Source organism: Bufo bufo, chromosome 3, assembly GCF_905171765.1.
Source record: "Bufo bufo chromosome 3, aBufBuf1.1, whole genome shotgun sequence".
In the NCBI taxonomy this organism is placed as follows: Eukaryota; Metazoa; Chordata; class Amphibia; order Anura; family Bufonidae; genus Bufo; species Bufo bufo.
The window spans coordinates 385,498,611-385,616,772 of NC_053391.1; the positions used below are offsets into that span (position 1 = coordinate 385,498,611).

The 118,162-nt window shown below is 46.1% G+C and overlaps 3 protein-coding genes across 6 annotated transcripts; 1 reads left to right on the forward strand and 2 right to left on the reverse strand.

Annotated features, from left to right (window-relative positions):
* Positions 1 to 2,706: 2,706 nt before the first annotated feature.
* Positions 2,707 to 15,920, reverse strand: SMG8 (SMG8 nonsense mediated mRNA decay factor). Its single transcript, XM_040424751.1, has 4 exons — positions 14,367 to 15,920; positions 12,283 to 12,428; positions 9,046 to 9,939; positions 2,707 to 5,235 (listed from the first exon to the last, which is right to left on the reverse strand). Exons 1-4 carry the CDS (start codon positions 15,895 to 15,897, stop codon positions 5,038 to 5,040), a joined length of 2,769 nt encoding a protein of 922 aa, XP_040280685.1. The 5' UTR covers positions 15,898 to 15,920; the 3' UTR covers positions 2,707 to 5,037.
* A 9,440-nt stretch (positions 15,921 to 25,360) lies between these two features.
* PRR11 (proline rich 11) lies at positions 25,361 to 37,965 on the reverse strand. 3 transcript variants are annotated; one of them, XM_040424752.1, is made up of 10 exons: positions 37,070 to 37,965; positions 33,554 to 33,656; positions 33,324 to 33,474; positions 30,182 to 30,304; positions 29,806 to 30,048; positions 28,992 to 29,090; positions 28,409 to 28,521; positions 28,267 to 28,326; positions 27,794 to 27,875; positions 25,361 to 26,157 (listed from the first exon to the last, which is right to left on the reverse strand). In XM_040424752.1, the coding sequence occupies exons 1-10, from the start codon at positions 37,245 to 37,247 to the stop codon at positions 26,095 to 26,097; spliced, it is 1,215 nt and encodes a 404-aa protein (XP_040280686.1). In that variant the 5' UTR covers positions 37,248 to 37,965; the 3' UTR covers positions 25,361 to 26,094. The 3 variants fall into 3 exon arrangements, with proteins under 3 accessions (XP_040280686.1, XP_040280688.1, XP_040280687.1); XM_040424754.1 differs by lacking the exon at positions 37,070 to 37,965 and adding an exon at positions 36,603 to 36,719; XM_040424753.1 differs by lacking the exon at positions 37,070 to 37,965 and adding an exon at positions 36,374 to 36,489 and having other exon boundaries at positions 33,554 to 33,670.
* Positions 36,867 to 50,798, forward strand: SKA2 (spindle and kinetochore associated complex subunit 2). 2 transcript variants are annotated; one of them, XR_005777604.1, is made up of 6 exons: positions 36,867 to 37,002; positions 41,580 to 41,666; positions 44,386 to 44,562; positions 48,270 to 48,354; positions 49,720 to 49,781; positions 50,551 to 50,798. XR_005777604.1 is itself a non-coding variant. In XM_040424756.1 (5 exons), the coding sequence occupies exons 1-4, from the start codon at positions 36,970 to 36,972 to the stop codon at positions 48,348 to 48,350; spliced, it is 378 nt and encodes a 125-aa protein (XP_040280690.1). In that variant the 5' UTR covers positions 36,867 to 36,969; the 3' UTR covers positions 48,351 to 48,354; positions 50,551 to 50,798. The 2 variants fall into 2 exon arrangements, 1 of the variants encoding a protein (XP_040280690.1); XM_040424756.1 differs by lacking the exon at positions 49,720 to 49,781.
* Positions 50,799 to 118,162: the final 67,364 nt, after the last annotated feature.

Genomic DNA, 118,162 nt, shown 5'->3' on the forward strand with positions numbered 1-118,162 from the left:
TCAGATCCTAGAGGTAATGCACGAGTTTTATTCTTCATTATATAAATCAAAGATAGATGTTGCAGATGCAGAGATTAAAGGGTTTATAGATAGATTGCAACTCCCTACACTAATCGAGGAGCAGAAAACTTTCTTAGACGCCCCTATGACTATAAAGGAAATGGAAGATGCCCTGGGGACTATGTCAAATAATAAGGCACCGGGGGAGTGATGGGTTGCCGGTTGAAATATATAGGACTTATGCTTCTACACTATTGCCTCAAATGTTAGAGGTTTATAAGGAAGCGCAAAGACAGGGTACACTCCCTGGGTCTATGAATGAAGCTATTATTGTGTTTATCCCCAAACCAGGGAAAGATAGTGTGGAGGCAGAATCATCCTTGCTACAGGTAGATGTTAAAGTTCTAGCTAAAATATTGGCAAATAGATTAAACTTAGTGATAACCTCACTTATACATACTGATCAGGCAGGATTCATGCCTAATATGTCAACAGCTGTGAATATGTTTCTATGTTATTTCTCAGTATCCAGGGGTGTCAGGTCCACGCCTTGAATGCGGCGGTCGCATCTCTTGATGCGGCCAAAGCATTTGACAGTGTGGAGTGGCAATATTTATTTCTAGTATTCCAGAGAATGGGTATAGGACCAGTATTCGTTCAATGGATACAGTTAATGTATAATTCCCCCACAGCAAGAATTCAAATAAACGGCAGACTTTCTAAACCCTTTAAATTATTTAGAGGAACCAGGCAGGGATGTCCTCTGTCTCCGTTGCTGTTTGCAATAGAGATAGAGCCCCTAGCACAAGCCTTAAGGGATGCGGTGACAGTGAAGGGACTTAGGTATGGATCATTAACGGAAAGGGTAGCGCTATATGCCGATGACCTTCTCCTATTTTTGGATGACTGGAGTTCTTCTCTTCTAGAAGCCATGAACATTATAAATGGTTTTGGGAAGTTATCCGGTTTGACCATAAACTGGACAAAATCGGTATTGATGCCACTATCTAACAACAATGGAGAAACCTCCTCAATGCATGCAGCAGATTTGCAAATAGTCTCCTCTTTTAAATACCTTGGCATCCAAATCTCGAACAATGTGCACGAATATGAGAAACTTAACCTGACACCGTTGATACATAGGTTTAGACAAAAAGTTCAGGCTTGGAATCGCTTGCCCCTTACTATGATTGGGCGAACAAATCTACTCAAAATGATTTTCATGCCCCAACTTCTATATATGTTACATAATGCCCCAATTTGGATTCCCCTCCGATTTTTCTATACGGTGAATGCTATATTCAGAGACCTAATTTGGAAAAAGGGGATACCGCGTATAAAACTGGCTACTTTGTGTAGACCTAAAACCCAAGGAGGTTTGAGTGTCCCAGACCCATGGATCTACTATTTGGTGGCTCGGCTGCAGCATATCAGGGGCTGGGGGGTGGATGATGGCCTTAACGCATCTGGCAGGATTGTAAAACACTGGGCCAATAATAAAAACCTTTTGTCAGTTCTGGAAATTGGGAAACATGTTGGCTTACTCAACAATATACACAGGGTGTGGTGGAAGGCCAAAACGGTAGTGGGGCTCATTGGATATACTCAATTCACTCCCATTTGGCCCAACCATACGTATAAAGAATTGAATAAAATAGAAAACGCTCAGGTGTGGGAAAAATTTGGACTTAACCGCATGCATCAACTCTTCGAGAATGGATCTCTTAAAGAGTTTGCGCAGTTACAAAAAGAATATTCTCTACCCAAAAGTCAGTTCTATCTTTATTTGCAGCTCCGACACGCGATACAGACACAAGAGCAACATGAAAAGATAGCACCAGCTAATAAGCATTCAATTCTGGATCTTACTAGTTCACAAGGGAGTTCCAGTGGGGTCATCTCTCTACATTACAAAGTTCTGCTAGAAGTGCAACTTAAAAAATATCCTTTAGCGTTATATGATAAATGGAAGGAGGATATTCTCGAACTAACTGTAGAACAATGGGAAGTGGTACTGGAGGAGTTTACAGCAGTGGCGGCGAGTGAGTCCCCTAAGAGTGTCCCAGCTGTTCCTATTACACAGGGTCTATAGAACTCCTGTTTTATTGAAAAAAAATGGGATATAGGGAAGACGATAATTGTCCAAGATGTGGAACACCAAATGCTAATCTAATCCACCTTATGTGGAACTGTCCCAGACTCAGACGCTACTGGAATGAGATTGTTGATTTATTACGGCAGGTATTTGATATGTAGATAGGTCAGTCAGCAATTCTCTGTGTATTAGGGCATGTTAAAACGCTGCAAGGGTCTTCTGAAATTAAATTGGCCTTAACACGCATATTATACAAAGCTAGGAAACTGATCGCATATCATTGCATTAATCATCATCCTCCGAAAGTTTCGGAACTGGTAGAAAAGGTCCATACCTTGATTCGTATGGAAAGTTATGTTTACCAGAAAAGAAACAGTCAAAAAAAATTTGAGAAGATATGGAGGCCATGGGTACAGCATTATAACATTGCTCTATAAGGGCCGGGATAGTTCCTAAAAGAAATAAGGAGTAATCTAGAGGTACTAGTTTTTTCATGCCTAATTTAATCTATTACACTATGTGTGTGGATGTATGGTTGAATGTGTTAAAAGTGTACTGGCTCTGAGAAGACAGAAGCTACGCATAATGAATAAATACGATGTGACCAAATATATCGCAGACTTTATTTCACTCTACAACATTAATCATTAATGGACGCTAAGACTCTTACGGTTCATGACCGTTGACATGGACTCTAGTTGTGCCGCAGATCTGGGAGGGAGGGGAATTGGTACTATTTGTATCTGTGTTTTTCTTTTTTATTTCTTTCTTTCTTTAAAAAGCTATTAAAAAATATCTGATTTAAAAAAAAAGAAAAGTACAATCAATAACATAATTACATCGGAAATTTCAGATAATAGAGAGCAAGTCATGATTTCGCTATTCATATACCTAAGTGCTGTGAAATAAAGCCCAGCATGATCAAGGACACTGTTACAGGCAGAAAAGACCACGTACATGCAATCATGCACAATTATGTATACGTTTATTACAGCTTTATGCATCATGATCTTGCTCACAATCTATCCCAGCACACTTTGATAAATAATCTTTGTAACAATAATGCAAATTAAAGAGAACATAATACCCTCAGCAAAACATATTACACTACCGTATCACTGGCAAGCACTTTTTTGTACTGTAATCTGAAAGGGTTTTGCCCCACACCAGTAAAAAAAAAAAAAAATAATAATCCTATACTCATCCGTTTCTCATGTGACATTCTAAGCACCACACCTCCGGCCCTCCTTCTGCTCTTTGTATACAAGACTGCTGGGGCCAGTGACAGGTTGCAGCAGTCATATGGCGTATACCTCGATATCGCCACTGCAGCCTTGTAAAGCAAGAATAGGTGAGGCATTGGAGGAGCAGTGCTTAGAACATCACATAAGTGTAGGATTATTTTTTATTTTATACAATTTACTGGGATGGGGTGTAGTGGTAAAAAGCTCAACAAATCTTTTGAAAGGGGATGTCCCATCTGAACATTTATGGCATATCCATAAATAGCGAGTCTCAGACATGGGTAGGATACCGATCTCAAGAACAGCGCCCCATCCCACAATGGGAATGGTTAGATGCCTACGCATGAGTAACTCTCTACATTTACTATGGGACTTGAGAAAATAGTACGCTTACTCTGCTATTTGCAGAGGTCCCATAGAAATAAATAGAGAGAGAGCAAGTGTGGCCAACTCTCCATTCCGGCAGTTCGAGATGGGTACAGGTCTGAGGGGTGGGTTCTGAACCTACCAGATAAGTATGTTATATCTTGTTGATATCCAGATGTGAATACCCCTTTAATGTTTGGGATAAAGTCTGTTGTAAATTCTGTAGCTATCCCCTTTATGGTCTCTTTATCATGCTTGGCCAGATGGTGGATAAAAATCGGTGTGCTCTGACAAATGACATACTGTATCTGAGTACCGTAAATTAGGTTTTTGGTTCTGCAGATGTATAACAAACATGAAAAATGTGATCCAGTTTTGGACAACCTTCTCAAAATCAATGTTAAAAGGTTATTCCCTACACTATGCTGCTGCAGTGATATGGAGCTACACAAACAGTGCAGTACAGCACTGCGAGTTATGCTGTTTGAACAACTCAAAATAGTGTGGCTTCCTTTTACTTCTATGGGAGTTATGGAAGCAGGGTAGCACAGTTTACTGTGTGCTTAGGAAGGATATTCCATTCTCAACTGTAAAAGCCGAGACAGAATAACCCTTTTAAAAGGTTATTCTGACTATGTAAAGTTCTGGGACCCCACCAATCAAGGGAATGGAGCATCAGATCGGGCATGTGCGTGGCACCTCCATTCATTTCTATGGGAGTTTAGGAGACTGTACAGTGCTTGGATCTCTCCAGAACTCCCACAGAAATGAATGGAGAGGCCATCTGCATGTCCGACTGGCCGCTGTTTATTTCAGGGGGCTCCATTGGGTATAGGGCCCCCATTCTCGGGACTGGTGGAGATCCCAGCGGTAGGAACCCCATTGATCTGACAGTTATGTGGATAGGGGATAATTTTACATAAGCAGAATACCCCTTTAAGGTCAGAGGAACCTCTATTATTTACCACTCAATGATTTATTTAAGGCAAGAGCCATGTCAGACGATCACAATTCAATTATTACACATATAGAACTCCCCACCCCTATTTTCTATATAGCTAGAGACAGTCATTTCTGTTTTAGTCCATTAAATTATGTAACTGTACATATAATACATATTCAATGGCAAAGTAAATGGCAAAGTCAAATATGCCTATACAACTCACAACAAAACAATAATGCAACACTTGTTCCTGCCATCTTGCCAGGATTTGGTAATAAGCCAACAGAATAACTGACATATGCAATTATAAAATGACCTCTTTCATTCAAGAGAAACATAATTCAACATAGGTAAGCTACAACATGTAACGCAGCTGCAGAGTGGCAGTACTATAGAGGGACCGCCTTTAATATCCCCCTCATAACTTTGTAGCTGATCAGTTGTTGATTTTCTTTTGGGGGGTAACACGGTCCTCGTTCCATCACATAAGAGTAAGGGAATCGTAAAACCCATAATCCATCAGCTGGCAGAATAATGTCCTGCTTTTCGGGATAAAAAATAGGACAAGGAGGTGGTCCTGGCTGCACCTAGGAAAAAGAGCAAACGAAAGTTACTTCCCATTTACAGCAAACCTTATATCTGTCTACTTGAGATGATTTATAAAAATAAAAAAAAATTAAGTTCTACAAAATGTGCAAATTTCCTTTGCAGAAGTCATACAATTTTTTTAGTTGGGGTTCCTGTTACCAAGATGTCCTTTTAGTGCAGTTGTACCAATAAATATAAAATTTAGTGTTAAGATGTTTTCTGGTTTTATATAACTAAGGCTACTTTCACACTTGCGGCAGAGTGATCCAGCAAGCAGTTCCATCGCCAGAACTGCCTGCCGGATCTAGCAAAATGTATGCCAACTGATGGCATTAGTAAGACTGATCAGGATCCTGATCAGGATCCTGATCAGTCTTAAAAATGCCTGATCAGTCAGAAAAATGCATTGAAATGCCGGATCCGTCTTTCCGGTGTCATCCGGCATTTATTTATTTCACCTTATTTTCGGACTGCGCATGCGCAGACCGGAATGATGGATCCGGCATTCCGGTATTTGGAATGCCAGATCCGGCACTAATACATTCCTATGGAAAAAAATGCCGGATCATTCAGGCAAGTGTTCAGTTTTTTTCGCCGGAGATAAAACCGTAGCATGCTGCTGTTTTAGGGCTCTTTCACACTTGCGTTCTTGTCTTCCGGCATAGAGTTCCGTCGTCGGGGCTCTATGCCGGAAGAATCCTGATCAGGATTATCCTAATGCATTCTGAATGGAGAGAAATCCGTTCAGGATGCATCAGGATGTCTTCAGTTCCGGAACGGAACGTTTTTTGGCCGGAGAAAATACCGCAGCATGCTGCGCTTTTTGCTCCGGCCAAAAATCCGGAACACTTGCCGCAAGGCCGGATCCGGAATTAATGCCCATTGAAAGGCATTGATCCGGATCCGGCCTTAAGCTAAACGTCGTTTCGGCGCATTGCCGGAGCCGACATTTAGCTTTTTCAGAGTGGTTACCATGGCTGCCGGGACGCTAAAGTCCTGGCAGCCATGGTAAAGTGTAGCGGGGAGCGGGGGAGCAGTGTACTTACCGTCCGTGCGGCTCCCCGGGCGCTCCAGAGTGACGTCAGGGCGCCCCAAGCTCATGGATCATGTGATCACATGGATCACGTCATCCATGCGCATGGGGCGCTCTGACGTCATTCTGGAGCGCCCCGGGAGCCGCACGGACTGTAAGTATACCGCTCCCCCGCTCCCCGCTCCTACTATGGCAACCAGGACTTTAATAGCGTCCTGGGTGCCATAGTAACACTGAACGCATTTGGAAGACGTCTTCAAATGCTTTCAGTACACTTGCGTTTTTCCGGATCCGGCGTGTAATTCCGGCAAGTGGAGTACACGCCGGATCCGGACAACGCAAGTGTGAAAGAGGCCTTATCTTTTGCCTGATCAGTCAAAATGACTGAATGGAAGACATCCTGATGCATCCTGAACGGATTACTCTCCTTTCAGAATGCATGGGGATATACCTGATCAGTTATTTTCCGGCATTGAGCCCTTTTGACGGAACTATGCCGGAAAAGAAAAACGCTACTGTGAAAGTACCCTAAGGCCCCCTGCACAAAATGCGGGCCGCAATGCACGAACACAGTCCGTGGGGCAGCGGATCGCGGACATGTTATATCTTTTTGCGGAACGGAAGTACGGGACAAAACCCCACGGAAGCACTCCTGTGTATTGCGGATCCGCAAATGCGGTCCGCAATACAGCAACGGGAAGCACACGTTCGTGTGCAGGGTGCCTAAAGCTCAGTCACTGTATAACACACTACCATACTTTTTGTTTTAGTTGCCCACTATTTCAAGATCTGTTCACGATGTGCAAATTGGAAGTTGCATCCCTAGTGACAACAGAGCCCCCTCCCACTTCCCCAGTAGTCACAGCAGTGCCATCCCCAACTTTCTCAGTCACAGCAAATAACCCTCCTGCCCCAGCTCCTAGTTACAGCAATAAGCCTTCCATATCCCATGTATTCAGCTCGCACATGCTCCTGTTATGAAACCTCAGCAAGCACTAAGCTACATACAAGTAGCCCATTATACACAACACAAATTTTTATTCTCCAACCTGCTAGAAAGGTACATGATGTAATCTGTAGTGAAGAACATTTTCTTACCAGTGACTATTTGCGAGTTATAACCTCAGTTCTGATCCTTTGCTGGGTCATGTGACCAGCACTCTAATCTTCAACTGACACAGGACAGGAAGTCAGTTACTTCTCTATTCATTCCTATGAGACCGACATTGAGGCTCCCACAGGAATACAGAGAGAAACTGACTTCCTGTCCACACATAAGATGCTGTGTTATTTGGAAAGTTTGATTGCTGGTCACATGACACAGCTGAGGATCAGAAGAGAAGGGATAACTCACAAATACAGACACTGGTAAGAAGATTACCTTCACTACAGTTTACATCATGTACCTTTCTAACAGTTTAGAGAATACAAATTTTTTTGGGGAGTGCTTCTTTAGTGCTTTTATTTTATTGTATTTAAAGTATATTATAATAGTAAGTCTTCAACCCACAGTAGGGCCTGAGAACCCCCACAGGTGCACAATGGCCTAACAATCTGCATATAAAATAAAACTAAATACAATGTGTTAAAACATTATGCAACCACACAAAGTAAAACACCACAGGTACCCATCAATGTAATAAGTAAAGGAATACAAAAATGTATCAAATAAGAAGTAAGAAACAATAAATGAGCAGCGGCTCATTTATTATTTCTAGCGCAGGTTTATACATTTTTTGCATTTATTTTCTTATTACATACGTGGGTACCTGTGTTTTTTTGTTGTGTATGGTGACTGCATATTTTTGTGGTCCCTACTATGGGCTGGGTAGTAGCACTTGATATAGGAATATAGTGTTGTACTATTTGACAATGTGTGTTTATCCCCTCACGTTAATAAAGATGGTGCAGTCATATATGCACGGATCTATTTGTCTTTGTTTCTTTACATGCAGACTCTCACTATTTATACTTGTGGTGCTCACTGATTACTCCCACAGGATACAAAATCTATAGAATTTTGCACCACAAAGTAAAAACACATTTATGTCAAACATGTAAATTTCATGTAACCATCCAGTAAAAAAGTGTATAAGGTTTAGTTTTCTATATTTTTTTTTTTTTTAAAAGGGTCCGTTGGTTGACTCTATAGTAAATACTTGTATCCTCATGAAAAAACTATTCTGAAGCACTTTTTCTCAGAATTGCATTCCAACTGTCAAAGAGGTGTCTCCCTAGATAGCCTGCCGCTGTCAGCAGTGTATGGATAGTAAGAGACAGGGTAGCCCCCCCCCCCCCCCCAAGCATTAACACCCAGGTGTCAATATACTCATGAATGATTAACAGATGAAGGGGAGATTTATCAAACTGGTGTAAAGTAGAACTGGCTTAGCTGCCCATAGCAACCAGTCAGATTCCACCTTTCATTATCAAGAGCTCCTTTGGAAAATGAAAGGTGGAATCTGATTAGTTGCTATGGACAACTAAGCCAGTTCTACTTTACACCAGTTTAATCAAATCTCCCCCAAAATCTCTACGACACTGCTGGAAATAGACAAGAGATAAGACTCCAGATCTGCAGATACTTAACCCTTCATCTTGGCACAACCCCTTGAAATAGGACCCGTCACCTCTCCTAACATATCTTAGTAACTACTTGCATTCCCCATTTAATAGGGATTCTAGAGCATCTGGTCTTATGACTCTATGGTCTGCCATTCCTCTATTATTCCTAATACAAGTTTATTTATAATAAGGGTGATTTTTAAAACCTTACCTGAGGGGTCAATATAATTTGTAAAGGGGCATCAGGAACCACAATGAACAGTCTCATGAGCTGAGCATAATGAGGTTTAAGCCCTCGCCCTTGAGATGGCGACAACATGTACAGAGGCATGTCAGTGTTCAGGGCTTTAACTGCTGATTCCTTAGGTCCATTGCCTAGAACTTTCATTATTTTATCTGGCCCTGAGCACATAAACCTCCGCCCTCGTGAATCCTCATACTCAAAACCAACAAATGCTCTTGCAATATCATCCCTTCTACGACCTCTTCCGGGTATCGCTCCACTCCTTTTCCCAGGTATAGACTTATTTGGAGCTGGCCAAGAATTGGTGTCAAGGTCCCCTTCATCTTCTGGTTTCATACGGATGACAATGTCCCAAGGCATCAGATAGTTGGTCCCTGGGATAAATCCAAGTTGATCTAACCCTGTGTGGAAGTTATAAGATTTAGCAGAGCCAAGTTTTACTAGTGACCAGCTTGAAAATTTAGGAAGAAGGTCCTTTGGACAGTTTGAATGCATCATACCAGGGAGGTATTCAACAGTGGATGCTTGTCGATCCACTAAACTGGGCTTTTTTTCACCTTTTTCCTCCGTACCGTGTCCTGGAGCTTCAACATTATCTCCTCCAGCTTGTGGGTCAGCCGGGTACGTTCCCAGGCTATCAGTGGACTGGCCCAGACTTAGTGCAAGGCTCAGACTTGTACTTTCACCCTGTGTTTGAGGTTCCTTATCTTTCAACTTCTCCCCTTCCCCTTCCCCTTCTACATCCCCTTCTTGATAAGTAGACGGTGCCTCGTTCTTTGCGGGAGCAGGATCTGGTGTACTTGGCTCAAATACTGGAAAATTAATGTGTTCCATCTTTCCACAGCATTTCTCTTCGAGCATCTGTGAAAAATTACACAGAGAGGAATACATCATGAGTAAAAAACTATGTAATTCAACTGAATACTGAGCAGGGGTGTGGAATTCCTATCGCCCGACGCCCGGGACATGCAGTTCCGGGCGCCGGGCAAGTAGTTTGAACAGTTGTTTAGCCCTGTGCGGGCAAGTAGCAGGGACATGTCGGTTGCAGGGACATGTCGGTTGGGCAGTAATAGGAGCGGTCATATGCTAGCCGCGAGCTGACTGCTCCTACATCTATGTCAGCCTGCCCCTGCATCGTGCATATGAGTACCGTACATATCACTTCCTGCAGGCGGCCCCCGCTCCTCCCGGCTCCTGTATCCTCCCGGAGCCTGTCCACATCGCAGCTCCCGGCCTGACCTGCAAGCGCTGACTGGGGTCACATAGCATTATACTGATTTATGATGCTATGTAACCCTTACAGTTCTGGAATGTGTTGGATAACACTGACAGCATTATGTCAGTGTTATCCAATACATTCCAGAACTGTAAGGGTTACATAGCATCATAAATCAGTATAATGCTATGTGACCCCAGTCAGCGCTTGCAGGTCAGGCCGGGAGCTGCGATGTGGACAGGCTCCGGGAGGAACGCTCATCTGCAGGGGTGTCAGAAATAAAGGTTGTGCTGTCTGTCTTCTGAGGCTCTGGCCCTGCCTGCAATCTGCACTGCACGTGGCACTTGATAAACTATAATGTCTCCCTGTTGCCCCCATACAGTATAACGTCTCCTTGTGGCCCCCATACAGTATAACGTCTCCTTCTTGCCCCCATACAGTATAACGTCTCCTTCTTGCCCCCATAGAGTATAACGTCACCTTGGGGCTGCCCTAGTGCCCCATACAGTATAACGTCACCAAGCGGCTGCCCCCGCACAGTATAACGTCACCCTGTGGCCCCTGCCCCCATACAGTATAACGTCACCCTGTGGCCCCCGCCCCCATACAGTATAACGTCACCCTGTGGCCCCCACCCCCATACAGTATAACGTCACCCTGTGGCCCCCGCCCCCATACAATATAACGTCTCCCTGTGGCCCCCACCCCCACACAGTATAACATCCACAGCATAACGTCTCCTTGTGGCCCCCGCCCCATACAGCATGACATCTCCTTGTGGCCCTGCCCCCATACAGCATAACGTCTCCTTGTGGCCCCCGCCCCCATACAGCATAACTTCTGCTTGTGGCCCCCGCCCTCATACAGCATAATGTCTCCTTGTGGCCCTGCCCCCATACAGCATAACGTCTCCTTGTGGCCCCCGCCCGATACAGCATAATGTCTCCTTGTGGCCCCCGCCCCATACAGCATAACGTCTCCTTGTGGCCCCCGCCCCATACAGCATAACATCTCCTTGTGGCCCCCGCCCCATACAGTATAACATCGCCTTGTGGCCCCCGCCCCCATACAGTATAACGTTAGTATAAGTTCAGGACAAGTAGATGGTCATGAGGGACAAGTAGATTGAGCCCCCACTTTAGTCCTTCGACAAGTATTTTTTTTTTTTAATTTCCACACCCCTGCTGAGGCTAATTTAGAAGATTACCTTTCCCTATGATCACCCTTTAACTGCTGTAAAAGATGTAGGTTTGTTACATGTAACAACTACTCCTTCCTCACATTCTATTCAGGATTCTCAGAGGATCTACAAATGACCCATAACATTTGTAAGGCCTCATGCACACGACCGTTGTTTTGGTCCGCATCCGAGCAGCAGTATTTGCGACTTGGATGGGGACCCATTCACTTCAATGGGGCCGCAAAAGATGCAGACAGTACTCCGTGTGCTTTCCGCATCCGTTGCTCCGTTCCGTGGTCCTCAAAAAAATATAACCTGTCCTGTTCTTGTCCGTTTTGCGAACAAGAATAGGCAGTTATATTAATGGCTGTCTGCTCCGTTCTGCAAACTGCAGAATACACACGGACGCCATCTGTGTTTTGCAGATCCGCAATTTTGTGCATGAGGCCTAAAACAGAGGTTTTCAAGTATCTCGTCTTTCTTAGATCAATATGTTAAAAATACTTTGGGTAGACATATCCTAAGTGCAATCATATCCCAAGTGCGAGTTTAAGTCTACTTGAGCATTTACTCCATATTAAATTATGCCTGATCTCAGTGGCCCAATCTCTATTGTATGTGGCCCGGAGAGAGGGCGGCGCAGCTAATATGTCAGGCCCACTAACAATATTACACAGTGCTAGGTATGTCCACTGAAAGTTGTTATTGTACAATATCGGAAGATGTTTGAAATTTTTTTGAGTATATGGAAATATAACTTAATTTTAAAAAAATCTGATAAAAAAAATATATATATATTACACAGTACCTGGTAGAAATCATAATTCGCACTCTTGATGTCAAATGGATCCTCACGAGGTGCCTGCTTTCTTCCACAGTTGCAGTTCCCAGTAGACCGTGCTCGGCTGTTATGGTACAGAATAGGTGGATTTCTTTCTGGCTCAATTTTTTCACCTGAAATCATGACATGAAATAAAAATAAAAAAATCATAATAATAAAAGGTATGTTTTTTGTTTTTTAGTTTTCTTAAAGCACTATGACGGCAAATAACTGTCCGATTACATTTTTGTAGTGTCAAAGGTCCAACCATCCTCCAAGCTTCCAATGACTGAAAAAGCTTGAAGGGGGTACATTTTATCATGTGCTGCACTCCAGAACTTGTTTCAAAAAGTCACACAATAGCGCTTTGGCAACTTTTTTGGCTTCCTTGTGCAAAAAATGTAGCAAATTTTACACCATTCCCTTGAGTTTTAAAAAGTGGGTGGGAAAGTGGTTGTGGCTCGCTGTTAATTATTTTTATTTCAGATTTGTCAAATGAGTTGCAAATTCACTCCAACAGTAGGGTGGGCATTAAGGAAAAAAAGATAAAAGTACAATGGAGTGACTTCACAGGTGGTGCAAAAGTCTGCCAGAAAATACACAACATAAAGACTTCCCCATGTTAGGGCACGTTGTGTATTTTCTAAACCAGGATGTCTCCATTCATTTCAATGGAGGGATATAATCTGCACAGAAATCCGCAACTTGTAAAAATCCGCACCTGCGTATTTTCTGGCTGACTTTTCTGCCACATCTAAAGGCGCCCTTAGGTTTAAAGATGCTTCAAATGTCTAAATGTGCGAAATTTGATTAATATGGGGCAAAGTACACCAGCACAGACTTAAGCAAAACTGACTTCAAATATTACTCTCATGAAAAATTCCCCCCCCAAGTGAAGTTTAAAAAATTAGAGCAAAAAAAATATACATAAAGAAGCAGCACTGATGTCTACAGAAGTCATACTTATAATAATGGTATAAGGGTGCTGCTCCACTACATTTTTTAGCAAATTTTTGGGCTGGTAAAAAAACCTCATAAAAGTCACGTGGTGGTGTTTCTTAGTCACACGGCTTTTCTGTGGCTTTTTTTTGTCAGACATATTAGAAGAGACTAATATTTAAAGGGGTTGTCCGGGTTCAGAGCTGAACCAAAACAAAACGCCTTCTTCACCCAGGCAGACCCTTTGAGTAGAGCATTGGAACATTTTGTGCTCCGATGCTCTCCCTTGCTCTGCGCTGAATTGCGCAGGACAAGGGCTTTTTCAGCAGATCTAGCGACGTACTGGGTTTCTGTATGGGAATGCTAGGCGGAGGCTTCCACTTAGCAGTTAGCCCAGTAATGTCACCGGCACCAGTGGGCGGGCTTTAGTATATTACTGCATATGTTGAGAGCCATCTTTAGTCTGTGTAGGGAGTCAGAACTTTGTTGACCCATGCAGTACTTCTCTCTTAAAGGGGTTGTCCAGGTTCAGAGCTGAACCCGGACATAACCCCTTCTTCCCCCACTCAGCCCCTCTGATATGAGCATTGGAGAATTTCATGCTCAGATACTCTTCCCTTGTCCTGCACTGCATCACTTAGGGCGAAGACGGTTTTCCTTTTCACACTGCTAGGCAGAGCCTTCCGCCTAGCAGTGATCCCGGTGACATCACGGGCACTAATGAGCGGGCTTTAGCACTGCCATAGGCTGTTTTACAACAGAGGGGCTGAATGGGGAAGAAGGGGTTATGTCCGGTGTCAGCTCTGAACGTAAACAACCCCTTTAAAGGATTGGTGCCAAGTTTTAAATGTGTCCTCTATCCACAAGATAGAACATGAGTGACTGATTGGTGGAGGTCTAACTGCTGGGAACCCCTCTGGTCACGAGTACAGAGCTCGGCTATTTCTGGCAGTCCCATAGAGATGAACAAAATGGCATTGAGCAAGTTCGACTGTGCTCCATTCATATCAGTGGGGCCCCAGTTTAAAACTTGACACAACCCCTTTAAATATAAAGGAGCCACATCATGGAGGCTAGTTCTGTAAACTTGTAGGACATATCAATTAGGCCATGTTTAAAGTAAAAGCATTTACCTGCTTTTGGAAGTAAGTGGAATTTGTGGACACAGTGCTGATCAGTCAGGCTCCTTTCCTCACAAAGCTGGTGCCCGCTGCTCCAGAATTTGTAACAATCTTCATTGAGATGGATGGCATATTTCTGGAATGCAGGCCCACGGGCATGCTGACTGTACACCCTAAGTGCTTGTGCCAGCTGGTTCTTATGGACTGTGGTGGTGTAGTTATGGGGCAGGTTGGACTGGTAGGCACTGTGTGCCATTGGGAGAGCTTTCTGACATCTGTTTTCTGAAAATTTTGTATCTGCATCCAAATAACCTTCCAGCACTTTCATGTTAGCCAGCAGCTTTGGGGGATAGCCCCCTGGGAAGGCTGGAGGGTCATCATCCTTATTCTCTATGATCACCTCATACAGCTTCAGGGCCACATTGGCCCATTTCTGATAGGTGGGTAGCTCAAAGTGGGACGGTTGTGGGTTCCTGCCCACACTGTCATCAAAACCCTTCTTAGTGAGCACCAGCTCCACATGCTGGAAGAGAAATTCACGCAGGGTGCAGTCCACCAGCTGGCCAGAAAGCCCAGAGCTGCTCTCTGCTGTGAAGGACAGCTGCTGTCGGCTGTGCCTCATCATGTGGTAGCGCCGAGGCCCAGAGATGCCCACAGTGCTGGGCTCTGTGTCCCTTACAGTACAGTTTTGTCGCAGGCCATCCAGTAGCATACCCACTGGGTCGTCGTCCTGCTCTGCCACAATGTACACAAAGGCCTGGTTGGCAGGCACGGTGAACAAGCAGTTGATGCTCTGGTTGGTAAGGACACGGCTCTTGCGGAAGATGCGGTAGATCTGGTCCTCCAGTGCGTGCTGCAGCCTTCTTTTGGGTGAATGCTTCTTGGGCTTCTCCGTGGCCGTCTGACCAGCACCCCGGCTGGGCTCCACTCCCCGTAGGGCTCCATTTAGCTGGAAGACGAACAGCAGCCGCGGTGGGCAAGGTCGGGCATTTAGCTTCCACTCCAGCCCAACAGGGCACTCTTTAAGTGCCGGCTTGAGCGAGGGCAGAAGCTTCTGACGCACACTGTCCAGTGCCCGGAAGAGCTTTTCGTAGGCAATGTCGAAGCAACAGGCAGGGTGCAGGAGCAGCAGCAGGTGGCACACAGAGAAGAGGTAGAGCATGTGCATGCAGTGCAGCTTCTCCTCATCCTTCCACCACTCATGTGCCTCTGCATGGGACACCCCGCGCCCCAGCTCCTCGCATGCCCTTGCCAGCTGCCCCGTGTCGCTGATGCCAGTCAGCATCACATAGAGCACCCGAGACTCCTGCTCGTAGTACGTCTGGAAGACACTCCGCTCCCGGGCCTGCTCTGGCAGCTGCTGGAAGAGGGGGAAGACATGCCGGTCACACAGGGAGTTTACCAGGCAGCCTTTGTCCCAGCCCCCTTGCAGCAGAGCCGTCTTCCCGAACACCCCCACCACGCACACCTCATCCTCCTTCCACGCCGGCTCTGAGCTCAGCAGCTCCCGAAGGAGCGAAGGTCCGCTCGTCACCATCTTCATGGTCCCCGCTATCGGTAGCGACGGCTGGGGGACACAAATGGAAGGTGCACAATCATGGTGTTACCAATGCTAACGTCCGGCTGGGAACAAGAGCTCAGCACTAGCTTTCCATTAAGCGTCATTGACTGATTTGTGCAGAGCGCCCTCTGCCGACCGCCATCGGTCCTCACATGCAGTACAGTGGGCACTAATTTCAGCCATACGTCTGGGGTCGTCAGCGTCAACACCGTGCCCACTATTATATCACCACTGGTGCCAATGCTGCTTGTAGGGGCTCTTAATAGTATAGAAAACAGTATAGAAGTGTAGTGGCATGCTAACCGTACCCCAAATGCCTGGAAGCCATTCCCACAGCTTCCAAGTCTGCATCAGAAAACCTGACCGTGGCCATATCTAAATGTAGCATTTTTCTTCTAAAACCACCATTTCCACATCATCCAACCCTACAAATACACAAGAAACAATTATCAAGGGGCCATAAAAGGATCAAAGCCATATTAGAGCACATTTGATAACCTTGCCGTACAGGGGCGTAGCTAAAGGCTCATGGGCCCTGGTGCAAGAGTTCAGCTTGGGCCCCCGTCCCTCAGTGTTTGATCGCAAGGGGCAGGGGAGCACATAGCCTTCATGCTGCCTGAGACAGACATTGAAAGGGCACCCCCTCATGCCAAATTCTTGACCTAACCTCTTCCCTCTAGCCAGAGGTGTAAATTGACCAGTATGCACTTTCTATAATGCCAGTGTCTTATGTGGCACAAGGGTCTTTGGGCCCCCTCAGGCTCCTGGGCCGGGTAGCAACTGCTACCTCTGCACCCCCTATAGCTACGTCCCTGTTGCCGTACCAAGACAGGTCATCAAAAGTGGGGTCATGCAGTTAGGAAAAAAGGTAGCTTAGGGGAGACCCCAATGGACATTAGAGAGATCACCGTACACATAGATGGGGATTCTTTACTGTAAGGCAATGAGACAGTAAAGGGTAGTAGGGTTGCTGCGTTAACATGTTGTTTTGCAACTTTTATAGTCAAAGCCTGTGTAAGGAGTGCAGTGGTGGGTAGCACAAAGTGGGGAGAAGTCCCCACAGCCTCCATACTAGAGGAGGTGGCAAGCTGCCATCACCCTTTCTCACCATTGAGGATGCATGGCATGTGCTACCAGGAGACCCAGCTAGGAGAAGAGTATGGTATGGTATAAAATATACCCGATTGGAAGTACAGTCATGTGAAAAAATTAGGACACCCTTTGAAAGCATGTGGTTTTTTGTAACATTTTTAATAAATGGTTATTTCATCTCCGTTTCAACAATACAGAGAGATTAAAGTAATCCGACTAAACAAAGAAAACTGAAGAAAAGTCTTTTCAAGATCTTCTGTAAATGTCATTCTACAAAAATGCCTATTCTAACTGAGGAAAAAGATAGGACACCCTCACATGTATTCCCTCTTAAATTGGCTCAGATCTCACACAGGTATATCACACCAGGTGCACATAATTAGTAGATCGTTACTCTGCATGTTGAATGGGGCTTGCCCTATTTAAACCTCAGACATTTAGTTTGGTGTGCTCCTGACTGTTGAAGTGAGAGTGAGCACCATGGTGAGAGCAAAAGAGCTGTCAGAGGACTTCAGAAAAAAGATTGTAGCAGCCTATGAGTCTGGGAAGGGATTTAAAAAGATCTCAAAAGATTTTGAAATCAGCCATTCCACTGTCCGGAAGATAGTCTACAAGTGGAGGGCTTTCAAAACAACTGCCAACATGCCCAGGACTGGTCGCCCCAGCAAGTTCACCCCAAGAGCAGACCGCAAGATGCTAAAAGAGGTATCCAAAAACCCTAAAGTGTCATCTCGAGAACTACAGCAGGCTCTGGCTACTGTTGATGTAGAAGTACATGCCTCTACAATCAGAAAGAGACTGTACAAGTTTAACTTGCATGGGAGGTGTGCAAGGAGGAAACCTTTGCTTTCCAAGAGAAACATCGAGGCCAGACTGACATTTGCCAGCGATAAAGTTGACAAAGACCAGGACTTCTGGAATAATGTTCTTTGGACAGATGAGTCCAAAATTGAATTATTTGGACACAACAGCAGAGGACATGTTTGGCGTAAACCAAACACAGCATTCCAAGAAAAGAACCTCATACCAACTGTGAAGCATGGAGGTGGAAGTGTCATGGTTTGGGGCTGCTTTGCTGCAGCAGGACCTGGTCAGCTCACCATCATAGAATCCACGATGAATTCTACTGTGTATCAGAAGGTGCTTGAAGAACATGTGAGACCATCAGTTAGAAAATTAAAGCTGAAGCGGAACTGGACCATGCAACATGACAATGACCCAAAACATACTAGTAAATCAACCAAAGATTGGCTGAAAAAGAAGAAATGGAGAGTCCTGGAATGGCCAAGTCAAAGTCCAGATTTGAATCCCATTGAGATGCTGTGGGGTGACTTGAAAAGGGCTGTACGTGCAAGAAACCCCTCAAACATCTCACAGCTGAAAAAGTTCTGCATTGAGGAGTGGGGTAAAATTTCCTCAGACCGATGTCGAAGACTGGTAGATGGCTACAAGAACCGTCTCACTGCAGTTATTTCAGCCAAAGGAGGTAACACTCGCTATTAGGGGCAAGGGTGTCCTATCTTTTTCCTCAGTTAGAATAGGCATTTTTGTAGAATGACATTTACAGAAGATCTTGAAAAGACTTTTCTTCAGTTTTCTTTGTTTAGTCGGATTACTTTAATCTCTCTGTATTGTTGAAACGGAGATGAAATAACCATTTATTAAAAATGTTACAAAAAACCACATGCTTTCAAAGGGTGTCCTAATTTTTTCACATGACTGTAGTTCTGAGAGAGCGGTGTATGCGATAAACGCCGACATTGTGAGCATGTGCAGCAGTGACACGACGCTGGTCAGGAGCTGGGCCTTGGGAAAAGAAGGCGGCACAGAGTAGATACCAGGGTACTGTACTGAGTGCAAGTTGTATTCAGATGCCACTACTACTCCATACCTTGCATAGGCTGCTCCACAAGTCCTGTGCCTCTCCTACAAAGAGTTTGCCTACCTACAAGTTGACTGGTTGACGTTGCCAAGCAAAGATTGTGAGTAACTTTAAAGGGGTTTTGCCATTTCAACAAATGGCATATATCATGTAGAGAAAGTTAATACAAGGCACTTACTAATGTATTGTTATTATCCATACTGCCTCCTTTGCTGGCTGGATTCATTTTTCCATCACATTATACACTGCTCGTTTCCATGGTTATGACCACCCTGCAATCCATCAGTGGTGGCCATGCTTGCACTCGCATTGGATAGTTTGAAATCCGCAATGAAAATCTACAGCATAATTTGACATGATGCAGATTTCAAATCTGCATCACAAGTCAATTTCCGCTGCAGATATTTTTTCAGTTTATGGATGAGAATTGGTAAAAACTTACTTTGCTGGTACTGTAAAATGCTAAAGATATGCTGGATTAATATACACTCACCTAAAGAATTATTAGGAACACCATACTATAACGGTGTTGGACCCCCTTTTGCCTTCAGAACTGCCTTAATTCTACGTGGCATTGATTCAACAAGGTGCTGATAGCATTCTTTAGAAATGTTGGCCCATATTGATAGGATAGCATCTTGCAGTTGATGGAGATTTGAGGGATGCACATCCAGGGCACGAAGCTCCCGTTCCACCACATCCCAAAGATGCTCTATTGGGTTGAGATCTGGTGACTGTGGGGGCCATTTTAGTACAGTGAACTCATTGTCATATTCAAGAAACCAATTTGAAATGATTCGAGCTTTGTGACATGGTGCATTATCCTGCTGGAAGTAGCCATCAGAGGATGGATACATGTTCTCATTCTGTTTACGCCAAATTCGGACTCTACCATTTGAATGTCTCAACAGAAATCGAGACTCATCAGACCAGGCAATATTTTTCCAGTCTTCAACAGTCCAATTTTGGTGAGCTCGTGCAAATTGTAGCCTCTTTTTCCTATTTGTAGCGGAGATGAGTGGTACCCGGTGGGGTCTTCTGCTGTTGTAGCCCATCCGCCTCAAGGTTGTGCGTGTTGTGGCTTCACAAATGCTTTGCTGCATACCTCAGTTGTAACGAGTGGTTATTTCAGTCAACGTTGCTCTTCTATCAGTTGGCCCATTCTCCTCTGACCTCTAGCATCCACAAGGCATTTTTGCCCACAGGACTGCCGCATACTGGATGTTTTTCCCTTTTCACACCATTCTTTGTAAACCCTAGAAATGGTTGTGCGTGAAAATCCCAGTAACTGAGCAGATTGTGAAATACTCAGAGCGGCCCGTCTGGCACCAACAACCATGCCCTGCTCAAAATTGCTTAAATCACCTTTCTTTCCCATTCTGACATTCAGTTTGGAGTTCAGGAGATTGTCTTGACCAGGACCACACCCCTAAATGCATTGAAGCAACTGCCATGTGATTGGTTGACTAGATAATTGCATTAATGAGAAATAGAACAGGTGTTCCTAATTCTTTAGGGGAGTGTATATGCAGGTGCATATCCGCAGCATTTCAGTCATGTCTGCCGTATGCTTACTGTTGTCCCGATTAGCCACTCCTGCCATTCAAAGAACTTGTAAAACAGGCCAACCCTCCTGCTACAAGACTATGGAGTGGTCTTCCACAAGATGATTCACTGAAATAAGTAATAAAGGACCTTTAAAGTAATAATATCAAGTAGGGATCGACCGATATAGATTTTTTTTTAGGGCCGATACCGATCATTTGTGAACTTTCAGGCCGATAGCCGATAATTTATACCAATATTCTGGGAATTTTCATTTTAGAAAAAAAAATAAAAAATCTGCTGAAAATTAATATGTTTATTGTTAAAGTGTATTTATTTTTGTAAATTTTTTTTCATTTATACTTAGTATAAAAAAAAAATAAAAAAAAACAAACAAAAAAAACCCACAAATATATTAACTTTTAGCCCCCTTAGGGACTAGAACCCTTGTCCTATTCACCCTGATAGATCTCTATCAAGGTGAATAGGATCTCACACTGTCCCTGCTGCTCTGTGCTTTGTGCACACAGCAGCATGGAGCTTACCATGGCAGCCAGGGCTTCAGTAGCGTCCTGGCTGCCATGGTAACCGATCGGAGCCCCAGGATTACACAGCTGGGGCTCCAATCGGAGGAGCAGGGGAGAGGGGATCCTGTGGCCACTGCCACCAACGTTTTTAATACTGGGATGGGGGTGGGGGGCGCACTGCGCCACCAATGATTAATACTGGGGGGCTTTGGGGGGGGCGCACTGTGCCACCAATGAAGAGAAATCTCTCATTAATTCATATACAGGAGGCGGGAGCTGGGTGCAGAATAACTTAGCCGGCTCCCGACCTCTATGAGCGGTAGCTGCGATCCGCGGCACCTAAGGGGTTAACTACCGCGGATCGCAGCTACCGCTCATAGAGGTCGGGAACCTGCTATGTAATTCTGCAGCCAGCTCCCGCCTCCTGTATATGAATTAATAAAAGACTTATCTTCATTGGTGGAGCGGTGGCCACAGCCCCTCCCCTTCTTTTGTCCTCTCTCCTCTAATTGGCGGCAGCAGCATCACAGGGGGAGGGAGACACTGCTTCCTTCTCCCCTGTGCTGCTGAGGGAACACGGAGAGCGCTGGGAGCAGCGCGTTCTGTGTTCCCAATACGTTATCGGTATATCGGCAAAATAGATGCCGATAACTGTCAAAATCCTGAATATCGGTCGATAATATCGGTAAAACCGATAATCGGTCGATCCTTAATATCAAGTTATAGGTACTACATCCTCCGTGTTGTTATCTTCTTGAATTTGATGATCACTTCTTGTGTGATAATTAAATGCCAGCTGATCTATATTTTCAAGCAGGAACAATTAACTTTCCAGTAAATTTGTCTTTGATGTTTTTAAGTGCATAATAAACCAATTATTTTTTACAGGTGATCTCTACTAAAGGGGTTCTGCAGTGGGTTAATATTGATGACCATCATCGATATCAGATCAGCAGAGGTCTGACTCCAGACAACCCTGTGGATCAGCTGTTTATAGAGGTAGCGGCACTCATGTATATCTGTGTCTCTGTGGTAACAGACTACAAACAAACCCTGTGTAGTCCGATCCCGATGTCATGCGTTACTCCTTTCCCTCGGCAAATGTTATTTTTGCAGTAACAGCCCAATAAATGTAGTGATTTTTCACTAAATAATTAAAGGGGTTGTGGGTTAATATTGATGACCTACGCTCAGAATAGGTCATCCATATCAGATCAGCGGGGATCCGACTCTTCCACCAATCAGCTGTATGAAGAGAAAGCAGTGCTCCTCTTCAATATTACTGCATGTCAGCTCCTTTGTAGAGATGGTTCAGTGCAATTACAACTCCGTCCCATTCATGTGAATGCATTGTAATTACACTGCGCCGCGTCTACAACGGAGATGACACGGGTAATTTTGAATAAGTAGTGCTCGCACGAGTGCTGCTAGATCTTCAAAACAGCTGATCGACAGGGGTGTCAGGAGTCGGACCCCTGCTGATCTGATCTTGATGACCTATCCTATGGATATGCCATCAATATTAACCCACAGCATAACTTCTTTAATTATTTGGTGAAAAATCACTACATTTTTGGGGTTATTACAGCAAAAATAACATTTGCCAGTACTTTTAGACTGTCTATTAGTGGCCGACATAATAGAGCGAGCAGTGGCACATAACATCAGGATCAGACTACACAGTGTTCGTTTGTAGTCTGTAACCATGGAAACACACACACACATGCATTGGGGCTGTAGATATACAAAAGAAGACTTTGTACCGCTAGAAGAGAAAAATAAAAATGCACAAAACATTTACATTTTTTAAAATGCTTTATTTAAATATATAAAATGCCATATTTTAAATTACATTTGAATATACAGTATCTGCAGTTATGAATATACACAGTATTTCTTTCTTTTAATAGTGCACTGAAAAGCATAAACAGCAAATAAGCTTTTAAAAAAGCAGTTGTGTCTGAGAGGCAGAAAAGTAATGCGACACTGTAGAGCTTAGTTCCAGAGTGCCTTGACAGTTCAGTGTCCCAAACCATTTCTAGATGCTGTCAGATTAGAACATAGGCGTATAGAAGGTTTTGAGCTTTTATGTATTACTTGTAGGACATAAAACCTTGAAAAATATTACAGCAACAGAAAGCAAAAGATTGATGCATGTACTCGGCTGGCTAACATAAGTACACAAATTTGTTAAATATTAAGGGTGCGGATTACGCCTAGTTTTTCTGTGCAGAGAAAAAAAGACCAAAGCGTATATGATTAGACAAATCTCATGTACATTTTGCAGAAATTGACCTGCTGTGCAGATTTTAAAACCCGCAGCATGTCAATTGTTGTTTCTTTTTTGTGTGTGCGGATTTCACCCTTTTCAATGGAAGGGCGAGATCTCTGGAAAGCCGCACAAAAAAAATGCACAAAAAATGCACACAAATCTGCACTGTATGCAGGCACCCTAAAAGGTCTTCTCCACTTCGGACAATCCATACTTAGAAAGGACTTCACAATAAACGAAAGTTTCTATATGCGGTCAGCCCAGGGATCAGCTGTAATCTGTGGGAAAACCAAGCAGCAAGTGTCCAATTTCCCTGTAGCACCAAAGTGAAGAATTACACAGTACCCATAGGATCAAAGGACTCTGAAATGCAGGGAGACCAGTCTGCTCTCTGCTCAAGAGTCAGGGATCCTGAAAAGGGGAACCCCTACTTCTATTAATTCAGACTTTCCTAATAGGATATATGTAAATTGGGTTTTCTAAACTAGACACCCCCATTGACGGTACATTTCAGTCATTCCTCACCTTAAAAAATAATCACTAGTAGATATGTTTTCGACTAATCTGTCAGGATGTTAATAAAGTCTGTTCAAATATCTTGCTATAACTGCTTCTGGGAAATCTGGGTGACAACCAATATGACCTCCAATGCAGCTCAATGGAGCACCCACCCAGCAGTCCAAGACTCCAGAAAATGTAAACTTACCTAGATATGTAGGATAGTGGGGATCACTGCATTACTAGGCATGTTTGCCATCAAAATCCTACATTAGAGTTTAAAATGGACCTTTCACGTGATTTGACTTTTCAAAATCAGTACCTGGCACTGTAGCTGATGTTTTCTACATGAGATAGGGCACATTTTTTTCAGATCCGTTACTCCGTTTTTCTGCTGTGCCCGGCGTTCTGTTTGAAGTCCCGTATGCTAATCAATAGCATCGGTACAGCAGCATTTCTCAGGGGGAGTCTCCTTCTCCATGGCTGTGGCGCACTCCAATCACAGTGGACCACGTCACAGCCATTGAGAAAAAACATCAACTGTGATTGGACAGCTCACAGCCAGGGAGAAGGAGACGCCCCCTGAGAAGCGTTGGCGTGTCCTCCTCCCTGTACCGATGCTATTGATTAGCATACGGGGTGCCAAACAGAACACCAGGCACAGCGGCGAAACGGAGCAGCCATATATCCTTTAGTAAACATCGGCTACAGTGCCAGGTACTGATTTTGAGAAGTCAAATCACATGAAAGGTCCTCTTTAAATGTAGAAAAAGCGGCACAATAGTAGCAGGGCAGAACAGCTGACAGGTAGCAGGCTGAAAAGCACAAGGCTCTGTTCACATATCGTTGTGTGAACAGATTTGTTATGTGCACCAAGAAAGCTCTCGCAGCATATGCTGAAAATAGCCATAGGTGCCCACTGACCCAAGGGAGGCCAAAGCAGTGGCCTCCGTTCGGATGGTATGCTGTACAGACAATTCGTTCCTATACAATGGGCCATGGCAAATTAAAAGAATACTTCAAGGTAAACATTTATTTTTTGTACCATTGTGCCCAATGGTTGAGGTATGCAATTGTATGGCTATACAATGACATATGAAGGAGGTATATGTTGGGAAACCCTCTCAATGTGTTCCCCAAACAGGAGGTAAAGAGTGCCTAAGTGTTGCTACTATTTCCACCCTCAAAAATTAAGGATTTAGGTACCAACAGTCCTTATTTTCACAGGACGAAGTAGTGGTTTTTAAAAAGGGTGTTGTCAAGTATTAGATTTAATATCCATATTGCACCATGATAGGGCAGCTAAACATAAAGTGCCCATTTCTAAAGGATGGCAGAAGAACACCATTGTGGTATTTTACATTCACACTGTCAAACAACAAAGAAATACGGCACAGATAAAATGAACATAAAAACACAGAAGCTTGTAGATTAAGAACAACGTCCCCACCAGTATTTGGCATCCGCTCATCACAGCAGGGTCTGAAACAATCTGTGCATTTATTTGTTAAAATAGAAACATAAATTTCATTGGATTACTTGTACCAAATTTAAATCCTTATCATTTGCTGTGTATCTTTTATAAAACTGACTGATGTATAACAGAAAAGTCATGTAATGGATGATGATAACAGTACGTAACGGAGAGCCAGCTCCATTATACAGTTACATGCAATACATCACCTAAATAACTTAGTCAATTTATAAAAAAACAAAAACACCAACCTGTTCATCTGCACAAGCAGAACAGAGTAAACGAAACATGGTGTCACATAAATCAGTGGTTTCTTCCAATCATATTTCCAGCTTAAAGTGGTTTTTATCATCTCATATCAATGGGATATGCCACCAATGTCAGATAGGAGAGAGAGTCGCACCCATCTCCAGAACGGGCTCCCGAAAATGAAGGAGAGCACAACGTTCATGCACTCCATTAATTTCTATGGGAGTTTCAAAAATAGCCGGCTATTTCGGAAATTCCATAGAAATGGATGGATAGTGCACTGCTCAAGCATAGCCACTGCTCCATTAACCACCTTGGAACTGCTGGAGACAGCAGAGCCAGCACGTGGCTATTTTCAGAACTCCAATGAAGGGTGGGTGGCCATGCGTGCCCGGCTGCCCTCTTTTCACTTCAGGGGTCCTGTTCTGGAAACAGGAGCGGGTCCCATAGGTGGGACACGCACCAAATGATATTGGTGGCATATTCTAGAGACATGCCACCAATGTCTGTGTTGAGACCACGTGTCATTCTAAAAAGTTGGGAAAACAATTATGCACTTTATTTTGACTTCATCATTTAGATGTATACACAGTGGCGTGGTATTACAGACTCCATTTACGACTGTGTACTACTAGCGTGCTTAATCAAGACCATGGGTTACTGGAGACCTCCTCAGCGGTGATGGACTTTTTGGGTGAGCGAGCTGCAAGTCAAATAATAGAAGAATGAAGTAAACCAAAGGTAAACTAATGCGTCTCAATATCAACCATTTCAGGCTTGGGAAAAGATGACTTTTCTAGAATGGCCTACTGACCAGAACATTTGAGAAGTTTCCGACCCCATTGGGTGGTCCCAGAAGTATAGCTAAAGTAGCATATTTAGTGTTACCATTTTATTTTGGGCTTTCTTGAAGGTCAGATACTCATACAGTTTATTATCTGAACAGTCCCATCATCCAGACTACCTGATAATCCGGTATCTATCAGGACCTTTTGATGCTGTTCAAAAGAAAACCCATCATGTTGAAAATGTAGTCCAATTTGTGAGCAGCACGAGATGAGCAGATTGATATACCGTAGTCTTACAGGAAATGATTCAGTAGAACTAGAAATGTATTTATTCAAACCTCTGCTTATTTCAGGATAAGAAGTCCAGTGGGTGGTCCTGTCAGTGATTGACAGCTATCTTTGTATGTACAATCATATAGGGAACTTTCTCGATCACCAATAGAACCGCCCACTGGACTCCTAAGCCTAGAATGAGCAGAGGTTTGAATGAATACATTTCTAGTTCTACTGAAACTTTTACCACTAAACTATATGTCAATCTGCTCAGTTCCTCCTCCTCTATAGCTAACTGTGTACAAACTGGATTTCAATTTCAAGGTGGCGGTTTTATTTAAAAGGAATTTTTTTTGTATAGGTAATAATTGCAAACAAAATAAAATATGAGTAATGATGTATTCCAATCTGAAGATAAAGCAAATGCCATCACTGCCTGCTCATGGAAGTCTGACTTCATAGTTCTCAAAATAAATCTTCCTCTATTGCGCTGCAGCTACTTCACAATTCTTCACTGCACACTGGCATCTTGTCAACCCCCATTCAATTCAGGAACTGTTGTAGTGCTGTGCAGAGAAAATGCTTATTCTAGCGACATGACATAACATTTTATTAGGGTGTACCACTATAAGGGTTGCCGAAACTGCCTGCCGGATCCGGAAAGCCGTATGCAAAACAGATATAATTTGTTTCCAGATCCGGATCCGTCTGACAAATGCATTGCAATACCGGATCAGTCTCTCCAGTGTCATCTGGAAAAACAGATCCGATATTTCTCACAGATTTAAAGGTCTGCGCATGCGCAGACCGGGAAACCAGATCCGTTTTTCCGGAACACTTGGTACCGGATCCGTCATTAATACATTTAAATGGCAAGTATTCCGGAATTTTGGCCAGAGAAAATACTGCAGCATGCTGCGTTTTTTTCTCCGGCCAAATACCGTAAGGGACGGAACGGAAGATATCCTGATGCATACTGAACGGATTGCTTACCATTCAGAATGCACTGGGACAAAACTGAAGCGTTTTTTTCCAGTATTGAGCCCCTATGACGGAACTCAATACCGGAAAACTTTAACGCTAGTGTGAAAGTAGCCTAATTTGCCAGAAAATATTTTGTGAATTACCAGCTTCTAAAACAGCAAATTAAGAATTTTTGTGAAAACTAACATATTTATACAGTCACGGCAGAGAAAAGTGTAGGGATCAAAACACTGTCATTGGTAATGAAATACAAGTTCATGTCTACTACATCTGTTACTTCAACTACAAACTTACCTGGAATTTCCGCCTTAAAATCTTTACTCCAATTCCATTCTCTTTGTTTTCTCTGTCGTATAGCGGGGTTCCTCCTGGACTCCTGAATAAAAATATGAAGTTGTGACAATCAAAAGTAGAGACAAGAGAGGGCATTTCAAGATTAAATTAAATCAAGTATCCCCCCAAGCATCACGTCACTGGGTCATCTGCCACTTGGGGGACACCTCACCACTGCAGCCAGTCACTGGTTGCAGAAGCACACGAGACACCCGTCCATGCCAGAAGTTTACAAGCATGGACTGGACGGCAGTGGATGCAGTGTGGACTGAAGAAGCTGGAACAGAGCTTTAGGGAGCAGGTAGATGTCCTTCCCTCCACAGGGCCAGTAGATGTACAAAAAAGCTGGCCACCCCTTTAGCACGGCTTTAAGAATGTTTTTTTTTTAAATAATCTGCATTAGTTACCCCCTGTCAGTAAAAACAAAGGCTTACCTTTCCATGTGGACCTTTCTAAGACGTTGCCTGACATCCTGTGGGCTATGAAGCTTTTCTCTGTATTAATAAAATACAACATTAGCAGCAATAAATGTCTGTCTATAATTCAGCTTTAACAAAGTCCAATTCAGCAACTTACTTAGAAACATTTGTGAGACGCCTTGGTGGCATTCTGGAAGCCATCTTCAGTTTAACATCGTCCAGTTCGGATACGGTGATCAGTGGAGAAAAAAGCCTTCTGTTTAATACCTTCTAAAAAAAAATAATACAGAACATAAGTCAAAAAACACTAATAAATAGGATATAAAATAAGGAAATAAAAAGGTATCACAGGCTATTATGACAACTCCTAACACTGATCTCAATATCAGTAAGGCTGGTCACATGAATTAGATAGGAGTCATGCAATTTGAATGAGTTAATTTTAAAGCTCCTCTTTAAGCCTACATTAAAAGAATAAAACCCATTTCATAGATAAAATTATGTTACCAAGTCCATATGGTGTATGGTTGTGCATCACACAAGTAATGGAGCTTGCCGAAATGGAACAAACATTTAAAGGACTGCACATTCAACATATTACAAGCTATATTATAGCAAACCACATAAAATGTAGATATGTAAATGTAGATTTCAGCTTCTACTTCTAAGGATGGGTCTGTATGTATTTATACTACTGAAATGTAACAGCACACATGGAATGAACTCTCTATGGAACATACTTTTTGTCTGTCTATGCCGTCTTTGGTCTTTCTCAATTTGACATTCAGAAGATCTTTCAGGGTTATCTGAATGGGACCTTCTTGCTTTACCGTTGGTGCCTGTAAAAAAATTAAAAAAATAAAGTCAAGATTTTATTCTTGATTACAAAATGAAAATACACACACACACACACAAAAATCTTAGCGATAGGAAATTAGAGGGAGATTTATTAAAACTAGTGCAAAGCTTTCCTCTGCACTAGTTTTTATAGATCTTCCCCTTACTATTTAAAAGGGGTAGTGCAGGCAGTATATATTGATAGGATAGGTCATCAATATCTGATTGGCACGGGTCTGACACCGGGCACCCCCGCCAATCAGTCATTTGGCACGGGTCTGACACCGGGCACCCCCGCCAATCAGTCGTTTGAAGAGGAGTCGGCTCTCCATGCGAGTGCTGCTTCCTCTTCATTACACTGCACTTCATCTCCCTTGCAGGGGTGTTGTAGTGTTCTTACAGATACTCGCTCCATTTAAATGAATGGAGAGAGTGTACTTGTAATTACGCTGCACTTCTGAAACTTGTGAGATGATGGGAGTTTACTGAAGCAGCCCCTCTTCAAACAGCTGATTGGCGGGGGTGTCAGACCTCCGCCGATCAGAAATGTATGACCTATCCATAAATAAATAATATAATTATATATATATATATATATATATATATATATATATATATATATATACATATACATATACACACACACATACACTTCTATACAATTTTGAATATCCTTAATTTTAATGATTTTTAACTTAATTTAAAAATGTATCCAACCTTTGGTGGTTGAGTGCTTGCCACTTTCTTCAACAGTGGCAGACGTTTTTCAAGTGGAAAGCTCGGTGGTGGACCTGGTGGTGGAGGAGGAGGCGGGGGTGGAGGAGGAGGAGGCGGTAGAGAAGGCAAGAGACCTGCTCCTGCTGCTTCCACCTTAGACTCTTTTATAGAAGGTAGGGTCTTGGCTTGCTGACAACTACAGCAGCAGACACTTCCCGATACACTTGATTTGGTGTCTTTAGTCTGAAAGAATTATCAGAAAATAGTAAACGACATTTCAAACTCCAGTTTTGTCACCAACACCGGCACACATTTGACTTTTGTAAAGGTCTTGTACTTATCCTCCAGTTGCAGAATCGGTGACATCAGTGCTCACCTGAAGTGTTAGCTGCATCTTTAGAAACTCCACTTCAAGTTTATGCAAGCGTCGTTTCAATGTGCGTTGTTGAAGATGGTAGGTTAAAGGTGGAGCAATGATATTTTTTACAAAAATAAATCGCTGGAAAGAAAAGTTTTAAAATAAATGACAAGAATCAGTTGGTTGTACTGCAGTGCCTAGAATTCTAAAATGCAACCCATCTAAAAGTATGATTGATAAATAGATATATAATACTATTCAAAAACAACATCAACCTGTCTTGTAGATATCGGGCCTTACAAACGTCCATGGCTGAGTAAGATACTCAACTACCGAGGCCTGACGACAGTCACAGGCTTATGCGAGAATGGCCAGAAGCTTAGAGGAGTTATCCTACAAATACATATCAGTGTTCTTCAATCTGTGGGCCTCCAACTGTTATAAAACTACAACTCCCAACAAGTTTGTCAAGCTGAAAGTAGCAGTTTTGCACCAGTTGGGAAGGCACAGGATTGGACACCAATATAGGTTCCCTCTATTTGATGGGATTATACAGCTGGTCATATACACTGCTCAAAAAAATAAAGGGAACACTTAAACAACACAATGTAACTCCAAGTCAATCACACTTCTGTGAAATCAAACTGTCCACTTAGGAAGCAACACTGAGTGACAATCAATTTCACATGCTGTTGTGCAAATGGGATAGAGAACAGGTGGAAATTAAAGGCAATTAGCAAGACACCCCCAATAAAGGAGTGGTTCTGCAGGTGGTGACCACAGACCACTTCTCAGTTCCTATGCTTCCTGGCTGATGTTTTGGTCACTTTTGAATGCTGGCAGTGCTTTCACTCTAGTGGTAGCATGAGACGGAGTCTACAACCCACACAAGTGGCTCAGGTAGTGCAGCTTATCCAGGATGGCACATCAATGCGAGCTGTGGCAAGAAGGTTTGCTGTGTCTGTCAGCGTAGTATCCAGAGCATGGAGGCGCTACCAGGAGACAGGCCAGTACATCAGGAGACGTGGAGGAGGCCGTAGGAGGGCAACAACCCAGCAGCAGGACCGCTACCTCCGCCTTTGTGCAAGGAGGAACAGGAGGAGCACTGCCAGAGCCCTGCAAAATGACCTCCAGCAGGCTACAAATGTGCATGTGTCTGCTCAAACGGTCAGAAACAGACTCCATGAGGATGATATGAGGGCCCGACGTCCACAGATGGGGGTTGTGCTTACAGCCCAACACCGTGCAGGACGTTTGGCATTTGCCAGAGAACACAAAGATTGGCAAATTCGCCACTGGCGCCCTGTGCTCTTCACAGATGAAAGCAGGTTCACACTGAGCACATGTGACAGACGTGACAGAGTCTGGAGACGCCGTGGAGAACGTTCTGCTGCCTGCAACATCCTCCAGCATGACCGGTTTGGCATTGGGTCAGTAATGGTGTGGGGTGGCATTTCTTTGGAGGGCTGCACAGCCCTCCATGTGCTCGCCAGAGGTAGCCTGACTGCCATTAGGTACCGAGATGAGATCCTCAGACCCCTTGTGAGACCATATGCTGGTGCGGTTGGCCCTGGGTTCCTCCTAATGCAAGACAATGCTAGACCTCATGTGGCTGGAGTGTGTCAGCAGTTCCTGCAAGACGAAGACATTGATGCTATGGACTGGCCCGCCCGTTCCCCAGACCTGAATCCAATTGAGCACATCTGGGACATCAGGTCTCGCTCTATCCACCAACGTCACGTTGCACCACAGACTGTCCAGGAGTTGGCAGATGCTTTAGTCCAGGTCTGGGAGGAGATCCCTCAGGAGACCGTCCGCCACCTCATCAGGAGCATGCACAGGCGTTGTAGGGAGGTCATATAGGCACGTGGAGGCCACACACACTACTGAGCCTCATTTTGACTTGTTTTAAGGACATTACATCAAAGTTGGATCAGCCTGTAGTGTGTTTTTCCACTTTAATTTTGAGTGTGACTCCAAATCCAGACCTCCATGGGTTAAAAAATTTGATTTCCATTTTTTTATTTTTGTGTGATTTTGTTGTCAGCACATTCAACTATGTAAAGAACAAAGTATTTCAGAAGAATATTTAATTAATTCAGATCTAGGATGTGTTATTTTTGTGTTCCCTTTATTTTTTTGAGCAGTGTATATTAGATATTAACGGAAAATGCAAATGTGATCGCACACTGCATCCAGCACTCTGCCCTCCATGCTGGATGAGACATTGGTTTATATTTTGGCCAAAGCATAGTAAGCCACTCACCGCGTCAAGGCCGTCTCAATTGAGTGGTCCCTAACTCTTGTTCCTACCTGTTTATGGGCCATGACAGCCACATAAAATGTACTTGGCTTGCATGCTGACCTGCATTCCCTGGATTTTATGTGGCTCTCATGGCCCATAAACAGGTAGGAACAAGAGTTAGGGACCACTCAATTGAGACGGCCTTGACGCAGTGAGTGGCTTACTATGCTTTGGCCAAAATATAAACCAATGTCTCATCCAGCATGGAGGGCAGAGTGCTGGATGTAGTGTGCGATCACATTTGCATTTTCCGTTTGTATATGTATTTCGCCATAGTGATCTGCACCTACAGGCAGGTTGTGCTGACTCAACCCCCTATTTTTTTCTTTGTAGTATATATTAGATATTGGTTGGTGGTTTCTGGTGATTTTGATGAGATTCACAGACAATCTCATGTAATGGTAAAAGTCAAAGTATAAGTTACGTAAAATGTCAGGGGAAAGTCATACTAGTCAGATTTTTTTTTATTTCCCCAGGAGATGAGGTTTATTAACCCCTTCACCCCCCCCCCCCCCTCTCCTCTCCTTAGGAAAGCTCATCAATATTGGATTGGTGGAGATAGATCGAACTCCTGACACCCCCACCGATCTGCTGTTTCAAGAGGCCATGGTGCTCCGGCAAGTGCAGCAGCCTCCTCACGTATTACCAAATTACCAAGTACAGCACCGTACATTGTATAGCGTCTGTGCCTGGTACTGCCGATCAGGCTCATTCATTTCAATAGTATCATGCTACATATTGGCCTGGAACGGGACAGCAGCAGCAGAATATCGGTGAGGCGAGTTATGATGGCTTGATATTTTACTCCACTTTGACCTAATAATTAATTCCACCGATAACTGATAATTTACATACCTTTTTCACACTGTTATGGCTCCACAAGCATAATGATATGAAGGCTTCCACGACGGAACTCACTACATATCTAATACTGGACAATCTAAGCCATAAAAAATGGACCAGACTGAAATACCATGGTTGCTTTGCCTCTATCTGTTCTGTTACCCTGCAAACATGAATTATATGTGGTAAGTAGGAGACCCCACACTTAGACAGTACTGGTACATAGTAGATAACACACTTACACAGCATTAACACTGGGCACTTTTGTCTTTCTTAATGTCCATTGTTTCGGCTTCTTCTGTTTTCCTGGTCTTCTGCGGGCTTGCAGGAACTTTGCCATAGCCTCTGTTGAGATATTTCTGTGAACATTAAACCTGACAAAATAAGCCTCGTCATATTGCATGAGTTTTACTTGTAATTGAATGGTTATATTGTTAGCAAGTTATATCCTTTTATCGACTGCCATTTTGGGCCCTCATATTTAGGTGGAACTTTGGAAGTTAAAGGGGTTGTCCGGGTTCAGAGCTGAACCCGGACATACCCTTATTTTCACCCAGGCAGCCCCCCTGAGGCTACCATCTGAGCATCTCATGCTCCCATGCGCTCCCTTGCCCTGCGCTAGATCGCGCAGGGCACAGACTCTTTTGTTTTCAATAACACAATGCCGGGCGGAAACTTCCACCCGCCAGTGTGTTCCGTGACGTCACCGGCTGTGATGGGCGGGCTTTAGCTCAGTCTTAGCCGTCACCAGGGTTCCTGGCAGCCCCATGGAGAGCCCCGGTACGTCACTGGATCTCAAAAAAATGCTTTTGCCGTGCGTGATTTAGCGCAGGGCAAAGGAGAGCATCGGAACATGAACTGCTCTGATGCTCCTGTCAGGGAGGCTGCCGGGGTGAAAATGGAGAGATGTCCGGGTTCAGCTCTAAACCCGGACAACCCCTTTAATGAAATATTCTGTTCTCAGAATAGCTGGAAATGGCGGGTCTGAAAAAGCATAAGAGTACATGAGATGGATACAGTCTGGTTTTACCATCATGGATTTGTGTAAATTGAACTGTGGTGCAGATTTTAAATTCACAGCATGTCAATTTATACTGCAGACTTTCACAGCGGACTTCAAGCTTTGCAACGCATATGGTGAAATCCACATCATATCCGGCAAAAATTCCTTCCAGTGTGGATGTACTATTAAAAGGGGTTGTCCGGGTTCAGCTCTGAACCCGGACATACCCAAATTTCACCCAGGCAGCACCCCTGATGTTCGCATCGGAGCATTTCATGGACCAATGCGCTCCCCTGCCCTGCGCTGGATCGCGCAGGGCAAGCGATCTTTTATTTACAGTAACACCCTGCCAGGCGGAGGCTTCCGCCCAGCAGTGTGTTCGGTGACGTCACCAGCCCTGATGGGCGGGCTTTAGCGCTGCCCTAGCCATTTTACAGGCTAGGGCAGCGCTAAAACCCGCCCATCAGTGCCGGTGACGTTACTGGGCTTCCTGGCAGCCCTATGGAGAGCCCGGTTCGTCACTGGAACTCCAGAAAATGTCTTCGCCCTGCACAATTTGGCGCAGGGCAAAGGAGAGCATCAGAGCATGAACTGCTCTGATGCTCTTGTCAGGGGGGCTGCCGGGGTGAAAATGGGGGTATGTCTGGGTTCAGTTTTCCTGACTCCTGATATTGATGAACTTTCTTCAGAATATGTCATCAATATCTGAGTGGTGGGATCCAATACCCGCATCTTCCACCAATTACCCGCTACCTCCAGGCTCCAATTCCAGACCTAGCACAGAACAGGAAGCACAGCTCCTTTGAAAGTGTAGTGGCCATACTTCTAGCAAGGCTTGTCCCCATCGCGGCCTGCTATTGGCTGCCCCATCGCCAGATGTTTTGATCCGTGACAGGAAGATGCAGCGGCGCCCGTGTGGGCATCAGAAGCAATGCGGTGTGGGGGTGTAAGTACAACCTCTGTGAGGGGCCCAGGCATTAGAGGGGGCATTATAGGATTTGGATAAACCCTTTAAAGGGGTATTTCAGATATATTGTGTTATGTCCACAACTATTAGATAGGTGGGGGTCCAATCATTAGGATCCCGATCAATCATGAGAATGGGGTCATCGTACCCCACGAGGACCCCTGAAACAAAAGAAGCGGCAAATAAAGCATGTGCACTGCTACTCCATTCATCTCTATGGGACTGCTGGTCAAATACAGTGTTTTGCTAATGTGCATGCTCTACTTGCCCCTTAATTTGTTGTGGGGGGGACCCCCTGCCATCATGATCTGTGGCAGGGGGTTCTGTGCCCTGCCAATGTGAACAAAGCTTTTCTGCAACTGAAAATCTGTTCCATAAAAATTTGAGGTTGTAGATTTCTTCGAGCCCCATTCAGAGGTATGGAACAGTTGCAGAAATGCCAGTAACAAACTTGCCACATTTGAATATACCCCAGGGGTGAGTATCCTGTTGCAGAAGCTAAAATACATATTCTCTGGGACACAGCTGTATAGTACACACTGCAGCTGCTGAAGAACCGCATGCCAGTCAGTCAATCAGTGGTTGACAGAGTATGGAACGTCCTGCAATAATAATGTGTGACAGGCCTCTCATGTAGAAAGAGATAAGGAGCGTCCATGTAGCACCGCTCATCTCTGGATGTAGACAATCATAGTGCTCTATACATGTGACTAATGGGGCTAAGGAATTGACATGCAGTACAATGAAAAATATATGTAATGATAGGGATCAGGGAGTTTACATTCATTACAATGAAAAAATATAAACCATATAAGATGGGGGATCAGGCTGTTACATTCATTACAATGTTAAAATATATACCTCCTGTATATGATGGGGATCGGGGTGTTACATATAGAGTTTACCTTCATAACAATGGAAAACACATGTATGACAGATCCGGGCGTTCCATTCATCACAGTGTTATGTATGATAGGGATCAGGGCGTTTACTGTGAATGATTCTGACTGGAAGCCCCGGCTGGCACCACGCCCGCAGTGATGCTGAGCTGGCAGTAACAAGGCATGCCAGCTATGTGGCAGAGGTGCTCACCGTGCTCCTGATGAGAGGCGCCCGCTCCCGCAGTCCTCGGCTGCAGCCGGACAAATCTGCACACAACGCTTCTACATTCAAAATAACAGGGCAGGGCCCGGCAGCCAATCACCAGCCTCGGCTATAGCGTGCCCGCCCCCGGCCGTTAGCTCCCTGAAGAGGCGGCCAATAAGATGTCGCTCTGCAATACCTGCAGCCTTCGTACAGAACGTGGGAGGTGTCCACTCACCAGCTAATCGTCTCTCAGGATTCCCATCTCGCCACCCACATTCATCTATTAATGGGTTAAATTCGCAGAACTGCTAAACAACCAATGAGAGATCACTTCGAGAAGACTGTAGCCAATAGCCTGCCGGCACTGTATTCTCAGCCAATCACACTCTGGAAGCCCTGATGCGGTTTACATTGAGCTCTAACCAATGAGCCGATAGCCATCGTCTCCGGCTGACCAATCAGGACCCTGCTTGAAGTGACAGCTGGCCAATGAGCGGCGCCAACAGTCTGCGCCCAGTGAGTGTTGCACAAGCAGGGCTCCTCCTTTGTACCCTCCCCCGCTCGTATTCCCGGGTCCGCCTGAGGAATGTAAACTATTCAACATGGAGACAGCAGTCAATAAGCTGGAGGCTCTGGTAAGAGGGCGGCGGGGGTGTGTGCACCGGGGAAGACGGGTGAAGGATGGGCAGCACGTTCTGTCACCTGGCGGCCTCAGGCTGCGGGCACACCGATGGACAGGAGGAAGGGGCGGCTCAGCGCGCGGTCTAGAGGAAGCCGAGGAGCGGGCCTGGGCTGAGAAATGGCGGGAGCAGGAGACGCCTCTGCATCCTGTGTGCTGAGCGGGCATGGCCGGTGCTCCATCATCTGCGGCCAGCTCCATGCTGCTCCTCCCTCTGCCCTTCGCTCGTCACTCACAGCAGCCACCTGAAGACGTTACCTGCCCCCAGGGCTCCATTTTCTCCCACAATTCCTCCCCCCTCCTTATCTGCACCTCGCCCCGCCCACTACCTTTCTTTGCTGGTCCTGCCACCTCAAATGAAGTGGTGAACTTCAGTAGATGAGCCCACCATGAATGCCTTGAAATCCACACCCCTTAGGCCCCTGTTCACACAGTGTGATTTCCCCCAGTGATGGTAAGCACAGAACAGGAGCAGATCACACACATAATGTATGGCTGCTCGATCCAGGCACCTTCTGATGTCTCTGTCAAGTCCACGCTCCACTAAATGCTGGTTGCCATTGGAAACAGAAGCAGTTTGTGCCCTGAAGTTGGACGTGACCAAAAAGTTCTGACAGTGACCATAGCAGATAAATGACAGATGCTGATTTCAGCGTGAGGGCATGGTCCAGACGGTGACAGGTTCCCTTTAAAGCAACTTATAGATGGACTGATATAAAAAGGCCCTTTTTATGACCACTTGCCGGCCTCCCTTAGACTTTAATCATCCAGGCGGTCAGCATATTAGGGTACTACCACATGGAGCCATCGTGTGGCACTTACCATGTTCTACCACATGGCCATTACCAAAACTCATTAGTCTAATTAGAGCAGTGCATGAATGCAGCACAGTCGCATCGCAAGCGCCACATGAGCGCTCAGTGTGGTCGCACCCTAATGTTCCTGAATTTCCTTGTGCACGCTGTATACACAGAGCTCAGTGAGCGTAGTATCTATAGATCAGGAGCTATACACAGAGTTCAGTGAGCGCAGTATCTACAGATCAGGAGCTATACACAGAGCTCAGTGAGCGCAGTATCTACAGATCAGGAGCTATACACACAGAGCTCAGTGAGCGCAGTATCTACAGATCAGGAGCAGGGAGCCCGCTGTATACACAGAGCTCAGTGAGTGCAGGATCTACAGATCAGGAGCAGGGAGCCCGCTGTATACACAGAGCTCAGTGAGCGCAGTATCTACAGATCAGGAGCAGGGAGCCCGCTGTATACACAGAGCTCAGTGAGCGCAGTATCTACAGATCAGGAGCAGGGAGCCCGCTGTATACACAGAGCTCAGTGAGCGCAGTATCTACAGATCAGGAGCAGGGAGCCCGCTGTATACACAGAGCTCAGTGAGTGCAGGATCTACAGATCAGGAGCAGGGAGCTCGCTGTATACACAGAGCTCAGTGAGCGCAGTATCTACAGATCAGGAGCAGGGAGCCCGCTGTATACACAGAGCTCAGTGAGTGCAGGATCTACAGATCAGGAGCAGGGAACTCGCTGTATACACAGAGCTCAGTGAGCGCAGTATCTACAGATCAGGAGCAGGGAGCCCGCTGTATACACAGAGCTCAGTGAGTGCAGGATCTACAGATCAGGAGCAGGGAGCCCGCTGTATACACAGAGCTCAGCGAGCGCAGTATCTACAGATCAGGAGCAGGGAGCCCGCTGTATACACAGAGCTCAGTGAGTGCAGGATCTACAGATCAGGAGCAGGGAGCCCGCTGTATACACAGAGCTCAGTGAGTGCAGGATCTACAGATCAGGAGCAGGGAGCCCGCTGTATACACAGAGCTCAGTGAGCGCAGTATCTACAGATCAGGAGCAGGGAGCCCGCTGTATACACAGAGCTCAGCGAGCGCAGTATCTACAGATCAGGAGCAGGGAGCCCGCTGTATACACAGAGCTCAGCGAGCGCAGTATCTACAGATCAGGAGCAGGGAGCCTGCTGTATACACAGAGCTCAGCGAGAGCAGTATCTACAGATCAGGAGCAGGGAGCCCGTTTTATACACAGTACTCAGTGAGCGCAGTATCTACAGATCAGGAGCAGGTAGCCCGCTGTATACACAGAGCTCAGTGAGGGCAGTATCTACAGATCAGGAGCAGGGAGCCCGCTGTATACACAGAGCTCAGTGAGGGCAGTATCTACAGATCAGGAGCAGGGAGCCCGCTGTATACACAGAGCTCAGTATCTACAGATCAGGAGCAGGGAGCCCGCTGTATACACAGAGCTCAGTATCTACAGATCAGGAGCAGGGAGCCCGCTGTATACACAGAGCTCAGTATCTACAGATCAGGAGCAGGGAGCCCGCTGTATAGACAGAGCTCAGCGAGGGCAGTATCTACAGATCAGGAGCAGGGAGCCCGCTGTATACACAGAGCTCAGCGAGCGCAGTATCTACAGATCAGGAGCAGGGAGCCCGTTTTATACACAGAGCTCAGTATCTACAGATCAGGAGCAGGGAGCCTGCTGTATATACAGAGCTCAGTGAGGTCAGTATCTACAGATCAGGAGCAGGGAGCCTGCTGTATACACAGAGCTCAGCATCTACAGATCAGGAGCAGGGAGCCCGTTTTATACACAGAGCTCAGCGAGCACAGTATCTACAGATGAGGAGCAGGGAGCCCGCTGTATACACAGAGCTCAGTGAGCGCAGTATCTACAGATCAGGAGCAGGGGCCCGCTGTATAGACAGAGCTCAGCGAGCACAGTATCTACAGATCAGGATCAGGGAGCCCGCTGTATACACAGAGCTCAGCGAGCACAGTATCTACAGATCAGGAGCAGGGAGCCCGCTGTATACACAGAGCTCAGTGAGCGCAGTATCTACAGATCAGGAGCAGGGAGCCCGCTGTATACACAGAGCTCAGTGAGCGCAGTATCTACAGATCAGGAGCAGGGGCCCGCTGTATAGACAGAGCTCAGCGAGCACAGTATATACAGATCAGGAGCCGAAAATCTGCTTCCTGCTCCAGACCCAGTGATCATGGAGGCTGGGAGTATTAGTAGACCCAGATCAGCTCTGCAGTGAGGCCAGCAGCCTCCTTCTGTAACTGGGGCCAATAGTTCCAGATACAAGAGAAATGAGCATCTGTCAGCAGACTTGTACCTATGACACTGGCTGACCTGTTACATGTGCACTTGGCAGGTGAAGGCATCTGTGTTGGTCCCATGTTCATATGTGCCCGCATTGCTGAGAAAAATCATGTTGTAATATATGCAAATGAGCCTCTAGGAGCAACGGAGGCATTATGGTTGCACCAAGCGACTCCACCTTCTCTGCAACTGCCTCGCCCTCTCCACTTTGACAGGACTAGACGTGATGATGTTTTCACTGCCTGGCCCAGTCAATCAAAGTGGAGAGGGTGAAGCATTTGCAGAGAAGGTGGAGCCTGTAGGTGTAATGGCATGGGGGGTTGCTCTGAGTGGCACACATGTAACAGGTCAGCCAGGTTCATGGGTACAAGTCTGCTGACATTTGTATGACCTTATGGAGGCACAAAGTGTAAAATAATAATAAGAAAATAGACAATAAAAATAAAAAAAACTGCCACACCATAGCTTTTATCCCACAACAATAACCCATACATCCCCCTATAGCACAAGTTTGGAAAAGAGACATAACTATTTAAAAACGTATTTTAGTTGCACTTTGTGCTATTAAAAAGAGGAAAAACAGATTGTTTTCCCCACTTTTTTTTTCTGGGTATAAAAAAAATACTTAAAATGAATCCTAAATCACTGGAAAAACTAAAAAAAAAAATATTTAAAATACTTAAAAAAAAAAGTTAAAGGGGTTTTCTCACATTTTTATACTGATGACCTAGATAGGTCATCAGTATCTGATTGGTGGGGGTCCGACACCCGGGACCCCCTCTGATCAGCTGTGAGCACTTCCTAGATGGAGTGATGACTTGGTAATGTATCCACTTAAGTGCCTGACTACTTTATACCTCTTATGAGGATTCTTTTTATTTTATATGGTGATATAGTGTTAAAATGTGCAATAAACAATGTTTAAGGACCCCCTAACCTTGCATTTTTAATGTTAATGAGTGAAATGATTTATTTTGTTAATCCGCTCCTCATTCCTTTAAGAATCCTGTCCGGGGCCCTTTTTATGTTGTACTACTAGTGGCCTGGCACAAAAAGCAGTGCAATGTTAAAAGGGCATTGGCCAGCGACCCAAGCCACGTTCTGGATGTCCACGAGAGCTGCTTTCCAGTCTGGGGATGGTCCTCTGTCGTCCAGCTCTTCTTGAACGGTGAAGATTTTTCTGCTAATAATTGCTCTGACTTTATTGCACTACTGTACTATACAGCTAGCAGTGCAATAGTATTGTCAAAGCATTTAGGAGCAGAGCACCCCTTTATACAGCAAGCACGTTTGGAGAACTGCAATGTCTGGATGGAGGTGGTAACACGGTGGTGGTTGTTCATAACATTTGCCTTATGATAACACGTGATATTTTCTGAAAATCTGAATTTCAGTTTCAAAAAGCTGAGTCTGACTTGGATTACATTGAGCAAAAATTGGAGTTTGAAATGAGGAAGAGCCTCCCGGAAGGATCGGCACAGGTATCTGCATCCTCAGACGTACTATACCTATGAGCATGATTGTTCAGTTTGGACCAGTCTGTAGCTACTTTACACCCAGTTCACGCACACACATATAGACACACCACAGATTTCTGCCACTGTACTAATCTTATTAAACTGCTTTTCCTTGACTGTCCTCAGGATAGGTCATCGAGATCTGATCGGTGGAGGTGCAGTGGCCCCTTCAAACAGCTGATTGGTAGGGGTTGCCGGGAGTTGGACCCCCACTGATCAGATATCGATGACTTGGGGCCCTTGCACACGACCGTATGCCCTCAGAGATATACAGTCCGTGAGCGGGCCATATCTCCCTGAGCGGCATTGATTGTGCGCATGGGAGCACACAGCATCATAGATTACAATGATGCTGTGCACGTCGGGCCGCCCGCGGGACATAAGGTCATATGAGTGCGGGACAGTAGCCCCGTGGGCGGCCCGACATCCACAGCATCATTGTAATCTATGATGCTGTGTGCTCCTGTGCGCACGATCAATGCCACTCCGGGACATATGGCCCGCTCACGGACTCGGAGGGCTTGCAGTCGTGTGCAAGGGCCCTTATACTAAGGAAGTCTTCAGTATTTTATTCCAGAAAACCCCTTTAATGAGGTTTGTAGAAATAATCCTAGTCAGACGCGTAGAACTGATTTTCAGTTGCAAAAATTCCTGCCATGTGAGCATATATTTTTACAGAGCAACACACAGGCTATTTACTTGAATGGGACTGAGCCTGCAGTAGCTTTGCTGGCCACCACATGTTGTAGGGAGCTGTTCTGGTTCTGGTGGGCCTGAGCTTCTTTTATCCGCTGTCTGGAGTCTGACCCACTTGATCTGATATCAATGACTTATCTTAAAAGGCATCTGTCAGCAGATTTGCACCTATGAAACTGGCTGACCTGTTACATGTGCACTTGGCAGCTGAAGGCATCTGTGTTGGTCCTATGTTCATATGTGCCCGCAGTGCTGAGAAAATGTTTTAATATATGCAAATGAGCCTCTAGGAGTAATGGGGGCGTTACCACTACACCTGGAGGCTCTGCTCTCTCTGCAACTGTCACTCAAAGTGGAGAGGGCGCGGCAGTTGCAGAGAGAGACAGCAGAGCCTCAAGGTGTAATAGCAACGCCCCGGTTGCTCCTAGGGCAGGGACCAGCAACCTCCGGCACTCCAGCTGTTCTGAAACTACAACTCTCAGAATGCTTCATTCACTTCTGTGGGAGTTAGAAGAACAGCCAAGCATGCTTGCACTCTGGGAGTTGTAGTTTCACAGCAGCTGGAGTGCTGAAGGTTGCTGATCCCTGTCCTAGAAGCTTATATGAAAGCATCATTTTTCTCAGCATGCAGGCACATATGAACATGGGACCAACACAGATGCCTTCAGCTGCCAAGCGCACATGTAACAGGTCAGCCAGTTTCATAGGTACAAATCTGCTGACAGATACCCTTTAAGGCCTCTTTCCCACGGGCGTGTGCACCCTGTTGCCGTATTGCGGACCACATTTGCGGATCCGCAATACACGGGTGCCGTTCCGTGGGCATTCCGCATCACGGATGCGGACCCATTCACTTCAATGGGTCCGGAGATGCGGAACGGAAGCACAGAATCCTACGGAATGCTTCCGTGGGGTTTCGTCCCGTACTTCCATTCCGCAAAAAGATAGGACATGTTCTATCTTTTTGCGGAACAGCCGGATCGCGGACCCATTCAAGTGAATAAGTCCGCTGCGGCTGCCCCACGGACTGTGCTTGTACATTGTGGGCCGCAGCATGACCAAGGGGCGCACACGCCCGTGGGAAAGAGGGCTAAGGCTGGGTTCACACGGGCGTTGCGGATTGGGGCCGGATGCGTTCAGAGTGCGTTCAGTGAAACTCGCACTATTTTGCAAGCAAGTTCAGTCAGTTTTGTCTGCGGTTGCGTTTAGTTGTTCAGTTTTTTCCGCCCGGGTGCCATTTCGTTTTTCACATGCGTGATAAAAAAACGGAATGTTTACAAACAACATCTCTTAGCAACCATCGGTGAAAAACGCATCACACCCGCACTTGCTTGCGGATGCAATGCGTTTTTCACGCAGCCCCATTCACTTCTATTGGGCCAGGGCTGCAGAATATAGAACATGCTGCGATTTTCACGCAACGCAGAACTGATGCGTGAAAAACAACGCTCATGTACACAGACCCATTGAAATGAATGGGTCAGGATTCAGTGCGGGTGCTATGCGTTCACGTCACGCATTGCACCTGCGCGGAAAACTCACTCGTGTGAGTCTGTCCTCTCCGTACTTCATGTCTCATGAACTCCATTCCTACAGAGACTCAGCTGAAGATCTTATCAGCTGTATTCAGGATCATAATCCCTGACAAGTAGAGCAGAGAGGACGATGAGGCAGCTCTTTACCTCCGTGTTGTAAAGTAACTTGTCCTCATGTGTGATCAGGACAGGTTTTGTGTGTACTGATAGGACGGCGGCCATTTTATTTCGCCTAATGCTTGCTCCCTAGATAAAAGGAGCCATTATAACTAATGAACGGTATTTGGGAATGTATTTATGATAAAGTAATATTTAAGCATTTTCATTTTCTTAATTCCCAGAGAACCACTTTAAGGATAGGTCATTAATATTTAAATTCTAAAAAACCCCGTTAATAGGAACTGTTTTAGCTGTGAGGAGTATCTTCATACTGATGAAACCTTTCATTTTAGGAAAACCCCACCAAATTGCTGGAACAGTTGGCCAGTGTGAAGTCTCGCTTTAAGAGTTTGTCTTCCCAGCTGGATAAGATTGCTGCCGACCAGCAAAAGTCAGTGGAAGATATTCAGACAACAATAGCAAACACGTTGAAAATGGTGCAGCATTTACAACAGCAGACAGATCTTCAGGTACCACTGAGAGATTGTATATGATTGGACCTAGGTAACTACATGTGTGGAAGTAAGCCAATCATGCTGGTCTGTTAGTTCTTTCTACCACAGCCTAGGGTTGGACGATATCAAAAATATTCAGACGATAACGATATTAAAAAATGTATCGCGATAACGATATATATCGCGATAAATACCCGTTTTAAAGAAAAAAAACACAAGGAGACATTATACTGTATGGGGGGCCACAAGGAGACATTATACTGTATGGGGGCAGCCACAAGGAGACGTTATACTGTATGGGGGCAGCCACAAGGAGACGTTATACTGTATGGGGGCAGCCACAAGGAGACATTATACTGTATGGGGGCAGCCACAAGGAGACGTTATACTGTATGGGGGCAGCCACAAGGAGACGTTATACTGTATGGGGGGCCACAAGGAGACATTATACTGTATGGGGGCAGCCACAAGGAGACGTTATACTGTATGGGGGCAGCCACAAGGAGACGTTATACTGTATGGGGGCAGCCACAAGGAGACGTTATACTGTATGGGGGCAGCCACAAGGAGACGTTATACTGTATGGGGGCAGCCACAAGGAGACGTTATACTGTATGGGGGCAGCCACAAGGAGACGTTATACTGTATGGGGGCAGCCACAAGGAGACGTTATACTGTATGGGGGCAGCCACAAGGAGACGTTATACTGTATGGGGGCAGCCACAAGGAGACGTTATACTGTATGGGGGCAGCCACAAGGAGACGTTATACTGTATGGGGGCAGCCACAAGGAGACGTTATACTGTATGGGGGCAGCCACAAGGAGACGTTATACTGTATGGGGGCAGCCACAAGGAGACGTTATACTGTATGGGGGCAGCCACAAGGAGACGTTATACTGTATGGGGGCAGCCACAAGGAGACGTTATACTGTATGGGGGCAGCCACAAGGAGACGTTATACTGTATGGGGGCAGCCACAAGGAGACGTTATACTGTATGGGGGCAGCCACAAGGAGACGTTATACTGTATGGGGGCAGCCACAAGGAGACGTTATACTGTATGGGGGCAGCCACAAGGAGACGTTATACTGTATGGGGGCAGCCACAAGGAGACGTTATACTGTATGGGGGCAGCCACAAGGAGACGTTATACTGTATGGGGGCAGCCACAAGGAGACGTTATACTGTATGGGGGCAGCCACAAGGAGACGTTATACTGTATGGGGGCAGCCACAAGGAGACGTTATACTGTATGGGGGCAGCCACAAGGAGACGTTATACTGTATGGGGGCAGCCACAAGGAGACGTTATACTGTATGGGGGCAGCCACAAGGAGACGTTATACTGTATGGGGGCAGCCACAAGGAGACGTTATACTGTATGGGGGCAGCCACAAGGAGACGTTATACTGTATGGGGGCAGCCACAAGGAGACGTTATACTGTATGGGGGCAGCCACAAGGAGACGTTATACTGTATGGGGGCAGCCACAAGGAGACGTTATACTGTATGGGGGCAGCCACAAGGAGACGTTATACTGTATGGGGGCAGCCACAAGGAGACGTTATACTGTATGGGGGCAGCCACAAGGAGACGTTATACTGTATGGGGGCAGCCACAAGGAGACGTTATACTGTATGGGGGCAGCCACAAGGAGACGTTATACTGTATGGGGGCAGCCACAAGGAGACGTTATACTGTATGGGGGCAGCCACAAGGAGACGTTATACTGTATGGGGGCAGCCACAAGGAGACGTTATACTGTATGGGGGCAGCCACAAGGAGACGTTATACTGTATGGGGGCAGCCACAAGGAGACGTTATACTGTATGGGGGCAGCCACAAGGAGACGTTATACTGTATGGGGGCAGCCACAAGGAGACGTTATACTGTATGGGGGCAGCCACAAGGAGACGTTATACTGTATGGGGGCAGCCACAAGGAGACGTTATACTGTATGGGGGCAGCCACAAGGAGACGTTATACTGTATGGGGGCAGCCACAAGGAGACGTTATACTGTATGGGGGCAGCCACAAGGAGACGTTATACTGTATGGGGGCAGCCACAAGGAGACATTATACTGTATGGGGGCAGCCACAAGGAGACGTTATACTGTATGGGGGCAGCCACAAGGAGACGTTATACTGTATGGGGGCAGCCACAAGGAGACGTTATACTGTAGGGGGGCAGCCACAAGGAGACGTTATACTGTAGGGGGGGCCGCAAGGAGACATTACATACAGTATGGGGGCAGCTGCGCCTGCAGCAGCCACAAAAGGAGACATTACTTAGAGTATGGGGCTGGGGGGCAGCAGCTGCCCCCCCCCCCCCCCCCCCCATGTCTTATGGCCACTTGTGTGACTGTGACTTGTCACCTGCCTGCCAGGCTGCCACCACCATAATTCTTTCTTGTTGGTCATGCTCATCATGTCATGGGGGAGCCGGGAGGTACTGGAGGGAGTCGAGGGACTCATGATGGCTCACTGCGGAGCATGCAGCCACTGGCAGGCATGAAGGACTGAGTGGGCTGTGGGCTAAGACATATAACTGGGGTAATAGGCAGAGTGGACTGGAGTGACATTACAAACCTTTTACCACTCGCTGCTGTAGTCTGTATGTACTGCGCTGCTCTAGTCTCAGCCTGGGGGCGTCACCTGATTCCGACGTTAGACGTCGGTCGGTGGGCGGAGACAGTCACAGCACATTCAGAGCAAGCAGGAGGAGCCGCTGGTAGATATAGATAATGATGGGGGAGGGCAGCGGCGCCGCGGACTCAGTTTTTAAAGCTGTGACGTCACGAAATATACCGCGGTATTAGGAAACGGCGTTATCGCCATATCGCCGTTTTTTTAATATCGCGGTATATCGAAAAACCGGTATATAGCCCAACCCTACCACAGCCTGGTCACCAGGAAATGCACAATGTCTTGTAGCTGAGCTGAATGTAATGAAACTTTCTTGTGGCAATCTATTGCTTCACTCTGGATAAAAAGTAATATGCAAATGAGTAGTTTAGTGTGCTGAGGGCGGGTCCAAGCCACTCTGTGCACCTTTGCCAAACCCTCTTTCTCTTTCTTGATTGACAGGGCCAGGTTCCTGCATAGTCTTCTTTCCTGGCCCTGTCAATCAAGGAGAGGGAGCGGCTGGTGGCGGAAGCAGCAGGAACAAGTGTGCCCATTCAGCTGAGCTAACCCTACAAGATTGGTGCAAAAGAAAAGTGGAGAATTGACTTAGTTGCCCATGGCAACCAATCTGATTCCACTTGTCCACCCGTCTTGATGATAAGTTTCTACAATTGTATCTGGTTTAACAGTGAATTTTCTGGTTATATATTCCATTTAAAGGGGTATTTCCACCTGGGGCATATCCACATATGTCCAATAGGCCTATGGGACCTGCATATAACTAAACAGGGCCCCATCATGCACCGCCAGGAATTGAGAGGAGACTGTGCATGCACGACTCTCTTTATTCACTATTATATGACTTCTGCAAATAGCGAAGTAAGTGGTGGGACCTGCACCTACTGGACATATGGCATATACGTAGGATTGGTCCAGTAGGTGAAACCCTTCTAATCTAAGGCTTTGTAATCCTGTATCAATAAAAATAAGTTCTCTGAGGATAACGGTAGATAGTAACTGGGTATGTTGAACGTGAACACTCCTTACAAGGAACTCGTGAGGAACTACAATATGCCTTAACATTATGTGTATACAGGTACCCCCATTGTCAGAGGAAGAACTTCGAGCTCTCCAGCAGTTTGAGACTCTAGCGTTGAAGGGCATGAACCTGAAATAAACAGGTAATGTTTTTTATTATTCAGTTGTAACTACAGCAAAGCTGCTTGTTATACAAAAAATTGGCAAAAAATAGTTTAAAAAATTGCTCAAATAGTAGCTTAAACGGAGAACTTTGAAATGCCCAACAATGTGTTGTCAGCTTATTTAGCTTTCTAGGTTATCTTTAGTGTACATGTCTCACAAGGTCAATGTCCCAGTTAGCCGATGGTTAAAGTACAACTGGCATTATCTGTAGAAAATACTATATCATTTGGGTACAAGTTGTCATTTTGAAGGGTGCCCCTCACAGACCTTGTTCTTGGACCACGTGGTTACAGTTTGTTGATGTTGGCACACAATGCAGGCTTCAGACACCAATTTGTAGACTTCTGGCTGTGCTTCTTGTGTGCCAGTCATTATCTACTGAAGCTCCTAACTAGTCAGAGAAAAAAACTTGATGGGAAAAATAGGAAATAAAATCAGCAGTAAAAGGGCTCTTGCATACAAATTTATCACAGTGTTTTACAAGATGTGTGGCATATGTAAGGCTATACGCTGAAACGTGTAGACTGCTTGATTGTTCCCTGTTGGATTTCTTTATCATTTTGGGGAAGATTTATTTTTATTTTTTTATTCATTACCATAATAGTGCTGGAATCTTTCTATTTTTGTATGATTCTTCTGAGCCACCCTATTGTACTTCCATATGCCTCAGATTTCATGCAGAGTTCCACCGATCGCAAGAAGGGGGGACCCAGTTTCTTGGTGGAGTGCCCCTGCCCCTCTCCCCAAATGAACGGAGCAGCTGGCCGGGCATGAACGCAGCCGCTCCATTTATTTCTATGGATCCATTTTGGGTGCTTCAAGGGGTATGCGGTCCCCGTTTCATGATCCGTGGGGGTCCCAGTGGTAAGACCCCCACCAATCTAATAGTTATCCCCTCTGTGGTTAGAGCAGTGATGGCGAACCCTTTAGGCCCCTTTAACATTTCCACGCAAGTGCAATGCGTAATGTGAACGCATTGCACCCGCACTGAATCCTGACCCATTCATTTCAATGGGGCTTTGTACATGAGCAATGTTTTTCACGCAACGCAGGCCCCATAGAAGTGAATGGGGCTGCATGAAAATCAAGCAAGTGCGTATGCAACGCGATTTTCACGGATGGTTGCGAAGGAGATGATGATAAATAGGGATAAGCCCCAGGACCCCATTAAAGTCTATTTACTTTATTATTTTCCATTATAACATGGTTATAATGGAAAATAACAGCATTCTTTAATACAGAATGCTTAGTAAAATGTCCATTGAGGGTTAAAAAATAATAAAATCACTCGCCTCATCCACTTGATCGCGCAGCCGTTATTGTCTTCTTTCTTCTTCTTGCAGGACCTGCAAAAGGACTTGCAAGAAGAAAGAAGACGATAACAGCTGCGCGATCAAGTGAATGAGGTGAGTAATTTTATTATTTTTTAACCCTCAATGGACATTTTACTATGCATTCTGTATTAAAGAATGCTGTTATTTTCCCTTATAACCATGTTATAATGGAAAATAATAATATCTACAGAACAACAAACCCGAACTTGAAGAAGTTCGGGTCTGGGTGCCAACATTCAGTTTTTTATCACGCGTGTGCAAAACGCATAAAAACGCTTTAAACTCGCGTGGAAAAAACTGAACAACGCAATCGCAGACAAACTCGCGCGGGTTTCCCTGAACTCGCCTGCAACGCATCCGGACTAAATCCAGCACGCTCGTCTGCAAGGGGCCTTACAGACCGAGTGCCCAAACTGCAACCCAAAACCCACTTGTTTATCGCAAAGTGCCAACACAGCAATTTACCCTGAATACTACAGTCCAATATAGTATATCTTCCATGTACTTTATCATGTAGCTATAATAGCCTGCCTACATCCAATGCGCTGCCTGTGCTGTTCATAGTGCGCCCTGCGCTGATGAATGGCAGGAAAAGTCTGAGGCATATTGATGGACCATAGACTTTTTCCAGGGTGCGGGTGCCCAAAGAGAGGGCTCTGAGTGCCGCCTCTGGCACCCATGCCATAGTTTCGCCACCACTGGGATAGAGGGTAACTTCACATAACTGGAATACCTCTTTTTAGCCACAATGTGATTGTCCAGGCAATTCTCTAGCATTTTATTAGATGCATACAACACCTCTGACTAACATTTCCTCTTTATTTTCTAGTGTTTTCAAAGCATGAAGAAATGGAAAAGATAGCGTGAGACAACAAAACTGTGTAATGCTGAGTAGCTGTCAGCACAAGCTTGGTGACTCCCAATGATACATCTAACTGCAGGACACCCACCTATTTATTTCAAAGAAGGAAAACCCTGCACATGAATATTTTATGTTAAATAGGGATGAGCGAATTTCATATTTTGAAATTTGTTTTTGGTTCGGGTTGTGGTATAATGTGAATTGCGTTATGGATTCCGTTACCATGGACTATAACGGAATACCTTTTAGAGGCATTCTATTATTTATTCCGTCATAATAGAAGTCTATGGCCTGCATAACGGATCTGTCCCGTTTTCATTATGCTAGAGTTCTCTCCTGCATAACGAAAAAGGGACGGATCCATTATGCAGCCCAAAGACTTCTATTATGACGGAATGCCTTTAAAGGCATTCGGTTATGCATTCCGTCATAACGCATTTCACATTATACCACAATCCGAAGCGAAAACAAATTTCAAATATGAAATTCGCTCATCCCTAATGTTAAACGCTGGTTATTGGCGTGCAACTAAAATAATGTAACATGTGGAAAACATTTTCTGTAAATGACAGCTGTTATTTTGTATTGGTTTATCTTATGAATTATTGCTGCAGGTTAAGGCCTTATTCACACACACAACTGTGCATTCCAATTTTTTCTCCCTTCTATAGACTTGAATGGGAGAGTCTCGTCTGCAAAGACTGATCAGGCAGGACATGCACGCAGTTTTTCTGATGGGGCATACGGATTTGTGCTGTTGACTTGTATGGGTCCATGTACTGTCTGCAGCACAAGGAAGAGAAAACTGGTCGTGTGAATAAGGCTAGGGCTAGACGACGACATTTGTCGTGCGCCAATTTTTATAATGGTAGTCTATGGTGTCGCTCTGTGACACGCTGCGACAAGACAGTCGCAAAAAACCCATCCAAAATGGATTTTTCTGCGACTGTTGTGCGACACATGTTGCAGTGTAGTTGTGCCCTATGTGTCGCGCGACTTGTCGTCGTGCAGCCCTAGCCTAAGCCCTTTGCTGCTTGTTCTGATGAAAGTAGCAGGGAATTCTTGGAGGATTGTATCTTCTGGTTTCCATTTGCTCACGTAACTGTTATTGATTTTTTTTTTTGTAATATAAAATGTATATAGTTTTATATTAAAGACTGTTTTTTGTGTGCATGTTCATGCTCTTTATAGTGGTATTTAATTTCCTTGTGCCACAAATTGCTTCTGTAGCTCATGAAAAGCCCACCACCATCTCTCTCATGTTGCAGCTGTCTGCATATCAAATTTTTGATTGTGGGTGAATGGCAAATACAGTCCAGAGGCAAGCAAGGGAATAGCAGACAAACCATAGTAATATTTTAGTTTGATGGAATTGTGAAATAGATATTTTTAACACATTTATTAAAGGGATATTCCCATTTTAGAAGTATTGCTAGGGTATGCCATTTTGATTGACCTCTGATCCTAAAAATGTATGGTATACAGCACTATATCTGATCATAATCAGATGGGTTATCCACTTTACACTATGGGAATATCCCTTTTATGTGCTTGAATCATGCAAACTAATCCAAGTTTGCACCAGTTTTAAAAGAGAGATGCTTAGGCTTGTTGACACTGCATTTGCTATGTACACTGAGGCCCAGATTTACTAATGTGTCTGCGCACAAAACCCCTCTAAAAAGTGGTGCAATTTGGCGCATCTATTTTTTGTACACTTTTTTTTTTTTTTCTGAGATGCCGGAAAGGGAGTGGGGCCTAAGATGTGCTAAAATTACACCACAATTCTGGCGTAAAAATTTGCCTAAAATAAGCTAACCAATAAATAGTATAGAGTCAGAGAAAAGGGGTCTCTCCCTGCAACTCATTTATCCTCCAGCCTGAGGCCCTGTGATAAATCTTGTGCAGGGCTAGACAGCCGGTCTAAGCTTACCCCATCTATAGGATTAGTAAATCTGGGCCTATATGTTATATATATATATATATATATATATATATATATCTCACATGTTGACTCTCATTCTTTAAAAAAAAAAGCTGTCAAAGCTGACAATGGTCAGAAGAGAAGTGGTACATGAGCCAACATTCATCCGTTGTGTCCTGTGCATTATCAGAGTGCCGTGATTACATTTTTACATGATGAAATGGAGACGACAAAAAAATAACCACTTTGGGTCGCAGAGAAAATTTGAGAAAGTGAGATAAGAATACAGGCCATTTCCATTATACTTGAGGGCCAGGAACTCTAATATCATTATTATTCCTGTACCTGACCCAAATATCCCTGCATCAAGTGCAGTCTTAATTTTCTTTTACTCTGTAATGTTCCTCTCACTGTGAATCTGTTCACCCCCTTTTCGAAACGCTTAGCACCCCATACCACGTATTTACACCAATGATTTCCCCCCACCACCACCCTGCTGCTTGCTAGGTGCTCCAAATTAAATTCAACAATCCTAAATATGGGTACTTTCACACTAGCGTTTTTCTTTTCCGGCGCTGAGTTCCGTCCTAGGGGCTCAAATCCGGAAAAGAACTGATCAGTTTTATCCTAATGCACTCTGAATGCAGAGTAATCCGTTCAGGATGTCTTCAGTTCAGTCTTTTTGACTGATCAGGCTTTTCAGAAAACCATAGCATGTTGTATTTTTACCTCCGGCCAAAAATCCTGAACACTTTGACTGAACGCCGAATCCGGTCTTTTTCCCATTGACTTGCATTAACGCCGGATCCGGCGCCGTGTGTTCAGTCAAACCGGATTCGGCTTTTGCATGTTAAACCCGAAAAATGTGGGGGAAAAAAGTTAAAGTCCTTAAATGGCGGATCTGTTTTTTCCAATGCATTTTTTCATTGTGATCAAAATCCTGATCAGGATTCAAATGTAATCCGTTTTCACACATTTTTCCGGATCCGGCAGGCAGTTACGGTGTCGGAATTGAACGCCGGATTTAAACAACGCTAGTGTGAAAGTAGCCTTAGTCCTGGAGTATAATCCACCTTTGCAGATCTCTAAAATCTCAAAATGGCTTGTGCCAGTTCTCTTTGGCATGGGATCCGCACAGGCTTCAGTCGTGGCCTAGTAGAAGACTGTTGGTATTCAGGTTAGTAAAATATTGGGGAGTTATAAGACTTCCATAGGACTGGCCAAAAGCTGAACTTTCAGTCTTTTAAAGAAACATGGCAGAACATAAGTACAGTACAGAGAAGCTAAAAGCATTTTACAAGGTACAGCATAAGTGCATTAGTATGCCCACCTAGGTAATAATAGAAGAGATCCGTATTAGATGGAATAACACTATTTACAGCTAGTTTTACAGGGTGCGTCTCCCCTAAAAGGGGTTGTCTCGCTTCTGCAAATGGCATTTATCGTGTAGAAAAAGTTAATACAAGGCACTTGCTAATTTGTTGTCATTGTCCATATTGCCTCCTTTGCTGGCTGGTATCATTTTTCCATCACATTATACACTGCTCATGCATGCATGTGTAGGGGCCCGGGGGCAGGTTGGAAGTAGGGCTAGGCAATTAGTCAAATTGACTTGATTGTCATTTTAGTTGAAATTGATTCTGATTTTAATAAAATTGTAACATCAATATTAGCCCTGCTGCTACAGGTGGGACTAATATTGATTTTATTGCAACAGGAGGCTCTCATTGTGCAGAAACTTTCTTTTACTACTCCCATAGCAGCAAGAATTATTACAACAGGTGTATGAAAAGTTTTTTTTTAAAACAGGTAATCAGTAATGTAAATGAGGAATACAGGTAACTAATCAGTGTGCGTCTCAGTGGATATAAGGTGAAGCGAGCCTAGACCCCGCCTCTTTTTTGCTGCTCCCAACTAAGGATACGTATAGATTTCTCTGATATTGTCATTGATATTTGTGAATTTATTACTACTTGCTACTCTTATAATTCTTAACTCTTTCACTTTCTCCCCTCTCTGCTGCCGATATTCCACTTATAACAACCATCTACTTACTTTTATCGCTTTGTGAGTCCCCCAGTTCATTTCCCGCCCCGTTCGGTGGCACCATCTTAAGCAGAGCGCCGTAGTCTCGGATATTGCGAGACTTCGGGCACTCCTCTAAAACTGTGAGGTGATTTGCGCGGGCTGCCGCATCTCTCCTCAGTGCTCAGCTAATTACCTCACAGTGTACCTGTTCCGCTCATCTCTCCCTACGGTGTACTCACGACATTACTTGCTTTCTTATACATATATAGTTATATCTTTTTCTCCCATCTTCCTTACATTTTACCATTCCTTTGTAAGTATAGCAAATTTACTGTGGATATACAGTACAGACCAAAAGTTTGGACACACCTTCTCATTCAAAGAGTTTTCTTTATTTTCATGACTATGAAGGCATCAAAACTATGAATTAACACATGTGGAATTATATACATAACAAACAAGTGTGAAACAACTGAAAATATGTCATATTCTAGGTTCTTCAAAGTAGCCACCTTTTGCTTTGATTACTGCTTTGCACACTCTTGGCATTCTCTTGATGAACTTCAAGAGGTAGTCCCCTGAAATGGTCTTCCAACAGTCTTGAAGGAGTTCCCAGAGATGCTTAGCACTTGTTGGCCCTTTTGCCTTCACTCTGCGGTCCAGCTCACCCCAAACCATCTCGATTGGGTTCAGGTCCGGTGACTGTGGAGGCCAGGTCATCTGGCGCAGCACCCATTCACTCTCCTTCATGGTCAAATAGCCCTTACTTTCAAAGTTTTCCCAATTTTTCGGCTGACTGACTGACTGACCTTCATTTCTTAAAGTAATGATGGCCACTCGTTTTTCTTTACTTAGCTGCTTTTTTCTTGCCATAATACAAATTCTAACAGACTATTCAGTAGGACTATAAGCTGTGTATCCACCTGACTTCTCCTCAACACCACTGATGGTCCCAACCCCATTTATAAGGCAAGAAATCCCACTTATTAAACCTGACAGGACACACCTGTGAAGTGAAAACCATTTCAGGGGACTACCTCTTGAAGCTCATCAATAGAATGCCAAGAGTGTGCAAAGCAGTAATTAAAGCAAAAGGTGGCTACTTTGAAGAACCTAGAATATGACATATTTTCAGTTGTTTCACACTTGTTTGTTATGTATATAATTCCACATGTGTTAATTCATAGTTTTGATGCCTTCAGTGTGAATCTACAATTTTCATAGTCATGAAAATAAAGAAAACTCTTTGAATGAGAAGGTGTGTCCAAACTTTTGGTCTGTACTGTATATATATTTACCTAAATACAAATAATATATGTATATACATAACTATTGTTTTAATTACACAATTCCATTTTCATTCATCTCCTATATTTTCTCTACCTTACCCATACACACATACAGTCAGGGTATCCCCTTTTTCAGCCCTGACCAAATAAAACATCCCAGATCTGGGAGTGGGTTTCCCACCCTCAAATCTCAAAAATGTTCTCTCTATGGGTGAACAAATCCTCCAGAAACAAATGGAAAGCAGAGTGTCCGAGGCTTACCCTGCCTCAGAAAGTATCTCAAACTCCGGAACTAGATCCTATTATCACTAAATACTTAAATTAAACTGGGAAAAAATCCCAAAAGAGGCCTTGATAGATCATTAAGATTGTGTCCGTATAAACTCCTAGACCTACTAGGGCCTCTCACAAAAATATTGGACTTATTCGAACAAGCTGCTGCTACAAACCAACCCGTAGACACATCAGTACGCTGATCCGCAGCTGGGCCCAAAGGGCCATATGTCTCTTTGGAAATATTAACTCTGCTCTCAGCACGGAAAGAAGACTTAATGTAATGAAATTGGACCCACAGCTCACTCACCTGGCCAACTGAGAGCCTTATCCCTCTGCTGAGGGTCTTTTCGGAGACACCCTCATCAAGGAAATAGGAAAGTTTTTGTAGGAGTGTTTACCTCTCTTGACAAAGCTAAAACACGCTTCAGACAGTTTTAGCAGGCCCCCTACCACACAGACAGACCTACCACCTCTACATCATCTGCCATACCTACACCATTCTCCCCTATCAGAGGACGTCCATGGAGAGTTTGAGGTCATCAAGGTTTCCCTAGATCTAGACCATTGTCAGGTAAGTCTTTCTAGGTTTCAATATCAAGACTGTCATCTCTGCTGAGTCTTCCTACCAGGAAACTTTCCCTGATTCGGAAGGAAATCTGATCAATGTTAAAGGGATTCTGTCATCAGATTTAACCCCTCTAACCTAAACATATGCTCATGTCCAGACTAATAAGAAGAATCCTAAGCTGGCCTTATTAAACCTCACTGTGGATCTATTTGCCCAAAAAACTGGTTTTTATAACCTGTCAATCACTTACTTAAGGTGCCCAAGGGGAGGTCCGTTAATACAGGGTGCCCAGCCGCACCCAGCGCCGCCTCCGCGATCCTCCCCATCCCTCTGCCAGATCCTGCGCACTAGGCTGAGAGGTTGGCGCCAATCTGCAGGTCATATCAGGGTTGAGCGAAGTGCGCATCAGGCCGGCGCATGCTCACTTCGCTCAACGAAGCCGCTGCCAGGAGTCCGCACGGGCGCATCAGGCTGAGCCTAGTGCGCAGGCGCGGGATCTGGCAGAGGGATGGGGAGGATTGCGGAGGCGGCGCTGAGCTGTAGAAGGCGGCTCTAGGTCCACCATTATCAAGCTGTGCGATCCTGTCAGAGGAGCAGGGTTCAGAATGGGAACTCTCACTGCACTGAACTCACTCGTGTGTGTCTGGCCTTAAGGGGAAAGAGATGCAGCATAAAGTGCACGCCCCCCTGAGCTGCTAGTTTGAAATAAATCTAGAGCAACTGGAGTAAATGAATGGGAAGATCTCTGGATTCATGTGAGGTACAGGGCTGGTTCTAGCTTTGTTAGAGAGTGTCATGTATTATATGATGTCTGATTTTAATTCTGTACATTAATCATAGGATAAACCGTTTGTCTCACATAGTTAGTTTTTTTGGCATTTTTAAGGGGTTTTGTGCTTCTTTTTTTAACAAATCTCTTTTTATTGTATAAGTATAGCAAATACATATATGTTTAAGCATAGAGTAGTTACATAAAAACATGTGAAGCAGAATCTAACAAATTGATCTACAAGTCAGTTTACATGTTAATTACCTATTGTAATATGACATAGTTGCTAAAATAGAAGATCTCAGACCCTTGTGAGGGGGAAAGGAAAGAATGGGGGGAAGGGTGGACAGGGAAAGGATTGAGTAGGGAGAAGAGATGAGCCATGGATGGGACAAAATCTCCATGAAGCATATGATTACATATCTGTTAGAATTGGTTAGCGACCAGTCCCTAAACTTACGTTAAATAAAGTTAGAGAACTCTAAAAACGTTTGTACTCTAACCAAATGTGACCGAGCTTTTGAATAGCTTTATGGGTAGATAATCAACAGGCCCAAACCGTAATAGAGTAAGAGAATGAAAGGCCTGAAAGTGGCAAACAGCTGTTTTGCTGACCCAATGACTAGAGGTAAAAGCTCTGTTATGATATCGCTTTAAGGAGCAACATTTTTCCCCAAGTGCTCCGTTTGGAACTCTTTGCATGGATTCCACAACCGTAAAAATCTAGCATGCCATCTGGTGGCCTAACTTGCCAATTCCTCCATCAGGAAAATCTGGTCAACTTTATCATACCAGTCCTCAATAGAGGGAGGAGAAGTCTGAAGCCAATTCATGGGAATTAATAACCTAGCTGCCTGAATTAGGAGGGTCGACCATTGACGGCTGCCACATCCTTGACGGTAGCCATAGTAGTACCGATTGAGGGGAAAGCTCAATCGAGGTTTTACATATCACATTTATTTGACGTTCAATTTTATCCCAAAAAGGGCGGATAAGTGGACAGAACCACATAATATGGCCTAAAGTGCATCTCCAGCATAAGTCGTTGATCATAAAACCCATTTTGAAGAGTTTAACCGGGTCATTATACCAGCGAGTTATAGTTTTAAAGGAATGTTCCTGTGTTTTGATACATCTAGAGAAGCCGTGAGACCTTAAGAAAATCTGAGATATGTCTTGTGCTGTGAAAGATCTATCTAGGTCCACTTCCCACTCTCTTATAAAAGCCGGAGTTACATTACCCCTCTTGGAAAGTAACCATTGATATAGAAGTGATATACTATGTCTCGGCAATACCTCATGGGAAGTAAGCTGTTCAAACCAAGTAAGTGTCGGGACTACCGTGTACTTGGCGACCAGTTTTTAACAGACACTTTGTAACTCCTGTCTAGCAAAGTAGTTTTTATCTCCTACCAGTCTGGAACAAAGGGATGCAATATCTTCCTTAGATTTCAAGTGAGTTAGGAGAGATGCCAAGAAAGTGCCTGCCAGCAATTTCCAAAATTGTGAGACAGAGGGCATCTCTGGGTTCAAAAAGAAGGGGACAGCTTCAGCTGGTAAGCTACCAGGGGGCTCTGAAAAAAGTGTCACTGTCTGTTTGATCTTACTAATAGATAAATAGATGCCTCTAGATAATCCTAATGGTGTAGGTACCCGGGTAGCAACCCCCCACAACCCAGCATATTGTTTCTCAGTCAGTAGGGCAAGTTCTATATCAGAGCCCGGAGGTCTATAAGCCGGGGTACACAGAAGCAGCCACCTCTTTAATTGTATTGCTTTATAATAATAGTTTAGGTCTGGCAGTCCAAAACCTCCTTGCGAGCGGGTGCTACGGTAATTATTCTATCATAAGCTAACCTAGGCTTCTTATTTTTCCAGAGGAAGGAAGTAAACATCTGCCTGACCCTTCTAAAGAATGTGTGCGGGAGATGAATGGGGACCATTTGTAGGAGGTACAACAACTTCGGGACTATATACGTCTGAAGCACATTTTTACGGCCCAACCATGATACCCACGGGAGCGTGAGAGACTGTAGTTGATTTAGAATTTTCTTCAGAAGGGGTAAATAGTTAAAGCTATATAGTCTAGAGGGGTCACTAGTGAGTTCAACACCCAGATATGTAAGAGAGTCCACAGACCATTTAAAGGGGTATGCTGACTTTAGGGAACGTAGTGTAATCGCTGGGATTTCTATACCCATCGCTACTGGTTTAGAGTAGTTTATCTTAAAATGAGATAGATTCCCAAAAGTGGTAAAGAGGTCCAGAATAAGAGGGAAGGCTTGCTTGGGGTTCGTTAGTAAGAGTACAAGTCGTCTGCAAAAGCCGCACATTTATGCACCACGGCATTAATAATTAAGCCCCGAATCATAGTATTATTCCTAAACGCCTGTAATAAAGACTCCATCACTATTATGAACAAGGATGGGGACAGGAGGCACCCCTGCCGAGTTCCGTTGGTAATGTTGAAAGACCTTGATAAAACACCATTAACCCTCACTCTGGCGCTGGGGGCATGACTCCAAACCTGTGTAAAGTGCACTGCATAAACAGCCAATCTACTCGGTCGAAAGCCTTCTCAGCGTCCGTGCTTAATAGCACCAGAGGCTGCAATTTAGACCTCGACCAAGAGATAGCATTGAGGCGACAGGATTGGAAATTCCCCTCTCTGCCCAATACAAACCCCGCCTGTTCTCTATTAATATGGGGTGAGAGTGTTTAGCCTTAATGGTAAGAGCTTGGCCCATATTTTAATATCTAAGTTAAGTAGCGAAATAGGCCTATAATTGCCGCACTCTCTGGTGTCTTTACCTTCCTTAGGAATGATGGTGATTGTTGCCTCCAGCGCTTGTTTTGGAGGGGGTTCATCGCTCGCAAGAGCTTGACACCACTTAGTCAGATAAGGCGACAAAGTAGGAAGCAACTTCCTATAATACCCTATCGGCAATCTATCTGGACCTGGGGCCTTACCCAAAGGCATACCTCAAATAACTTTTTGTATTTCATCCTCATTAAAGGGTTCTAATAAAGAGGAGCAGTCCTCAGGACTGATTGTGGCGAGCTTTAGGGCCTCCAAAAATGAGTCTATACATTGAAGTCTCTCAGACTCAGGGAGCATCCTCGAGGGCAATTTGGGGGTGGCGTCTAGATTATACAAGATTTTGTAGAAGGAGCAGAACTCCTCCACTATGTCAGAAATAAAAGAAACATAATTTCCTCTTTGAGACCTAATGGTGGAGACAAATTGGGCATCTTTCCTCTGTTTAATCTGATGAGTCATAAGTTTGTTTCCCTTATAACCATGCATATATTGCTAAGAGTATTGATTAGAGATGGCCCGAACTATCCGACGGCGAACAGTTCCCGGCGAACATAGCTTGTTCGCGTTCGCCTCTGCCGGGCGAACACATGCGATGTTCGGTCCGCCCCCTATACATCATCATTGAGCAAACTTTGACCCTGTACCTCACAGTCAGCAGACACATTCCAGCCAATCAGCAGCATACCCTCCCTCCCAGACCCTCCCACCTCCTGCACAGCATCCATTTTAGATTCATTCTGAAGCTGCAGTCTTAGTGAGAGGAGGGAGACTGTAACTGCTGCTGATTTAATTGGGAAATCGATAGCTAGGCTAGTGAATTCAGTGTCCACTCCAGTCCTGAAAGACTCATCTGATCTCTGCTGTAAGGACAGCGTCCTGACAGCACCCCAAAAAGCCCTTTTTAGGGCTGCAACATTAGTCTGCTTTTTTTTTTTCCTTTATATACATATTGCAGTTGCCTGGCCTGCCTGTGTGTGAGGAGCTGCAGGCCCACAGACTGTAGTGTGCCCACTGCCAGTGCTCACCCCTGTCATTCCGTGTGGCACAGGACTTTGCTTAAAAAAAGGCACTTAATTTTTACACTTTAATCTAAGGTTAGTTGCCTGCCAGTGTGTGTCAGGCTGACTTCCACTGACTGTAGTGTGCCCACTGCCAGTGCCCACCACTCATACCGGCTGGCACAGGACTTTGCATAAAAAAGGCATTTAATTTTTACACTTTAGTGTAATTTCAGCTGCTTGCCTGCTGCTAGTGTGTGTCAGGCCGACTTCAACTGACTGTAGTGTGCCCACTGCCAGTGCCCACCCCTGTCATCCCGTGTGGCACAGGACTTTGCTTAAAAAAAAGGCACTTCATTTTTACACTTTAATCTAAGGTTAGTTGCCTGCCAGTGTGTGTCAGGCCGACTTCAACTGACTGTAGTGTGCCCACTGCCAGTGCCCACCCCTGTCATACCGAGTGGCACAGGACTTTGCTTAAAAAATAGGCACTTAATTTTTACACTTTAATCTAAGGTTAGTTGCCTGCCAGTGTGTGTCAGGCTGACTTCCACTGACTGTAGTGTGCCCACTGCCAGTGCCCACCACTCATACCGGCTGGCACAGGACTTTGCTTAAAAAAGGCATTTAATTTTTACACTTTAATGTAATTTCAGCTGCTTGCCTGCTGCTAGTGTGTGTCAGGCCGACTTCAACTGACTGTAGTGTGCCCACTGCCAGTGCCCACCCCTGTCATACCGAGTGGCACAGGACTTTGCTTAAAAAATAGGCACTTAATTTTTACACTTTAATCTAAGGTTAGTTGCCTGCCAGTGTGTGTCAGGCTGACTTCCACTGACTGTAGTGTGCCCACTGCCAGTGCCCACCACTCATACCGGCTGGCACAGGACTTTGCTTAAAAAAGGCATTTAATTTTTACACTTTAATGTAATTTCAGCTGCTTGCCTGCTGCTAGTGTGTGTCAGGCCGACTTCAACTGACTGTAGTGTGCCCACTGCCAGTGCCCACCCCTGTCATACCGAGTGGCACAGGACTTTGCTTAAAAAATAGGCACTTAATTTTTACACTTTAATCTAAGGTTAGTTGCCTGCCAGTGTGTGTCAGGCTGACTTCCACTGACTGTAGTGTGCCCACTGCCAGTGCCCACCACTCATACCGGCTGGCACAGGACTTTGCATAAAAAAGGCATTTAATTTTTACACTTTAGTGTAATTTCAGCTGCTTGCCTGCTGCTAGTGTGTGTCAGGCCGACTTCAACTGACTGTAGTGTGCCCACTGCCAGTGCCCACCCCTGTCATACCGAGTGGCACAGGACTTTGCTTAAAAAATAGGCACTTAATTTTTACACTTTAATCTAAGGTTAGTTGCCTGCCAGTGTGTGTCAGGCTGACTTCCACTGACTGTAGTGTGCCCACTGCCAGTGCCCACCACTCATACCGGCTGGCACAGGACTTTGCTTAAAAAAGGCATTTAATTTTTACACTTTAATGTAATTTCAGCTGCTTGCCTGCTGCTAGTGTGTGTCAGGCCGACTTCAACTGACTGTAGTGTGCCCACTGCCAGTGCCCACCCCTGTCATACCGAGTGGCACAGGACTTTGCTTAAAAAATAGGCACTTAATTTTTACACTTTAATCTAAGGTTAGTTGCCTGCCAGTGTGTGTCAGGCTGACTTCCACTGACTGTAGTGTGCCCACTGCCAGTGCCCACCACTCATACCGGCTGGCACAGGACTTTGCATAAAAAAGGCATTTAATTTTTACACTTTAGTGTAATTTCAGCTGCTTGCCTGCTGCTAGTGTGTGTCAGGCCGACTTCAACTGACTGTAGTGTGCCCACTGCCAGTGCCAACCACTGATACCGGGTGGCACAGTAGCTTGCCGATAAATAAGGCATTTAATTTTTAGACAGTAGTCTAAATTCAGTTGCTTGCCTGCTGCCAGTGTGTGTCAGGCCCGCTTCCACTGACTGTAGTGTGCCCACTGCCAGTGCCAACCACTGATACCGGGTGGCACAGTAGCTTGCCGATAAATAAGGCATTTAATTTTTAGACAGTAGTCTAAATTCAGTTGCTTGCCTGCTGCCAGTGTGTGTCAGGCCCTCTTCCACTGACTGTAGTGTGCCCACTGCCAGTGCCAACCACTGATACCGGGTGGCACAGTAGCTTGCCGATAAATAAGGCATTTAATTTTTACACTTTAGTGTAATTTCAGTTGCTTGCCTGCTGCCAGTGTGTGTCAGGCCCGCTTCCACTGACTGTAGTGTGCCCACTGCCAGTGCCAACCACTGATACCGGGTGGCACAGTAGCTTGCCGATAAATAAGGCATTTAATTTTTAGACAGTAGTCTAAATTCAGTTGCTTGCCTGCTGCCAGTCAGTGTGTCAGGCCCTCTTCCACTGACTGTAGTGTGCCCACTGCCAGTGCCAACCACTCATACCGGGTGGCACAGTAGCTTGCCGATAAATAAGGCATTTAATTTTTACACTTTAGTGTAATTTCAGTTGCTTGCCTGCTGCCAGTGTGTGTCAGGCCCGCTTCCACTGACTGTAGTGTGCCCACTGCCAGTGCCAACCACTGATACCGGGTGGCACAGTAGCTTGCCGATAAATAAGGCATTTAATTTTTAGACAGTAGTCTAAATTCAGTTGCTTGCCTGCTGCCAGTCAGTGTGTCAGGCCCTCTTCCACTGACTGTAGTGTGCCCACTGCCAGTGCCAACCACTCATACCGGGTGGCACAGTAGCTTGCCGATAAATAAGGCATTTAATTTTTACACTTTAGTGTAATTTCAGTTGCTTGCCTGCTGCCAGTGTGTGTCAGGCCCGCTTCTACTGACTGTAGTGTGCCCACTGCCAGTGCCAACCACTGATACCGGGTGGCACAGTAGCTTGCCGATAAATAAGGCATTTAATTTTTACACTTTAGTGTAATTTCAGTTGCTTGCCTGCTGCCAGTGTGTGTCAGGCCCGCTTCCACTGACTGTAGTGTGCCCACTGCCAGTGCCAACCACTGATACCGGGTGGCACAGTAGCTTGCCGATAAATAAGGCATTTAATTTTTAGACAGTAGTCTAAATTCAGTTGCTTGCCTGCTGCCAGTCAGTGTGTCAGGCCCTCTTCCACTGACTGTAGTGTGCCCACTGCCAGTGCCAACCACTCATACCGGGTGGCACAGTAGCTTGCCGATAAATAAGGCATTTAATTTTTACACTTTAGTGTAATTTCAGTTGCTTGCCTGCTGCCAGTGTGTGTCAGGCCCGCTTCTACTGACTGTAGTGTGCCCACTGCCAGTGCCAACCACTCATACCGGGTGGCACAGTAGCTTGCCGATAAATAAGGCATTTAATTTTTACACTTTAGTGTAATTTCAGTTGCTTGCCTGCTGCCAGTGTGTGTCAGGCCCGCTTCTACTGACTGTAGTGTGCCCACTGCCAGTGCCAACCACTGATACCGGGTGGCACAGTAGCTTGCCGATAAATAAGGCATTTAATTTTTAGACAGTAGTCTAAATTCAGTTGCTTGCCTGCTGCCAGTGTGTGTCAGGCCCGCTTCCACTGACTGTAGTGTGCCCACTGCCAGTGCCAACCACTGATACCGGGTGGCACAGTAGCTTGTCGATAAATAAGGCATTTAATTTTTACACTTTAGTGTAATTTCAGTTGCTTGCCTGCTGCCAGTGTGTGTCAGGCCCGCTTCCACTGACTGTAGTGTGCCCACTGCCAGTGCCAACCACTGATACCGGGTGGCACAGTAGCTTGCCGATAAATAAGGCATTTAATTTTTAGACAGTAGTCTAAATTCAGTTGCTTGCCTGCTGCCAGTCAGTGTGTCAGGCCCTCTTCCACTGACTGTAGTGTGCCCACTGCCAGTGCCAACCACTCATACCGGGTGGCACAGTAGCTTGCCGATAAATAAGGCATTTAATTTTTACACTTTAGTGTAATTTCAGTTGCTTGCCTGCTGCCAGTGTGTGTCAGGCCCGCTTCCACTGACTGTAGTGTGCCCACTGCCAGTGCCAACCACTGATACCGGGTGGCACAGTAGCTTGCCGATAAATAAGGCATTTAATTTTTAGACAGTAGTCTAAATTCAGTTGCTTGCCTGCTGCCAGTCAGTGTGTCAGGCCCTCTTCCACTGACTGTAGTGTGCCCACTGCCAGTGCCAACCACTCATACCGGGTGGCACAGTAGCTTGCCGATAAATAAGGCATTTAATTTTTACACTTTAGTGTAATTTCAGTTGCTTGCCTGCTGCCAGTGTGTGTCAGGCCCGCTTCTACTGACTGTAGTGTGCCCACTGCCAGTGCCAACCACTCATACCGGGTGGCACAGTAGCTTGCCGATAAATAAGGCATTTAATTTTTACACTTTAGTGTAATTTCAGTTGCTTGCCTGCTGCCAGTGTGTGTCAGGCCCGCTTCTACTGACTGTAGTGTGCCCACTGCCAGTGCCAACCACTGATACCGGGTGGCACAGTAGCTTGCCGATAAATAAGGCATTTAATTTTTAGACAGTAGTCTAAATTCAGTTGCTTGCCTGCTGCCAGTGTGTGTCAGGCCCGCTTCCACTGACTGTAGTGTGCCCACTGCCAGTGCCAACCACTGATACCGGGTGGCACAGTAGCTTGCCGATAAATAAGGCATTTAATTTTTAGACAGTAGTCTAAATTCAGTTGCTTGCCTGCTGCCAGTGTGTGTCAGGCCCTCTTCCACTGACTGTAGTGTGCCCACTGCCAGTGCCAACCATTCATACCGGGTGGCACAGTAGCTTGCCGATAAATAAGGCATTTAATTTTTACACTTTAGTGTAATTTCAGTTGCTTGCCTGCTGCCAGTGTGTGTCAGGCCCTCTTCCACTGACTGTAGTGTGCCCACTGCCAGTGCCAACCACTGATACCGGGTGGCACAGTAGCTTGCCGATAAATAAGGCATTTAATTTTTAGACAGTAGTCTAAATTCAGTTGCTTGCCTGCTGCCAGTGTGTGTCAGGCCCACTTCCACAGACTGTAGTGTGCCCACTGCCAGTGCCAACCACTCATACCGGGTGGCACAGTACCTAGCACGCGTAGTACCACTTATCTAAAAAAAAAATGACAGGCAGAGGCAGGCCACCCCGCAGGGGCCGTCGTGGTCGTGGTGCTGTGATTTCCACTGTCCCTGGAATAATGCCCAGTTTTCAGAGGCCACGTACCCTGAACCCGAAAAATTCAGAGGACGTAGTTGACTGGCTTAGACAGGACACCCAATCTTCAACAGCTTCCGCTAAGAACCTTGACGCACCATCCTCCTCCAACTCAGCTTCGGTCACCTGCTCTCAAGTTACCACGCACCCGCCCGTCGCCACTACCACCACAGCCACCACAGCCGCTTCACTTGATCCGTCAGAGGAGTTATTTACACATCAGTTGGATGCAATTAGTGATGCGCAACCATTATTGCCAGATGATGTAGATTACGGGGATATGTCTCAGTCAGGCAGGATTACACACATGGACGTACAGTGTGATGATGATGATGTTGTACCCGCTGCTGCTTCCTTTGCTGAGGTGTCAGATACAAGTGAAGCGGTTGATGATGACGATGTGTCCACGGATGCCACGTGGGTGCCTGCTCGAAGAGAAGAAGAGGGGGAAAGTTCTGAAGGGGAGACAGAGAGAATGAGGAGACGAGTTGGAAGCAGGGGGAGGTCGTCGCAAGGAGTTAGTGGCACAGTCAGACAGCATGTATCGGCACCTGGGGTCAGCCAGACAGCACGCCAGTCAACGCATGCTGTTGCCACCACTAGAATGCCGTCATTGCAAAGCTCAGCAGTGTGGCATTTTTTTTGTGTGTCTGCCTCTGATAAAAGCAATGCCATTTGCAACCTGTGCCAAAAGAAACTGAGTCGTGGGAAGTCCAACACCCACCTTGGTACAACTGCTTTGCGAAGGCACATGATCTCACATCACAAACGCCTATGGGATCAACACATGAGTACAAGCAGCACACAAACTCAAAGCCACCATGCTCCTCCTGGTCCTGCATCTTCAGCCACGTCAACCACTGCTGTCCTCCCTGCCCCCTCTCAACCACCCGCCACTCCATCTCTCACCTTCAGCAGTTCCTGCTCATCTGCCCACAGTCAGGTGTCTGTCAAGGACATGTTTGAGCATAAGAAGCCAATGTCACAAAGTCACCCCCTTGCCCGGCGACTGACAGCTGGCTTGACGGAACTCTTAGCCCGCCAGCTTTTACCATACCAGCTGGTAGAGTCTGAGGCCTTCAAAAAATTTGTCGCTATTGGGACACCACAGTGGAAGGTACCCGGACGAAATTTTTTTTCAAAAAAGGCAATCCCAAACCTCTACCATGTCATTGAAAAGGAAGTCATGGCATCTCTGGCATACAGTGTTGGGGCAAGGGTCCATCTGACCACTGATACCTGGTCTGCAAAGCACGGTCAGGGCAGGTATATCACGTATACTGCGCATTGGGTCAACCTGCTGACGGCTGACAAGCATGGAATGCGTGGCTCTGCAGCGGAGTTGGTGACACCACCACGACTTGCAGGCAGACCTACTGCCACCTCCTCTACTCCTACTCCATCCTCTTTAATTTCCTCCTCGGCTGAGTCCTCTTCTGCTGCGGCGTCTGGCTGCACATCAACTGATTCCCCCCAGCTCCCCAGGGGCTATTCCACATCCCGGATACGACAGTGTAACGCTATCTTGGGGTTGACTTGCCTGAAAGCAGAGAGCCACACAGGACCAGCACTCCTGTCCGCCCTGAACGCACAGGTGGATCAGTGGCTGACCCCGCACCAACTGGAGATCGGCAAAGTGGTGTGTGACAATGGAAGCAATCTGTTGGCGGCATTAAATTTGGGCAAGTTGTCACATGTGCCGTGCATGGCACATGTGTTGAATCTCATCGTACAACGTTTTGTGTCTAAGTACCCAGGCTTACAGGACGTCCTCAAGCAGGCCAGGAAGGTGTGTGGCCATTTCAGGCGTTCCTACACGGCCATGGCGCACTTTTCCGATATTCAGCGGCGAAACAACATGCCAGTGAGGCGCTTGATATGCGACAGCCCGACACGTTGGAATTCAACACTCCTAATGTTCGACCGCCTGCTCCAACAAGAAAAAGCCGTCAACGAGTATTTGTATGACCGGGGTGCTAGGACAGCCTCTGCGGAGCTGGGAATCTTTTTGCCACGTTACTGGACACTCATGCGCAATGCCTGTAGGCTTATGCGTCCTTTTGAGGAGGTGACAAACCTAGTCAGTCGCACCGAAGCCACCATCAGCGACCTCATCCCATTTGTTTTCTTCCTGGAGCGTGCCCTGCGAAGAGTTCTGGATCAGGCTGTAGATGAGCGTGAAGAGGAAGAGGAAGAGTTGTGGTCACCATCACCACCAGAAACAGCCTTGTCATCATCGCTTGCCGGACCTGCAGCAACGCTGGAAGAGGAGTATGAGGAAGAGGAGTCAGAGGAGGAATGTGGCGGCTTTGAGGAGGAGGAAGACCAACCACAGCAGGCACCCCAGGGTGCTCGTTGTTGTCACCTATCTGGGACCCATGGTGTTGTACGTGGCTGGGGGGAAGAACAGACCGTCAATGACATCAGTGAGGACGAGGAACGGGAAATGAGAAGCTCTGCATCCAACCTTGTTCAAATGGGGTCTTTCATGCTGTCATGTCTGTTGAGGGACCCACGTATAAAAAGGATAAAGGAGAACGATCTGTACTGGGTGACCACGCTACTAGACCCCCGGTATAAGCAGAAAGTGGCAGAAATGTTACAAAATTACCGAAAGTCGGAAAGGATGCAGCAGTTCAAAACCAAACTAAAAAATATGCTTTACACAGCTTATAAGGGAGATGTCACAGCACAACGGGAATCTAACAGGGGAAGAGGTGAGTGTAATCCTCCTCCTACCACGGCGGCAAGGACTGGACGATTTACAGATGTGTTGTTGATGGAGGACATGCGGAGCTTTTTCAGTCCTACTCATCGCCACAGCCCTTCGGGATCCAGCCTTAGAGAACGACTCGACCGACAGGTAGCAGACTACCTCGCCTTAACAGCAGATATCGACACTCTGAGGAGCAATGAACCCCTTCACTACTGGGTGTGCAGGCTTGACCTGTGGCCTGAGCTATCCCAGTTTGCGATAGAACTTCTGGCCTGCCCTGCTTCAAGTGTCCTGTCAGAAAGGAGCTTCAGTGCAGCAGGAGGCATTGTCACTGACAAGAGAAGTCGCCTCGGTCAAAAAAGTGTTGATTACCTCACCTTCATAAAGATGAATGAGGCATGGATCCCGAAGGGACTGACAGTGGGGGATACGTTTGACTAACAAAAGGCCTGATTACATGCCTTGGCCTCAAAATGGTCCCCACGCTGCTGTATTTAATGTCTGCATACCGGATGACTTTCGTGAATTCTCCACCACCAACTAGGGTTCAAGCCGTAATGTTTTAGTCACTTTTCTGCCTGGAAAACATAAATTTTTCCGGCCGCTGCTACAATAGCGTCTGCAACAGTGCCATTATTTTTCAGGCATGTGTACATGCCTAATTTTTCTGTCCTATGGTGCAGCACTGTGGCTGCAAAAACAAACCAAAAAAAAAAGGCACATACAAGTGTCAATTCCCCTTCGTGATCGTTACCTTGTTGTGGTGAAGGGGCTTGCGTATCACAATGAAGCAATCATCATCACCTCTATAAAAGTGTGTTGGCAATGTTGCCACACCCCAGATGATAAGGCCGTTGCTTCATTATGGTCAGACCAAAAGCGATCGGGTGGCCACGCTACTAGACCCCCGGTATAAGCAGAAAGTGGCAGAAATGTTACCAAATTACCAAAAGTCGGAAAGGATGCAGCAGTTCAAAACCAAACTAAAAAATATGCTTTACACAGCTTATAAGGGGGATGTCAATGGGGGATTCGACAATGGTTAATCAATTCGACCGGATAGGGTCCGTAACAGGGATTAAACTGATAGCAATAGTACTAGTTAAGACACCACTCATATAGGGTGTCACAGCACATTGCTCTGTGCACGCGCAGTGCCCCAATTTGGGAGTAAGAGGACCGACCAAGCTGCTTTTTCCATCTCCCGGTTCCTGAAATCAATTCAGTTTAGTGTATGAGAGTTTGGTCTGTCACTGTGAAGGCAGTCGAAGGTACCCGGCCTAAATTTTTTTTCATAAAAGGCAATTCCTGATATGGGACGTAACAGGGATTAAACTGATGAGAATAATACTACAGAAAATACCACTCATATCGGTGGAGGGAGCCAGCGTTTTTTTAACCATCTCCCCGTTCAAAAAATCTATTTAATAAATGGCCCCCAGATTGGGGATGTTAGAGGGATTAAACTGATGAGAATAGTACTACAGAAAATACCACTCATATCGGGTGTGACAGTAAATTGCACGGCGCAGATGCAGTCACCGTGGTTTAAAACAGAGTGGAGGGAGCCAGCGTTTTTTTAACCATCTCCCCGTTCGAAAAATCTATTCAATAAATGGCACCCAGATTGGGGACGTTAGAGGGATTAAACTGATGAGAATAGTACTACAGAAAATACCACTCATATCGGGTGTGACAGTAAATTGCACGGCGCAGACGCAGTCACCGTGGTTTAAAACAGAGTGGAGGGAGCCAGGTTTTTTTTAACCATCTCCCCGTTCGAAAAATCTATTCAATAAATGGCACCCAGATTGGGGACGTTAGAGGGATTAAACTGATGAGAATAGTACTACAGAAAATACCACTCATATCGGGTGTGACAGTAAATTGCACGGCGCAGACGCAGTCACCGTGGATTAAAACAGAGTGGAGGGAGCCAGCGTTTTTTTAACCATCTCCCCGTCCGAAAAATCTGTTTAATAAATGGCCCCCAGATTGGGGAGTCGGGGACGTTAGAGGGATTAAACTGATGAGAATAGTACTACAGAAAATACCACTCATATCGGGTGTGACAGTAAATTGCACGGCGCAGACGCAGTCACCGTGGATAAAAACAAAGGGGAGGGAGCCAGCGTTTTTTTAACCATCTCCCCGTTCGAAAAATCAATTCAATTGACCTTTCGGGGACCCTTGGTGTTGTACGTGGCTGGGTGGAGGAAGAAACCTTCAATGACATCACCGGGACGTGGCTAGCTTGGTATCCAACCTTGTGCAAATGGGGAGTTTGCGGTTGTGCAAATGAACTGTTTGCGGTGCATTAAAAGGGGAGTTTGGTCTGTCAATGTCTGTGATGCGGGCGTAACCCTTACACTACCTGATCGATACAACATCATACCTGATCGTATACACACACTGGATGTTTTAAAGCACGTTATTCCAAACAATTTAGGAATGTTAGTTGATTTATGCCCTTTATGGATTAAAACCCGACTCTGCGTCCACTACGTAATTTTCCATGGGAGTTTTGCCATAGATCCCCCTCCGGCATGCCACAGTCCAGGTGTTAGACCCCTTGAAACAACTTTCTCATCACTATTGTGGCCAGAAAGAGTCCCTGTGGGTTTTAAAATTCGCCTGTCTATTGAAGTCTATGGCGGTTCGCCCGGTTCGCCAGTTCGCGAACATTTGCGGAAGTTCGCGTTCGCTGTTCGCGAACTGAAAATTTTATGTTCGCGACATCACTAGTATTGATAAGCCTTTGCACACTTAATATTAAGAAGTTCCTTTAGTTGTCTCCGTAAGGATTTAAAGGGAGTCTGTCACCACAATTTGCCCTTATAGACCACTTACATAGCACTATAGCATAACTATAGATTAGTCAAATGATACCTTTGTCTTTTTGTTTGGATGTTCACCAGGGGCAAAAACTGAGTTTTATTCATATGTAAATGAGGGCTCGCAAGTGCCCAGGGGCGGCGTTTGGGCTGTAAGTGCCCAGGCCGCTCTTCCTTCTTCTCACATAACCCCTCCCCATCCTGTTGCTTGGCCCGCCCTGTAAGCCTCTTACGTCATCCAGTGTACTGGCCGATATCCAGCCGGCGCATGCGCACTGTGATGACCATTGTGGGCAGCAGCATCATTCCATGCAGTGCGCATGCGCGGGTGGGACATCGGCCAGTACACTGGATGACGTAAGAGGCTTACAGGGCGGGCCAAGCAACAGGCTGGGGAGGAGTTGTGTGAGAAGAAGGAACAGCGGCCTGGAAACTTAAAGCCCGAACGCCGCCCCTGGGCACCTGCGAGCCCTCATTTACATATGAATAATGGGGGTCACTCTAACAGTGCTCTTAATAGAGACACTATGGCTGTTATTGGGGTGTGGCTTGTACTAATGGGTGGGGTCTCCTTGTACTATGTGCATAGACCTGTACTACATAAATAAAAAGGAACCAAAGAACTTAGAAAAGCCACAAAGATTTTATTAACTGAGTTCATTAATAATATAGAAATGCTGGAAATGTTAGTGGAGCTGTGCATCATGGGATATCTGGCAGAATGGTGGTCCTCTGCATCATGGGATGTCTGGCAGAATGGTGGACCTCTGCATCGTGGGGTATATGGCAGAATGGTGGTCCTCTGCATCATGGGGTATATGGCAGAATGGTGGTCATCTGCATCATGAGATATCTGACAGAATGGTGGTCCTCTGCATCAATGGGTATATGGCAGAATGGTGGTCCTCTGCATCATGGGATATCTGGCAGGATGATGGTCCTCTGCATCATGGGATAATTGGAAGAATGGTGGTCATCTGCATCATGGGATATCTGGCAGGATGGTGGTCCTCTGCATGATGGTGTTTCTCAGGTATGATTAGCTAATTGAATCAGATAGAAACATAGAATGTGTCGGCAGATAAGAACCATTTGGACCATCTAGTCTGCCCAATATACTGAATCCTATGAATGGCCCCTGGCCCTATCTTATATGAAGGATGGCCTTATGCCTATCTCATGCATGCTTAAACTCCTCCACTGTATTTGCAGCTACCACTTCTGCAGGAAGGCTATTCCATGTATCCACTACTCTCTCAGTAAAGTAATACTTCCTGATATTACTTTTAAACCTTTGCCCCTCTAATTTAAAACTATGTCCTCTTGTAGCAGTTTTTCTTCTTTTAAATATTCTCTCCTCTTTTACCTTGTTGATTCCCTTTATGTATTTAAAGGTTTCTATCATATCCCCTCTGTCTCGTCTTTCTTCCAAGCTATACATGTTAAGGTCCTTTAATCTTTCCTGGTAAGTTTTATCCTGCGATCCATGTACCAGTTTAGTAGCTCTTCTCTGAACTCTCTCCAAAGTATCAATATCCTTCTGGAGATATGGTCTCCAGTACTGCGCACAATACTCCAAATGAGGTCTCACTAGTGCTCTTTAGAGCTGCATGAGCACCTCCCTCTTTCTACTGGTAATGCCTCTCCCTATACACCCAAGCATTCTGCTAGCATTTCCTGCTGCTCTATGACATTGTCTGCCTACCTTTAAGTCTTCTGAAATAATGTCCCCTAAATCCCTTTCCTCAGATACTGAGGTTAGGACTGTATCACTGATTTTATATTCTGCTCTTGGGTTTTTACGCCCCAGGTGCATTATCGTGCACTTATCAACATTAAATTTTAGTTGCCAAATTTTTGACCATTCCTCTAGTTTTCGTAAATCCTTTTCCATTTGGTGTATCCCTCTAGGAACATCAACCCTGTTACAAATCTTTGTGTCATCCGCAAATAGACACACCTTACCATCGAGGCCTTATGCAATTTCGCTGATAAAGATATTAAACAATACGGGTCCCAGAACAGATCCCTGAGGTACCCCACTGGTAACAAGACCATGGTCTGAATATACTCCATTGACTACAACCCTCTGTTGTCTGTCCCTCAGCCACTGCCTAATCCATTCAACAATATGGGAGTCCAAGCCCAATGACTGCAATTTATTGATAAGCCTTCTATGTGGGACAGTATCAAAAGCCTTACTAAAGTCTAGATAAGCGATGTCTACTGCACCTCCTCCATCTATTATTTTAGTCACCCAATCAAAAAAATCAATAAGACATGATCTCCCTGAAGTAAACCCATGCTGTTTTTTATCTTTCAATCCATGGGATTTTAGATGTTCCACAATCCTCTCCTTAAGTATGGTTTCCATTAATTTCCCCACTACTGATGTCAGGCTTACTGGCCTATAGTTGCCCGATTCCTCCCTACTACCTTTTTTGTGAATGGGCACAACATTTGCTAATTTCCAATCTTCTGGGACGACTCCTGTTGCCAGTGATTGGTTAAATAAATCTGTTAATGGTTTTGCTAGTTCACCGCTGAGCTCTTTTAATAGCTTTGGATGTATCCCATCAGGCCCCTGTGACTTATTTGTATTAATTTTAGACAGCTGACTTAGAACCTCTTCCTCTGTAAAGACACATGCATCAAAAGATTCATTAGTCTTCTTTCCTAACTGAGGTCCTTTTCTTTCATTTTCCTTTGTAAAAACTGAGCAGAAGTATTCATTGAGGCAGTCAGCTAGTTCTTTATCTTCTTCCATATACCTTCCTTCTTTTGTTTTTAATTTGGTAATTCCTTGTTTTAGTTTCCTTTTTTTTATTTATGTATCTGAAGAATGCCTTATCGCCTTTTTTCCTTGACTGAGTGGCCACTTCTGCTGAGTACCACTTTTACTGACAAGCCTAATGCAATTTTCTGTTGCCTTCAATAGTGCCACTTTTAAGTAGTCCCATTTCTCCTGGACTCCAATGAAACTGTTCCAATCTGATAGGGACTTGTATACCACTAATCTAATTTTAGAAAAGTCAGTTTTTCTAAAATCTAAAACTTTTGTTTTTGTGTGGTGTGAATCAGTCACTGTACTGATAGTAAACCACACTGACTGGTGATCACTAGATCCCAAGCTTTCCCCTACAGTAATATCATATACAAAATTCCCATTTGTGAATACTAAATCTAAAATGGCCTCCTTCCGGGTTGGCTCCTCAACTACTTGCTGTAGAGATAATCCCAGTAGGGAATTTAGAATATCTGTACTCCTGGCTGAACTAGCTATTTTGGTTTTCCAGTTTACATCTGGAAGATTGAAGTCTCCCATAATGATAACTTCCCCCTTCAATGTCATTTTAGCTATTTCCTCAACTAGTAGATCATCTAATTCTTTGACTTGGCTAGGTGGTCTATATATCACACCTACACGAGTTACCTTATGATTATCAAGCTGCAAGGTTACCCAAACTGACTATAAATTTTTCTCGCTAACTTGTATCAAATTAGATTTTATGTTATCTTTCACATACAGGGCCATCCCTCCCCCCTTCTTGCCTTCTCTGTCTTTCCTGTATAGAGAGAACCCTGGTATTGATATATCCCAGTCATTACTCCCCTTGAACCATGTCTCAGTAACAGCCACTACATCTATATTCTCAGATGCCATTATAGCCTCAAGTTCATCAATCTTATTCCTTAAACTGCGAGCATTTGTAGACAAGAATCTGAGCTTGTCATTTCTTAACCTTTGTGCTACTGGCATCTTCTGGCATTGTTCCGGGGGCAGTTGGACTGCTGGATTATCACTCTTTTGCCCCCCTTTCCTAGTTTAAATGCTCCTTAGTAAATACTTGGAACATTCGTTCCCTTGAGAGAAAGATGCAAACCATCTTTCTTGTACAGTTCTTTTCCATTCCAACAAGAGCTAACATGAGACACAAAGCCAAACCCTTGGTTCAGACACTATTCACCAAGCCATACATTGAATTCCTTAATGCGCATCTGCCTGTCATGCTGAAGATTATGCACAGGCAAAACTGCAGAGAATGAAACAGTTGATGCAACCTCCCGTATATCCTTTCCAAGTGTGTGAAAAGCTTCTTTCACCTTTGAAACCTCATTGCAAGCCAGATCGTTAGTCCCAAGATGGACAATAACATCCACTTCCCTTTCCTGCTTTGCTTGCCTAACAATATTAAGGATCCGTCGTCTATCCCTGCTAGCGGTATCCCCAGGGAGACATCTCACAACACCATTCTCCTCAAACTTCACACCTCTTATGATGGAATTGCCCACCAACAGCTGCTTACTATAAGTCCTCACCTTCTCCTTTTTGTCTTTGGCTGCAGTCTTGCATACTTTAGGCATGGTGTTCCTCATCCACTTGACAGGGTCTTGGGGTTTTAGGAAGATTAGATTTAGTGAAGCCGGAAACTCAAGCGTAGAGTCTTGAGCACATGAGATAGGATTCTCAAGGTCTCAAGGGGGAAAAGGCCATAGCCTGTCTGAGAAGGCTACAGGAATAAATAACGATGCGCATGTAAAAGATGAAAAGGCATCTGGTAGGTAGGGACTTTAGGGACATGCAACAAGTAACTGTGTTTATGTAACTAACTATTGTCTAAGTATTTTTATGTAAATTGTTTATTTTGCCTGTACTGTATGTAAGTTGTCTATTTTGTATGTCTAAGTGTTGCAAAAGTAAGAGTTAAGGGTACTTTCACACTAGCGTTATTCTGATCAGTAATGAATTCTGAATGGAGAGCATTCTGTTCAGTATGCATCAGTTCAGTCCCTCTTACGGTATTTTCTCCGGCCAAAATTTCAGAACACTTGCCAGAATGCTAATACATTGAAATATATTAGTGCCGGATCCGGCACTAATTGCCGCATTGACAGATCCGGTCTTCCGGTCTGTGCATGCGCAGACCTTTAAAAATTTTAAACAAATAAATACCGGATCCGTTTTTCCGGATGACATCGGAGAGACGGATCCGGTATTTCAATGCATTTGTCAGACGGATACGCATCTGGATCCGTCTACTAATGATATCTGTTTGCATACGGATTTCCGGATCTAGCAGGCAGTTTTGGTGACGGAACTGCCTACTGGATCCTCACAATGCAAGTGTGAAAGTACCCTTAGACAGTCTCTTACAAATACCAGTCATGGTCACCTCGGGTGAGCGACATTACTGTCTGAGGACTGTATTTAGACTAGCGGCTCTGGGCGTCCAGAGTGCGGCGAACATTACAGTCCCAGGAGGGTAACGTTTAAGAAAGCGGCTTTGATTCTGGTCCGAAACATAGTGCGGCGAGCACTGTTACTCACGACTCTTTGAGTCATCCCACCTGGCCATAAAATATATGTTTTGTGTATACTAATGAAACTCCTTGAGTGATTTGTGTGAATGTATGAGGGTTAAATAAATAAAACCCTGAATGGATAAAGGAGTTCAATTAGGTGTAGTCTGAGGTCATTGTTTGGACTAAAGACAAAACGATAGGTAGAAAACTATAAAAAAAAAAACACATCCAGGCACATTTCCCAAATAATAACACCCATCCTATGTCAAAGTGTCTACCATTGTGTAACGAATGTTGTGAAAAGTTGTTCTATAACCTTGATTGAGAAACCTTCAGGTCAAATATATATATATATATATATATATATATATATGTCAGATCTGTGAGTAACCAAATTCTCCATAAACCCTTAAGGCCCCTTTCACACAAGCGAGTTTTCCGTGCGGGTGCAATGTGTGATATGAACGCATAGCACCCGCACTGAATCCTGACCCATTCATTTCAATGGGTCTGTGTACATGAGCGTCTTTTTTCACGCATCACTTGTGTGTTGTGTGAAAAATGCAGCATGTTCTATATTCTGCGTTTTTCTTTCAAATATCTTTTTATTAAGCAAAAATAAGATATATGACAAGGCATACATTTAACAATGCACATCATAGAAGAGTCCATAAGTACAATAAGTCAGCATAATTCTTGTTATGAGAGAATAGACCTCGTATGATATAAATCCCAGCAAAGACAGTTTGATGCATATTTACTAGGGCATAGATATGCTGAGGGACACATAGGCTCTTAAGGATGATCCAACTTTGATGTAATGTCCTTAAAACAAGTCAAAATGAGGCTCAGCAGTGTGTGTGGCCTCCACGTGCCTGTATGACCTCCCTACAACGCCTGTGCATGCTCCTGATGAGGTGGCGGACGGTCTCCTGAGGGATCTCCTCCCAGACCTGGACTAAAGCATCTGCCAACTCCTGGACAGTCTGTGGTGCAACGTGACGTTGGTGGATAGAGCGAGACATGATGTCCCAGATGTGCTCAATTGGATTCAGGTCTGGGGAACGGGCGGGCCAGTCCATAGCATCAATGCCTTCGTCTTGCAGGAACTGCTGACACACTCCAGCCACATGAGGTCTATCATTGTCTTGCATTAGGAGGAACCCAGGGCCAACCGCACCAGCATATGGTCTCACAAGGGGTCTGAGGATCTCATCTCGGTACCTAATGGCAGTCAGGCTACCTCTGGTGAGCACATGGAGGGCTGTGCGGCCCTCCAAAGAAATGCCACCCCACACCATTACTGACCCAATGCCAAACCGATCTTGCTGGAGGATGTTGCAGGCAGCAGAACGTTCTCCACGGCGTCTCCAGACTCTGTCACGTCTGTCACATGTGCTCAGTGTGAACCTGCTTTCATCTGTGAAGAGCACAGGGCGCCAGTGGCGAATTTGCCAATCTTGGTGTTCTCTGGCAAATGCGGAACGTCCTGCACGGTGTTGGGCTGTAAGCACAACCCCCACCTGTGGACGTCGGTGTCATGGTCTTACCTTCTTGCTGTTCTCCTTCGTTTGACATGTGCTGGCGGCCATCTTGGTTTCTGGGTTTCTTGTAGCCTTCCACCCTGCGGCTCCTCCTTCCCACTGGGAGGAGCTGGATGCCTAGCTCATATATATAGGAGGTCTGTGGCTTCAGTTCCTTGCTTGGTCCTCCTGTGTTCACATGCTTCTTAGACTGCTGCTGCTTCTGGTTCCTGATCCTGGCTTCGTCTGACTACCCTGCTGGTTCCTGATCCTGGCTTCGTCTGACTACCCTTCTGGTTCCTGATCTCTGGCCTCTCAAGGACTCTGCTTCGGTTTCACCATTCGTTTGGACTTTTGCTTTACAGCTTTATTTTCAATAAAGCCTTCTTATTTTCACTTATCTCTTGTTGTACGTCTGGTTCATGGTTCCGTGACATTAGGACCAAGCCATGAGTTCTGACGGTACAGGGCCATCCTCGCTACCCATGCTGGTTGCCAGACTTGATCAGCAGGATCACCTGTTGGGTCGGTTCGCTGTGGCGTTGCAAACCCTGCTTGAACGCACGGCTCATTTCGCTCCCGTTGCCGATGGGTCGGTTGTCGCTCCTACTGCCGCTCCGGTTGTTGCGCCAGAGTCTACCCCGACACCTGTTGTTGCGCCTGCGGTGCTTCGGGGTATGACCGGTTCTGCCCCTCTTCCACAGCGCTTTGGGGGAGAGCCAACTCAGTGCCGAGGTTTCCTTAACCAGGTGGGCATTTATTTCGAGTTGCTGCCACATGCCTTTCCTACTGAGAGATCAAAGGTGGGCTTCTTGATCTCGCTGCTCTCGGACAAGGCCTTGGCCTGGGCCAGCCCTTTATGGGAGAACAACAATCCGGTGGTTGCCGAGTTTTCCGGTTTTGTTGCTTCTCTTCGGAAGGTATTCGATGTGCCGGCTCGTGCTGCCTCTGCTGCGAAGCTCCTTATGTCCATCAGACAGGGTCCACGATCCGTAGCTGAATACGCCATTGAGTTTCGTACCCTGGCAGCAGAGGTGGGCTGGAATAATGAGGCTCTGGTCGCTGCTTTCTCTCATGGTCTCTCGGATGCCTTGAAGGATGAGGTTGCAGCTAAGGACCTACCAGTGGAGCTCGAGTCTCTTATTTCTTTCCTGATTTTGATTGACACCAGACTCAGGGAGAGACCTTCCTTTAAGGAGAGCCTGCGGAGGTCTTCTAACAGATTGGCGCCTACGTTTGCTGTCCCACCCGTGCCTCCCTCTCCTCCCACGCCTCCTGGGGATGACTTGTCTGGGGGTGAACCCATGCAGCTGGGGTTTGCTCGCCTGTCCGAGGGGGAGAGGGTACTCCGGAGACGCGAGGGTCGATGCATGTACTGTGGTCTCGGTGGGCATTTTCGGTTGACATGTCCGAACCGTCCGGGAAACGCTCGTACCTGAGATCCTGTCGGGGGCAGATCTTGGGTGGAGTCTCCTCGTCCCCGGTTTCCCGTGTTGACAAACCACTGATCACTGTTGTCCTTTCCTGGGTCGGGGGCTCGGTGACGACCCAGGCGTTGGTGGACTCTGGTGCTGGTGGTTTGTTTATTGATAGTGTGTTCGCTGCCGCCAATTCCATTCCTCTGCAGGCTCGAGGTTCCCCACTGGCTCTCGAGGCGATAGACGGCAGACCCCTTCTGTCGTCACACGTGACTCATGAGACCCTTCCAGTGGGGATAGCCATTGGTGCCGTTCACAGAGAGTCGGTCTGTCTCCAGGTTATTTCGTCTCCACACTACTAGGTGGTCTTGGGGTACCCCTGGCTCCAGAAGCATAACCCGACTTTCGATTGGAGATCGGCCGAGATCCTCTCGTGGTCACCGCAGTGTGGGGCTAGTTGCATCCATGGGTCTGTCAAGTTACTGTGTACTTCCTCGGACTCTCTGTTGCCTCCTGAATACGAGGAGTACCGGGATGTATTCGATAAGGTGCGTGCGGTTGCCCTACCTCCGCGCCGCCCATACGATTGTGCCATAGAGTTACAACCTGGTGCCGTTCCTCCTCGTGGCAAAGTCTATCCACTGTCGGTAGCGGAGAATGAGGCCATGGAGGAGTACGTGAGGGAGGCGCTTTCACGCGGACACATTCGCAAATCCTCGTCCCCGGCAGGGGCTGGATTTTTCTTTGTGAAAAAGAAGGGCGGTGAGTTGAGGCCTTGCATCGATTACAGGGGTCTCAATCGCATCACGATCAAGAACACTTACCCGATACCCTTGATTTCCGAGCTGTTCGATCGCCTTAAAGGGGCCACGGTCTTTACCAAACTCGACCTGAGGGCGGCATATAACCTGGTAAGGATCAAGGCGGGCGATGAGTGGAAGACCGCGTTTAACACCAGGACCGGTCATTATGAATCCTTGGTTATGCCCTTTGGGTTGTGCAATGCGCCCGCAGTCTTTCAGGAATTCATTAACGATGTTTTCCGTGACCTGTTGCAGCAGTGTGTGGTGGTCTATTTGGATGACATCTTGGTATATTCTGAATCCATGGAGGCCCACATTCTGGATGTCAGACAAGTGTTGCAACGGTTACGAGAGAACAAGCTGTTCGGTAAGCTTGAGAAATGCGAATTTCACCGATCCCAGGTAACCTTCTTAGGTTACATCATTTCCGCTGAGGGGTTCTCCATGGATCCTGAGAAGGTTTCGGCTGTCTTACAGTGGCCCCAGCCCAGTGGTCTTCGTTCCCTGCAGCGCTTTTTGGGCTTCGCCAATTATTATCGGAAGTTCATCAGGGACTTTTCCATGCTGGCCAAGCCTCTCACGGATCTGACCAGGAAGGGCAGTAATTCCCAGGTCTGGCCGCTCGAGGCCATCCGAGCTTTTGAGGCCCTAAAGTCCGCTTTTGTGTCGGCTCCGATTCTGTCGCATCCCAACCCTGGGTTGCCCTTTGTCCTCGAGGTGGACGCGTCTGAGACGGGAGTAGGCGCCCTTCTGTCTCAGCGTAGAACACCAGAGGGTCCTCTGCTTCCTTGTGGGTTTTACTCCCGGAAACTGTCTTCCGCGGAGTGCAACTATCAGATTGGTGACAGGGAGTTATTGGCCATCGTGCAGGCCCTTAAAGAATGGAGGCACTTGCTCGAGGGTTCGGTGGTTCCGGTTCTCATCCTGACGGACCATAAGAATCTGACCTACCTTTCTGAGGCCAAGAGATTGACACCACGTCAGGCCAGATGGGCTCTGTTCTTGTCACGTTTTAATTACGTGGTCTCCTACCTACCCGGTTCCAAGAACATCAGGGCGGATGCCCTATCACGGCAGTACTCCGAGCTGTCCAGGGAGGAGTCGATTCCGACTTCGGTCATACCTCCGAATCAGATCCTGGCCGCCATTCGCACCAGCCTGACCTCTCCCCTGGGTGAGCAGATTTTGGCGGCTCAATCTGGTGCTCCCTCTGGGAGACCCAACGGCAGATGTTTTGTGCCTGAGGAGTTGCGCACTCGGTTGTTGCGAACCTACCATAACTCCAAGACCGCGGGGCATCCTGGAAAGAATCAGCTGTCCTGGGCTGTTTCACGTCTGTTCTGGTGGCCTTCCCTACGTTCCGACATCGCCGCATATGTAGCGGCATGCTCCGTTTGTGCCCAGAGTAAGTCCCCTCGGCACCTTCCGTTGGGCCTTCTGCAACCCATAGCCACCGGGGAGCGCCCATGGTCACACCTGGGGATGGATTTCATTGTGGACCTCCCTGCATCCCGAGGCCATACGGTCATTCTCATGATTGTGGATCGGTTTTCCAAAATGTGCCACTGTGTTCCTCTCAAGAAGTTACCCTCTGCACAAGAGTTGGCCACGATTTTTGCCAGGGAGGTCTTCCGGTTGCACGGTTTGCCCAAGGAGATTGTGTCGGATCGGGGGAGTCAGTTTGTGTCCAGGTTCTGGCGCGCCTTTTGCTCCCAGTTGGGGATTCATCTCTCCTTCTCCTCGGCCTACCACCCTCAGTCCAATGGGGCCGCAGAACGATCCAATCAGGCCTTGGAGCAATTTCTTCGTTGCTATGTCTCCGATCACCAAGACAATTGGGTTGACCTTCTGCCTTGGGCTGAGTTTGCCAGGAACACGGCGGTGAACTCTTCCTCTGGGACGTCTCCCTTCATGGCCAATTATGGGTTCCAACCTGCCGTGTTACCGGAGGTATTCTCTCCCCAGGATATTCCGGCGGTGGAGGATCACCTTTCCGTCCTACGTGCTTCTTGGGTACAGATCCAGAAGTCCCTTGAGGCCTCTGCGCAGCGCCAGAGACTCCAGGCTGATCGCAGACGAGCGCCTGCTCCTTCCTACCAGGTCGGAGACCGTGTATGGTTGTCCACCCGCAACCTCAACCTTCGAGTGCCCACTCCCAAGCTGGCGCCTCGCTTTGTTGGTCCCTTCCGAGTGCTTCGCAGGGTAAACCCGGTAGCCTATGCCCTTGCGCTTCCTCCTGGCATGCGGATCTCTAACGTGTTTCATGTCTCCCTGTTGAAGCCACTGGTGTGTAATCGTTTCACTTCCTCGGTTCCTCGGCCTCGTCCGGTCCGAGTGGGCAATCATGAGGAGTATGAGGTGAGCAATATCCTGGACTCACGCCTGGTCCGCGGTCGGTGCAGTTTTTGGTCCATTGGCGTGGTTATGGTCCAGAGGAGCGTTCCTGGGTTCCCTCCGCAGATGTCCATGCTCCTGCCTTGCTCCGAGCCTTCCACGCACGCTTCCCTCAGAAACCGTTTTTTGCTCCGCGGAGGAGGGGCCCTTGAGGGGGAGGTACTGTCATGGTCTTACCTTCTTGCTGTTCTCCTTCGTTTGACATGTGCTGGCGGCCATCTTGGTTTCTGGGTTTCTTGTAGCCTTCCACCCTGCGGCTCCTCCTTCCCACTGGGAGGAGCTGGATGCCTAGCTCATATATATAGGAGGTCTGTGGCTTCAGTTCCTTGCTTGGTCCTCCTGTGTTCACATGCTTCTTAGACTGCTGCTGCTTCTGGTTCCTGATCCTGGCTTCGTCTGACTACCCTGCTGGTTCCTGATCCTGGCTTCGTCTGACTACCCTTCTGGTTCCTGATCTCTGGCCTCTCAAGGACTCTGCTTCGGTTTCACCATTCGTTTGGACTTTTGCTTTACAGCTTTATTTTCAATAAAGCCTTCTTATTTTCACTTATCTCTTGTTGTACGTCTGGTTCATGGTTCCGTGACAGTCGGGCCCTCATATCACCCTCATAGAGTCTGTTTCTGACCGTTTGAGCAGACACATGCACATTTGTGGCCTGCTGGAGGTCATTTTGCAGGGCTCTGGCAGTGCTCCTCCTGTTCCTCCTTGCACAAAGGCGGAGGTAGCGGTCCTGCTGCTGGGTTGTTGCCCTCCTACGGCCTCCTCCACGTCTCCTGATGTACTTGCCTGTCTCCTGGTAGCGCCTCCATGCTCTGGACACTACGCTGACAGACACAGCAAACCTTCTTGGCACAGCTCACATTGATGTGCCATGCTGGATAAGCTGCACTACCTGAGCCACTTGTGTGGGTTGTAGACTCTGTCTCATGCTACCACTAGAGTGAAAGCACCGCCAGCATTCAAAAGTGACCAAAACATCAGCCAGGAAGCATAGGAACTGAGAAATGGTCTGTGGTCACCAGCTGCAGAACCACTCCTTTATTGGGGGTGTCTTGCTAATTGCCTATAATTTCCATCTGTCTATCCCATTTGTACAACAGCATGTGAAATTGATTGTCACTCAGTGTTGCTTCCTAAGTGGACAGTTTGATTTCACAGAAGTGTGATTGACTTGGAGTTACATTGTGTTGTTTAAGTGTTCCCTTTATTTTTTTGAGCAGTGTATATGCAAAGGAAATGACATCACATTATTACAATAAACTCCTCCCACAGCTAAGTGTCTGCAGAGTGTGTAAATCAACTTAATCTCACAGGTGAAAAGTGTTATCCGAAACATCTCGTTTCGCTATCGAAAAAAACAGAAAGGAAACATCGTACAGATAATCGCATCACATGAAACTACTGACATTGTAATCTCAATTTAGGCCTTTCGGATCCATGGTTTGTAACCGATGGATCCAATATGCCTCTCTTTTTAAGAGTAATTTATTTCTATCACCACCGCGTCGAGGTAATGTAACACCTTCTATGACCTGATAGCGTAGTTGTGATATAGTGTGTCCCTTTTGGTGAAAGTGGTATGGTAGTGGGAGTAACAGATTCTCCTTTCTAATTGTCGATTTATGCTTACTCAATCGATCTTTTATTCTCATGGAGGTTTCCCCCACATATAATAGACCGCAGGGGCATTTGAGGATATACACTACAAACCGACTATCGCAGGTAAAAACCCCTCTGATAGGGATTTGTTCGCCAGAATGCGGGTGTGAGAAATAACCACCCTTGATTACACTCAAACAATTCACACAATTCAAGCATGGGAATGTGCCTTGTCTCGGGGTGGATAATGTAGTCTGTCTAGGGCTAATCTTGCTGCTACCTATATCTGCTCTAACAATCTTATCGCGCAGATTGTCTGCTCTTTTAAAACACATCATCGGGGGTCTCTGAAATTCATCGATTTGGGTATAGGATCTCGAAACTATCTGCCAATGTTTATTGACTATGCTTTTAACCCTTTGGATCCAAGGGTGATATTTAACCACCAGTGGGATCCGAAATGGTTTAATGGTTTTAATTTCTTGTAGACCTGCCAGTTTATTCCTCTGTTCATCCAGTAGTTGTCTGGGGTAACCCCTCTCTAGAAATTTCTTCTAATCGTGTTGTCAGGGTCTCCGGATTACTAACAATCCGTTTGACCCGCTGATATTGTGAAAAGGGAATGGATTTTTTTGTAGACTCTGGATGACTGCTGGTGAAGGAAAGTAGACTGTTCCGATCAGTGTTTTTAATGAAAAGGTCAGTTTGAATACGCCCATCTTCCCCTAGTAAGACCCAGGTATCTAGGAATGAGATCTTGTTCTTATCAAAGTGTATAGTGAACTGTAGTTCCTCCCAAATGGAATTCAGATATGTGCTGAAAACCATGAAGGATCGATTGAGTAAGCATAAATCGACAATTAGAAAGGAGAATCTGTTACTCCCACTACCATACCACTTTAACCAAAAGGGACACACTATATCACAACTACGCTATCAGGTCATAGAAGGTGTTACTTTACCTCAACGCGGTGGTGATAAAAATAAATTACTCTTAAAAAGAGAGCCATATTGGATCCATCGGTTACAAACCATGGATCCGAAAGGTCTAAATCGAGATTACAATGTCAGTAGTTTCATGTGATGCGATTATCTGTACGATGTTTCCTTTCTGTTTTTTTCGATAGCGAAACTAGATGTTTCGGATAACACTTTTCACCTGCGAGATTAAGTTGATTTACACACTCCACAAACACTTAGCTGTGGGAGGAGTTTATTGTAATAATGTGATGTCATTTCCTTTGCATATATATTAGAGCTAGTGGTAAGATGTATACACATGTCTGATGAAAGCACATAGTTGCTGAAACGCGTCACTATGATGAAATATGTGACTGAATAAATCTACAAGATTATTCATCAAGCTAGTGCCGGTCTTATTCTTCACGAATTATCTATTGGGATTCCTGCCCGCAGACACGTGCACCGCCAAACTCTGCAGAGCAGTGCCGAACTTATTTGGATTACAGAATCAAGTTAGTCTTCCCCGCAACTGGGCGAGAAAAGGCAAGGAGGGGTAGCCTAAGAGAAATCGACCCTGAACATCACGATTCTTTAGAGACGGAAGAGTCATTAGCTCTATAGTGGAGCCAAGGTGACCACATGCGGAGGAATTTCTCATGTTCTCTGTCCTCCCAGCTGGCAAGTTCCTCTAATCGACATAGTTGATCAGCCCTGTCTAACCATTGGCTGACCGTGGGAGGGTCCTCGCTCAACCAGTTCAGAGGTATGAGGAGTCTAGCCGCTAGTATTAAGTGAGCTGCAAGATTCCTTTTAGAGGGTCACCAGGAGGCAGATGGGAGCCAGAGGAGCACCATTTCTGGAGTAAAGGAAAGAGGACGTGGCGTTAAGTTATTTATTATTCTCAATACCTGTGACCAAAAGGGTTTTATCCTCTCACATGTCCACATGATGTGATATAAGGAGCCTGTTTCAGTTTTACATCTCCAACATAAGTCTGAATCTTGGAGACCTCTAATAAACTGCTGTTTGGGAGTTTTGTACCATTGTGTAAGCACTTTGTAAGAGTGCTCCTGCACTTTGACGCATCGTGAAAACCCATGGGAATTTGCATGCATCCTCATGATATCAGTCTCTGAGAACTCCCTACCCAGTTCAGATGCCCATGTTCTGACATAGTGAGGTGTGACCTTGTTTCTCGGGGCCAAAATTGCTACATAGAGGTGAGAGACTGGCTTTCGGGGCATAGTTTCAGAAGACATTAATTTTTCAAGTCACGTCCTCTCCTTCGTAGTTCCCATGCTGTTTTTAAAAAGTGTGCCTGTCGAGTTGAGCTCCGCTAAGTCTAGGAAAGACCCAGATGTGAGATGGCAGTTAATGAGGTGTGAGGCATCTATGGATTTAGACATGCCTCCCAAGAATTCCTCAGCCGTATAATTTTTAAACTTTCCCGAAATAGGTGGTGAATCTACAGCTGTGGGTCTTATTTATATAGGTATCAGGTCCGCTGGCATGCGCGGAGAGGGGATATTGAGCAGATTATAGTCAGAGTTTAGACCTCTGAGTACCGAGGCCGTGCCCTTAAGTAGTGGGTGATTAGCAAGAGAGACAGTGTTCATACCCCATAAACCAGCCCTCTGTAGTGGGGTGAGGAGTGCTAGTTCTAAATCATTGTCCAGAGTCCTATAGGCCGGCGTGTGAATCTGCAACCACCTTTTTAGGTGAATAGCTTTATAGTAGCATCTCGTATCTTTACAGCATAGACGATTGCCTTCAGATGATACGAGATGTGCAGTACCTGAAACTATGGATACTGGAAGCCTGTGCTAGCATTTCTCCTGCGGTGTTGCTATCAGTATGTGAAGAGTGGGAGAAGAGGGTTGCATTGACAATCCAACACAATGGGCAGCACATTGAACACATTTTATAAGTGGTCAGAAACTTGTAAATAACTCATGAAAGAATAAAGTTACGTCAAAACCAAGCACACTATTGTTTTTCTTGTGAAATTCACAATAAGTTTGATGTGTCACATGACCCTCTTCCTATTGAAAAAACAAAAGTTGGATTCAAAATGGCCGACTTCAAAATGGGCACCATGGTCACCACCCATCTTGAAAAGTTTCCCCCCTCACATATACTAATGTGCCACAAACAGGAAGTTAATATCACCAACCATTCCCATTTTATTAAGGTGTATCCATATAAATGGCCCACCCTGTACTTGAGAGGAGACATCACTGGATGTTAGGCTACTTTCACATCTGCGCTTTCTCTTTCTGCTATTGAGATCCGTCACAGAATTTCAATAGCGGGGAAAAACGCTTTAGTTTTGTGCCCATTCATTGTCAATGGGGACAAAACTGAACTGAAGAGAATGGAGTGCACCAGAATGCATTCCGTTCTGTTTCATTACATTCACATGACACACACAAAAGCGCTGCAAGCAGCGTTTCTGAGTGCGTCCTGGGATTCGGAGCAAGACGTATACGTCATGACTCACAATCAGGGGCGGATTGGCCATAGACCTTACAGGGAAATTTCCAGGTGGGCCGATGCCCAGGGGGCCGGCCAGTGGAAGTTTTTGGGGATGTATTTTGTGCTGCTGGCAGTATTTTGTGATGGACTGTGGTATTTGGCTCTGTTGGGGTGGTATAATGTCCCACAACATGGTATTGCTGGCCCTGCCTTCCATCAATTTGGACCTAACTACAAAACAAGGCCACTTTTAGCATTTTTTCCAGGGCTGCTTTAAGTTCCCAGTCTGCCCCTGCTCACAATGTAAGTCAATGGTGACAGATCCGTTTTCTTTGACACAAAAGAAAACGGATTCGCCCCCCGTTGGCCTACAATGGTTTTAGTGACGGATCCGTCATGGCTATTTTAGAGATAATACAACCGAATCTGTTCATAACGGATGCAGACGGTTGTATTATCATGATGGAAGCGTTTTTGCTGATCCATGACGGATCCAGCAAAAACGCAGATGTGAAAGTATCCTAAGAGGTATGTGGTGCTGTATTACCCTGTATGTTTTGTAGCGCTATATGTAATGTTTTCAAAGTACGGTATGTGTTTAACAGTACGGCTGGAAGGAAGGGGTTAAGTTAAGAAATTGGCATGGAGGGGGGCACCGTTTCAGTTTTTGTCTCAGGGAGCAGACAGGCTGGGTGCACCCCTGCGTGTGCCACATTACAGCTGCAACATGTGGCAGCACCCTCAGTGAGGTGGATGCACCTCACGCAGATGACCGCACAATGTACATAGGCACTTATGATAAGCATGCTATACTGGTCAAAAATACCATCCCTAAATATTGGGATTTATTACATGATCGAAAATATGGAAAATTATTTAGAGATAAACCTAGATTTAACACTAGTCATACACCGGCGCTTGCACTTACATAGACTGACGCAGCAGTACCGCAACGGTATCGCCACCGTTGAGAATCAAGTAAATGATGTATGCAATATATGTATTAGGTACTGCGCGACATGTACCCCCTCTATTTTCCCTGCCTGTCGGCACTTTGAAGGTCCGCAGTATACAATAATACAGAAACTCACAGATTTTAGAATACCTTATCCTGGGTGTTCATCTGTGAGGGCTGTTTCTCCTGCGTCTTTCTGGGTTTTTCTTTTTTCTTATTTCTTAGGTGCCGTCCGGGATGAGGAAAGGTGTAGGGGGCTAGACCCTAATGATTTTTTGTAATTTTTTGTAAAATACAGAGCTTGCCCTGGCCGGTGGCACAGCTCGTTGTTTGAAAAAGCCGCTTCTTCGCGCTCGCACGGAGCGCCGCGTGACGTCACGGCAGAAGCTACGGTGGACTAGGAGGACCAGAGTTACTCCAACGCGTTTCGATTAGTGCGCTAATCTTCATCAGGGAAAATAGAGGGGGTACATGTCGCGCAGTACCTAACACATATAAACCTAGATTTGTATATCTTAAAGGTAAAACACTTGGTAACATTTTAATTAAGGGTGATTTAAGGACAAAAAAGAAAGACAGACTTTTCTAGCCACTAGAAAGAGAGAGACGTACCCATTACTATATTGTATGAATTGTAAATCTATCATGAAAGAAAATGTAATTAATCAGCCTAGGCAAGGATATACAGGGAGTGCAGAATTATTAGGCAAGTTGTATTTTTGAGGATTAATTTTATTATTGAACAACAACCATGTTCTCAATGAACCCAAAAAACTCATTAATATCAAAGCTGAATATTTTTGGAAGTAGTTTTTAGTTTGTTTTTAGTTTTAGCTATTTTAGGGGGATATCTGTGTGTGCAGGTGACTATTACTGTGCATAATTATTAGGCAACTTAACAAAAAACAAATATATACCCATTTCAATTATTTATTTTTACCAGTGAAACCAATATAACATCTCAACATTCACAAATATACATTTCTGACATTCAAAAACAAAACAAAAACAAATCAGTGACCAATATAGCCACCTTTCTTTGCAAGGACACTCAAAAGCCTGCCATCCATGGATTCTGTCAGTGTTTTGATCTGTTCACCATCAACATTGCGTGCAGCAGCAACCACAGCCTCCCAGACACTGTTCAGAGAGGTGTACTGTTTTCCCTCCTTGTAAATCTCACATTTGATGATGGACCACAGGTTCTCAATGGGGTTCAGATCAGGTGAACAAGGAGGCCATGTCATTAGATTTTCTTCTTTTATACCCTTTCTTGCCAGCCACGCTGTGGAGTACTTGGACGCGTGTGATGGAGCATTGTCCTGCATGAAAATCATGTTTTTCTTGAAAGATGCAGACTTCTTCCTGTACCACTGCTTGAAGAAGGTGTCTTCCAGAAACTGGCAGTAGGACTAGGAGTTGAGCTTGACTCCATCCTCAACCCGAAAAGGCCCCACAAGCTCATCTTTGATGATACCAGCCCAAACCAGTACTCCACCTCCACCTTGCTGGCGTCTGAGTCGGACTGGAGCTCTCTGCCCTTTACCAATCCAGCCACGGGCCCATCCATCTGGCCCATCAAGACTCAGTCTCATTTCATCAGTCCATAAAACCTTAGAAAAATCAGTCTTGAGATATTTCTTGGCCCAGTCTTGACGTTTCAGCTTGTGTGTCTTGTTCAGTGGTGGTCGTCTTTCAGCCTTTCTTACCTTGGCCATGTCTCTGAGTATTGCACACCTTGTGCTTTTGGGCACTCCAGTGATGTTGCAGCTCTGAAATATGGCCAAACTGGTGGCAAGTGGCATCTTGGCAGCTACACGCTTGACTTTTCTCAGTTCATGGGCAGTTATTTTGCGCCTTGGTTTTTCCACACGCTTCTTGCGACCCTGTTGACTATTTTGAATGAAACGCTTGATTGTTCGATGATCACGCTTCAGAAGCTTTGCAATTTTAAGAGTGCTGCATCCCTCTGCAAGATATCTCACTATTTTTGACTTTTCTGAGCCTGTCAAGTCCTTCTTTTGACCCATTTTGCCAAAGGAAAGGAAGTTGCCTAATAATTATGCACACCTAATATAGGGTGTTGATGTCATTAGACCACACCCCTTCTCATTACAGAGATGCACATCACCTAATATGCTTAATTGGTAGTAGGCTTTCGAGCCTATACAGCTTGGAGTAAGACAACATGCATAAAGAGGATGATGTGGTCAAAATACTCATTTGCCTAATAATTCTGCACACAGTGTAATATCCCTATGCGCCACTATGCTACCTGTGCTACCAAAAATGTAATCTATGGCATTAGGTGCCCATGTAGCATTCGTTTAAATGAGCATAGATCAATTATTAAACGTTATTGTGAAGCACAATCTAAAGGAATGAAAGCAAAAGAAAATAAGCAGAATGAAGTGACATTGTTTTATTATGGGACATAAATATAATGAATTAGGGTGGATAATATTAGAATATGTCATGAAACAGAGAAAGATAATAAATGGAAACTGTTGCAACATAAAACTAGATAGATTATTAAAATGGAAACAGTAAAACCAAAGGGGTTAAACGAAATATGTAGCTCCAAAGAGTAACTAACCTTTATTATTGGACTTTATTTATAGATTTTGCATTTTTACTAAAGATATTCCCCCCTAAAGCGAAGATTTCCTGCGCGCTTTGAATTCACTATTCTCCACATTGCTGACTTTTCACCGGTGTACAGAGTACGGATTGTGCACTTTATCAATGGGTGCGCGGAGAATGGAGTATAGGCAGGAGCACACATTGCTGCTCCTGCCTGTGCCCTCTGAAGTTTACTAAATGCTGGCATAGCACATGGGTACTCTGTAACCATGTGCTATGCCAGGATTAGCTGAGCGGAGAGGCCCCTGCCTGTGCCTGCTTCGCTAAGCTAAAAGCTTACATGTAGGACTCTTAAAAATGCTAAATCAATAAAGTACGTTAGAAAAATTATTTTTAGGGCATTTGGGACATTTAAAAAAAACTTGATTAAAGGTTTAGTTACTCTATGGTATTTGTATACATTTGTTTCTTTGTTTCTATGCCGGTATGTATGTATGTTATGTATGGCAATATTTAAACGCCAATAGAGCAACGCAACGTGCTGTGCAGATTTAAGGAACAGGGTCACATCCCACTAGTACGCATGAATATGTGGGCGTGACACCTGAAACGTTGCGCAGTACGGCATAGGAACCAGCTCCACGTTCTCAATGAAATGAGGCCTGCGAGTCGATGCTGCCTGGATATATAATAAATAAGTGGCTGGTATTGGTTGAGGAACCCCCTGAACTATAGGGACATTACCTTTAGTGAGGACCACCATATCCTCACACACCAACGAGCAGAGGAACATCTATCCCTCTGCAGCACGGCAATCCTGCACCACGGATGTCAGTTTTTAGGCTCTCACTCCAATCTTTTGAGCCTGTCTTTTTGTAACCATATGACTGCAGTGTTTGCCTACTTGTTACCTGCGGTTACATATGGTGCATATTGTCTTTTCCTACATGTACTGATTTCCCCTGAGGAGTCGACACAACAGAAACGTGCCACGTCGGGAGGTCTGTAGTATCTGCATGTTTAATAGACTAGTGATCAGGTCCATAACTAGGGACAGGTATCCTGACGGGGTCGCCCTTTCCAGGGCGAGTGCACTGTGTAGACAGGCAGTATGGGAGCAGCCCCCTTCCCCCAAGTTTCTAGGGTGAGATAGGGCACAGCATCACCACTCCCGTGACTGCACGTCTACTCTAGACTCCGTCTGACCTAGGCATTACCGTTGCCACGCTGATCCTAGTCACCTGGTTGGTCAGGTAAGACTGTCTGCGTCCACACAGGCGCAGCAGTTTCTTTACTTACCCTTGTTCTACCAGCAGTGGGGTATCTATTACAGAACCCCTCATTTGTTTATATGTTTGTAATGTTGATGCATCCTCTGGTGTATATTTTATTGCATATCTTATAAAAGTTATATTTTAATAAGGATATTTCCCCACATTTTCTCTGTTGGGCCTCTGGCAACTTTGAATCTTGAAATATCAGTGAGACTTCTGTAACTATTAGTCCCACTCAGGTACTGGATATATAATCGTTAATTATCGTTAGAAATTAACGATTCCCTTACGTCCTCAACAGCAGCACAGATGGGGAGATAGCAAGAAGAATCCCCTAGGGAGGGTCCTCATGCCTGGCAGAACTAAGAACAGTCTGCCCAAAAGCCGAAAACTCTGCCATCCTAGCATCTATCCTATAATGGGAGATGAAGGTTGACTCAGAGCTCCAGGAGGCCGCCTTACAGATCAACTCTAAGGGGAGGAGTCTTCTCTCCGCAACCGAGGTGGAGACCGCCCTAGTAGAATGGGCTCTCACAAACTCAGGAGGATCTAAGGATTGGGAGACGAAAGCTTCCATAATGGCCTCCTTGATCCAGCGACTAATGGTGGCTTTAGACGCTTTACGGCCTTTAGACTTATCGGCAAACAGGATAAGAAGATTCTCATCTATCCTGAACTCACTAGATCTATCCACATAGATCTGGAGGCATCTTGAAATATCCAGCGGGTCTCTAGCTGGAGTATAAGAGGAGGAGGCTGTAAACAAAACTGGTAAAGATATTACCTGATTGATGTTCTGGAAAGTAGGCACCTTAGGCCTGAAGTAAGGTAAAAACTTCAGGAGTACTCTATCCTATAGAAAAATAATGTACGGGTGAATTGCGGAGAAAGCCTGCAATTCAGAAACTCTTTTGGCTGAAGCTATAGCCAGAAAAAAGACCATCTTTAAAGTCAAAAATTTAAAATTTACCTCCTCCAAGGGCTCGAAGGGGGGAGATGCTAGCCCCCTGAGCACTACTGAAAGATCCCACTGGGGGATAGGTTTCAGTATAGTAGGCTTTAGTCTTTCAGCTCCCTTCAGGAAGCGTTTGATGAGTGGGTCCCGAGAATGTGGCCTGTTGAGACAGGCCGAGATGGCATAAACCTGTACCTTCAAGGTAGCTGGAGATAGGCCTCTATCTAATCCATCCTGAAGAAATTGAAGTATCGCAGGAAGGGGCGGATCTGCAGACGCCACCTGTCTGGAATCACACCATGCCTCGAAGATTCTCATGATCCTGGAGTAGGCCTTCTTTGTAGACTCTGCTCGGGAATGCGACAAAGTTCTCAGGACCGACTCGGAAAGCCCTTCTATGTTGGGAAGGGACTGATCAACCTCCAGGCTGTCAGGTTGAACCTGTGCAGATCTAGGCAGAGGTGAGTGTCCCACGACACCAGGGTCTGCTCCGGGGGGAGTCTCCAGTATTGTCCCCGACTCATCTGAATGAGCTGGGTAAACCAGGATCTTCTGGGCCAAAACGGTATGATGGCTATTACCGAGGCCTGATCCTGACGGATTTTCATCAATACCCTCGGTATCATGGAAAAGGGAGGGAAGATGTAAGCCAGCCTGAACCTCCACGGTATTGACAGAGCATCTATCGCCAGGGGGTTGTCTTCCCTGTAGAGGGAACAGAACCTCATCACCTTGGCGTTGAACCTGGTTGCCATGAGATCCACTTCTGGCATACCCCATCTGTGAACTAGCTGCCTGAAGATCTCCGGATGCAGAGACCACTCCATGGTCGGTAATCCTCGACTTAAGCGGTCCGCTATCATATTGAGGGAGCCTCGAATATGAACGGCAGATAGATGGGAAAGGTTCAGCTCTGCCCACCGAAGAATTACCCCGATCTCTGACAGAAGGGGCAATGATCTTGTGCCTCCCTGTTTGTTTATATAGAGAACTGCAGTCATATTGTCTGACTGGACTTTCACTGCTTTGCCCCGGATCTGAGGCGCAAAGTGAAGGAGGGCTAGCCGGATAGCTCGCATCTCGCGAAGATTGGAGGAAAGATGCCGCTCCAGAGGAGACCAAGATCCCTGAATTGGGGATCCGTCCAGGTGAGCGCCCCAGCCTACAAGGGACGCGTCTGTAGTCAATATGACCCAAGCTGGTTGGGTCATAGACTTCCCTGCTGGTAGCTGAAACCACCATCTGACGGAATTTCGGGTTTGACCGGACAGGGAGCACAGGGAATCTAGCCCCGCAGGGCTGCCGTTCCATAGGTGTAAGACCTCCGACTGAAGAGGACGGAGGTGCCATAGCGCCCAAGGGACCGCATCCGCAGCCGCTGACATGAGCCCCAGCATCTTCATGAGAGTCCGGATAGAGACTCGACGAGGGACATAAAGGACCTTTGCCAGGTCCTGAAACCACGCTCTCCTTTCTGGAGTCAACCAGAGGGACATCTCCACAGAGTCGACCACGAATCCTAAGTAATGGATTGAAGTCGATGGGCTCACATTCGACTTCTGCCAGTTGATAATCCAGCCTAGGCGGAAGAGAAAAGAGATTGCGACCTGAAGATGGTGGGTAAGGATCGGAACTGAAGAGGCTATGAAAAGCCAATCGTCCAGATAAGGAATAATAGTCAGTCCTTGGAGTCTCAAAGCTGCCACCACCGAAACCACCACCTTGGTGAAGATAAGGGGGGCAGAAGAGATTCCGAAGGGAAGCACGGCGAACTGAAAGTGCCTGCAAACCCCTGAAATCTGGACCGCGATCCTGAGGAGTTTCCGGGAAGCGGAATGGATCGGAATGTGAAGGTACGCATCCTTGAGGTCCAGAGTAGCCATGACGTCCCCAGGATTGAGGATATGTCTGACTGGCCTTATGGTTTCCATGCGAAACCTTGTTTTCCTTATAAATCGATTGAGGAATCTCAAATCGATGATCATCCGGTGATCTCCTGTCTTCTTGGGAACCAAGAACACTGGTGAATAAATCCCTAGGCCCCTCTCCCCTGCCGGTACCTCCTCTAGGGCTCCCTTGGAAATATAGTCCTGAATGTAAGATTCTAGGACCACCTGTTTGGCAGACCCGAAGTTTCGTGTGGCGATGAATCTCTCTGGGGGGAGAGAGATAAGATCTACCCGGTACCCGGCGGAAACTATGTCCTGGACCCAGGGGTCTGCAATCAACCGGCTCCAAGAGTCTTTGAAATGGGTAAGACGGCCCCCCACGGGAATCTGGGGGAGGGGTACGGGAAAATCTAGAGGAGACACTGCAGGGGCAGCAGGGCTTATCCAAGAGCCTCGAGGAGGCCCATAGTCAGGAGGGTTTTGCCTCCCTGGTGGGTTTGCGGGGGCGTCTCGGATATTTACGAGACGCCCCCCTCCAATCTCTGCGCCTAGACTGCTGCCCAGGACGATCTCCGCCCTTCTTTTCCTGTCTGGGGCGTCCCCGAAAGGGCTGCTGGGGGAGGCTCTTCCCTTTTTTATCGGAGAGCCCCTCCATTATTTTGTCCAATTCGGACCCGAATAACCTATCTGGTTCGAAGGGGAGCCCACAAAGGTTAAACTTGGATGCGTTATCCGCGATCCACGGTTTCAGCCAGAGTGGTCTGCGGGCAGCTGAAACTAGGGCCATAGTTTTGGCGGCCAGCTTCAGCTGCATCTGGGAGGAATCAACTAAAAAGTCCATAGCCAGGTTGGCTGACTTGAAGGCTGCCAGGATGTCGTCTCTTGATACGCTCTGGTCCACATCCGTCTGGATTTGATTAAGCCTAGAGCGTAGATAGGTGGCTACCTCAGTGGCCGCAATGGAAGTAGATGCGGAGGCAGCGGCCGCCGCGTAACCCCTCCTAAGGGTGCACTCTGCCCTCCGGTCTAGAGGGTCCTGCAGGCTAGACCCATCGTCTGCAGGGACTAGAGTGCGCCGGGACAACTTGGCTATAGCCATGTCCACCTTGGGAACGGAACCCCACGATTCCACCAAGGGTTTAGCCATCGGGTACATGAGTCTGAATTTTCTGGTAAGCACTGGACCCTTCTCAGGCTTTTTCCACTCTGTGCGCATCACAGAGAGGAGGGTCTCATCCGCTCTAAAGACACGCTGTGTCCGACCGGCGGGATCGGAGGACTCCCCCATGTCAACATCCTGGTCCCCCGACCTGATGGACTTGAGTAACTTCTGCGTCTTTTCTGGAGGGAAAAAGCAAGAAGTAGATTCTTCTTCCTCAGAAGAAGAAGACCCCACTGAACAGGGGGTAGGTCTTTCGACCGGTGCGACCACCTCCATGGGAGTCTGAGAGGGACCTGGTAGCCTCTCATTAAGCAGCTGAACTACTCCCTTGATGGAATCATCCACGTATGTCTTGGTCCATTGGAACATCTCCTTCCGTGGATGCCGTGCGACAACTCTCACATCTGGAGTAAGGACAGCTGTCATCTAGGGGTGTGTTACATTCGTAACATGCCAAATGCTTCCTCTTGGCCCCAGCCTTCCGCTAATCCTGCTCCTTAGGGGAAGCCATAGTCTGTAATGGAAGAAACAAAACAGGTCATAACACCTACAATATCAGGAGGTGGAGAAAACCAGACCTTAAGGGGGCCCACCAGCACTAGAAGAAATAGAGCTGAAAGAAGAGGAAGTACAAAACCCAAGCAAAGCAATACTGCAGGAATATCACAAAGCACAGGAGAGCTCTGGAGCTAACTTGTGAAAGCAACGCAACCAGAGCACTGACTGATGGGCTCTGGGCGCTTAAAAGGAGGAAGCCCGCCCCATCGGCGGGTTCCTGAAACGAGATCAGCACCACTCCCTTTTTTTTTTTTTTTTTTCCTTGTAGAAAAACCAGAGCCTATACTGGCTCTACCTATACGAAAATTGTCTCCCCAGACTAATCCTAAGTCCAGGATGTCTTTCTAGGGAGCCAGTTTAAAAGAAAGGTGAGTTTTATACATCACCGCAACGCTTCGGAAAACCGGAAGTGACGTAGCGCACCTAGGGCGCGTCACTTCCGGAAAATGGCGGCGCCCATAGCGCCGCACACATGCGGTAACGGAGGGACGGAGCACCGTCTACAGATGATGAGAGAAGAGGGGAGGGGACGCCCCCCTCCCCGACGGTACCCCAAACTGTGACACGTCTTGCTTGTTATATTGTGATTGTGAAGTGGAGTGAAGTGAGGCTCTGAAAGCAGACAGTGATTACCACTCCACTTGGGAGCCACATATACACTACTCACAAAAAGTTAGGGATGTTTGGCTTGTGGGAAAAATTTCAGGATAAACCTAAAATGTAAGGTTTATGATGGTTATACGATGAGGCATCAGACCTCCAACCCGTGAATATTTCCCTTTGCAGTGAATATCCTATTTGCACTAGCCAGGAGAAATCAGCTACCCAGACTCAACTCAGGTAGCCAATATCTTAAGTCTTAAGCACATACTTATAGGACATTGGGAGTGGGAATATCAAAATTACTGGAGTGCGTGACATGTTACAGTTGAAACTTCGTTAAACAATACTGGTATCTGCTATATACAATACATGAAAGGGTTATTTTACATATTGCCCAAGGTTAATCGAAATGCTAACAAGTTGAATGACTTGTCATAGTTTGCTGTCATTATATGTGAGATGTGATTTTAAATAGCCTTGTGTTACGGGAGGAAGGTGCTATTGTGTTTCCAAGTGATCGTAATTTGGAGTACTGCATTCCACAGGAAATGAGGTCTAGTAGGACTTGTATATTTAAAGCAAGGGACAATCCATGATCTCTATATAGTAAAATTATGAAAAATGCCTTTTAGTACTCTAACCTTTACAGGTGAACTTAATGTGACCTTCTCTAAAATTTTGATTGCAAATGTTCCACTGTTCAGTGTTTCAGTACTTTTTATACATATTGCTGTTCTCTAACAAGGAGCTTAACTTCAAAATACAGGTGTTTGATCCATTAATCGCCCAATAAATTCCCTGGTTCAATTAGAATTGGCATTTAAACAGGCCTCCTCATCATGCTGTTCATATTTTGACATCATGAGACCAAGACGACACCTACAGTCAGGTCCATAAATATTGGGATATTGACAGAAATCTAAAAATTTTGGCTCTATACACCACCACAATGGATTTGAAATGAAACAAACAAGATGTGCTTTAACTGCAGACTGTCAGCTTTAATTTGAGGGTATTTACATCCAAATCAGGTGAATGGTGCAGGAATTACAACAGTTTGCATATGTGCCTCCCACTTGTTAAGGAACCAAAAGTAATGGGACAGAATAATAATCATAAATCAAACTTTAACTTTTTAATACTTGGTTGTAAATCCTTTGCAGTCAATACAGCCTGAATTTTGGAACACATAGACATCACCAGACGCTGGGTTTCATCCCTGGTGATGCTCTGCCAGGCCTCTACTGCAGCTGTCTTCAGTTCCTGCTTGTTCTTGGGGCATTTTCCCTTCAGTTTTGTCTTCAGCAAGTGAAATGCATGCTCAATCGGATTCAGGTCAGGTGATTAACTTGGCCATTGCATAACATTCCACTTCTTTACCTTAAAAAACTCTTTGGTTGCTTTTTCACTATGCTTTGGGTCATTGTCCATCTGCACTGTGAATCGCCGTCCAATGAGTTCTGAAGCATTTGGCTATATATGAGCAGATAATATTGCCCGAAACACTTCAGAATTCCTCCTGCTGCTTTTGTCAGCAGTCACATCATCAATAAATACAAGAGAACCAGTTCCATTGGCAGCCATACATGCACACGCCATGACACTACCACCACCTTCACTGATGAGGTAATATGCTTAGGATCATGAGCAGTTCCTTTCCTTCTCCATACTCTTCTCTTCCCATCACTTTGGTACAAGTTGATCTTGGTCTTATCTGTCCATAGGATGTTGTTCCAGAACTGTGAAGGCTTTTTTAGATCTCGTTTGGCAAACTCTAATCTAGCCTTTCTGTTTTTGAGGCTCACAATGGTTTACATCTTGTGATGAACCCTCTGTATTCACTCTGGTGAAGTCTTCTCTTGATTGTTGACTTTGACACACATACACCTACCATCTGGAGAGTGTTTTTGATCTGGCCAACTGTTGTGAAGGGTGTTTTCTTCACCAGGGAAAGAATTCTTCGGTCATCCCCCACAGTTGTTTTCTGTGGTCTTGCGATACTTCTTTTTAAGAATGTTCCAAACAGTTGTTTTGGCCACGCCTAATGTTTTTGCTATCTCTCTGATGGGTTTGTTTGTTTTTTTCAGCCTAATGATGGCTTGCTTCACTGATAGTGACAGCTCTTTGGATCTCATCTTGAGAGTTGGCAGCAACAGATTCCAAATGCAAATAGCACACTTGAAATGAACTCTGGACCTTTTATCTGCTCATTGTAATTGGGATAATGAGGGAATAACACAGACCTGGCCATGGAACAGCTGAGAAGCCAATTGTCCCATTACTTTTGGTCCCTTAACAAGTGGGAGGCACATATGCAAACTGTTGTAATTCCTACACCGTTCACCTGATTTGGATGTAAATACTCTCAAATTAAAGCTGACAGTCTGCAGTTAAAGCACATCTTGTTTGTTTTATTTCAAATCCATTGTGGTGGTGTGAAGAGCCAAAAATCTTAGAATTGTGTCGATGTCCCAATATTTGTGGACCTGACTGTAACAATTGATCAACAGTACCTCGCTATTTCGAGGCTTCAAGCAGGATGTTCTCAGACAGAAGTGGCCACTGAGCTTAGAGTGTCACAGAGTGTCATCAGCAGGTTGCAAAAGAGATACAGAGAGACTGGAAGAGTCACAGAAAGGCATAGAAGTATACCTCCTTTGGCCACATCCCACACTGATGACCACTTCATTATGATCAATGCCCTGTGGAACCGGATGATGAATGCCACACAACTCCAGGCACATTTAAGGGAGGTGAGAGGCACCCAAGTATCACGTCAGACCATTCGAAACAGTTTACATCACCGTGTTCTGTGTGCTAGATGACCAGCAAGGGTCCCTGACCACAGGCATCATCTTCTTGCATGGGCCAGGGAGCATCTAAGCTGGATGAGGTACCAGTGGGCCTCAGTGCTGTTCACTGATGAAAGTCTATTCATGCTGAGCAGAAATGATGGCCACCAATCCACTGAACTGTAATATTCCTATTTCTGTATAGGATAATGGAGAAAATTCCATTATTCAATACAAAGCATGCATCTCCGCTGCTCTATTAACCACTTCACATCGGGGCCATTTGCCCGCTTCCTGACCAGGCCTAATTTTGCAAATCTGACATATCTCACTTTGTGTGGTAATAACTTTGGAACACTTTTACTTATCCAAGCCATTCAGAGATTGTTTTCTCGTGACACATTGTACTTCATGACCTTCATAAATTTGCAATTTTCAAAACTTCAATTTCTCTGCTTTTAAAACAGAAAGTGATACCTCATAAAATATTTATTTCCCCATATGTCTACTTTATGTTGGCAACATTTTGGAAATGTCATTTTATTTTTTTAGGACGTTAGAAGGCTTAGAATTTTAGAAGCAATTTTTAAAATTTCTAAGAAAATTGCCAAAACCCACTTTTTAAGGACCAGTTCAGGTCTGAAGTCACTTTGTGGGGCTTATATAGTGAATACCCCCATAAATGACCACATTGTAGAAACTACACCCCTCAAGTTACTTAAAACAGATTTTACAAACTTTGTTAACCCTTTAGGTTAACAAAGTTAATTAAAGGAAAATTAAGATCAAATTTTAAAATTTCACTTTTTTGGCAGATTTTTCCATTTTAATAAATTTTTTTCTTTAACACATCGAGGGTTAACAGCCAAACAAAACTCAATATTTATTACTCTGATTCTGCGGTTTATAGAAACACCCCACATATGGTCATAAACTGCTGTATGGGCACACGGCAGGGCGCAGAAGAAAAGGAGCACCACATGGTTTTTGGAAGGCAGATTTTGCTGAACTGGTTTTTAGATGCCCCCCCGATGCACCCTTACAGTAGAAACTCCCAAAAAGTGACCCCATTTTGGAAACTAGGTGATAAGTTGCCAGTTTTATTGGTACTATCTTTGGGTACATATGCTTTTTTGATCATTCATTATAACACTTTATGGAGCAAGGTGACCAAAGAATTGGTTGTTTTAGCACAGTTTTTATTTATTTATTTTTACAGCATTCACCTGAGGGGTTAGGTCATGTGACATTTTTATAGAGCAGATCGTTGCGGATGTGGCGATACCTAAAATGTATACTTTTTCTTATTTTTTTTAAAGTTTTACACAATAATATCATTTTTGAAACAAAAAAATTATGTTTTATTTTGTCCATGTTTTGAGAGCTATAGTTTTTTTATTTTTTTGCGGGATGAGATGACGGTTTTATTGGTACCATTTTGTGGGACATACGCCTTTTTGATCACTTGGTGTTGCACGTTTTGTGATGTAAGGTGACAAAATGGCATTTTTTTGCACAATTTTTATTTATTTATTTTTCACCCGAGGGGTTAGGTCATGTGATATTTTTATAGAGCTTGTTGTTATGGACGCGGCGATACCTAATATGTATACTTTTTTTTAAAATTCACTTTAACACAATAATAGCATTTTTAAAACCCAAAAATTATGTTTTAACGTGGTTTTTTTATTTTTTTAATGATTTTCTTACGTAGGGGCTCATTTTATGCGGAATGAGGTGATGGTTTTATTGGTTCCATTTTGTGGGACATACGCCTTGTCTGATCACTTGGTGTTGCACGGTGAGCTCTGTGTATACAGCGATCTAGAAGGCAGGGACACCTGGGAACTGTCCCTGCCTTCTCTAAGGGTTGCCCTGCTGTTACTGACAGCGGGCAAGCCGATCTGCAGCTGCACGATTAGCATGCAGCTGCAGCAATCTCTGAATGGATGTTTTTAGTCAACGTGCGGACGGGAGGCGGTTAAACTCTGTGGGACTGCGAGAGAGATCTCCGGTAGTCTGATAGAGTTGAATGGATCAGCAGACATGCATGCTACTCAATTCAAAGATTGGAAAACAGCCAATCCCCATAATAATCTACTATCCTGTGGACAGGGGATAAGTTCTTCTAATGGGACAATTAATTAAAGGGGTTGTCTGGCCTAGGAGTCAACAACCCCAATAGTCCTAGTATGTGAAGAAAATAACACACCTGTTTGCAGTCCTACTCTCTGTTTGCGGCCACTTCCAGCCCTTGCTGGACCAGTAGTGGTTTGATCCCGGCCCTTTGTAGTCAATCACTGGTTTCGGTGGTCACATGTGCTAGAGTGGCACGTCACTGCTAGTTATGTGCTAGTGACATGACGTTCTTGCACATGTGACCACTGAGGCCAGTGATTGGTCACAGAAGTCACTGGCCAAGCCACTTCTAGTCCGAGGGGGACTGGAATGAGGCAGCGAAGTTGTGTGTATCGAGCACTCTGGAACCTGGTTGGAAATCCTGCAAACTCCAACATTTCAGTCAGAATACCAAGTTTCTGGTGTATAGGTGGGCACTTCACTTCTGCACATCAGGACAGTGGAGGTAATGTGGGCCAGAACTATTTGTTTCCCTGGAGCACTCACAAACTCCTGAATCCACTTTATCTGTGCATGCACCAGGGAGATGGTCAGTTCTAGCCTTGTCTACAGAAGCTCCCCCATCATGGCCTGTAGAAGTGATGTGCTCTTCTATGTACCAATGATTAGAAAATGCAGGTTACATAAACACAAGGACAAATGTCCACCCACACTGAATGATGGGCAGCGTTCACAGCCCCTCAAAGAAGCCAGCTCAACAACTAAACAAACCTACACAATAAGGCACTGAGTCTCAAATGGCTGTAAAAATGATAATCTTTATAAAATACATATAATCAATATATTAAAAACATCACCATAAAAGTGCGGCATACGACTGAGGGACAGAGTAGAAGTGCTTTCAATGAAGAGGGGAATATGGTCACTATATAGCATTCAATTACCAACTAGTAGGCAGAGATGAAGGTGTTCACCGAAACGCGTGTCGGGGGGTGTGCGGGCCTTCTGAAGTGACTCCTCCACTTATGGGTATGTAATTTTATATCAGGACACGGAGGCTCCTATTGCTATCCCTTTCTTTACTGAAACTACCATAGCAGCAAAGAAAAAACATTGAGATACAACAGTAACCATGGCAACAGCCCCTCCCCTCAGTCCCAGTATATATGGACCCTTCCAACTGGGATCCTCCTCTTTCTTTGCTGCTACCAGATAAGTACACCTTGTCTTTGGATAGTTCCTTGTTTTATCTGACCCCATTTTGTCTTCCAACAGGGTCCTCAGGCACCTCTTGGTCCTGGGGATGCTGTCTGAGGATTTACAAGTGTATATCACTCAAAACGGTTTTTTAACACAATAAAAGCGCAGAGAGCTATGGGACCTGGGTACTGCAGATGTGCTACTGGCCATCTAGCAGCCCATGTCCCCAGCTCTATGCGCAAAATCATGGTGACAGGTTCGCTTTAAACTAATAACACACAAAGAATTAAATGTTACCATGTTTTTATTGAACACACCATGTAAACATTCACAGTGCAGGTGGAAAAAGTATGTGAACCCCTAGACTAATGACATCTCCAAGAGCTAATTGGAGTGAGGTGTCAGCCAACTAGAGTCCAATCAATGAGATGAGATTGGAGGTGTTGGTTACAGCTGCCCTGCCCTATAAAAAACACACACCAGTTCTGGGTTTGCTTTTCTCAAGAAGCATTGCCTGATGTGAATGATGCCTCGCACAAAAGAGCTCTCAGAAGACCTACGATTAAGAATTGTTGACTTGCATAAAGCTGGAAAGGGTTACAAAAGTATCTCCAAAAGCCTTGCTGTTCCTCAGTCCATGGTAAGACAAATGGTCTATAAATGGAGAAAGTTCAGCACTGCTGCTACTCTCCCTAGGAGTGGCCGTCCTGTAAAGATGACTGCTAGAGCACAGCGCAGACTGCTCAATGAGGTGAAGAAGAATCCTGAGTGTTAGCTAAAGACTTACAAAAGTCTCTGGCATATGCTAACATCTCTGTTAGCGAATCTACGATACGTAAAACACTAAACAAGAATGGATTTCATGAGAGGATACCACAGAGGAAGTCACTGCTGTCCAAAAAAAACATTGCTGCACGTTTACAGTTTGCACAAGAGCACCTGGATGTTCCACAGCAGTACTGGCAAAATATTCTGTGGACAGATGAAACCAAAGTTGAGTTGTTTGGAAGAAACACACAACACTATGTGTGGAGAAAAAGAGGCACAGCACACCAACATCAAAACCTCATCCCAACTGTGAAGTATGGTGGTGGGGGCATTATGGTTTGGGGCTGCTTTGCCGCGTCAGGGCCTGGACGGATTGCTTATCGAAGGAAAAATGAATTCCCAAGTTTATCAAGACATTTTGCAGGAGAACTTGAGGCCATCTGTCCACCAGCTGAAGCTTAACAGAAGATGGGTGTTGCAACAGGACAACGACCCAAAGCATAGAAGTAAATCAACAACAGAATGGCTTAAACAGAAGAAAATACACCTTCTGGAGTGGCCCAATCAGAGTCCTGACCCCAACCCGATTGAGATGCTGTGGTATGACCTCAAGAAAGCAATTCACACCAGACATCCCAAGAATATTGCTTAACTGAAACAGTTCTGTAAAGAGGAATGGTCAAGAATTACTCCTGACCGTTGTGCACGTCTGATCTGCAACTACAGGAAACGTTTGGTTAAAGTTATTGCTGCCAAAGGAGGTTCAACCAGTTATTAAATCCAAGGGTTCACATACTTTTTCCACCTGCTCTGGGAATGTTTACATGGTGTGTTCAATAAAAACATGGTAACATTTAATTATTTGTGTGTTATTAGTTTAAGCAGACTGTGATTGTCTATTGTTGTGACTTAGACGAAGATCAAATCACATTTTATGACCAATTTGTGCAGAAATCCATATCATTCCAAAGGGTTCACATACTTTTTCTTGCAACTGTATATGGTATAAGTTTAAGTTTTTTCCTTCTGCCTCAAGGGTTTTCCCCTTAGAAACCTTCACCCATTTTTTTGTTCAGTCTTACTCCCCTGTTCTCCTGGCTTAGCCCCTGGCGTTGGTGGACTAAGGGCTAATGACTCACATCTCTGCATTTCTTACCTACGCTGCCAGAGCCGGGCGCCATTTTCCGCTCCTCTTTTCGTGCGCCTGGGGCCGCTGCTAGTTTCTCCTCTTGCACGTTTTCCTCCCCAGGTCTCGGATGCCATCTTCTTGAAACCGGCCGGCATTTTTCCCTGCTCCCCTCAGACCCAAGATCTCGCAAAATCATGCGGGATCTCGGAAACTTCTGTGCGCCGGTTCTCGGGAGATTTCGGACGCAGTTCCCCTCCGGCCCTGCGGACCAACGGTAGCGCCTGCTCCTGTCTCCTGCTCCCAGGTTATTTTAGCAAAAAATATCAATTTGGGGGGTCATTTTTTTCTATACCTCTAGGCTATTCCTGCTCTGGCTTGGGGTGACATACTCCCGCCACTACTAGTTCCTACGATGTCCAACCAACCTACAAGTAATACATCCCCCCCTGAATTACTTTTGCAGGACAATCCTTCCGGGGGCCATGTGTCCCTGTCCCCCAGGAGAGTTGTAGGACCCTCTGCCTCAGAAGCCCAAGCCTTGGCTCTTCAACAATCTATTTTGAATGCTATAATGACGGCTATGGGCTTTATGTCCTCCGTCCTCACTCACTCTATCTCACAAGTTTTGGTAGCCCAGCCTCAGGGGTTAAATCTACCCCCATTACCACCTCCTTCTGCCTCCAGAATTCATATGACTGATGGTTTTACTCCATCCCATGATAACGCGCCTGGATCGCGTAAGAGAGCCTGTCCGCGCCAGGCAGAATGTGCACGGCTATGGAAATCGGCCCGGTCACAGCCCAAGTCCGAGGAGGAGGCACATTTGCAACCTATACAAGGCTCAGAGGAGGAACTGGTAGATATTGTGGTGGATCCTTCTACACAGGGCGATCCCTCACCGAGCCTGCAGCCTACTGGCGCATACCCAGACATAGCTTCAGGATCTGCCGTTTCCCTTATGGATCCGGCAGGGGACCCATATTTTGATCCTGACACGTTACACCACCCCCGTTCCTCAGAATGGCTCTCGGCCACACACGTGGCGCAATATTTGGAGGCTATGATACGTAAACCTCTCAGTAAAGAATCTCGAAGTAAGCCACGGCCACTAATCCCGCACAAAATTTGTGAAACACCTGTGGTGGATCCAAAAATGGTGCAATTTTTAGCAAAGACGGGATTCAACCCTCGCAAGGGTTTGGATTCCGCCCTGAGGGCATGTCAGGACAAACTACTTGATATAACGGGCCCTTTGGCAAAGATTTTTGATATGGCAGAAGCCGCCAAAGCAGACAGAAAACAGGAGCTCAGGGGATGGATTCAGAGGGCCATCTGTATCGCGGGAAATGTTAATACATCTCTCGCCATAGAAAGACACAAAGCAATACTCATGAAGATAGAACCCAAACTGGCCAACTTGGCTCTAACTGAGTCGGGCAAAGATGCCCAAGGGCTCTTATTTGGAGACTCCTTTATTAAGGAACTGGGTAAGTACGTGGGTGCCTTTACGGCCATTGACAAGGCGGAGACATCCATGCGCAAAGTTTTTCAGAACCGTTTTTTCCGCTAGGGCTGGCAGTTCTCGGGGCCGTCTGTCTGGCCGCTCCTCTTTCCATACCCGAGGTTCGGGTAGAGGCTCCTTTGCGCACAGGGCATCTCTACAAGACCCAAGACACCAACCCGCTTTCTTCCCGTCCCGAGGCGGATCAGGCCGATCCAGAGGTTTCCGAGGACATCCAGGTTCCAGACGCCCATATGGTGAGTCTCCGTCCTCTTCTGAATTCTTCTGTTGTTTGTGTCGGGGGCAGACTCCGTCTTTTTTCACATGCTTGGTCAAGGGTCACCTCCGACCCATGGGTCTTGTCCACCGTTAAAGGGTTCAAGATAGAGCTCGTGGCCACCCCGGTAAGCTTGCCTCCTCCGCACCCCATGCTATTATCCGATCCAGCACGCTGTCTCGTCCACGTGGAGTTAACAGCATTATACCAGAAAGGGGCAATAGAACAAGCCCCCACAAGCCACTCGGGAGTCCTCAGCAACATTTTCTTAGTTCAAAAGAAGGGAAGCCAAATGCGCCCCGTTATCAACCTCAAAACTTTAAACACGTTTGTTCGACACCGTCACTTCAAAATGGAGGGCATCCACCTCCTGAGAGACATGCTTCTCCCAGGGGATTGGATGGTCAAACTGGACCTCAAGGATGCCTACCTGACGGTCTCGGTGGCACCCAGTTCCAGGGACTTACTACGCTTTCGCTGGAACGATCAAATATGGCGTTTCACGTGCCTGCCTTTCGGCCTCTTGTCCGCTCCATGGTGCTTCACCAAGCTGATGCGCCCAGTAGTGCCTTGGCTTCGCAGCCGGGGAGTACGATTAATAATTTATCGGGACGATATCCTGTTCATGGCCCAAAGTCCTTCCGTCCTTCAGGAACACTTGGAGATGTCCACGACGCTCATCTCCAGCCTTGGTTTCATCATCAACCAAGAGAAATCTTGCCTAAACCCCTCCACGTCCATGGAGTTTTTGGGCTTCACCATAGATTCCATCGGTCAGACGCTCAGCCTTCCCCAATCAAAGGTCCGAGCTATTCGCAAGGAGATACGACACTCCCTTGCACTCCCCCAAGTGTTCCTTCGGCATTTGGCGCGGATAATCGGTCTCTTGGCATCGTTCATTCAGGCAATTTTCCCGGCCCCTCTGCACTATCGGGCTTTGCAGTGCCTCAAGATTGCACATCTGCGGGCAGGGGCGTCTTATGCCGACACTCTCACCTTAGACATGGAAACCAGACACGAGTTAATGTGGTGGATCCACAATCTCTCGGTATGGAATGGCAGTGCGATCTTCGGTCCCCAGCCGGATCTAGTGGTAGAATCGGATGGCAGTCTACACGGTTGGGGAGCTCATTGCAACGGTGTCTCCACCGGATGCCCCTGGTCCCCGGACGAGTCACGACTCTACATCAACGCCTTGGAACTCCTTGCGGGGTCTTTGTCACGGAACCATGAACCAGACGTACAACAAGAGATAAGTGAAAATAAGAAGGCTTTATTGAAAATAAAGCTGTAAAGCAAAAGTCCAAACGGATGGTGAAACCGAGCAGAGTCTTTGCGAAGCCAGAGGTCAGGAACCAGAAGGGTAGTCAGACGAAGCCAGGATCAGGAACCAGCAGGGTAGTCAGACGAAGCCAGGATCAGGAACCAGCAGGGTAGTCAGACGAAGCCAGGATCAGGAACCAGCAGGGTAGTCAGACGAAGCCAGGATCAGGAACCAGCAGGGTAGTCAGACGAAGCCAGGATCAGGAACCAGAAGCAGCAGCAGTCTTAGAAGCATGTGAACACAAGAGGACCAAGCAAGGAACTGAAGCCACAGACCTCCTATATATATGAGCTAGGCATCCAGCTCCTCCCAGGGGAAGGAGGAGCCGCAGGGTGGAAGGCTACAAGAAACCCAGGACCCAAGATGGCCGCCAGCACATGTCAAACGAAGGAGAGCAGCAAGCAGGTAAGACCATGACAGTACCTCCCCCTCAAGGGCCCCTCCTCCGCGGAGCACAAAACGGTTTCTGAGGGAAGCGTGCGTGGAAGGCTCGGAGCAAGGCAGGAGCATGGACATCTGCGGAGGGAACCCAGGAACGCTCCTCTGGACCATAACCACGCCAATGGACCAAAAACTGCAACCGACCGCGGACCTGGCGTGAGTCCAGGATATTGCTCACCTCATATTCCTCACGATTGCCCACTTGGACCGGACGAGGCCGAGGAACCGAGGAAGTGAAACGATTACACACCAGTGGCTTCAACAGGGAGACATGAAACACGTTGGAGATCCGCATGCCAGGAGGAAGCGCAAGGGCATAGGCTACCGGGTTTACCCTGCGAAGCACTCGGAAGGGACCAACAAAGCGAGGCGCCAGCTTGGGAGTGGGCACTCGAAGGTTGAGGTTGCGGGTGGACAACCATACACGGTCTCCGACCTGGTAGGAAGGAGCAGGCGCTCGTCTGCGATCAGCCTGGAATCTCTGGCGCTGCGCAGAGACCTCAAGGGACTTCTGGATCTGTACCCAAGAAGCACGTAGGACGGAAAGGTGATCCTCCACAGCCGGAATATCCTGGGGAGAGAATACCTCCGGTAACACGGCAGGTTGGAACCCATAATTGGCCATGAAGGGAGACGTCCCAGAGGAAGAGTTCACCGCCGTGTTCCTGGCAAACTCAGCCCAAGGCAGGAGGTCAACCCAATTGTCTTGGTGATCGGAGACATAGCAACGAAGGAATTGCTCCAAGGCCTGATTGGATCGTTCTGCGGCCCCATTGGACTGAGGGTGGTAGGCCGAGGAGAAGGAGAGATGAATCCCCAACTGGGAGCAAAAGGCGCGCCAGAACCTGGACACAAACTGACTCCCCCGATCCGACACAATCTCCTTGGGCAAACCGTGCAACCGGAAGACCTCCCTGGCAAAAATCGTGGCCAACTCTTGTGCAGAGGGTAACTTCTTGAGAGGAACACAGTGGCACATTTTGGAAAACCGATCCACAATCATGAGAATGACCGTATGGCCTCGGGATGCAGGGAGGTCCACAATGAAATCCATCCCCAGGTGTGACCATGGGCGCTCCCCGTGGCTATGGGTTGCAGAAGGCCCAACGGAAGGTGCCGAGGGGACTTACTCTGGGCACAAACGGAGCATGCCGCTACATATGCGGCGATGTCGGAACGTAGGGAAGGCCACCAGAACAGACGTGAAACAGCCCAGGACAGCTGATTCTTTCCAGGATGCCCCGCGGTCTTGGAGTTATGGTAGGTTCGCAACAACCGAGTGCGCAACTCCTCAGGCACAAAACATCTGCCGTTGGGTCTCCCAGAGGGAGCACCAGATTGAGCCGCCAAAATCTGCTCACCCAGGGGAGAGGTCAGGCTGGTGCGAATGGCGGCCAGGATCTGATTCGGAGGTATGACCGAAGTCGGAATCGACTCCTCCCTGGACAGCTCGGAGTACTGCCGTGATAAGGCATCCGCCCTGATGTTCTTGGAACCGGGTAGGTAGGAGACCACGTAATGAAACCGAGACAAGAACAGAGCCCATCTGGCCTGACGTGGTGTCAATCTCTTGGCCTCAGAAAGGTAGGTCAGATTCTTGTGGTCCGTCAGGATGAGAACCGGAACCACCGAACCCTCGAGCAAGTGCCTCCATTCTTTAAGGGCCTGCACGATGGCCAATAACTCCCTGTCACCAATCTGATAGTTGCACTCCGCGGAAGACAGTTTCCGGGAGTAAAACCCACAAGGAAGCAGAGGACCCTCTGGTGTTCTACGCTGAGACAGAAGGGCGCCTACTCCCGTCTCAGACGCGTCCACCTCGAGGACAAAGGGCAACCCAGGGTTGGGATGCGACAGAATCGGAGCCGACACAAAGGCGGACTTTAGGGCCTCAAAAGCTCGGATGGCCTCGAGCGGCCAGACCTGGGAATTACTGCCCCTCCTGGTCAGATCCGTGAGAGGCTTGGCCAGCATGGAAAAGTCCCTGATGAACTTCCGATAATAATTGGCGAAGCCCAAAAAGCGCTGCAGGGAACGAAGACCACTGGGCTGGGGCCACTGTAAGACAGCCGAAACCTTCTCAGGATCCATGGAGAACCCCTCAGCGGAAATGATGTAACCTAAGAAGGTTACCTGGGATCGGTGAAATTCGCATTTCTCAAGCTTACCGAACAGCTTGTTCTCTCGTAACCGTTGCAACACTCGTCTGACATCCAGAATGTGGGCCTCCATGGATTCAGAATATACCAAGATGTCATCCAAATAGACTACCACACACTGCTGCAACAGGTCACGGAAAACATTGTTGATGAATTCCTGAAAGACTGCGGGCGCATTGCACAACCCAAAGGGCATAACCAAGGATTCGTAATGACCGGTCCTGGTGTTAAACGCGGTCTTCCACTCATCGCCCGCCTTGATCCTTACCAGGTTATATGCCGCCCTCAGGTCGAGTTTGGTAAAGACCGTGGCCCCTTTAAGGCGATCGAACAGCTCGGAAATCAAGGGTATCGGGTAAGCGTTCTTGATCGTGATGCGATTGAGACCCCTGTAATCGATGCAAGGCCTCAACTCACCGCCCTTCTTTTTCACAAAGAAAAATCCAGCCCCTGCCGGGGACGAAGATTTGCGAATGTGTCCGCGTGAAAGCGCCTCCCTCACGTACTCCTCCATGGCCTCATTCTCTGCTACCGACAGTGGATAGACTTTGCCACGAGGAGGAACGGCACCAGATTGTAACTCTATGGCACAATCGTATGGGCGGTGCGGAGGTAGGGCAACCGCGCGCACCTTATCGAATACATCCCGGTACTCCTCGTATTCAGGAGGCAACAGAGAGTCCGAGGAAGTACACAGCAACTTGACAGACCCATGGATGCAACTAGCCCCACACTGCGGTGACCACGAGAGGATCTCGACCGATCTCCAATCGAAAGTCGGATTATGCTTCTGGAGCCAGGGGTACCCCAAGACCACCGAGTAGTGTGGAGACAAAATAACCTGGAGGCAGACCGACTCTCTGTGAACGGCACCAATGGCTATCCCCACTGGAAGGGTCTCATGAGTCACGTGTGGCGGCAGAAGGGGTCTGCCGTCTATCGCCTCAAGAGCCAGTGGGGAACCTCGAGCCTGCAGAGGAATGGAATTGGCGGCAGCGAACACACTATCAATGAACAAACCACCAGCACCAGAGTCCACCAACGCCTGGGTCGTCACCGAGCCCCCGACCCAGGAGAGGACAACAGTGATCAGTGGTTTGTCAACACGGGAAACCGGGGACGAGGAGACTCCACCCAAGATCTGCCCCCGACAGGATCTCAGGGTACGAGCGTTTCCCGGACGGTTCGGACATGCCAACCGAAAATGCCCACCGAGACCACAGTACATGCATCGGCCCTCGCGTCTCCGGAGTGCCCTCTCCCCCTCGGACAGGCGAGCAAACCCCAGCTGCATGGGTTCACCCCCAGACAAGTCATCCCCAGGAGGCGTGGGAGGAGAGGGAGGCACGGGTGGGACAGCAAACGTAGGCACCAATCTGTTAGAAGACCTCCGCAGGTTCTCCTTAAAGGAAGGTCTCTCCCTGAGTCTGGTGTCAATCAAAATCAGGAAAGAAATAAGAGACTCGAGCTCAACTGGTAGGTCCTTAGCTGCAACCTCATCCTTCAAGGCATCCGAGAGACCATGAGAGAAAGCAGCGACCAGAGCCTCATTATTCCAGCCCACCTCTGCTGCCAGGGTACGAAACTCAATGGCGTATTCAGCTACGGATCGTGAACCCTGTCTGATGGACATAAGGAGCTTCGCAGCAGAGGCAGCACGAGCCGGCACATCGAATACCTTCCGAAGAGAAGCAACAAAACCGGAAAACTCGGCAACCACCGGATTGTTGTTCTCCCATAAAGGGCTGGCCCAGGCCAAGGCCTTGTCCGAGAGCAGCGAGATCAAGAAGCCCACCTTTGATCTCTCAGTAGGAAAGGCATGTGGCAGCAACTCGAAATAAATGCCCACCTGGTTAAGGAAACCTCGGCACTGAGTTGGCTCTCCCCCAAAGCGCTGTGGAAGAGGGGCAGAACCGGTCATACCCCGAAACACCGCAGGCGCAACAACAGGTGTCGGGGTAGACTCTGGCGCAACAACCGGAGCGGCAGTAGGAGCGAGCCCAGGAGCGACAACCGACCCGAAATGAGCCGTGCGTTCAAGCAGGGTTTGCAACGCCACAGCGAACCGACCCAACAGGTGATCCTGCTGATCAAGTCTGGCAACCAGCGTGGGTAGCGAGGATGGCCCTGTACCGTCAGAATTCATGGCTTGGTCCTAATGTCACGGAACCATGAACCAGACGTACAACAAGAGATAAGTGAAAATAAGAAGGCTTTATTGAAAATAAAGCTGTAAAGCAAAAGTCCAAACGGATGGTGAAACCGAGCAGAGTCTTTGCGAAGCCAGAGGTCAGGAACCAGAAGGGTAGTCAGACGAAGCCAGGATCAGGAACCAGCAGGGTAGTCAGACGAAGCCAGGATCAGGAACCAGCAGGGTAGTCAGACGAAGCCAGGATCAGGAACCAGCAGGGTAGTCAGACGAAGCCAGGATCAGGAACCAGCAGGGTAGTCAGACGAAGCCAGGATCAGGAACCAGAAGCAGCAGCAGTCTTAGAAGCATGTGAACACAAGAGGACCAAGCAAGGAACTGAAGCCACAGACCTCCTATATATATGAGCTAGGCATCCAGCTCCTCCCAGGGGAAGGAGGAGCCGCAGGGTGGAAGGCTACAAGAAACCCAGGACACAAGATGGCCGCCAGCACATGTCAAACGAAGGAGAGCAGCAAGCAGGTAAGACCATGACAGTCTTTGGCAATACAGAGTTTTGTCAACGGCACAGTCAGGGCCTGTATCCGTATGGATAATGTGTCGGCTGTCCGATATTTCAACTGCATGGGCGGCACGCGTTCCACCGTTTTGACACACTTAGCGAAAGATTTCTGGTATTACTGTTTGGCCAGGGACATCACTGTGGTGGCGGAGTACCTCCCAGGCCTCCACAATACTCTAGCAGACTGGAGCTGACGTTACATTTCCGATTCCAGCGATTAGAAGTTAGACGGGACAATTTTCTCTGCCGTATCATCTCTTTGGGGCCCCTTCTCCATCGACCTATTCGTGTCACGGTTGAACGCGCAACTTCCCAGATTTTTCAGCTGGCGACCAGACCCGGAGGCAGAAGCGGTGGACGCTTTCTTCCAGCAGTAGACAGGGGCCCTCATGTATGCGTTTCCGCCGTTCGCACTGATTCCGCGAGTACCACTCCAGATTCGTCGTCAATCAGCCGAACTAGATGAGCCTATCGAGCAGCCTGGGACACCTGGGCTCATTGGTGCTTCGTTCAGGATTTGGATCCCGTTGAGGCACCTGTAAGGGCTCTTTCACACCTGCGTTCTTGTCTTCCGGCATAGAGTTCTGTCGTCGGGGCTCTATGCCGGAAGAATCCTGATCAGGATTATCCCAATGCATTCTGAATGGAGTGAAATCCGTTCAGGATGCATCAGGATGTCTTCAGTTCCGGAAAGGAACGTTTTTTGGCCGGAGAAAATACCGCAGCATGCTGCGCTTTTTGCTCCGGCCAAAAATCCGGAACACTTGCCGCAATGCCGGATCCGGAATTAATGCCCATTGAAAGGCATTGATCCGGATCCGGCCTTAAGCTAAACGTCGTTTCGGCGCATTGCCGGAGCCGACATTTCGCTTTTTCTGAATGGTTACCATGGCTGCCGGGACGCTAAAGTCCTGGCAGCCATGGTAAAGTGTAGCGGGGAGCGGGGGAGCAGCATACTTACCGTCCGTGCGGCTCCCGGGGCGCTCCAGAGTGACGTCAGGGCGCCCCAAGCGCATGGATCATGTGATCGCATTGGACACGTCATCCATGCGCATGGGGCGCCCAGACGTCATTCTGGAGCGCCCCGGGAGCCGCACGGACTGTAAGTATACCGCTCCCCCGCTCCTACTATGGCAACCAGGACTTTAATAGCGTCCTGGCTGCCATAGTAACACTGAAAGCATTTTGAAGACGGTTCCGTCTTCAAATGCTTTCAGTACACTTGCGTTTTTCCGGATCCGGAGTGTAATTCCGGCAAGTGGAGTACATGCCGGATCCGGACAACGCAAGTGTGAAAGAGCCCTAACTTCAGTGTTGCTTTTTCTGACGTCTCTGTTCGAAGAAGGTAAGGCTTACCGCACCATTAATCTTTACAGATCCGCAATTTCTTCCAGACATAATGGTTTTGATGGATGTCCAGCAGGGCAACACCCTCTGGTGTGTAGACTGCTTCGAGGCTCTCGGCTCTCCCGACCACCGAGGCCTCATTTTTCCGCGACGTGTCATCTGTCCTAAATTTTTTCTCCAACTGGCCGTCTAACGGGCAATTGTCGTTGCGCCAATTATCAGCGAAGCTGGTCATCTTGTTTTGCCTGATTTCTTGCAAAAGGGTGTCGGATGTACGTGCTTTGGACCACGATGCCCGTTCATTTACTCCGGAGGGGGTTACGTTTAACATTTCCCGTCGTACAAAAACCAACATCCGTTCAGTGTCTTATCCAGTTTTTCCCTCTTCTCCACAGCTGTGTCCAGTAGCCTGCCTGCAAGAATATGAATCGCGCACGTCGAATTTACGTTCTTCGGTTTTCCCTCACCTTTTTATTTCATTCCGCAGGCCTTTCGCCCCAGTTGCCAGCGTTACGCTCTCATGGTGGTTTAAGTGGATCCTGTCCCTTTCGGGGGTTGATACATCCATCTTCACCGCACACTCAGTTCGGAGTGCTGCGGCCACCTCCATGACAGTGGCAGGAGCTTGTTTAGAAGATGTCATGAAATTAGCGGACTGGTCTAAAGTTTCCACCTTCCAGGAATTCTATTTTCGTGCAACGTCTCATGCTTTCTCTTCGGTTGTGGCTCAACTTTAAACTTGCAATAGGAGCCTCCGTGTCCTGATATAAAATTACATGATTTTCCTATTTTATGACGTAAAGTCATGATTTTATGAAGGACACGGAGGCGAGTATTGCCCCGCCCTTTGTTTTTCACCTCCCGGTGTTGATGGTTTGTTGTTCACTATGATCCATGTTATTACTACGCCTGTTTTATATTCTCTTTTTTGACCTGTGACAATTATTTACTGTCAGTTATGATGGTCCCTGACGGTTTCTCAATGTCTTTTTATCAAACATTTTTCCATAGGTTGAAGATGACACGCCTTGGAGAACGTACTTCAGCGGTCTTTTGATTCCGAGACCCTGTTTTCCTCGCAGACGATGTTCCAGTTCCAGTTAAAGAGTTCAAGGGCGAGAGTTTTTCAGTCGTTCGTGTTTTTGCCAGGAAGATTGTCGTTCAGCAAGTGTTTCTCGGATCCAGCTGATGGCAGTGCACAAAGAAAGAGGAGGATCCCAGTTGGAAGGGTCTATATATACTGGGACTGAGGGGAGGGGCTGTTGTCATGGTTACTGTTGTAGCTCAATGTTTTTTCTTTGCTGCTATGCTAGTTTCAGTAAAGAAAGGGATAGCAATACTCGCCTCCGTGTCCTTAATAAAATCATGACTTTACGTCATAAAATAGGAAAATCATGTAATTATTTGTTTTGTATTTGCAGTCTCTTTGTGAGACGGTCCAATGTTTTTTGTTTCGATAGACGTGTCTTGACGGTTACATAATATCTTCCGTATGTGCCTTCTATTTGGTGACTGAATGATATATAGTGACCATATTCCCCTCTTCATTGAAAGCACTTCTACTCTGTCCCTCAGTCGTATGCCGTATGGTGATGTTTTCCATCTCTTTTTAATATATTGATTATATGTATTCAATAAGGATTATTATCATTTTTACAGCCATTTGAGACTCAGCGTCTTATTGTGTAGGTTTCTTCTATGTACCAGCCTGGAAATCTGGTATTCTGACTGAAGAAGGTGAAGTTTGGCATTTGTATGATTTCTAATTGGGTTCCAGAGTAGCCATCGGAAACTTTCTTCTTGCAGGTAAGGTAGGATTAAAGGGAATCTGTCACCAGTTTTGTGATGTCCAAGCTAAGAGAAACATAAACTACCTACAGATCCCCATAGCAAAACCCTGGGTCCATTTTTTTCATTGACTCATTTTGTAAAATTCTTGTATTGAACAGTTCCGATGCATAATGATGAGTCCTGAATATTCACGAGCTCCTGCTGTCAAGG

Excerpts from the sequence above, each read along its gene's own strand:
- SMG8 (XM_040424751.1), bottom strand. The coding sequence starts at position 15,897 with ATGAAGATGGTGACGAGCGGACCTTCGCTCCTTCGGGAGCTGCTGAGC. Across the intron at positions 9,940-12,282 it reads CGAATTATGATTTCTACCAG|ATGCTCGAAGAGAAATGCTG; the intron begins GTACTGTGTAAT and ends AATTTTTCACAG. Across the intron at positions 5,236-9,045 it reads AAATTATATTGACCCCTCAG|GTGCAGCCAGGACCACCTCC; the intron begins GTAAGGTTTTAA and ends TCTTTTTCCTAG.
- SKA2 (XM_040424756.1), top strand. The coding sequence starts at position 36,970 with ATGGAGACAGCAGTCAATAAGCTGGAGGCTCTG. Across the intron at positions 41,667-44,385 it reads TCCCGGAAGGATCGGCACAG|GAAAACCCCACCAAATTGCT; the intron begins GTATCTGCATCC and ends CTTTCATTTTAG. Across the intron at positions 44,563-48,269 it reads AACAGCAGACAGATCTTCAG|GTACCCCCATTGTCAGAGGA; the intron begins GTACCACTGAGA and ends ATGTGTATACAG.
- PRR11 (XM_040424752.1), bottom strand. The coding sequence starts at position 37,247 with ATGGAGCTGGCCGCAGATGATGGAGCACCGGCCATGCCCGCTCAGCAC. Across the intron at positions 33,475-33,553 it reads GTGCCCAGTGTTAATGCTGT|GGTAACAGAACAGATAGAGG; the intron begins GTAAGTGTGTTA and ends TCATGTTTGCAG. Across the intron at positions 28,522-28,991 it reads ACGGCATAGACAGACAAAAA|AAGGTATTAAACAGAAGGCT; the intron begins GTATGTTCCATA and ends ATTTTTTTTTAG.